Source organism: Tamandua tetradactyla, chromosome 12 (genome assembly GCF_023851605.1).
Source record: "Tamandua tetradactyla isolate mTamTet1 chromosome 12, mTamTet1.pri, whole genome shotgun sequence".
NCBI lineage: Eukaryota > Metazoa > Chordata > Mammalia > Pilosa > Myrmecophagidae > Tamandua > Tamandua tetradactyla.
Window position 1 is genome coordinate 16,980,180 of NC_135338.1, and position 144,179 is coordinate 17,124,358.

A 144,179-nucleotide genomic window follows, 5' to 3' on the forward strand; every position below is an offset into this window, starting at 1 on the left:
TGGATAATGCAGGCAACAGTCAGAAAGCAAAGGGGTCAAAAAGGTGAAGATGCAGCCAACTCAATGGGAGAAAATATTTGAAAACCGTGTATCAGATAAAGGCTTGATATCCTGTGTAAGTAAAGAAAACATTCCACTCAACAAGAAAAGAACAAACAATCCAATTATAAAATAGGCAAAGAAGCAGTTGACCGACCGTGTTTTTCAAATACTGTTGGACATTTACTGTAAAATGACAGAATTCCAGTTAAGGAAGTTTCAAAGAAGACTGAGAGCAGTGGCACAGACAGATATTTGCACACTGATGTTCACAGCAGCATTATTCACAACTGTCAAAAGATAGAAACCATCCAAGTGTCCATCTACAGAGGAGTGGATGAACAAAATGTGGTACATACACATGATGGAATATTATGCAGCATAAGACAAAATGAGGTCCTGAAGCATATGACAACTTAGATGAACATTGAAGGCATAATGCTGAGTGAAATAAGCCATGCACAAAAGGATAGATACCTTATTATTCCACAATTACGACACCGGTAAAGATAAACTCAGAGGTTTATAATATAGAATATAGGGGACCTAGAGATACACGGAAGCTAGAGATGGGTGAATGGTCAGCTAATGAGGCTGAACTTAAATGTAAGGAACAGACAGAACCGAAGGCAGTTCATTAGTGGGTCTGTAAGTAATACTGCCATATTGAAGGTGAACATGATCGAAACGGGTTGTATAGAGCCATGTATTCTAGTGATGAACACTATACATATAAATAAGTTCTTGTATTTACAATTGCAAAGAGATGGAAACAGCCAAAATCTCCATCAACAGAAGAGTGGCTAAACAAACTGTGGTATATACATACGATGGAATATTATGCAGCTTTAAGACAAGATAAACTTATGAACCATGTAATAACATGGATGGACCTAGAGAATATTACGCTGAGTGAATCCAGCCAAAAACTAAAGGACAAATACTGTATGGTCCCACTGATGTGAACGGACATTCGAGAATAAACTTGAAATATGTCATTGGTAACAGAGTTCAGCAGGAGTTAGAAACAGGGTAAGACAATGGGTAATTGAAGCTGAAGGGATACAGACTGTGCAACAGGACTAGATGCAAAAACTCAAAAATGGACAGCACAATAATACCTAATTGTAAAGTAATCATGTTAAAATACTGAATGAAGCTGCATCTGAGCTATAGGGTTTTTTTTTGTTTTTGTTTGCTTGTTGGTTTATTTGTTGTTGTTGTTTTTTACTATTATTACTACTTTTATTTCTTTTCTTTATATTAACATTTTATATCTTTTTCTGTTGTGTTGCTAGTTCCTCTAAACCGATGCAAATGTACTAAGAAACAATGATCATGCATCTATGTATGATGTTAAGAATTACTGAGTGCATATGTAGAATGGTATGATTTCTAAATGTTGTGCTAATTTCTTTTTTTTTTCTTTCCGTTAATAAAAAAATAAAAATAAAAATAAGTTCTTGCATGAACTACTTCAAAGGTATAAATCTCGTTCAAAGAAAAAATAACGTCCGAGTACAAGGAGAAAACAACTACTGCACACTGTGGTATATGTTTAACAGGAAGACATCACCAGTACCACAGCAATACCAGCGGTAAATAACTGGGGCGGGGGGGGAAGAGTTAAGGGGAGGTTTGGAAATTCTATCGGTGAGGGTATGTTTATCTGTTATTTTTCTCTTTAGAGCAATGAACACTGTCGAAGCTTGAGAGTGTTGATGATTATACAACTAAGTGAGATAATGTGAGAGATGGATTGTTGACAGTGGACATTATACATGATGCCCCATGGAGGGAGCTGGGCAAAAGATACACTGAGAAGTAGAATGGCGAACTCTGGTATGTATTTAGGATGGAATATCGTGCTCTTACAGAAAGGAATGAAGTCGTGAGGCAACCAACGAGGTGAATAAACCTTGGGGACATTATGTTCTACAAAATAAGCCAGAAAAAAAAAAGAATATTGTATGGTCTCTTATAGAAAATATTTATAAGAAAATTTGGGTGTGGATTTTAAGGTCTTATAGTAGTCACATTTAGTCAGGAGCTACAAATGTTATACCTAGATTTTGAGATGCTATGCTATATACGTAGAATCCAGTACCTCCCTGGAACTTCGGCTACCTGTGTGACACCTAAGACTCAGAGTTGGAGTTCTGTAGCTCGGAAAGTCAGCATTACTACATGCAACAACTGCTAAAGAAACTGAAAAAGAGATCAGGTTTGAATTAGAGATAAGAACGAAGCTGACCAGGTCAGGAGTAAGGTAGAGCAGAATATAGGGGTAAGGAGAGCACTGTATTCAGAACTTTACCAACTACATGATATCAAATGTCCAAAACCTAAATTTTCTGCAACACATAATCTAATTCAACATGTACAGACAGCTCATTTAAACAACCCAAGCACACAGAATCCAGAACGGTAATGAGGCCTTGTGATTCTGTACAGCTTAATATAATGCCAGATATATTTCAGAGTATGTTGACCAGATAAGTAAAATGTATTGGCAAAGTCCCTCGAGGAACGGGACATGAAAATATGGAACTATTAAGCTTTGCCATGAAGGAAACCCCTGATACTGTCTCAAACGTTAGGCACTCTTAAGTCAATAGGCAAAGCTCTTGATCTTGAGGCTTCCTCTTATGAAGCTCACGCACGTAGCAGCCATACAAAGCCTACCTATAGGTATGCCGAAGAGTTACCTCCAGAGCACCTCTTTGACTGCTCAGATGTGGCCCCTCTCTCTCTAGCCCAACATAACAAGTAAAATCATTACCTTTCCCTCTTCATAGGACATGACATCCAGCGGTGAAAGTCTCCCTGGGAAAATGGGACAGACTCCGAGAGATGAGTCTAACTCTGGCACCACAGGATCCACAATGCCTTCTGGATCAAAAGGGGATAAAGAAATGTAATCAAATAAGGTATCAGTGGCTAAGGGAGTTCAAGTAGAGTCAAGAGGCTGCTCTGGAGGCTACTCTTACACAAGCTTCAGCTAGATACTGCTAATTACCACGGTCTGCCAACCCCAACCAACACCATTCCTGTCAACCCTAAAGAATACCCACGGCTTTATCAGAGACTCTACACAAGCTTCACACACTAAGATACTTCTAGAAACCTACAAACTCCAGATGGTTCCTAGGCCAAGTAAGTCCTGAAACGCAGAGGAACCAGCCTCTCCAAGAACATCAACTAGTTCCATCCCCCTATCTTATATTGTGGATACCCCTTTGCAAATGAAAAGTTAGAATGGGCAGAGTCCAAATATCCCTAAAGATTGGGAGAAGGGTCAAAGGAGAAGGAGGTGTTACAACAGAGAATTTAGAATGTAACAAATGAGATGACTGCTAAATCACTATATTGCTATTTCTATTATGTCGCTAGTGTCTTGGAGCAGCTAGAAAACCAAAATTGTGGAACTGCAACCCATATCAAACTCTTGTTTGATAACTATTTCTTACAATGTACTTCCAAATATTCCTTATTGTATAAATGTTATATTCACAGTAAAAAAATATCATAAAAAATAAAAAGAAGGCAAAGGGGCCCACATAGGTGAGGCCCGCACCCCCTCCTCTTTAAGGTGCTTGGAGGAACTCAGAAGACCCCGCCAGACAGATGGGGCCCACACCCCCACGAGAAATATCTAAACCAACCACTACAGGGGACATTTGCACACCACGGCACCAACCTCCTTAACAAGCAACAATCACTGCACTAACTTCTTAACCCAACGTAATACAATTCAAATTTTCAGCCACTGATTGCACATTTTAGGAGAAAAGCCGCAATCAAGCATCCAGTTGGACAGGTTTGGCCTTTGGGTCAGCAATACTCATCAGACAGCGTTTCCAAAGGAAACTGAAGTCAGCGGGTTAAGCCAAAAACGCTCACAGGGAAGGCTTCCAGGCCACGCTGGCGGGTCAGGGCTGGCGAACAGGACCCTAACCCTGAGGCCCGGCCAGCAGGCCCCTTCCCAGGCCGGAGCCCAGCTCCCGGCTCCCTGCTCCTGACCCCGCTCCGCCGCCCCTCTCCTGCGCCCAGCCACCCCACTGCGCGCCCACCGTCCCATGCCGCGCCCGGCGCCCCACTCCCTGCACCACCGCCCCACTCCAGGCCCGGAGCCCCACTACCCACGTGCGCTACTCCCCGTGCCCCACCGCGTGTCCAGCGCTACACCCCGCTGGGTGCCCTGCTACTCCTCATGCTCCGCACCCGTTCCCGCTACCCCCCTCCCCCGCGCTCTGCCACCCTGCGCCGGCCCCGGCTCACCTTGCACAGCTGGAAGTGCTTGCCTGCAGCGTCTTGGCGATGTCTCCGGCTCGCGGCTCCCGTCCGGCTCCCGCTCCCGTCTGGCCTCCGCTCTTGGTCGCGGCCGCCCAGCTACATGCAAACGCCCGTGACCCCGGGCCAGGTCGGCCCGCCGCTAACTGGACCGCCGCGGCTCCCGGAGCGTCTGCAACGGATGCCAACACCCGCCAAGCCGCGACTGACGCCAATGGCCCTGACCCGCATGCGCATATCCAAGTTCGCCAGCCGGGGTCCTCTCGATGCGCTTGCGCACGCCTGGCTGCAAGCTCAGTGGGAACGTACACCATGCGCCTGCGCACGCCCGGAGGCCTGGTAGGTCGCGCCGCTCCTGCGCACACTGGCCGCCTGCTGCGTCGAGACCTGTTTGCCGCTCTGTTTCACATTGTGAGGGTCACAGCCGTTGGCGTCTGTTACGGTTTGGCTGGCGTTGGCACTCGTTGCTGACCCTCAGGGAGCCGCAGCGGTCCAGTCAGCGGTAGGCCGGCCTGGCTCGGGGTCCTGGGCATTTGCGTGGGTCCAGGTGGTGGCCACCGAGAGTGGAGGCCAGACAGGAGCCTGAGCCGGAGCGGGAGCGACGGGGGCGGTGGGGGGGGGGGCGCCCGCGCCCGCAGTCGTGGTGTTTCCTGTGCGGGTCGCGCGCACACCCTGGGGTCGCAGGAACCCTTCGGAGGGGGCTTCACCGAGAGCATGCCGAATTCAACATCAGGAAAGGCTGGACGGCCTGACTGCCCTATCGTCCTCGGCCGCGCTGCCGCCGCCATCGCCGACTGCCCACCTGGCAGCCACGAGCCGGAAACATCGCCAAGACGCTGCAGGCAAGCACTTCCAGCTGTGCAAGGTGAGCCGGGGCCGGCGCAGGGTGGCAGAGCGCGGGGGAGGGGGGTAGCGGGAACGGGTGCGGAGCATGAGGAGTAGCAGGAGCACCCAGCGGGGTGTAGCGCTGGACACGCGGTGGGGCACGGGGAGTAGCGCACGTGGGTAGTGGGGCTCCGGGCCTGGGAGTGGGGCGGTGGGTGCAGGGAGTGGGGCGCCGGGCGCGGCAGTGGGACGGTGGGCGCGGCAGTGGGGTGGCTGGGCGCAGGAGAGGGGCGGCGGAGCGGGGTCAGGGAGCAGGGAGCCGGGAGCTGGGCTCCGGCCTGGGAAGGGGCCTGCTGGCCGGGCCTCAGGGTTAGGGTCCTTGTTCGCCGAGCCCTGACCCCGCCAGCGTGGCCTGGAAGCCTTCCCTGTGAGCGTTTTTGGCTTAACCCGCTGACTTCAGTTTCCTTTGGAAACGCTGTCTGATGAGTATTGCTGACCCAAAGGCCAAACCTGTCCAACTGGATGCTTGATTGCGGCTTTTCTCCTAAAATGTGCAATCAGTGGCTGAAAATATTGAATTGTATTACGTTGGGTTAAGAAGTTAGTGCAGTGATTGTTGCTTGTTAAGGAGGTTGGTGCCGTGGTGTGCAAATGTCCCCTGTAGTGGTTGGTTTAGATATTTCTCCGTGGGGGTGTGGGCCCCATCTGTCTGGCGGGGTCTTCTGAGTTCCTCCAAGCACCTTAAAGAGGAGGGGGTGCGGGCCTCACCTATGTGGGCCCCTTTGCCTTCTTTTTATTTTTTATGATATTTTTTTACTGTGAATATAACATTTATACAATAAGGAATATATTTGGAAGTACATTGTAAGAAATAGTTATCAAACAAGAGTTTGATATGGGTTGCAGTTCCACAATTTTGGGTTTTCTAGCTGCTCCAAGACACTAGCGACATAATAGAAATAGCAATATAGTGATTTAGCAGTCATGCTCATTTGTTACATTCTAAATTCTCTGTTGTAACACCTCCTTCTCCTTTGACCCTTCTCCCAATCTTTAGGGATATTTGGACTCTGCCCATTCTAACTTTTTCATGTTGCAAAGGGGTATCCACAATATAAGATAGGGGGATGGAACTAGTTGATGTTCTTGGAGAGGCTGGTTCCTCTGCGTTTCAGGACTTACTTGGCCTAGGAACCATCTGGAGTTTGTAGGTTTCTAGAAGTATCTTAGTGTGTGAAGCTTGTGTAGAGTCTCTGATAAAGCCGTGGGTATTCTTTAGGGTTGACAGGAATGGTGTTGGTTGGGGTTGGCAGACCGTGGTAATTAGCAGTATCTAGCTGAAGCTTGTGTAAGAGTAGCCTCCAGAGCAGCCTCTTGACTCTACTTGAACTCCCTTAGCCACTGATACCTTATTTGATTACATTTCTTTATCCCCTTTTGATCCAGAAGGCATTGTGGATCCTGTGGTGCCAGAGTTAGACTCATCTCTCGGAGTCATGTCCCATTTTCCCAGGGAGACTTTCACCGCTGGATGTCATGTCCTATGAAGAGGGAAAGGTAATGATTTTACTTGTTATGTTGGGCTTAGAGAGAGAGGGGCCACATCTGAGCAGTCAAAGAGGTGCTCTGGAGGTAACTCTTCGGCATACCTATAGGTAGGCTTTGTATGGCTGCTACGTGCGTGAGCTTCATAAGAGGAAGCCTCAAGATCAAGAGCTTTGCCTATTGACTTAAGAGTGCCTAACGTTTGAGACAGTATCAGGGGTTTCCTTCATGGCAAAGCTTAATAGTTCCATATTTTCATGTCCCGTTCCTCGAGGGACTTTGCCAATACATTTTACTTATCTGGTCAACATACTCTGAAATATATCTGGCATTATATTAAGCTGTACAGAATCACAAGGCCTCATTACCGTTCTGGATTCTGTGTGCTTGGGTTGTTTAAATGAGCTGTCTGTACATGTTGAATTAGATTATGTGTTGCAGAAAATTTAGGTTTTGGACATTTGATATCATATAGTTGGTAAAGTTCTGAATACAGTGCTCTCCTTACCCCTATATTCTGCTCTACCTTACTCCTGACCTGGTCAGCTTCGTTCTTATCTCTAATTCAAACCTGATCTCTTTTTCAGTTTCTTTAGCAGTTGTTGCATGTAGTAATGCTGACTTTCCGAGCTACAGAACTCCAACTCTGAGTCTTAGGTGTCACACAGGTAGCCGAAGTTCCAGGGAGGTACTGGATTCTACGTATATAGCATAGCATCTCAAAATCTAGGTATAACATTTGTAGCTCCTGACTAAATGTGACTACTATAAGACCTTAAAATCCACACCCAAATTTTCTTATAAATATTTTCTATAAGAGACCATACAATATTCTTTTTTTTTCTGGCTTATTTTGTAGAACATAATGTCCCCAAGGTTTATTCACCTCGTTGGTTGCCTCACGACTTCATTCCTTTCTGTAAGAGCACGATATTCCATCCTAAATACATACCAGAGTTCGCCATTCTACTTCTCAGTGTATCTTTTGCCCAGCTCCCTCCATGGGGCATCATGTATAATGTCCACTGTCAACAATCCATCTCTCACATTATCTCACTTAGTTGTATAATCATCAACACTCTCAAGCTTCGACAGTGTTCATTGCTCTAAAGAGAAAAATAACAGATAAACATACCCTCACCGATAGAATTTCCAAACCTCCCCTTAACTCTTCCCCCCCCCCCCCCAGTTATTTACCGCTGGTATTGCTGTGGTACTGGTGATGTCTTCCTGTTAAACATATACCACAGTGTGCAGTAGTTGTTTTCTCCTTGTACTCGGACGTTATTTTTTCTTTGAACGAGATTTATACCTTTGAAGTAGTTCATGCAAGAACTTATTTTTATTTTTATTTTTTTATTAACGGAAAGAAAAAAAAAAGAAATTAGCACAACATTTAGAAATCATACCATTCTACATATGCACTCAGTAATTCTTAACATCATCACATAGATGCATGATCATTGTTTCTTAGTACATTTGCATCGGTTTAGAGGAACTAGCAACACAACAGAAAAAGATATAAAATGTTAATATAAAGAAAAGAAATAAAAGTAGTAATAATAGTAAAAAACAACAACAACAAATAAACCAACAAGCAAACAAAAACAAAAAAAAACCCTATAGCTCAGATGCAGCTTCATTCAGTATTTTAACATGATTACTTTACAATTAGGTATTATTGTGCTGTCCATTTTTGAGTTTTTGCATCTAGTCCTGTTGCACAGTCTGTATCCCTTCAGCTTCAATTACCCATTGTCTTACCCTGTTTCTAACTCCTGCTGAACTCTGTTACCAATGACATATTTCAAGTTTATTCTCGAATGTCCGTTCACATCAGTGGGACCATACAGTATTTGTCCTTTAGTTTTTGGCTGGATTCACTCAGCGTAATATTCTCTAGGTCCATCCATGTTATTACATGGTTCATAAGTTTATCTTGTCTTAAAGCTGCATAATATTCCATCGTATGTATATACCACAGTTTGTTTAGCCACTCTTCTGTTGATGGAGATTTTGGCTGTTTCCATCTCTTTGCAATTGTAAATACAAGAACTTATTTATATGTATAGTGTTCATCACTAGAATACATGGCTCTATACAACCCGTTTCGATCATGTTCACCTTCAATATGGCAGTATTACTTACAGACCCACTAATGAACTGCCTTCGGTTCTGTCTGTTCCTTACATTTAAGTTCAGCCTCATTAGCTGACCATTCACCCATCTCTAGCTTCCGTGTATCTCTAGGTCCCCTATATTCTATATTATAAACCTCTGAGTTTATCTTTACCGGTGTCATAATTGTGGAATAATAAGGTATCTATCCTTTTGTGCATGGCTTATTTCACTCAGCATTATGCCTTCAATGTTCATCTAAGTTGTCATATGCTTCAGGACCTCATTTTGTCTTATACTGCATAATATTCCATCATGTGTATGTACCACATTTTGTTCATCCACTCCTCTGTAGATGGACACTTGGATGGTTTCTATCTTTTGACAGTTGTGAATAATGCTGCTGTGAACATCAGTGTGCAAATATCTGTCTGTGCCACTGCTCTCAGTCTTCTTTGAAACTTCCTTAACTGGAATTCTGTCATTTTACAGTAAATGTCCAACAGTATTTGAAAAACACGGTCGGTCAACTGCTTCTTTGCCTATTTTATAATTGGATTGTTTGTTCTTTTCTTGTTGAGTGGAATGTTTTCTTTACTTACACAGGATATCAAGCCTTTATCTGATACACGGTTTTCAAATATTTTCTCCCATTGAGTTGGCTGCATCTTCACCTTTTTGACCCCTTTGCTTTCTGACTGTTGCCTGCATTATCCAAGTCAGAGGCTCCACAAGTGCAGCCCCTGTGTACCAAGGCAGATTATCATCATGGGTACTTTTTGATCCTGTGAAAGAAGCAATATCTTTCTGGTGAATTATAATGAGTACGTTAATGAAAGTGCTTAATTAGGCACCTTTGGGTCTATTCCATGATGATACACCTATTAATTTAGCAATCAGCTTGTTGGAGACCTATACTTCCTATTTTATTTAAAATAGTTTGCATTTGTATGTTTTCCTTAATGATTTTGATTGATGCAATAGATATCTTTAAAGATAAAAGTGAAAGTGAGCATTTGTTTTTTTAATATTGTGACTTCATAGATGTGCGAACATTTTGGTAAAAACACAACCACCTCATTTTCACTTATGGAACAAAAACAGTTGAAAAATGAATTGTATGGGTAAAAACAACTCATCAGGCTCTTTAATGCCGAATCCATGTGCACGGTGTCTGCTTTGGAATTAGATTATCGCATGCCCCTTCTGGGCAGATAGGCGTAGTGTAACTTCATGGCAAGTGTTGTCTTTTAAACTTCTAGGAAAAAAATATAGTTGTCCATCTTTGCATCGTTTTTCAGTATCAGCAGATATGGGTATGACTTTATTCAGTGAACAAGACTAATTTCCTCTTGATTCTGTTCTCTGGGCCCCCAATTAGTCCTTTTGGAAGTTGTTTTACAGGCAGACGATGAGGGTGGTGACATGGGGAGCTTATGGCATCGGATTTATTGGTGCCATGATGCAAAAATGCATCAATCCAGAATAATTTAGAGCCTCCTAAATGAGGGAGAATACAGTGTGTTTTAAATAGAAAATAACTTTTTGGGTTTTACAGTAATCTTTATTTAAAACTTTAGGTTTACTTAATACACTATGTTCTCTGTAAACACATAAATATTCCTAGAAATTGTGTGCTTGTTATAGTGAAATAATGCTTTGTGTTTTTTTATCCTTCTTAAAATTAGGGATTTTTAAAAATAGTTTTTGATCCTGTTTTCCTTTCAAAATAAGTGCCTTCTGGAACTTGTGTGGGTTGGCTCCCTGCTGAGGCTCCTGGTGCGCGGCGACCCCGCCCATGGCCTCTTGGAAGTGCGCCTTGTGTCCTCAGGAGCGGTGCCCCTGCCTCCCACAGGGCTCTGCAGCCGTGGCCTCGGCTGCAGCAGTGCTTCCTGCTGAGAGCTTTTCCTTTGAGTTTTCTTTTTGTCTTTTGACAAGGGAAAATAGTGTTGAAACACATTTTTCCGTCTATTTAGGCTTCGTACCATATTTTTCATAATGCTTTATTTTCCTTTATGATTCACTTTGCTGTACTTGAGAAAATAACCGTTAGGCGTCTGAGAATGGATGCTGGGATAAAAATTTGATTCAACTTAGTTCATCCCATTTACTACTCTAATTAGTTATTGGTGTACATGCCACGGTTTCTTTTTCATTTAGATGCTTGCTTCAGTCACATTAGAAGAAGTAATTAACTGACATAGTTTTTCAAACACTATTGGGCATTTATTGTAAATGTTAGAATAGAGTTCTGCTTAAGGAAGTTTTAAATGCTGACCTAAGAATTTTTCAGTTATTCTTAGCATTTTGTTAAATTCCACGGTAGAAGTAGAGTGCAGTACAGTGTTCTAGGGGAGTAGACTAGCAGAATGTTAAGACTGTGCGTCAGTAGCAAAAACAAAGTATAATCTGTTACAACCATGAAGTGTGACTGTTTTTTATTTAAAAATTTTATTAATAAAACCAATCAACACAATATGAGCATTCTTTTTCCTCACATAGTTGTGTATTCATCATCATGATCGTTTCTTAGAACATTTGTTGGCAACAAAAAGAAAACAGAAAAAAAACATTCATACATACCATACCCCTTACCCCTCCCATTCATTGATCACTAGCATTTCAGTCTACTAAATTTATTTTGATCTTTGTTCCACCTATTATTTATTTATTTTTAATCCATATGTTTTACTCATCTGTCCATAAGGTAGATAAAAGAAGCATCAGACACATGGTTTTCACAGTCACACAGTCACATTGCAAAAGCTCTGTCTTTATACAACCATCTTCAAGAAGCATGGCTGTTGGAACATAGGTCTACATTTTCAGGCACTTCCCTCCAGCCTCTCTGCTACACTGAACTGAAAAGGTGATATCTATTTAATGCATAAGAATAACCTCCAGGATAACGTCTCAGCTCTGTTTGGAATCTCTCAGGCACTGATGCTTTATTTTGTCTCATTTCTCTCTGCCCAGTCGAGAGTATTTTCTCAATCCCTTGATGCTGAGTCCCAGCTCATTCTAGGATTTCTGTCCCATTGCCACGAAGGTCCACACTCCTGGGGTCATGTCCCATGTAGAGAGGGGAGGGCAATGAGTTGTGTTGTGTTGGCTGAGAGAGAGAGAGGCCACATCTGAGCAACAAAAGAGGTTCTCTTGGGGGTGACTCTTAGGCCTAATTTTAAGTAGGCTTAACCTGTTGTTTGTGGGGTTAAGTTTTGTTCTACAGGCAAAAAATACATGATCTTCAAGAAGAGATTTTAAAATTGATATTTGTTGAGTAGGTCAAATCATAGAATGATTTCTCAATTCTGTCAGTGTACCTTGTTACTGACAAAGGTTTTATATTGCAAAGATATTCAGAAGTTGTAATATACAAAATGGAATGCCCTGCATGATATTAAACTTTGATAAAGATGTTAAGCTGTTCTGAGCTGTACCTGTTAATTCAGTTAGAAGCTAGTTCAGGGAGGAGTTGCAGATTGGAACATAAGACCTCTGAGAAGATACCAAGGGAATTCACAAATGATTGATTTGAAGAAAGGGAGTCTGAAAATTACATTATCAATCTTTTATATATAATGCTTAATTATATGTAGGCCTCCAGTGTTGTCAGCATTTCTCAAGTGTGAGTGTGCATTTACACACACACACACACACACACACACACACCCCTATATACCTAAACACTCATAAAGGTGTGCTCTTTAGAATTTGGGTAAGGCAGATGTTTCCCAGAACCAAATCTATTGGCAGCAGGTTTGAAATCTGGAAGGCTTTTGGGCATGTTTAGTAGTACTAATATCAGTTATGTGTGTTATATCTGAAGTCTATCTTGGCTCATTTCTCAGGGAGCTCTCATGAGTACCTTGGCTGATGACACCTTACATTTGTGGAATTTACGTCAAAAGAGATCTGCCATACTCCATTCACTTAAATTTTGCAGAGAAAGGTAAGAATTGCCTTGGTTATCCTCTTCTATTTTGAAATGTATTTTCTTTGAGTTTTATGCTTTGATTTTGCTTTGCAAGGTAAGGACTTGATGTGCAATATAACAAATAATTCAAAACTCCAGAGGATTTTCAGTAAAAAGCAAGTTTCCTTCCTTTTCAAACCCATCTTCTGCTCTAGAGGCAATCAAATAAATTTATTTTGTGTCCTTTTAGAAACACTCAAGCAAAAAATCTCTGCATATTATTCCCCCTTTTTCTTTTTTTGTACAAAAAGAACGTTCTGTTTCTCGAATTCACCACTTAATATATGTGATAGATTGATTGATATTGGCACATTTGAAACTTCCATGATCATTTAAAAACTTACTGGTATTCCATTCTGTAGAAGTGCCATAAATTACTCATTCACCCCATCAGTGGTATTTTCCCATGTTTTATCGTCCTCTTAAGGTTTCATTTTTTTGTGTATCATTTTTTGATCTTTCTGGACTCATTTTAGCATGAAGGAAGAGTGAGGATGCAGACACCATTGCTTCAGCCTGGGAGATGCATTTATTATGATAAAAACTATATGCTTCCCACTCTGCCTTTGAATTTCTAAAGTTGATTTGTTTGCCTCAAGAACTACTTGCTTTCCAGCTCATTATTTCTTTATTAAAGTATAGAATTATCATGGAAACTCTCTGATAATACAGTTGGAATAAGGGACCAGGAGAGCTCTCCACTGGAGGTGGGAAAAGGGGCTACAAAAAGTTTTCCCCTAGACCTGGGGGAAAGGCCGAGGGGCCTGTTCCAATAGAGCTGGGGGAGGGGCCGAGGGTGCTGCTTCAGTGGAGCTGGGGTGGGGGCCATGGGGCTTACTCCAGTGGAGCTGGGGGAGGGGAAACAGGACCTGCTCAGTAACAGTAAGATGTTTTTATTTATTTATTTATTTATTTATTTATTTATTTAAATGTTTTAAACACAGTTTTATTGACATATAATCATCCAAAGTGTACAGTCAGTGGTTCACAGTATTGTCATACATTCATCACCACAATCAGTTTTTGAACATTTGTATTACTCCAAAATGAAATTTAATTGTAATAACATATTCTATGTATTCTGTATAACCCAGTATATCTAAGGCATTATCATTTCAATATGTAATCAATATAAAATTATGAACAAGATACTTTGCATTATTTATTTTGTACAATATCTTCAAATTTTGTTGCATGTGTTACCCTTACAGTACAAATCAGTTTGGACCAGCCCCATTTCAAATCCCCAGTGGCCATACATGACTGGTGGCTACCACATTTTACAGCACAATTTTAAAATATTTGCTTTCTCCCTTCATTAATAACCTAGGTTATCCTATCTTTGGTGTTCCAACTGTTCTGTCTGATATTCCTGCCCTCCGGATTCGTTGTATCAGTGATAGGACTAATTATGGTGAAGAGGGCAATGCTTACTCATTACTGCATCCTACCGTCTTCAACCAGAAAGGAGTATTTGAAAGAGACTTCTTCAAGACCAGATCAGAGGAAGAGGTACAGTTTATTATTTGAAAAGAGTTGAAAGAAATATTTACTTCACCCAAACGCACAAAAATTGAAATATTTATTTATCAATGACTAGAATTTTAGGCTTTGCAAAACTTGAGCTGTTTTTTTTTACAGATGTCATCGGGACTGCGAAAATATAGCATTCTTGTTGAACACTGTTCAATTTGGTGTGAGATTTTGGTACAATTCTTGAAGTACAATTTATTCTATGGTAGAAAGGATATTTCATGTCATATTCTCAATATGGCATATGTGTGAAAAGGAAAACGTTTTCCTGGACATTATTCTAAGTTAAGAAAAGGAAAGTGGTCTGATCCCTTCCTAATATAATATCCTTATGATTTTGGACCTCAGAAACCAAAAAGTCAGCATGAGGAAGGCTACTTTCCCACCCTCTCTATGTACTGTTACCATATGTCTTAGATTATCTGGAACAAGCACTGACTTAAAATATTATGACCTATTCTCACACCATGTCTTCTTTGTTTTGACTCAGAAAACATGATCCCAGTATTCCCAGTGACCACTAGGAGCCACCAGCTAGGTCAGCACTGGCATGCTGACGGCCAAAGATTAATAGCAGTGCTTGGTCAGAGCAGCCATGGAAAGCATGAAAAGCAACTGCTTTGTCAGAACCTTTATATCAATAGCTAGAAATGATATGCAGAGGTTGCAGATGTGGTTCAAGTCAGTCTTGGACCTTAATGGCTTGAAATCTTACTATATACTAACCTAATTAGTATCAGGTTCATTCCACACTTTATTCCAGCTGAGACAGGAGAAGGGAAGGGGAAACTCAGAGGCTGATGCTTGCTGGCTGCCCACCCACCCCCGCCCCCCCCAAAAGAAACTCAGTATCCTTCCCAGGGTATCAGAGAAGAGACACCCTAGACTGTATTTACACTTCCCTTCGTCACTCTAAAGGCTTAAGAAATAGAACTGCATTTCCAAAAGAAACAAAAATTTCCTGCTTGTTTCATGATGCCTAAAATTCTTTTAACTGGAAGTCTTCCTTTATCTTACAAATCTAGATTAAAAAGTAAGAAGTCGAAGGCCAGGTTGGGTGATGATGCTAACTGTAAATGGGTGGGTTTCAGTTAAAGTAGTAGCTAATAAACCCCTGGTGAGACTCTGTGACAGGAGGCTGAACCGGGGGGGCGTGCCTCCTGAGGACTGAGAAAGCAGGTGGGGAAGGTCTGGGATGCTAAAGACTGACGTGGACCACTTGATGAGTTCACAGTGGGAAGCAGTCTCTACCTACCTCTGCGTGGGGAAAACATAGAAGCTATGCACAGGGGTATTGAGGTGTTTTTGATGTATAGCTGCAGTTGCTGACGTTCTGCTTCTCTGAATTTCAGGTGTATTTGCCTACAATGCTAATTTTCCACAAGGGTGCATCATTTCTAGTAGACCTTTTAATTCTTGTTGAAGTTCTATTCAGTGGCTGTATTCTGCAACTATTCTGTTTCTTTGTCTTTCCTGTTCATTGTCTAACCTTTCTTTTCGTTTTCCTCCTTGATTTGCTCTGTGTGCTTCATAGGAAATGATTTTCCTTTTTTTTTTAATTTTATGTTTTTAAATACCAAAAAATACCAAGCCAATGCAAACATTCCTATTTTGATCATTCTGTTCTAAATATATAATCAGTAACTCACAATATCATCACATAATTGCATATTCATCATCATGATCATTTCTTGAAACATTTCATCTATTCAGAAAAAGAAATAAAATGAAAACAGAAACAAAATTTATAATGCCATACCCCTTACCCCTCCCCTTCATTGATCACTAGCATTTCAAACTAGACTTATTTTAACATTTATTCCCCCTGTTATTTATTTTTATTCCATATGTTCTACTCCTCTGTTGACAAGGTAGATAAAAGGAGCATCAGACATAAGGTTTTCATAATGACACAGTCACATTGTGAAAGCTATATCATTATACAATCATCTTCAAGAACCATGGCTACTGGAACACAGCTCTACATTTTCAGGCAGTTCCCTCCAGCCTCTCCATTACATCTTGAATAACAAGGTGATATCTACTTAATGCGTAAGAATAACCTCCAGGATAACCTCTCAACTCTGTTTGGAGTCTCTCAGCCATTGACACTTTGTCTCATTTCACTCTTCCCCCTTTTGGTCGAGAAGGTTTTCTCAATCCCTTGATGCTGAGTCTCATCTCATTCTAGGGTTTTTCTCAATTCCGTGATGCTGAGTCTCAGCTCATTCTAGGATTTCTGTTCCACATTGCCAGAAGGTCCACACCCCTGGGAGTCATGTCCCACGTAGACAGGGGGAGGGTGGTGAGTTTGCTTGTTGTGTTGGCTGGAGAGAGAGAGGCCACATCTGAGCAACAGAAGAGGTTTTCGTGGGGGTGACTCTTAGGCCTAATTTTAAGTAGGCATGACTTATCCTTTGTGGGGTTAAGTTTCATATGAACAAACCCCCAAACTAGTGGCTCAGCCTGTAGCTTTGGTTATCCAGACTGCTTGTGAGAATATCAAGAATTCAACTTGGGGAAGTTGAATTTTCCCCCGTTCTCACCATTCCCCAAAGTGGACGTTCCAAATACTTTTTTATTCACTGTTCAAATGACTTGGGATTTATCAGGGCATCACTCTGGACTAACCAACAAAATCTCCTGTCCTTCTCAAGGTTCCATGTACTTATGGTGTTCAATTAAGCTGTCTACATAAGTTATATTAGGAAATGCAGTAGTCAAAGTATAAGTTTTGTACCAAATGAACATTTTTTTTTGCTTTAGTCTCACACATAATTTGAAATTTTTAAATATTAATTACCTTCTATTTTCAGCACCCTGCAGTAATGACATTCCTTTGTTCTTCCTCATGCAGAAACAGTTTAAAAATTTGTACATGTAGTCACTATCATTATACATTCTAGACATTCCTAGATTATACCACCTCAATCTTTATTGTCTATCTTTCTTTCTCATTTCATTTGTGCCCCCAGCTCTCCTCCCTCTATTATTCCCACATTCGGCTTCATTCATTCATAATTATGTTTTAACATTATTATATTACACTTAGGTAGTATTGTACTGTCCATTTCTGAGTTTTTACATTCAGTCCTGTTGCACAATCTGTGTCCTTTCAGCTCCAATTACCCAATTTCTCTCTCCTGATGGTCTCTTTTGCCAACCAAATTCTCCAAGTTTTTTCAGGAATGTCAGTTCATATCAGTGAGACCATACAATAGTTGTCCTTTTGTTTCTGGCTAATCTCACTCAGCATAATATCCTTAAGGTCCATCCATGTTGTTACATACTTCATAACTTTATTCTGTCTTACAGCTGCATAATATTCCATTGTATGTATATACCACAGTTTGTTTAGCCACTTGCCAGTTAATGGACATTTTGGCTGTTTCCATCTCTTGACAATTGTAAATAATGCTGCTGTAAACATTGGTGTGCAAATGTCTGTATGTGTCCTTGCCCTCATATCCTCTGAGTAGATACCTAGCAATGGTATTGCCGGATCATATGGCAGTTCTATATTTAGCTTTTTGAGGAAACACCCAACTGCCTTCCACAGGGGTTGTACCATTTGACATCCCCACCAACAGTAGGTAAGTGTGCCTCTTTCTCCACATCCTCTCCAGCACTTATCGTTTTCTATCTTATTGATAATGGCCATTCTGGTGGGTGTGAGATGATTTCTCATTGTGGTTTTGATTTGCATTTCTCTAACAGCCATGGAAGTTGAGCATGTCTTCATGTGCCTTTTGGCCATTTGTCTTTCCTCTTCTGAGAAGTGTCTGTTCAAGTCTTTTGCCCACTTTGTAATTGGGTTGGCTGTCTTTTTGTTGTTGAGTTGAACAATCTCTTTATAAATTCTGGATACTAGAACTTTATCTGATATGTCGTTTTCAAATATTGTCTCCCATTAGGCAGGCTGTCTTTTTACTTTCTTGATGAAGCTCTTTGATGCACAAAAGTGTTTACTTTTGAGGAGTTCCCATTTATTTATTTATTTATTTCTTCAATGCTCTTGCTTTGGATGTAAGGTCTAGAAACCCGGCCCCAGGTATAAGATTTATAAGATATTTCTGTACATTTTCTTTTAACAGTTTTATGGTCTTAGATCTAATGTTTAGATCTTTGATCCATTTTGAGTTAACTTTTGTATAGGGTGTGAGATTTGAGTCCTGTCCTCTTTCATTCTTTTGCATATGGATATCCAGTTCTCTAGGCACCATTTATTGAAGAGACTCTTCTGTCCCAGGTGAGTTGGCTTGACTGCCTTATCAAAGATCAATTGTCCATAGATAAGAGGGTCTATATCTCAATACTCTATTCAATTCCATTGGTCAATATATCTGTCTTCATGCCAGTACCATGCTGTTTTGATCATTGTAGCTTCATAATATGCCTTAAAGTCAGGTAGCGTGAGACCTCTGACTTCATTTTTCTCTCAGGATACTTTTAGCTATTCGGTACACGCTGCCTTTCCTGATAAATTTGGTTATTGGTTTTTCTGTTTCTGAAAAGTAAGTTTTTGGGATTTTAATTGGTATTGCATTGAATCTGTAAATCAATTTAGGTTGAACTGACATCTTAACTATACTTAGTCTTCTGATCCATGAACACGGTATGCCCTTCCATCTATTTAGGTCTTCTGTGATTTAACAATTTCTTATAGTTTTCTTTGTATAGGCCTTATGTCTCTTTAGTTAAATTTATTCCTAAACATTTTATTCTTTTGGTTGCTGTTGTAAATGGAATTCTTTTCTTGATTTTCCCCCTTAGACTGTTCATTACTAGTGTATAGAAATACTACAGATTTTTGAGTGTTAATGTTGTAACCTGCCACTTTGCTGTACTCATTTATTAGCTCCAGTAGTTTTGCTGTGGATTTTTTGGGGTTTTCGACATAGGGTATCATATCATCTGCAAACAGTGAGAATTTTACTTCTTCCTTTCCAATTTTGATGCCTTGTGTTTTTTCTTTTGTCTAATTGCTCTGGCTAGAACTTCCAACAGTGCTGAATAACAGTGCGGACAGTGGACATCCTTGTCTTGTTCCTAATCTTAGGGGGAAGTTTTCAGTTTTTCCCCATTAGGGATGTTGTTAGCTGTGGGTATTTCATATATTCCCGTTATCATTTTGAGGAAGTTCCCTTCTATTCCTGTCCTTTGAAGTGTTTTGAACAGAAAAGGATGTTGAATTTTGTCAAATGCCTTTTCTGCATCAATCCAGCTGATCATGTGGTTTTTCTGCTTTGATTTGTTGATGTGGTTTTCTTATGTTGAACCCTCCTTGCATACCTGAAATGAATCCTACTTGATCATGATGTATTAATTCTTCTAATGTGTTGCTGGATTTGATCTGCTAAACTTTTGGTGAGGATTTTTGCATCTATATTCATTAGAGAGATTGGTCTGCGGTTTTCTTTTCTTTCTTTTTTTTGGTAATATCTTTGTCTGACTTTGGTGTGAGGATGATGTTGGCTTCGTAGAAAGATTCTGGAATGTTTGGTAAAATTCACATGTGAAGCCATCTGGTCCTGGACTTTTCTTTTTGGGGAGCTTCTTAATGACTGATTCAGTTTCTTGTGATTGGTTTGTTGGGGTTGTCTATTTCTTCTTGAGTCAATGTTGGTTGTTCATGCCTTTCTAGAAAGTTGTCCATTTTGTCTACATTGTTGTATATATTAGCATAAAGTTGTTCGTAGTATCCTGTCATTACTTCCTTTATTTCTGTGGGGTCAGTGGTTATGTCTCCTCTTCCATTTCTGATCTTATTTATTTGTATCCTCTCTCTTCTTTTTGTCAGTCTTGCTAAGGGTTCATCAATCTTATTGATTTTCTCATAGAACCAGCTTCTGGTTTTGTTGATTTTCTCAATTGTTTTCACATTCTCAATTTCTTTTATTTCTCTCTGATCTTCATTATTTCATTCCTTTTGCTTGCTTTGGGGTTAGTTTGCTGCTCTTTCTCTACTTCTTCCAAGTGGACAATTAGTTCCTCGATTTTTGCCCTTTCTTCTTTTTTGATATAAGCACTTAGGGCAATAAACTTCCTTCTTAGCACTGCCTTCGCTGTGTCCCATAAGTTTTGATGTGCTGTGTTTTCATTTTCATTTGCCTCGAGATATTCACTGATTTCTCTTGTAATTTCTTCCTTGACCCACTGGTTGTTTAAGAGTATGTTGTTGAGCCTCCACATATTTGTGAATTTTCTGACACTGTGCCTATTATTGATTTCCAACTTGATTCCTTTATGATCTGAGAAAGTGTTTTGTATGATTTCAATCTCTTTAAATTTATTGAGACTTGCTTTGTGACCCAGCATATGGTCTGTCCTTGAGAATGATCCATGAGCACTTGAGAAAAAGGTGTATCCTGCTGTTGTGGGGTGTAATGTTTTATAAATGTCTGTTAAGTCTAGCTCATTTATTGTATTATTCAAATTCACTTTTTTCTTTATTAATCCTCTGTCTAGATGTTCTCTCCATTGATCAGAGTGGTAAATTGAAGTCTCCAACTATTATGGTAGATGTGTCTGTTTCTCTTTTCATTGCTTGTCTCACATGTTTGGTACATTCTGACTCGGTGCATAAATACTTATGATTGTTATGTCTTCTTGCTGAATTGTTCCTTTTATTAATACATAGTCTCCTTCTTTGACGCTTTTAACTGTTTTACATTTGAAGTCTAATTGGTTGGATATTGGAATAGCTACTGCTGCTCTTTTCTGATTGTTACTTGCATAAAATACCTTTTCCCAACCTTTCACTTTCAACCTATGTTTATCCTTGTGTCTAAGATGTGTTTCCTGTAGACAGCATATAGATAGGTCCAGTTTTTTAATCCATTCTGCCAGTCTATGTGTTTTCATTGGGGAGTTTAATCCATTGATATTTAGTGTTATTACTGTACGGGTAGTCCTTTCTTCTACCATTTTGCCTTTTGGATTTTATATGTCCTACCTAATTTTCCTTCTTTTTACCTTTACTCATGGTCTTCCTTTCTTCACTCTTCTCCACACCTCTCCTGTCTTTTCATATCTATCTCTAATGCTCCCTTTAGTATTTCTTGCAGAGCTGGTCTCTTGGTCACAAATTCTCTCAGTGATATTTTGCCTGAAAATATTTTAATTTCTCCCTCATTTTTGAAGGACAATTTTGCTGGATATAGAATTCTTGGTTGGTACTTTTTCTCTTTTAGTAATTTAAATATATCATCCCACTGTCTTCTTGCCACCGTGGTTTCTACTGAGAAGTTTACGCATAGTCTTATTGGGCTTTCCTTATTTGTGATGGATTCCTTTTCTCTTGCTCCTTTCAAGATTCTCTCTTTCTCTTTGACCTCTGACATTCTGATTAGTAAGTGTCTTGGAGTATGTTTGTTTGGATCTATTCTCTTTGGGGTATGCTACACTTCTTGGATCTGTAATTTTAAGTCTTTCATAGGAGTTGGGAAGTTTTCAGTGATCGTTTCCTCCATTAGTTTTTCTCCTCCTTTCCCCTTCCCTTGTCCTTCAGGGACACCCACAACACATATATTCGTGCACTTCATATTGTCATTCAATTCCCTGAGTCCTTTCTCATATTTTTCCATTTTTTCCCCTATATTTTCTTTTGCTTGTTAGATTTCAGATGTTTTGTCCTCCAGTTCACTAATCCTATGTTCTGCCTCTCGAAATCTACCATCGTAGTTTTCCATTATTTTTTCATCTCTTCTGCTGTGCCTTTCATTCCCATAAGTTCTGTGATATGTTTTTTCAGAACTTCAGTTTCTTCTTTTTGTTCATTCCTTGCCTTTCTTATATCCTCCGTCAATTCATTGATTTGATTTTTGATGAGGTTTTCGATGTCTGTTCATATATTCTGAATTAATTGTTTCAATTCCTGTATCTCATTTGAATTGTTGGTTTGTTCCTTTGACTGGGCCATATGTTCAGTTTTCCTAGTGTGATTTGTTATTTTTTCCTGGCGTCTAGGCATTTCATTACCTTAATTAGTTTATTCTGGAGATTGTTTTCACTTCTTTTACCTAGGGTTTTCTTGCTGGATGAATTTTGTTGTCTGTCTGTTCTTTGACATTCAGTTCAGCTTTTTGTGGACCTCTGGCTTAGGTTTTGTTTAACAGAGGAGAATTTTTCAGTCTTTCTTTTCTTGTTTCTTGCCCTGCCTTTATGCTGTGCCTTACCTCCCCATCCCACCCTCCACCCCACCCCCTGCCCCTGCAACCTGAACTCTAATTTCTGTCTCCCTGAGCTTGATTTTCTCTGATGCTTTGTTTGTAGTTACCGGGGCTTAACTTTAAAGTCCTTAAGCAATAACAGTCTTGTTTACTTTGACACCAACTTCAGTAGTAAATGCAAACTATGTTGCTATACCCCTCCAGCCCCCCATCTTTATGTAGTTCTTGTCTCATGTTACATTTATATGTAACATGTGGATTGAGTCCCAAACCACTGAATTATCATTGTATTCTATTCACCTGCCTTTTAGATCCTGAGGGAGATAAAAAGTGCAGTTGCAAGCCAAAATTACAATAGTCCTATCATTACAGGTATCCACATTGTTGCCCCACCAGAAATCTCTGCTTCTTCAGGCAGCTTCTAGCTCTTGTCTGTTTTCCTTTCCTTTCAGCCTGTAGAGCCCTGTTGAGCATATGGGGTGGCTCAGGCCCTATGCACCCCAGAAAAACATGTTCTCCAATGCAGTCTGCTCGTGCGGTGTGTGCCCATTGTCAGTAGGAGCTTCTGATGAGGCCACCTCAATGAAGGTGTGGCCCAGCTGGCTCAGGATGGGTCCTGTAATTTGACCAGAGGCCTCATGGGGAAGGAAGGTCACAGGGAGAGAAGGCAGGAGGGTGCCCACGGAGGCTAGAGTCTGTGGGACACTGAAGGGAAGGGGCCGGCCAGGGGAGGCCACCGGGCACACTGTCCAGGGAGGGAGGAGCCTGGGGACAGAGGAGCCCAGAAAGGGAGGAGCCTAGGGAGGAAGGAGCCCAGGGTGGGAGGAGACTGGAGAGGAAGGAGCCTGGGTAGGAGGGAGCCCAGGGAGGGAGGAGCCTGGGGACAGAGGTGCCCGGGGATGGAGGATTCCGGGGTTGGAGGAGCCTGGGGATGGAGGAGACCCAGGAGGGAGGAGCTTGGGAATGGAGGCTACCGGGGATGGAGGAGCCCCAGGAAGGAGGAGCCTGGGCAGGGAGGAGCCTGGGGACAGAGGATTCCAGGGCCCAGGGCCAGAATTGTCTTGAGGACATGTGATCCAGAGGTTCCCAGTGTGTAAGCCAAATGGTGTTTGTTTGGGCAGGTAGGAAACTAAAAGAGCATTTCTTGTAGGGCTGGCGTAGTGGGGACAAACTTCTTCAGCTTTTCTTTATTTGGGAATGTCTTAATCTCACTCTCACATTTTTCAAAAATTTTAATGCAATTTTGTTGATATATATTCACATACCATGTAATCATCCAAAGTGCACGGTGCTCAGAGTATCATCATGCAACTGCATTCATCGTCACAGTCGACTTTTTTGTGTAAAGAATAACATAGACGGAGAATGCAATCAACTTAAACGCATACTGCAACAATTTGTTGTAGAACGAATTTCAGATTTTAGTATGGGCTACAAGTCATAATTTTAGGTTTTTACTGCCATCTGCTCCAAGACACTAGAGACTAAAAGAAGTATCAGTATTATGACTCAGGAGTCATACTCATTTGTTAAATCTGACCTTCTCTGAATAACTCCACCTTCTCTTTGGATCTTCCTCCCAGTCTTTAGGGGTATTTGGACTATGCCCACTGAAACGTTTTCATGTTGGAAGTGGCTGTGGATAATACAGGGTACAGGGAAGGAACTAGTTGATGCTCTGAAGAGGCTGGCTCCTCTGCAGTTTAGGACTTATCTGGCCTAGGGACCCATCTGGAGGTTGTAGGTTTCTGAAAGTAATCCTAGTGCATGGAACCTTTTAGAATCTCATATAAAACCCTAGGTATTCTTTATGTCACCCTCATTTTTGAAAGATGGTTTTATGAGGTAAAGAATTCTTGCTTGCTGATTTTTTGCTTTCTGCCCTTTAATATATCATTCCACTGCCTCCTTGCCTCCATGACTTCCAATGAGAAATCAACACAATCTTTTGAGGCTCCCTTGTATGTGACATGTTGCTTCTCTCTTGTGGCATTCACAGTTCTGACTTTGTGTATGACATTTCACAATTTAATTTTAATATGTCGTGCCATGGGTCTGTTTGGGTTTATCCTGTTTGGAATTCATTGAGTATTTTGCAGATGCATATTCGTGTCTTTTGTTAAATTTGCAAAGTTTTCAGCCTTTATTTCTTTGAATATTATCTCTGTTCCTTAAGTTTGTACCCATCAAATGTTACGGCAGAGCTTTCCTTGATTGCCTGTAGTGAACCCGGAAAAAAAAAAAGGAAAAACAGGTAACACATTCCCCAGCCTTGCATGTTGACCTGTGAGTGCTGTCCTTCAGGGCTTATCCTCATGCTGAGTTTAGAATATAGCTCCAGGCCAAGTTGTAGGGCCTCCCTGGTCCTTTCTGCGCATGAGTCGCAGGCTTGCATGCACACATGGCGCTAGAAAGTCCCCTGTTTACAGGGACACGAATGCCCCCTTTGTCCTAGGAAAGAGTTCCCAGCAGTCCTGGGCCCTGCTGTCTGTGTCCTACAGCAACAGTCCCCTGCCACAGGCAGCACTTTACTGCTTTCCTGCAGCATCCTGTAAGAGAGTTGGGTGAGCAGGTTCTGGGACAGACGGCCAGTCCCACAGACCACCATCAGATAGACGTACATTCTCCCAGAGTGCATGCCGTGGTCTCTCTGCTCCTGTGGAGCCAGGACCAGAGGAGAGGGGTCGAGGGGCTGGCCAGTCCACCACCAGAGCCCCTGGTTTGAAGTAGACTTCTCGATTCAGTGCTCATCCTGTGACCACAGTCTTTTAGCTGTTTTCTGGAGAAAGGTCTTTCTGCACTTCTTGCTAGTTGCTCAAAGCTTCTGTTGGGGGAACGGAGCCCTGAAGCGTCTCAGTTCCTGATTTTTAAAAATGATTTCTTTACCTATTTATTCATTTATATTTTTATTCAAAGACTATATATTGGAGTTACAACTGCAGAGTTTCACTCCAGCTCCTTCTCTGAATTTGTCAACCTTTTGTGCACTGCAAGAAACTTTCCACCTCTGCAAGTCAGATGCAGTGTAGATCAAGATCAGCACTCCTTTCTTTCATTCACGCTAATTGTTTGCAGAAACAACTTATTTCACCATTTTTGATTGTGTTCTTGTTTGTTTTAAATGGGTTAAGTCAGAAACTACCAAGGATCTGCGATATTACCTTACTTACAAATTAACAATTGAATTAGTTTGCCAAAGTTTTACACGTGTGCACATGTACACACATCTGCATGCACATGTACACACACACACACACACACACACACATGCATGCACGAGAACTCTGAGTTAGACAGAGACATGTTGTTACTCAAAGCAGGTGCAGCACCCCAGCATAGTGTGGTGAGCCCCAGATGGTGCCTGCAGGTACAGGGGGACCCCTCACAGTAGAGGAACCCCAAATTGGGGAACTCTGATTTTAAGTAGATGATCTAGTGACCTCAGGAGAGGGAGAACCTTATCTTCATTTTAGAATATTAGCAAATTCTGGGGAGAAGCAGGACGGTCTTTATCTTCACTGCTGGTCTCTCTGTGGATGTTGTGGAATGTCTGCTCTAGAAACATTTTTAAATTGCTGTAAATGCCTTTGCTTGGGGGACCCCTGCTGTGCAGAAATGTGCAGTCTTCCGGGAGTTTTGTCTCCAACAGTTGGGCCTCCCTCCAGCAATACCCCCTTTTCTTGTCTTAAAGCAGAACAAAACCCCTCTCCACCACTTGTCTTCTCCAGCTGCCATTCTTTGTCTTAGTCCCCTACACTCCTGTTCTCCCATCACTCTCTCTTCCCTGCCCCTCCTCTGTCTCTCTCTTTCTTTAAAATTTTTGTTAGAGAAGTTGGGGTTTTACAGACCGATCATGCCTAAAATTACAGGGTTACTGGACACCAACCACCCCACGACCAACCCCTTGTATTGATGTGGAACATTTATTGCAATGGATGATAGTATTTATTTTGTAATTGTGCTCATTTTTTAAATACTTTAATTGCCTTTGTTAATAATTGATGAAAAATTACCAAAATAGTACTATTAACTATCCTCCATAGTTTGTATTAGGTGTATGTTTCCAGTATTACCACCCTATTATTAACACCTTGTATTAGTGTCGTATATTTGTTATAGTTCATGAATCAAACAGCATTCTTGTACTCTTAGCTGTAGTCCATTGTCTACAATTGGGCTTTCTGTGTTATACAGTCCTATACTTTTAATCGTTACTCTAGTAGCATATGTGGCCTCAAGTTTCCCGTTTTAACCACATTCACCTGTATATGGAGTGCTGTTAATTACATGCACAATAATGTGCTGCCATCATCGCCATCTGTTTCCAAGCCATTACAGTCAAGCTAAGTGGAAATTCTGTACAGTCACCTGGTACTCTCCAATCTGGATTGGAGATCTTTGAGTTTCTTATTATAATTAGTTCGTATCAGTGAGATTGTACAATGTTTGTCCTCTTGTGCCTGGCTTCTTGCACTAGACAGTAAGTCCTCAAGGTTCATCCGTGTGGGTCTGCACATCAGGACTTCATTCCCTCTTATGGTTGGGTAGTATTCCATCACATGCATGTACCGTATTTTATTTATCCAGTCATCAGTTGATGGACACTTGGGTTGCTTCTATCTTTTGGCAGTTGGGAATAATGTCACTGTGAACATTGGTGTGAAAATATCAGTTTGAGTCTCTGTTTTCAGTTCTTCTGATTGATGTATATACCAGTATTGATGTATGTACTTGGTATATACCAAGAAGTGGGATTGCCAGATCATAGGATCATTCTGTATTTAGCTTCTGAGCCACTGCCCAACTGTCTTCTACAGCAGTAGCACCATTTTTTTACATTCCCGTCAGCAATAAATGAATTTTCCTATTTCTCCACATTCTCCCCAACACTTAAGTTCTCTGATTTTTCATGGTAGCCATTCTCGTGGGTGTGAAATGATACCTAATTGTGGTTTTCATTTGCATTTCCCTAATAGCTGGTGATGTTGAGCATCTTCTCATGTGCTTTTTCGACATTTGTATGTATCCTCTGTCTATTTGAGCATTTTGTCCATTTTTTAATTAGGCTGTTTGTTTTTTTAATGTTGTAGGATTTCTTTATATATTCTGGATACTAAACTCTCATTGGGTATGTGGTTTCCAAGCATTTTCTCCCATTGGGTAGGACCTCTTTGTAGTATGGATGTTTTGATATGATTTCACCTTCACTATGTTTAAGAAAAAAATGGAGCCTCAGGTTTTGGATTAGCACTGACCTTGGACGAGTTACCTCATGGCCTTGTGTGCTGGCTCCCCACTCCCCACCTACAGACTCTTTTCTCTCCGAGGGCTGTGGTCTTCATCTTACCTGTGAAAATGAACGGAGGTAATTGTTGCACACCTTTGTGTGCCAGCCTGTCACGGCTGCTCAGGGGCTCACTAGGGCCCTGGACAGGTAGCTCCCTAGATCCCCGGAAGGCGTTTGTTCTCAGTAGATGCGCACTTCCCTTTCTGTAGCATGCATTTAAGTGGAAGGTAACACTAACTGGTGAGTGTCCTCCTTGGCCTGCAGCCAGGCCCACAAGACCTTTCTCCACCCCAGGAGTCAATGGCTTGGAGGGCCGGGCTGGAGGCAGGCCCTTGGCTACAGTGCAGCCACTCCAGAGCGGTCACCTGTAAGATGGACATTCTTCATCTTACCAAACCCCAGGGGGCACACGGTAAAGTTAATATGCATAAAATAAGTGCATGTAAAGCACTTAGGACAGGTTATAGCAGGAAGAACTCTCATTGGTGGGGGTGGGGGTCTCGTTTTTAAAAGTATTGGTTTTCTTTAAGTAGTGATTTTGTAACTTGCAATACCACAGTGACTGAGCCAGAGAATTGACCTAAGCAGTGTCCGCAGTGAACTGATTGAACAAGGAGCCTCCTTAGAGCCAGGGATACTGACTGTTAGGTCAAATCTGCTCACACTGTGGGCAGCTCAGAGTGTGGCTGTCCACCAGCTGAGGGCAGGGAGCTGTCAGGGAGTGCAGCAGTGCACCCCAGACTGCACGGTGTGGCGTCCCATCAGCTCCACCAGCTCCCAGCCCTGCGTTCTGACACTTGGTGGGTGTGGGAGCTGTTAGGGAGCACATTAGTGCACCAAAGAAGTTTTATGCCCACAGGAAGATAAAATAGGCTAAAACCAACCAGCAGACTGAAACAGAAGCAGTCCTGAGCCTACCTTGATGGTGAGGGAAAACATGCCCCAAGTGCCCTTCTTGATTGGCATGTGGCTGCTGTCAGGGAGTTCCTGCCAGGAATTCCCCAGGCCACCTGCAGGCACCCCGAGTTCCTCCCAGTTCCACTTACCCACCAGTCTTTTTCATCACCCTGAGTTAGCATAGCCAGGATTCTCAACATTTAAAGTTTTGAATGACAGTTTTTAAAGAATAATACTTGAAGCATTTTAAAGACTGGGAAATAAATTATTTGTGTAGGCATCCTTAATTTAGGACCTAATAGTATTATGTAATGATTCTCTTTCTTAATTGTATAGCTCTTTATTGGTTATAAAACACTTTTACATAAATGTTATTTATTCCCAGGGGTCAAGAAAAATTCTGCCCCCTCCCCCCACCAGGAGTATGTTAAACACCGGAATAGCTAAGCCTTGTCAAAATCGATGTATTTCTAAAGATATGTATTTTTTCTTGATTCTAACAATCCAATTTATAGTTTATATGTCACTGCTTCATTTGATGATTTAGAGAATAAAATAAGCATGAGTGCATTCTAAAGTAGTGGTTATGAAGTATAATATATGGTATTCATTAATGATCAGAATGTCATTCTAGCATAATTATCAGTGGAGCACTAATGTCTAAAATGACCTTAAGGAAAAAGCTGTTTGAAAAATTGAGTAATATATCCAGAAACCAGTCCGGTAGTGGGAAACTTGGTGTCGAAAGGTGCTGCAGGAAGTGCCTGCTGCCCTAGCCTCCGATGTTCTCAGTAACATAAATCAATTAATGTGGAAACAAAAATTCAGTTAGCCCATTATACTCTTAGTTTGTGAGTAACATAGACTTGGACTATTACTGAAATGTTGTGTTTTGCATATAAGGCTTATAATCTGCTCAGTGTTTATATACAGGGATACAGGGACTGGACACAGACTTGGTTAGCCAGTGTAAAAGGACTTGGCCAAATATCGTTTCCCCAAAGGTTCTAAATTAATTCACTGCACATATTAAACAAAATCAGTCATAATATTGGAACAAATTAGAGCTAACATCAGAGTTTCTGTGTAGTTACATCATCTTGGCTAAATGCTTTTCTCTGGAAGCTGGCTAAGGAGCCGTGCACAGGCATCGATGGGAGGGGAGCCTTGGTGGGCGGCCCCTTCCCCCAATCCCCAGCCCCACCCCAGTACCCAGACCTCCTGAGGTTCCTCTACCCTTGACCTTATCATCGTCCACAAAGGAAATGACCAGCAGCCTGGAGGTTCCAGGTTGAGAAATAGGTACATAGACAAAATTTCAAAAGAAAAAATTATTCTCTGAATGTCCACAGGAATGGTAGTTATAATTTGATGCCCCTGAGAAAGTGTAAAAGATGGATAACTTCCTGGCATGAAATTGTGAGCAGTAACTAAGAAATTCTGACCTGAGCATAGGAAGGGACGTTTGAGGAGTCTGGTGTAGCCGTATACCAGCTTCTCAGGTGTCCAGAGATCGCTTGGATCTCTGCCAGGAGCAGAGTGAGCTAGGGCCCGAAGGAAAGAATAAGGACAAGAGAATGAATAAATGCAGACATCTTTTCTTCTGTTAGGGCAAGTTAAGTAGTTCCCCTAACTGTACTTCCATGACATGGTAACTTGTTACTGTAGAGATGTAAAGCAGTTGCAGGTGTTAGCACCTGGGGATGGGGTGCTGCTATTCCTGACCCCCAGATGCAGGGGACAGCTGGAACTGGGCAGTGGGCGGTGGCTGGGAGGATCCAGGAGGGGCAGGCACTGTGGGAGTCTGGAATCTGGACCTCTGTTTATATTTTTGAGGACTTTTACCTCTGAATATAACTTTTTTTCGTTACTGTCAATTTTGGTATCGGATATGCTTCCTTCATATAATAAATTGAGTAACCTTTATGTCCCCTTCCTCCCCTCCCTTCCTTCCTTCACCTCTTTTTTGTTGTTTCCAAAACAGAAGGAGAAATTAATAATTATCTGTTTCCTGAATTTTTGAGAGTATTCATAAACTTTTAAAGCCTACTTCTTTCTTGTATACAATTCTTAAAATATATTCAGTTCCATCCATGCATTCATGCTTATTAATCCTTTAGCTTTTCCAGCTTCTTGAATTAGTTTTGTGATCCAAAATATCGTCCATTTAATTGAGATTAGAGGCTTGTATTTCTTTCTTTTTTTCCCCTCAATTCTCTTTACATTTAGTAGGAATGAAGTAATTAAATTAAAGTAGAACAAGCTTGACGGACAATCAAGTCTGTGTTGGTTTGCATCAGTTCACAAGGGTCCCTTAGAGTAGGGGCTCTTTTGCAGAAACTCGGGTTCTTGTGTTATCCCTCACTGTGTATGTTCAGTAAAAGAAAGGCCTGGTGGGGAATTAGAAGGAGTGATCGGGGTAACTTCAAATGAGGGAACTTGTGGCGACGTCCTGAAAATCGCACTTCCACTCTCACAGGCGAAAAGCACAGTGCTTTTTCCACAGGGCTCCTGGGTCCTGGGGCATGTCCCCGGGGTGGTGGCAGGTCTGCACTGGCAGCTGGCAGGTGTCCTCTGGCAGGCCTCCATGCTCTCGCCGCGCTGCTTCCGGGTGTCCCACAGGTTTGCTCATCCCTGGGCTCTGTCCTTCACTTGTTGGAAAATTGCCTCTGCTTCCCTGTCGATGCTTTCCTGATGGAAGATGCTGTCTTCAGGGAGAAATAAATTCATCTCTCCATTGTATTCTTGAGTGCTTATATTTAATTTCATACCAACAATGCTTAATTGCATTATACTTATATTATTATACTTAGTATATCGCACTTATTATTATACTTATATTCATTTTTGTATTCACTCCTCATCTTATTTTATTTTAATGAGCCTCATTTTTATTAACATGATTTGTCTAGTTATCTCTTTAAAGAAGCAGTTCATAGATTTATCTCATTTATTAATATCTGTTTTACCTCTTTTTCTTTTTAAATAGTGTCTTGAGTTAAAATTTAATTTGCTTAGCAATAAAAAAAATCAGGGCAATGGGGTGAATTTGATGACAGACATAGTGAAAAAGGACAGAGGGTGTATTCTTTCTAAACAGTACACATATATATACATATATATGTAGGTATTTTTTCCCCATTTGGACCCTTAAAGGACTCGACTAGTACTCTGATTATCAGCCCACCACAGTCTGAGATGTATCCTAGTATTATAGTAAACTACACAGAATTACAGGGACTTATTTCCATTCTGGACTCCAGGAGTTTGGAGTGATTAAATGAGCTTTCCAGACAGGTTGATTCAGACTATGTGTCACAGACAATTTAGGTTCTAGACATTATAAACTCTGTCTTTTGTCTCATATGTTAGCTGAAGGTCTAGAATACATACATATCTTTTACCTTGTATTCTGATTTACCTTAGACCTAGCCAGATTGGCTTTTGTGTTAGTTAGATTCAGTTGTCAACTTGGTCAGGTGAGCATACCTAGTTTTGTTGCTGCGGACACAAACCAATGGTAACCTGAATCTCGTCTGTTGCTAATTACATCTGCAGTCGGCTAGGAGGCGTGTCTGCTACAATGAGTGATGTTTGACTTAATTGGCTGGTACTTAAATGAGAGAACACAATGTAGCAAAGCCTAGCAGCTCAGCATTCCTCATCTCAGCACTAGCAGCTCAGTCTAGGCCTTTGGAGATGCAGAAAGAAGTCACCCCTGGGAAAGTTGTTGGAACCCAGGGGCCTGGAGAGAAGACCAGCAGAGACCATCTTGTGCCTTCCACGTAAGAAAGAACCTCAGTGGAAAGTTAGCTGTCTTTCCTCTGAAAAACCAACAAAATAAATCCCCTTTTATTAAAAGCCAATCTGTCTCTGGTGTGTTGCATTCTGTCAGCTAGCAAACTAGAACAGCTTTGTTTTTAACTCTCATTGAGGACTGATCTCTTTTTCGGTTGCTTTAACTGTTTATTGCATATGGCTGTGCTGACCTTCAGGGGTGTCAGGCTGGGACTTTTGTATGACTGGGTCACATTTTCCTGTCAATGTATGGATTTGTTTCTTTACTTTTTCTTTATTTATTAAGATAAATTATAGGTTTACAGAAAATAATGCATAAAATACAGAGTTTCCATATATCACCATTTTCATAGCACCTTGCATTGGTGTAGTATATTTGTTACAATTGATGAGAGAAGACTTTTGTAATTAGGGTTCATTGTTTTTTAATGTGCTACAGTCCTTTCTCTTTATTTTCTAAATTTTTATTCTAGGAACCTAAAATTTCTCCTTTGAACCACATTCAAATATATATTTCAGTGATGTTAATGACATTCACAAAGCTGTGCTACCGTCACCACTATCCATTTCCAAAAATTCTCAGTCACCCCAAACAGAAACTCTGTAGCAATTAAGCATTATGTTCCCCTTCCTTATCCCCACCCTGGTCCCTGGTAACCTGTAGTCTAGTTTCTGACTCTAGGAATTTGCTTATTCTAATGATTTCATTTTAGTGATATCATACACTCTTTGTCCTTTTGTGCCTGGCTCATTTCACTCAGCATAATGTCCTCAGGGTTCATTCATGTTGTCGCATGCATCAGGTCTTTATTCCTTCTTACAGCTGAATAATATTCCATCATAAGTGTAGATCACATTTTGTTTATTCATTCGTCAGTGACGGACACTATTCCAACCAGTCATTTGCCCATTCTTTAATTGGGTTGTATGTCTTTTTGTTGTTGAATTTTAGAATTTCTTTTTTTCTAATACAAGACCATGAAGATGCTTCTTTATGTTTTCTTCAGGAAGGTCTAGCTTTTATTTTAAGGTCTTTGACCCATTTTTTAGTTGATTTTTGCATATGATGTGAGGTAGGGGCCCTCCTTTTCTTTTTTTGCATATGGGCATCCAGTTTTCCCAACACTGTTTGTTGAAGTCCAGTTGAGTGGACCTGGCATCCTTGTCAAAAATCCATTGACTGTAGATATAAGGATGATTTCCAAGCTCTCAGTTTGAGACCATTGGTTTCTGTGTCTGTCCTTGTGTCAGTACCATGCTGTTTGATTGTTGTGACTTTGTATTAATTTTAAGATCAGGAAATGTGAGTCCTCCAACTTTGTTCTTCTTTTCCAACATGGCTTTGACTGTTCAGAGCCCTTTACCCTTCCATATTAATTTGATGATTGGCTTTTCCATTTCTTCAAATAAGGCAGTTGTAATTTTGATTGGAAGTGTGTTGACTCTGCAGATGACTTTGGGTAGAATTGACATCTTAACAATATATTTAGTCTTTTAAACTGTGAACATCATATGTCCTTCCATTTATTTAGGTCTTCATTGATTTCTTAATGTTTTATAGTTTTTTTGTGTATAAGTCCTTTACATCCTTGGTTAGATTTATTACTAGATATTTGATTACTTTTGTTGCTATTATGAACAAGATTTTTTTCTTCCAGTTTTCATTACTGGACATTCATTCATAAAATTAGTAGAGAAACACTACTAATTTTGGGGTGTTGACTGTGTACCTTTCCACTTTGCTGAATTCGCTACTTAGTTCTTGTAGCTTTGTTTTCACTAGTGAGTATGATGTTCCTTGTGGGTTTTTCATATATGCCCTTTATTATGTTCAGGACATTTCTTTCTATTCCTCTTTTTCTAAGTGATTTTATCAAGAAAGGATGCTGTATTTTGTCAGATGCTTTTTCTGCATTAATCGAGATGATCATTTGATTTTTCCCCTTTGTATTACTAATGTGGTATATTATGCTAATTGATTTTCTTATGTAAAACCACCCTTGCATACCTGGGATAAAACCCACCTGATCACAGTGTATAATTCTTTTCATGTGCTGTTGGATTCAATTTGCAAGTAATTTGTTGTGAATTTTTGCATATATTTATAAGGATATGGAATTGTAATTTTCTTTTCTTTTGATACGTTTATCAGGCTTTAGCTTTGGTGTGAGGGTGATGTTGGTCTCATAGAATGACTTAGTGTTTTTGGAAGCATTTGAGTAGTATTAATGATATTTTGCCTGGATATTTGTTTAAATTCAACTATGAAACCATCTACTCCTGGGTTTCTTTGTTGGGAGGTTTTTGATTACTGATTGTGGTGGCTTGGAGCTGTATCTAACCCAGAAAATCATATTCTTAAAATTTTGAATCTGTTAATCTATGAACTCGTTGTAAGTAGGTCCTTTTTATGAGATTATTTTGGTTTGAGTGTGGCCCACTTTGATCAGTATGAGTCTTAATCCTCTTACTGGAGTCCTTTATAAGCAGAATGAAATTCAGATGAAGAAAGAGAAAGCCCGAGGAAGCAAGCAGCTGAAGGTCACCGGAACCTGGAATAGAAGAGAGAGGCTACCTCGTGCACTGCCAGGTGACACAGGGCCCAGGACCAAGGGCCACCAACATCCAGCCCAGAGCACCAGTCTTTGGGAAGAAAGCATCACTGTGATGATGCCTTGATTTGGACTTTCTTTTAGCCTCAAATCCAAGAATTAATGAATTCCTGTTGTTGACTTCAACCCACTGCATGGTGCTTGCTTGGCCAGCCAAGGAAGTAAAGGCACACTTGCTTTCCCACTAGTTACTGATTTGCTGAGACCTTATGCTTCTTCTCCTCAAGTCAGTGAGGGAAGTTTGTAGGTGTCTAGGGATTTGTCTTCTTCATCTAAGTTATCTAATTTCTAGGTGTACAGTTGTCCACAGTAGTCTTTTTTATTTCTGTGGGGTTGGTAGTAATGTTCCCCTTTTCATTTCTGATTTCAGTAATTTGTCTCTGACTTTTTCTTTCTCAGTCTAGCTAAAGGTTTGTCAATTTCATTGCTCTCCTCAAAGAACCAGTGTTTGGTTTTGTTGATTCTCTGTTTTTCTATTCTCTGTTTCTTTATCTCTGCTCTCCTCTTTTTTTTCTTTCTTTCTGCTTACTTTGGGTTTAGTTATTTTTTTTCTTGATTATCCAGTTTTGAGGTTAGGTCTCCGATTTGGGATTTTCCTCCTTTTTTTAATGTGAGTAAAACTATAAACTGCCCTCTCAGCACTGCCTTTGCCATGTCCCTTAGTTTTGGTATGTTGTATTTTCATTTTCATTTACCTCCAGATGTTTCCTCATTTTTCCGTGATTTCTTCTTAGACCCATTGGTGTTTAACATTAGGTTGTTTAATTTCCACATATTTGTGAGTTTTCCATTTCTCCCTCTGTTACTGGTTTCTAGCTTCATTCCATTGTGGTCGGAGCAGATAACTATATGTGATTTTTGAATTTTCTAATTTTTTCTAGGTTTTAAACTTTTTACACATCCTTTGTTCTTTTTCCTCTTTTCTCTCCTGTTTCCTGATTCCATACCCCCCACTTTCTTCCTGAGAACCAGTGTTGTGTTCATTTATAAATTAATGCAGAAGGATAAAGGAGAAACTTGAAAGAGGTTCTGCCCACCTGTATGCTTCCACCCTAATTCTCAGAGCAGAATGGAAAGGACCATTCTTGGCTCAGGATATGGGAATCGAAATGGGATTTTTGTCCCACTTCTACTCCTCCAGGTTTCTGTCTCCTGCTCTCCTTCTGAGAAGGAAAAGAGAGTTCTCTGTCTGCATTTTTTGAGATTCTCTGGCTGTCTTGAATTGCTGCAGAGGCACAGCCTGCTCTGGGATGACATCTTACATGTTCACTAAAAGTTCATTTCAGGGGTGTGTGGCAGAACAGCAGGCAAGTTTGGTTTTGGCAAAGACTTCAGGGAATGTTCTCTCTTCTTGCTGTGCTCTCAAGAACTTTCCAGAGCAAATTATTATCCTTTTGAACCAGATGAGAGTTAAAACCACGTGCCTCAGTGGACTTATTCATCAAATAAAGAAAGATTTAGATGGCATGCCTGACATACTTCTTGAACAGTCATCCTAAAAATATATTTGTTTTTATTTGAATGTTAGGTGATGCCTTGAGGGTGATTCATTTGCAATGGGCATATTTAAAGTTAAATCACATTAACTTAGTTCTGTTTGTCTTTTTTTTTAATCCTTTATAAAATGAAAAAAAATAAAATAGAACTTAGACTGCGGAGTTCAAATACATGACTATAGTTTTCAGCCACAGACAATTTTAAACAAGGTTCAAAGAGTAGCTGGGAGCTCGCAGCTTCCCTCTCTAGGGGTTGGCCTGTGGCTTTAGCTACTCAGGCTGCATCCTCAGTATGCCTATGTTATGCCTTCCTTTCCCCACCATCCATGGTGGTTAGGGGCTCATTGATCAGTTAACTACCAGCCTCCTCTCCCCACTGGAGACTTGGAGCATGGGACACCTACAAGTACAAGTTCTGCAGGGCCTGGCCAGTCCCTCAGGTTGCCATGAGCACTTGCCCTCTGGGGTCTCTGGCCTTACCCCCCTAACTGCTGTGCACTCAGTGTCCTGCTTCTCTCTCATGGTTCCCACCTGTCCTGCAGGAGCTCCGCACCTGGGAGGAGGAGCTGACTTGGGCTGCACTCCAGCAGAAGAACCTGGAAGAGCTGCTGCGGTGCAGGGAGCAGGAGCTGGCTGAGTGGGAGATTGACATCCTGGAGTGGGAGCTTAACATCATCCTCCACCAGCTGTGCCAGGAGAAGCCCCGACTGAAAAAACGCATGGGCAAGTTCAGGAAGAGCCGGCTGAAGCTCAAGAATGGCAACCACATCAGCCTTCCCTCTGGTCAGTGGCCAATGAGAATTGGGGGGACAAGAGACACAGAGAATGGAGACAAGACAGGATTCTGATCAAGTCTCGTTTATTGAGGGCGAATCCGGGGTAATTATACAGCAAGAAAGGGGAAGTGACTTGTATCGGGTGTTAGCAGAGGTTGGGCGTTATTCTGCGGTTAAGCAACTTAACCGCAGAGGCCAAGCTGGGAAAGACAGTTGGGAAAGGCAGATTAGCCAAGGCTCATCAGCCGATTTCAGGGAATCAGCAGAGCAGAAGTGAGAGAAGAAGGAACTTAACTTGAGATAATACATAAGGTGGCGTCAGACCACAAGATAGCCGGCACACTACCAGTGCCATAAGCAGTTTCCCACAGGTCCCTCTTTTTTATTATTTTCAAAAAAGGGTGGAGACTGCACAACGGCCTATCCCAAGGGGACTGTGCCTGTCTTAGGTCGGGACGCCACAAAGTAGGCAACCTGAAACCTTACCTGTCATGGAGGCTTAGGGCAGCATAGGGCCAGGCCTCTGGCTTAGGTGGTAGATTGCTCAGACTAAGGTGTCCAGTTGCCCGTCATTGGCTACCCAGTCCAGCACTCTGGAATGCACAGATGGAGTGTTTTTTATAGGTATTCATTACCATCGCAATCTGCCGTGGCCAGTCTATGATAGTGGACCTGAAGGGGCTGCATTTTTATGGCATCAATTTGTTGTCTCAAGAAAGCCATCAATTTATTGAAAAGGATAGGTCCTAGTGAAATTAGTATTAGTAAGCCAATCAAGGGTCCTAGAAGTGGGAGAAAATAAGGCAATAGTCCATTAAACCCGCTCCACAGAGGATTTTCAGCCAGTTCTTTTCTTCTTTTTACCAAGTCTTCTTGCAGTTTCTTAATTTTGTCTCTGACGATGCCTGATTTATTGGTATAGAAGCAGTAGCATTCCTGTAAAGCCAAGCATATTCCCCATGTTCTGCAGTTAATAAATCTAGCCGTCTTCGATTTTGTAGGACTACCTCGGCAAGGGAGTCTAACTGGTCTTGAACGTCCTGAATAGTGCTTGATAAAGCTTGCACATCCTCAATTAATTGTTTGGATAATTTAGTATATTGCGTGATAGAAATCCCTAAACCAGCAGATCCAGTACCTAAAGCTCCAAGAATACCTATCGTAGCTAGGAGGGGAAGCATCTGCACGGCCCTTTTGTGGCAGCCAGCAATAAGGTCTAGTCTGGGGATAGGTACTGGCTTCTCCCCTCTGATGACATTGATGTTAGGAAGGAGTATACCTAAGACACACAACCCAGTCCAGTTTTGTGGGAGTGTAGTATAAGCAAGGTTACCGCCGCATATGAATACAGTGCCGTTAGTGGGACAGAGGGGATCAGAGATATTGATTGTCTCCTGACAACCGATAGAGAGCACGCTGAGATCTATCTTATTACTATCATTAGAGGATGGTGAGGAGAAGCAAAGAGTGCTGTTCTCAAACTTAGGCAGCACTTGGAAAGGTATGGAGATACTGCAAGAGCTAGAGAGGTTGCCATAGGTATTATTGCGTGGTGGCAAGGCAAGGGGCAGGGGGCCTCCCATCCGTAGGCAAAGCCAGCAATCAGAAGCCAAATCTGGGTTGGAGATATTAAGTAACTTCCAAGTGGCAGTTAAAATGTCAAACATTTGGGGGTCTAGATTTATATCTTGGATTTTTATTTTAGCTAGTGGGTGATAATGGAGCTGAGGATACAAGTGATCAATCATTATTTGTAATTTTTTCTTGACTACGAGCTCTCTGGCCTGATCTTGTGGACCTCCTTCGTCTGACATGTGTATTGGAGGTGTAGGTGGCCAGCACACCTCCTTCCCTATTTTGGCGTCACTGCCGCCACAGTTGCTTAGTCGGAGCTTAGAGCTGCCTATGCCTTCAGGCGGCTTAAACATTAAATCTGTGCGAGCCAATTTAGTAAAGTAGTAAGTTTTGCTATTACTTTTGTCTATGCACTGTGAATACGCCATATAGCATTGGGCATTAATAGAGGGATATATTGTGGTACAATTACACTTCGGTAATACCCCATTAATGGGGAATTCTAGGTCAGGGGGCTTCAAACAAACCCATCTTTGATTATTCCCTACCTCGGAGGCGTGGCCAGTTAATAGATAGGCTACCTTCTCCCCACAATTACGCTGCAACGAGTATGTTCCCACCAAGGGGGGTTGCCCAACTGTTTCTACGCAATCGCAAGCATTTTTATGGATCTTGTTTATCAGCTTTCGGATGGCCTCTGGGTCATCCATGCCACCAAAAGTATATTTTAGGAGCAAGCATAAGATGGCAAGTATAGAGGGCAGTATTCTTGGTGAAGTCATTTTTAATCAATGTTGTTGGCCCGCTTCTTTAAGGAGGGAGACAAGCTAACATTACAATGCACCCTACTGAGCACAAATATGCTACTGCTATTAAAATTCTTTCTAAGGGATTCCAATCCTTAGGGGCAACGGTCGCCAGTCCGGCTGCAAACAGCAGGGCTAGGAGACCAATCAGTAAGAGCCAGTAATTCATGTGCTACCAGTGGGTGGGTTTTACCAGTGAATAAGGCTTCTTCTGACTTCTAGTCGTGTGTAGGCTAGCTGTCTCCAGGTGGGCTATAACAGGAATTGCTGATGTGCTGGAAGAAAGAGAGAAAAGATGTTTTTCTCAGGGCTATTTTTCTGCCCTGGACAGATTATTATTATCTATTTGTTTTATTAATCGTTCTGGTAACCATCTAGCTGAATCTAATTCTTTTGAATATATGCAGACCAATCCTCAGCCCCATATTAAGACCGGATCTGGTCCATGCCACATATTATCTAATGGGTCTTTCCAGAGGACTGTGGCAAATTGTTTTTTCGATTCTGTGTGCCAGAATCATTCTGCAGCAGAACGTCCATCCTGATCCAAAGTCAAAAAATTTAAAATTAAAAGAGAATGTGATATTAGGTTTCTGGGTGATCTTTTAGTGGGGTACCACTCCCCCTTTTTAATTTTTTCAATGGTGTTTTTTAAAGATAAATTTGCTCGTTCTACTATTCCTTGTCCTTGTGGGTTATACGGTATGCCTGTGGTATGTTTGATTTGCAGTTGTTGGCAAAAATTTTTAAACATTTGACCTGTGTATCCAGGACTGTTACCAGTTTTTATATGCTGTGGGGTCCCTAGCGCAGCCATGGCTGCCAACATGTGTGCAATAATATGTTTTCCTGCTTCACCAGTCTGGGGCGTAGCAAATATAAATCCACTAAAGGTGTTTATGCTAACATGCACATATTTAAGATTGCCAAATTCTGAGATGTGCATTACATCCATTTGCCATAGTGCATTGGGCACTAAGCCTCGGGGGTTAACCCCTAAATGCAGTGTAGGTAGATGTGTAACGCAGCCTGGGCACTGTTTAACTATTTGGCGAGCTTGCTCTCTGGTGATATGCAACATTAATCTTAAGGTGCGAGCATTGAGATGATGCAGCTTATGAGCTTCTATAGCCTTTGCGATTAAGTCAAGTAATTGGTTGCTGAGGACAATGTTTGCACAGCATGTGACACGTGTGGCTTGGTCAGCTAACTGATTTCCCAAGGACAGTGGCCCAGAGAGATTAGTGTGAGCTCTAAGGTGGCCAATGAAAAATTGTTGGGTTCTTTTCTGAATGAGCGATTGCAGCTGCATGAACCAATGAGCCGTTTGTGAAGCATTTTTTATTTGAGCTGCAGTTTCTAACAGTGGTATAGATTGAGCAATATAGGCACTATCTGTGTAAAGATTAAAAGGTTGGTTTGGATATGCTGAAAACACCGCTATGACTGCTTGTAATTCTGTTGTTTGAGCAGAACTGCAGTGTGTCTGAAATTGAATAATGTGTCAACATAAGCAGTGATCCCTGATGAGGACCCATCAGTAAAGATTAAGAGGGTATTTTCAAGTGGCTGCAAAGATGTTTTAAGTGGAAATATAAAGTCATGAGTGCTAATAAACTGTAAAAGTTTATTGTTAGGGTAATGATTGTCTATTTGGCCTGAATAGGAAGCACAAGCAATAGGCCAACAGTCTGTAGTTTGAAAAAACCAATCAACTTGTGCCACAGTATATGGTTGGATAATTGTATCTGGGTCTTTACCAAAATATTTGACACTTTGTTCTCGACCTAAGAGAATGATATCAGCAACTGCTTGGTAGTAGGGATAAATAGTTTTAGCCAGAGAGGCATGTAGATGAACCCACATAATAGGTGCCTTTTGCCAGAACACAGCCGTGGGTGTAAAAGCTGTCCGTCATACTACTAGAATTAATGGCTGTGTGTAGTCTATGAAAGTGACACACTGCGATTGAATAGCTTGTTGTACTTTGTTAATGGCCTCACGCCCCTCGGGGGTAATGTTTCTGGGGGAGTTAGGGTTGGAATCTCCTTGAAGGAGGTCAAACAAAGGTTTGAGATCTCCAGTAGTCAATTTTAAGTAAGGCCAAAGCCAGTTAATGTCCCCTAAAAGTTTTTGGAAATCATTTAAAGTTGACAACTTGTCCAATCTCAGTTCCATTTTTTGGCTGTTTTTTTAGTGAAGTCTAACTTTTTCCCTGCAGCTCCAAATGTGGGCGTTGATCTGGCAGAGTAGAGGTTAATGTGGGAAGGGCTCTGTGTGTCTTTTTCCAGATCCCACCCATCCTTTGTAATTCACAGTGACACCAGGTGAATGCAGCAAAACCTGGAGGCACAGCTCAGTCATTCCTAAGGAGGAAGGTGAGGAGGAGGAGAAGAGGGCCCCAGTGAATAAGGAATGCACATGGGGGCCCAGTACTCTTGGACAGAAGGAACTTGGCTTGGGAGATGAAGGGTAAGAGCCAGATAATGTGAAATTCTTTCTCACTGAAAAATGGATGCACTATTTTAAAATACCTTTTTCTATGTTGGGTGTTTCAGTGCTTTCTGAGAAATCACCTGATCTTTACAACAGAATTTTCCAGTCTCTTTGTTCTCTGGAATTTCCTAGGACAGAGATCAGCAAACTTTTTCTCTGATGGGCCAGATGGGGAATAATATTTTAGGCTTTTCAGGCCATAGGGTCTCTTTCACAACTAATCAGCTCTATTGTTGTAATGCAAAAGCAGCCATGGACCATGGACAGTATGTAAATGAGTGAGCTTGTCCAGTAAAACTTCGTTCATGAACACAAGTGGTGGGTAGGTTTGGGCCATGGATTGTAGTTGCCAGCCCCTATAGGTGTCCCACTGAAAGTGGTGAGCAGCCCAGGTATTAACCAGATATAAGTATTCTGGCTGAGTATGCTACTTATACCTGGCTCTTCCTTCCTCTTTAAAGGTTTTTTCAAGAGAGGGATCAGAGGACTCTCTTGCTAGAGATTCATACTGAAGCAGGGACCAGCAGAATAAACCTGGCCTGGTAGTGCAGTAGGATGTAACTCTAGGGCACAGTGCTTCTTTCAGGTCCCCTACCGTAGCTACACTGACGTGTGTGTGCCCCCTCTGAACAAAGCACAGTGCATGCCTTGATACCTTGCTTGTGATTGTGTTCTGTTTGTGGCCTTGTGGCATAGGAGTTAAATTATCCTAGGTCCCAGCTCTTCTCAGGCCCATCACTCTGAGTCCATGACGTCCTGGAAGTGAATCTTGCCTCCACTATTCCATTTTTGTGATCCTCTGCTTCAGTTTCCTCATCTACAAAAGTGGGATAAAACTAGTACCCATCTCATAAAGTTGATGTGGTGACTACATAAATCCACATTTGTGAAGTGCCTAGATTGTCTGGCTCATCATGAGCATATGTGAATATCAGCTGTGGTGACAACTATTCTCAGGTTCTCAGGCAATTTTGTTTCTATACCTGAAGAATGTCCATAGTGGTTTATACTTCTTGTTCTTGATGTGAGTGTATAGAACTTAGACTTCCCTGAGTGTGAAGGTAAGCAGCACCCCACCCCACCTCTCGCCCTGGCTGCCCTTTTTAGTGACTTTCTTTACGGTATGTAAGATTGAATATTAGGCTTTAGATTCCTGCTTACAGGTGTCTTGAATCTGTAACTGGCCTGGGTAATCCTTTGAATACTAAGATTTTGTATTCAAAGTCTGTCTTTCCCTATGTCAGATTTTGGCTGAAGGTGACAATAACCATTTGTTTTATAAAAGATGGACTATCTGAAGCCAGGCTTCAGAAACCAATTAAATAACTTTGGGATGGAAAATTCAAATATGTAGAGCACACTACCTGAGCTGTGAATGACTTCAGTGATTGAACCTTCATGGGATGGAAGTTTCTCTTCCGTACTACATTCTGTAGGAGCAGGAGCTAGTCTGTACTTTGAATCCTGACTGGAATGGAGGTGAGCCCAGTCTGAGAAACTCAGTTACCCTGAATCCCTTGATATTGTTAACATGAGCACGATTCCAGATAAGATTTGCAAAGTGGCTATAAATTCCAATAGGTTCAGTGGTTCTGCTTCATTTAAAGGTATTTCCTGCTTTGGCATTAAATTTAATCTTATTTTGCATTGGAAAATATTAACTTTTGGCATTTTCTTCCTCCATATGTAAATTCATCCTTGTAAACTTTTGAAACACGTCAAAATATATGATGTAACTTTCCTGATTCTCAATTCTTATTGACATAAAATGTTGAGTAAAGACCTCTTTAATGCCAGAGGTTTGAGAACCTCAGGAAGATAATGTTTATATTTTAGTATCTGTCAACAGAATAAGATATGTAATGACAATAGGTATCTTGAATTCAGTAATGTTAACTGAATCTGTGTTTTGTGAATCTAGCATCATTGCGCTTTTTTAAAAATAGAACATCTTGAGGAGGATCCAAGATGTTGGCTTAGCGAGGTGTGGGATCTTGTTTGTCCTCCAGAACAGTTACTAAATAACCAGAACAGTACAGAATGGCTCCTGGGACCACATCAGTGACCAGATACACAGCGTACCCCAGTCTGGACCAGCTGGACCGGCTGCGAGCCCCCCAGAACCATGAGTTCCCCAAACCAAGGCAGTCGGCACCCGTCCCCAACAGGCCACTTCCCAGAGGGGAAAGGAAAGGGACTTTACCGGCAGCAGGGGCTGAGCACAACTTAGCTTCAAGTGTGGAATTAATTCACAAATTCTGACTACTAAAAATAGGCCCCCAGTTCAGGTGAACCTGGTGGCTCATTTTTGCCTTGGTGCTAGCGGGGCAGGGCTGACAGAAAAAGAAAAAAAAAGAAACGGGTTTTTGTGGCTGTGTTTCTATGGAGGCTTAGCTGCCTTTGGATACAGTGGCAGGACTTCTGAGGCTGCAACTGCCCCAGGCATAGGCAGAAACAAACTTCTCGGAGAGCTTGTCTGGAGCCGGTACCTTCCCCGGGGGAAGGGTGAGGCCCAGTTCTGGTGGAATCCCTCCTTCAAGGAATTCAGACCCCTGGGCTTCATAATTTGAAGCCATTAAAACTAGCCTACAACCTGTCCTCTGTCTTCACCATGCCCCCAGCAGTGACTGTCTACCAAAGTTAAAGGTACCATATGATCTTATGCTGGTGGGGCCTGCAGGCAGACAAGCGCCACATACTGGGCAGGAGAGGGAAAACAGTGTCCAGAGACTTCACAGGAAAGTTGTTCAACCTGGTGGGTCTCACCCTCAGGAAAAACCAACACAGGTGACTCTTTCCTCCTAGCAGGAATCCAGTTTGGTCTGGGAAAATCCAGCTGGGGTCTAAAATACCTAAGTAGACTGTCCTAAGGGTGGGAGGGAAAAGGCACCATACAGGCAGGACAAGAAACGAGAAAACAAGAACTGAAAATTTCTCCTCTGTTAAACAAAACCTAAGCTGGAGGTCCAGAAAAAGGTGAACTGAAGGTCAAAGAAGAGATAGACAACAAATTCATCCAGCAAGAATGCCCTAGGTAAAAGAAGTGAAAACAATCTCCAGAATAAACTGATTAAGGTAATTAAATGCCTAGATGCCAGCCAAAAATAACAAATCACACAAGGAAAATTGAAGTTATGGCCCAGTCAAAGGAACAAACCAGCAATTCAAATGAGATACAGGAGTTGAAATGATTAATTCAGAACATACGAACAGACAATGAAAACCTCATCAAAAACCAAATCAGTGAATTGATGGAAGGTATAAAGAAGGCAAGGAATGAACAAAAAGAAGAAATCAAAAGTCTGAAAACACATATCACAGAACTTATTGGAATGAAAGGCACAGTAGAAGAGATGAAAAAAACAATGGAAACCTACAATGGTAGTGTAAAGAAGGATTTTATAAAACTTAACAGTAGCTAACTTTTCTTATGTAAAGAAGGATTGTAAAGAAAAGAGTTATGGGCCCCATCAGGCTAAGAAAAACAACCCGGGACTTCCCAGGGGCGGTTATCTGCTGCCTTTGTTATGCAAGGTTTTCTGCTGCCTTGGTTATGCAAGGTTGTAACTGCTGGAGGAAGTTTATCTAAGAATGCAACTGAGAAGGTTGAGTAAGGGAGTTTTGCACGAGACAGCTGCTTCTTGCATGAAGCAGCTCCCATGACTCATGCGCGAAAAATGTTTGTTATCTGCTTCTTGCAAAATGTTTGTTATCTACTTCTTGCAAAATGTTCGTTATCTACTTCCTGCATAAAGCAGAACCTGTAACTCATGTTCAACCCTCAAACCCCACCCCCTTATCCTGGCCCTCAAAAAGCTTCCCAAAACCCAGGCTCGGGGCTCTCTGTTCCTGCGTGCTCAGTGAGCCCCATGCATGTGTGGTAAATAAACCCCTTGCGTGTTGCATGAGAGAAAGTCTCTTGGAGTCCTCCTTTGCGTGGTAAAACTCTCGAATTCTTACATTTGGAGGTCCCACCGAGATTGGCTCTTCGTAAGGGGAGGCTCCAACAGCTCTTTCTCTCGGGGTAAGTAAGGCCTTTTTGTCTGAGGTGCGATCGCTTAGTCTGTCAGACTGGCAGTGACTGTCGGAGAGTCGCGTGAGCACTCCCCGACTGCAACTGGCAGACGTGTCCAGGGGTTGCAGGTCACTCTCCCGAGGGACGCCTCGGGATTGGGGGACCTCCGGGGACGCCTGGAGGCTTCCTACAGGGCCGACTCTGATTCTGTTTCCCTTCTGACTGGGGGAGACTCGCTCAAAGTCATCAGGCCAGTCTGAGCTGTGTCTCTGAAACTGTGTAAACATGGTGTGCTGGCTCTGTGTGTGTCTGTCTGTATTTGTGTGTTAGGAATTGTTTTTGTTTTACCAAAGATGGGTCAGGGAACGTCGACTCCACTTTCTCTGACCTTAAGACACTGGTCTGAGGTCAGGGAAAGAGGTCAGAATCTATCTCTTATTGTAAAAAAGGCAAATGGCAGACCTTCTACTCGGCCGAGTAGCCCTCTTTTAACGTGGAATGGCCTCTTGAAGGAGCTTTTCATCTACCCTTGATTTGGGCCGTCAAGTCAGTCATCTTCTGCCCTGACCTGTATGGCCACCCGGACCAGCAGCCCTACATCATGGTTTGGCAGGACCTGTGTGAAAACCCACCTCCATGGGTAAAGCCGTTTCTTACTCCTCTTGGTCAACATGACTCTCCCTCTGTACTTCCAATCAAGGAGCCGGGTCCTTCTCAAGCTCCAAAATTCTATCCTTCTTTGCCTCCTGCAGTCTTACCAGAATCCCAATCGGATCTACTCCTCTTCGACACAGGTCCTTCTTCCCCTCCTCCCTACCCTTCAGCTCCGGTACAGGACCCCCTTCTCTTAGCTCACCTTCTCCCTCCTCTAGTTCTCTCTCTCCGCCCTCTTACATTCAGGTTCACCAACAGATGATCCCAGATGAACCAGGACCTGCACATATTACACGAAGCAGACGAGCACAAAGCCCATCTGATGTGGCGGTCACTCTCCCCCTCAGACCGTACGGGTCTCCAGTGGATGATAGACACGGAGGAGAAATGCCCGCTCTGCAATACTGGCCCTTTTCCTCCTCTGATTTATATAACTGGAAAAATAATAACCCTCCTTTTTCCGAGGCTCCCACTAGGCTGACTGGATTGGTGGAATCCCTTATGTTCTCTCACCAGCCCACTTGGGATGACTGTCAACAACTCCTGGGGACTCTCTTCACCATGGAGGAGCGAGATCGGATCCTACTGGAAGCCAGGAAGCAAGTTCCTGGACAAGACAGGAGACCCACCCAACTCCAGCATGTCATCGACGATCGGTTCCCCCTGCGCCACCCTAATTGGGACCCGAACACTTCTGAAGGTAGGGAGCATCTGTCCATCTATCGCCAGACTCTAGTAGCGGGTCTCCGAGCAGCCGCACGCCGGCCCACCAATTTGGCCAAGGTAAGAGAGGTTATTCAGGGAGCGGATGAATCGCCCTCAGTCTTTTTAGAAAAACTAATGGAAGCATATCGTAGGTATACTCCCTTTGACCCTCAATCAGAGGATCAAAGAGCCTCAGTGGCCATGGCCTTTATCGGCCAATCAGCTCCAGACATTAGACGCAAGCTGCAGCGTTTAGACGGATTGCAGGACCTAGCCTTGTGAGATTTAGTCAAAGAAGCTAAAAAAAGTGTTTTATAAGAGAGAAACAGAGGAGGAAAAAGAACAAAGGAGAGAAAGAGAGAGAGAGAAAAAAATTAGTAAGAGAAAAAAGAATAATACAGCTAATTAAGGACCAAATTAATTCTGCCCTAAGCAGGCCCATTCAAGTGCATTATCACCGGCTTCATCTCGCTAACCAAGGTATGAAACCAAAATATCTGACTGCTACCCACCCTCTCGGGTAAGAATCCCCACTCCTACGGGAGCAGCATACAACTCGAAAATATGCTTCTAGCTTATGCTATGATTGGTACCGCTGGGTGCAAGGCAAAGCACTGCAAAGGAGGGCCAAAACAATTAAAGGCCGTTTTCGAGCTCCTTGAGAAGTATGCCTCATCTTGCATAGAGGTTCACTCTGCAAAAATTCCTCTCCCCAGAAAAACAGAGCCACAAACAACCTGGGGGATGAGGCCTCTACTTCCCCCAGCAAAGGTTAATGCCAAAAGAATGCTGGATCAGCATTCTTCCTCCATCCTTTAAAAAAAAAACAAAGGGAGGAAATGTTGGGGACAATTAAAATAGCATGTATAAAATCCACCCTCAGCGATGCCGGAAACATGCAACATGGCCGCCAGGGCTGAAACAAAGAACTAGCCATTGTCCACTGTGCTAGCCACCAAAGAGGCTCGGACCCAGTAACCATGGGTAATAGGCGAGCAGATAAAGAAGCAAAAGCGGTAGCATTAAGGGACCCTATAAACTTGGTCCTAATAACCAAAGGAAACCAGCAACCCCCTGAGACACTATCTGAGGTTACACCCCAAGGAGAGTCGGAAGTCCTAGCTTACATACAGCAGGTCCACCAGCTCACTCACCTGGGGACAGGGAAACTACAGCAGCTCCTGCAAGACCAGAGGGAATTGTACCCTCTGGCAGCCTCAAAAAGGAAAGAACTGGCAGATCGCGTAGCCAGAGAGTGTCAGGCATGTCAAATCATAAACGCCTACCCCACCAAAGCTCCTAACGAAAAAAAAGACTAAGGGGAACTCGACCTGGGCAGTTCTGGGAAGTCGACTTTACTGAAATTAAACCTGCAAAATATGGACTTAAATACTTACTAGTTTTTATAGACACCTTTTCAGGATGGGTTGAAGCCTACCCAACTAAGAGAGAAACGGCCCAGGTTGTAGTCAAGAAGATTATGGAAAAATTTTTCCCCGGTTCAGTCTACCAAAGGTAATAGGGTCAGATAACGGACCCGCATTTGTAGCCCAGGTAAGTCAGGGTGTGGCCAGGATATTGGGGATTGATTGGAAATTGCATTGCGCATACAGACCCCAAAGCTCAGGACAGGTAGAAAGAATGAACAGGACAATTAAAGAGACCCTAACCAAATTAGCTATAGAGACTGGCTTGAAAGATTGGACCATGCTCCTGCCTTATGCCCTGTTCAGGGCCCGGAATACCCCCTCTGCTCTCATGTGTAATCTAACCCCTTATGAAATCTTGTATGGAGCGCCACCTCCAGTCAAAGACAAGTCCTCCATTCTAGAGATTAATAGTTCCCTCCATACCCCCTTGCTTGACAGGCTGCGAGCCTTGGAAAAAGCCCAGCAGTTCCTGTGGCAGCAGCTCTCCACCTCCTTCCAGCCAGGAGATAACAGAACTCCGCATCAATATCAGGTGGGAGACTTCATCTATGTCCGCCACCACCAGGTACAGACTCTTGAACCTCGCTGGAAAGGACCATATCAGGTACTCTTGACCACCCCCACCGCAGTCAAGGTCGATGGCATCGCATCCTGGATCCATGCGTCTCATCTCAAACCTGCGCCTTCGCCCTCTGAGTCCCAATGGAAACTGGAAAGGACTGACAATCCTCTCAAGCTGCGGGTTCGTCCCTTTGACCCTCAATCAGAGGATCAAAGAGCCTCAGTGGCCATGGCCTTTATCGGCCAATCAGCTCCAGACATTAGACGCAAGCTGCAGCGTTTAGACTCCTTCTCCTCCTTCCCCTAGGGGAACCCAATTCCAACCCGCATAAGCCTTGGAAATGGACAATAACCAGATGGGATGATGGGAAGACTATAAAAACTTGGGAGGGAGCAGGGGAGCCTTCTTTTCTAGTGACCCCTTGTAATCTTACCACTCTGGGGAACGAGCCCTGTTGCGACCTGACCCCCATCTACCTGTGTCCCGCATCCAATCAGGGAAAAAGTTACTGTAACAGCCCAGGACACTATTACGTCTTGCGACTGGGACAGCGACCATAAACTCACCCTGTCTGAGGTTACGGGACAAGGAACTTGTATAGGTAACCCTCCTCCCCACGTTAAAATCTTATGTGCCACCATTAATCAAACCCAAGATAATGATAAATTCCTTCAACCTCCCCCAGGTTTAAAGTGGGCATGTAACACTGGAATTACCCCTTGTGTATCTACAAAGGTTTTTAACAACTCTGTCAACTATTGTGTGTTGGTTTCTATATACCCCCGAATTCTCTATCATTCAGGGACAGAATTAGAAACTATACTATTCTATTAAGCCAAACCAGATACAGAAGGGAACCAATCTCAATAACCCTGGCAGTTCTTATGGGGGTAACCGCCGCTGCCAGTATAGGCACAGGGACTGCTGCCATTGTACATAGCAATCAACAAACCAGTCAATTACAGGCTGCGATAGATCAAGACTTAAACGAAATAGAGAGATCTGTCTCAGCCCTTCAGAACTTAACCTCCCTTTCAGAAGCAGTTCTGCAAAATAGGCGAGGACTTGACTTACTTTTCCTTAAAGAGGGGGGACTATGTGCAGCTTTAAAAGAACAGTGCTGTTTCTATGCGGATCACTCTGGTGTTGTTAAAGAGTCCATGACAAAACTCAGAGAGCGCCTTCGTGAAAGACAAAAAGAACGAGAGGCGCAACAGGGGTGGTTTGAATCTTGGTTTACTAAGTCCCCCTGGTTGACAACGCTATTATCTGCTCTCGCTGGGCCTTTAATTGTGTTACTTTTAATAATAACTATAGGACCATATATTCTAAATAGAATTTTACAGTTTTTACAAAGGCAGATTGGAAATGTCAAATTAATGCTCATCAGACAACAGTACTCAGTATTAAATAACCCAGAAAATCTCTAAGATTAGGGATATGTACAAAAAGGAGTGGGGAATGTAAAGAAGAATTTTATAAAACTTAACAGTAGCTAACTTTTCTTATGTAAAGAAGGACTGCAGAGTGTGTGCTGGTCGTCAGGTCTGGGAGTCACCAGCCATGCCGGACCTTCATTTCACCAGCTAGGTGCTAGGTGTGGCGTCAGCTTCACAGAGCTGTGAGGATGCACATTGCTGAGTCATGATCCCAGCTGGTCTGTGAAAACCAACCTCCATCCTGGCTTTTCTCTTGCCAGTGCCACTCCTCCTTCTCCCATGCCCCCCACTTGCTCCAGCTGGGGGCAGCCAAGGCCTCAGAGCGAACTTGCCTGATGCAGCGCCTGCACGGGCACTTGCGTGTGATGGGGAAGGATGCTGAAGGCCAGGCCACGGGAGCGCGGGGACCCTGGCCATTCCACACCACCATGCCAGTTCCATCCAAAACAGCATGGCAGATGGCAGGGCTGGACTGCACTGGCCATTCTCGGCTCTGCAGCCATCTCCTCGGGTGTCCATGTCTTGTCCCACACCTGTGGGGAGCTCACGAATCATGGCGCCAGGGGCCACCACTGCCACGCACATCTCAGGGAGAGCACAACCGCCTGGTGCCCACCCCTGCACTGGGGCTGATGGAGGGTCCACTGGGGCGCCATCTGTCACAAGCTGTCCCACAGACCCACCACCGGGGCCCTGTTTCAGAGCCGCCAGAATCGGGGCCTGCCATTGGCACCTCCAGTCTGCTGTGTGGATATGTCTGCAGGGACATCTGTGGATGGTGGTTACCAGGGACGATGCCCACTCAGGGCCTGTGCTCCCAAAACTGAGATCAAGTCCGAGGGCTGGAGGTCCTTGGGGCAGAGTTTTTTGTTTGGATTTTTCATGCTCTGCAGTGGCAGCATCTTAGCGCACCACTGTGTTCTCTGATGGGTCAGTGGGATTCAGCATTCCTGGGGCATGCTTCTTAGTTCCTGGAGGCAGTTCTGGGCAGCACAAGCTGTGAGTCCAGCATAATCGAACAAATTCAGGACAATAACAGCCGTTTCAGCTAATACTTCTACAGCAAAATCATTATGCTGATTTGATAGCATACTATATGGAACACAGATTTATATCCATAGTCAACGTTGCTGGAGAAGTATTCACAGCACACATCATCATCTTCGTTCTCTAGAGTGTATTCTATTTTCTAGAGTCCTTTGAAAAAATTTAATTTGAAAGGTAATTTTCCAATAACTTGTTTTAAGGAAAACTCTTATAAAGGTCTCAGGCCTTTCTTTATAAAGCGTCTTTTCAAAATCCTTTCCAATCATCTCTTTAATCACTGCTGCATGAGAAATGTTATGTGGAGCTTTCACTTGTATGCCTTTTTATTTTTAGATGCTTTTATGGCTAGAGTTTAATCAAACATTATAGTATACTAAGAAGATCAGCAGAGGTGAGTTTTCTACCTAGTGGGCCTGTGGTCAGTGTTTCAGAAAAGCCATCTTGTATTTTCTGAAGCTCAGGTCCCGGCATTTACTGCATGAATGTCAGGTTTCTTTGCTATCGTGGCAATGTCCTGGGGAGGAAGGCAGAGCCAGGAAACCTTAGGATTTCAGATCTAAGTCAGGAATGCAGCCGTGTCCACCTCTGCACAGTCCCTGTTGGGAAGATGTGGTGCCATCCATGCAGTCTCTGTTGGGCCAACACAGTGCCATCCACCTCCATGCGGTCCCTGTCCCAGCACAGTGCCAGGACTCCGCATCCGCTGCCAGAGGCACTATACCCAGAATGAGCATCGGTGATTGGGTTCTTGGGTGCTCATTTTAATCCACTAGCTGATGTGATTAAACTGAGGCCTTTTAGCCCCGTGAGCAGCCCCAGTTTCAAGACTGAGTGACAGTGAGAGCATGTGTGCTTAAGGGAAAGACCGCTCACACGGGCCAGAGCAGAGCAGGGTGAACGCTGGCCAGGCTAGGAGAAGAGGGGTGCGAGGCCCTGGGCTGTGGCTGCGGGGAGACGACCCACTGAACCCTGTGCTGCAGGTCGTTCTTGTGGAGATGCTAGGCAGCTTTCAGGAGGGGGGAGATGGCTGATGCAGGCCTCCCGGTCACCCACCCTGCTCTGCAAGCAGCCAGGAACTGCCTGGAAGCTGCGGGTACTGGCAGTGTGCAGGGGCCCACCTGCGTTCTCGCACTGGGGGCCTTGGACAGCCTTCGTCCCAGTGGCTCTGGCTGTCAGAGACCTGTGCCTGTTGCCCTCTGGGGAGCCCCTGGGTGAATCCTCTCCCTTCAGTCTACCACGTGCATGGTGAGAGCCCCCCACACCCCTTGCAGGCTTCCGGGTAGTTTCCAGGCATGGATTTGTTCTCGTTTTATTCCCTCCTTTTCAGGAGACCTTGCTGATAGTGGCCCAGGTTTCTATAAATGAGCAAAGCCAGCAGCCATGCTGGACTCGGGCCAATGGACAGAGCCATTTTGTAAGCAGCTGCAAGATCCTCAGCTTCTGAGTCAGGTTCGAGCTGTGCATGGAGGCTCGTGGACAGGAGGGTGCTGGGACTTCCCAGTGCCACGTGGATCCTCTGCTGAGATTTATCCCTGATGGGCCTGCCGCCTCCAGGTGCTTTCATTCTAAACCACTGTGGATGGTGATTTTCAGGCCCATTTCTTTTACAGGCTTTTCCTTTGAGTTCAGGAATTGGATCCTGTGCACATCTGCTTTTGGCCCTCGTGTGGCGCGGCCAGCCCCACTGCCCTCTGCCCATCCCCTCAGGCTTTGTGATTTCTCACTATCGGGGGCCCCCTTGTTCTGCATCGTGAAGTTGTCTGGGGATGGAAGCTCAGAGCAGGGTCACATTTAGAGGCACAGGCATGGAAAATTGGTGAATGCGCCTGCGGGGCCACCCACCAGCCCTGCATCCCCAAGGTCAGGTCTGCACATGGCAGTGAGGCTCATGCCACAGCCGGGGCTGGCACCATACCACAGGGTGCCCTGCCCGTGCTTTGGCCACCTTCACTTATCCCTTCGGTGTGTCAGTCGGATGCTCCCAGTCCTGGGTAGAAGTTTGCTTAAGAACCAAGCACTTTCCTTAGAACGGTACCTATTCCTCTTTGTCAGTCTGAGAAGGAAACTTCTGCATGTTTAAACTCGGTTGTTTAATTCGTGCCGTGTCTGTGGTGGCCCTAGAGGTGACAGTTCTGCCTGCGAGCTCTGAGCACCAGGCCTCTCCCTAGTGTGGGCATGGGGTGTGCGTGGCTGCCTTCTGGCTGCACTCAAGTCCCAGGAACGTCCAGGCCAAGCCACCGGCACTGGCCTCACGTCAGAGCTGCCACCTCTCCGTTTTCTAGCATGTGGATGACCTAGAATAGAAGCTTCTGAATTGTGAGCGGGAGCCCAGGCAGCCGTCCCAGCCACGTGGCACCTCATAGCAGCAGCCAATGGGTCCAGGTCCTGGGCATAGCTGCCCACACTGCCCTCCTGCCCTCACGGTCGATTCTGGGGCTCCATTCAGTCACACCGACCAAGGACCGTTACGGCTCCCGGAGCTCTTCCTGACCCCAAGGCCAGGCACTACTTGTGTTTCTTCATTTGATGATTCTTTGACTTTCAACTTATGAGAACCAGTGGGGGCAGCCCTCTTCTGTTTGGAGCAATGGCCACATCCAGTGTAGGGAGGGGCGCCTGCCGGGGAACGTGCATCCTGCGCTCCGAGGCCCCATGGCACCTGCTGCCTGTGGGCTCTGCGCGCTGAGCCGCGACCTGCCCTCCATTGGGAGATCCTGTGTTGAGGGAGATGGGTGTATGGGGTCACTTGCTTTTAAGATGTCTCGAGTTTAAAAAAAAGTCACTTCTCTTAGTTCCATAAGAAGGCGCTTGCGTGTTTCCCTTGACAGCTGTTCACGTGGTATGTATGTGTGGGGGCCACGTGGGTTTTGTCTTTCATTTTGATTTCGTGTAAGTACTAAAACTTGTGCTTTTGCTCCCCATATTGGAGGGAGGCGGGTGGTGAGAAGACTCTGCTCTTGAAGAGATAAAGTCATTCTCAGCCCCAGGTTTACTTGTCTGGAAAGCTCTGTGGATGTCAGAGCTTGGGCCGTCGGTCGACTGTTCTGACCTGCTCACCCAAAAGTGTGCGTGAGCTCCTCTTCCCCTCTGTGGGGCCCGGAGACAACGGGCTCCCTGCTCCCAAACCCGCCATTAGTCCACAAATGACGAGACATCTTGGGGCCCCAACAGAGGTCTCGGGGTACTTGGGCCCTGGTGCCCACAGCCAGGGTATATGCTTCCTCGTTTTGTTACTGCTCCTGGATATGGGTGTGCGGAGGCAGGGCCAGGACTGGACCTGCTCCTTGGGGGCCACAGCCAAGCAGGATCCCTGGACCCGGGGTCTCTGGCATCCTGTGAGCACGTCACAAGATGCTACAGTTGCTGAGTGGCCCTGTCCCGTGACGTCCAGGGCTGACCCCCTCACCTCCCCTCTCACCCTCCTGGACCCCTCCTGGTCCATGACCCTGAACAAGCCTGGGTGGGCCTTCCCATCGCGTCCATGGCATCAGCTCAACCCTGCCCGTGGCACCACAATGCGCTGCGGCATGCAGAATGTAGGCACAGCCGTGCGCAGCCCCTGTCCCGCCCCACCAGGCCCCTCCTTTCCCCACCCAGCACCCTCGCACCCCTGCCGGGGCACCCTTTTCTGTGCTCCAGGGGTGCTCTGTTCAGCCAGGTCCAGAAGGGCAGGGCCAGTGGCTGCTCAGCTGGGCATGGCCGTCCCGGGGCTCTGACACCCTGCCCGCAGCGAGGGCCTCCCTGGGCACCTCCGGGGCTCCAGTTCCGAGTAGATGCTGCCAGAGTTGAGCAGACATGTAGCTTTGAAAGCTGCCGGTGGCTGTGGACTGAGAGGCTGTGTTTTCAGCAGAGCTTTCATTTACCACGAAGACCTTTAGCAGGTGAAAGGAGAAAACTCTGCAGAGGTGCACGCCCTCCCCACGCTGCAAGCTACCTTCCTGGTTTTGTCATTCTCAGCAGTAAACACTGTGTCTCTGTGTCTTTCCCTTGACATGCCTCTCACACGAGGCACACATTCCCCACAGAGCTGTGTTGTGTCTGAGCGCCAGACTCCCCCACTCCTGAGCAGGGAGGAGAAGCTCACTTAGGCTGCTGGTTGACCGTCCAACGGTCCCAGAAGCCAAGCACCCTGGGTGCTGCTTCTAGAAGCTAAAGAGAAATGGTCCTAGGAGATGGAAGGACTGTGCTTCCGGTCAAAGGTCCCCGCAGCAAATGCCACTCCTGCCATAGGGGTAGGCACAGCCAGAGATGCAAACCATAGCCCAGCCGAGTGGGGGCTGCGGGGTACCTACCCACCATCCCTGTGCTGCTGACTGCCGAGGATCCTGCCCCTGCCTGGTTGCACGTTGGGTGGCATGCATGCCCTCCGGCTCAGTGAGGAATGGGCAGCATGGCAGGACAGATGTCACAGGGCACAGGCCTGGGGCCTGAAAGTCTCACCCACTTGTCACGGCCCGCTGTCTGGTTGGAACATCTATTTGTCCAGCCGAGCAGGTCTGCTCACCGGTCAGTGTCCCTGGCCTGGGCTTGTGTGACCTCTGTGTCCTTCACACTCAGGGTCTACCATGAGTGCCCCTGTGTCCTTGTTTAGGCCTCAAACAGTCAAAAATCTCAAGAAAGATCACTCAAAACTCCACGCACATAGTGGAGAGTCAGCCACCTCCCATCTGCTGCCTTCTCACGGGTCTGTTCAAGTGAGGCGTCCTTGCTGTCCTGGGAGAAATTGTGGTGGTTAAAATGGGCAGGGCCAGTCCGGGTGAGAGAATGCCAGTGTGGGGCGGGGCCTCCTTCCAGGCAATGCAGGGGCGTGCCCAGACGTGCTGCCCAGGACCCAGGGGGGTGACCTGTCCTCAGAGGCTTGGGGCCCCCTCGCTCCTCACCGCCCAGGCGTCAAAACATTGGGAGCTGCGATGCAGGAAGCAAAGTTTCCAAGGGTTGTGTGGGTGCCCTCTGGGGTTGCTGGACAAGTGAAAGCCCCTCTTTTGAACCGTGCAGGACTGGCCCACTGAGGACGGTTGGCCGAGGTCTTTCCAGCAAGCTGAAGAGGTGGCACCACGCTTCTTACAAAAGCCACTTCCCCTTCACAGGTCCCTTGGTGGGGAAAGACAGGACCTGCAGGCCCAACCGACCTTGTGTCCTTTGTGCCCTTGACCCCAACTCTCCACCTCTGCTTTAGTCACAACGAGCCTGCTCAGTTTTTATCATGGCCTCTCATGAAGTGCTGCCTGCGTAAGAGTGGAGAACTCCTGTGAACCGTCTCATCTTGGGGGCGGCCCTGTGCTCCCCTTGGCACGTACCTACAAGCCCCTTTTTTCCAGGGCAGGGCTGGGGTTCTGCACATTGTGACGCGTGGTGATTTTTATCTGGGAGCAGCCATAGGGACTCTCCCCTGTTTCGTGTGGTGCTTCTTTAAGAGAACAGCGAGAATGGCCCCGAGTGCTTTCCGCACCTTCCCTCAGGTCTGCAGGGCAGTGTGAGGGCGGCCGAGGGGTCGAGGGTCTCCCCATGGTGCAGAGAGCAAGGTCCACGGAGCAACACTGCTACGTTCTATAAAAACAACAAAATGGTCACCTACCCATGTGTTCTTTTTAGTAGTAAAAATGAAATGTGGTTCTGGAATTGAATTTTATAACTGTGTGACTGGAGTAACAGGGGTTTTGGTTTTGTGTTGGTTTTCATGTCATTTAGTAGTTTTAGTTAAACATCTTGGTTTCTGCCATGAGAATTTATTTGTGATGCTATCTCCCCTTTCTAGAAACATTTTCCCTTCCTGTGTGGCCAACTTTGCATGAAATGACATGCCCACCTCCACCCTCGAGGGCCAGGCCCCCTTTGGGGGGGCATCCACACGTGTTCTCGGCCTTGCTCTGAAACTGCTTCTGCCCTACTTGCTTTCTCATCGATCCTGTCTCTTCCTGTCTCCTTCTCCAGCCTGTTTTGTAACCCTGCCCCCCACCTATGCGATTCTTTGCTACTGCTTGGTCTTCTGGAAATGCTGACTTCTTGGTAGTGACTTTTTTACCAGGAAATAATGGCTAGTCATGTGGTAAGCAGTGCCTGGGTGGGGGGGGGGTACCGAGGCACCATAGAGGTTGGCTGGATGGATGTCATTTCTCCCTGACCTTTGTCAGTAAGGTCTACTTTACAACAAGGCCATGAATGGGAGATGGCTTTCTTTGGAAATCTTCTTATAAGGGCTATTCATGATTTGGCCTCAGAGGAGAGATAGGGAAGAAAAGTTCTTTCAGACAACAAGCCTGAAGTGGGTGGCTGTCCCCAAGACAAGAGGTGCAGGGGTCACCTCTGTGACAGGCCTCTCCTTTCTGTTCGGACTGGAGGGACCTGGTCCTGGACTGGGCCCTGAGGGGCTATGGAGACCCACCTGAGGAGTGATTTCAGGGCAGTTTCTGCCTCCATGGCACATTGGAAGTAGAAAACCATACTTGACTGGCACACCCCTCCCAGCTGTGCCTGTTTCAATTTTAACATCAGCCAAGAACACACTTGCAGCAACATTCTGTTCTTTTTCCAGCATAGTAAGGGTCCCAGCTCTGAGAGGAAATAATTCATAGCATCGTCTAATTGGAATACTCATTACATGATTCTTAAGGTACTCTCCTACCTGCTTTACCTATATCCCATTTAGAACTCAAGAACAGTCTGGTGGAGTAGATGGTATTGTTGTCTTGCCGATTTGACAGATGGCAAAACTGAGATGTACAGAGGTAACGTGTCTTGGTTGAGGTCTGTCTTCATTTTTAAATTGTTATTTACCCCTAAATAGCCATGTTCTCTTGAAGATTGATCCCATCCTGTGGGGGCAGCCGTGTTCTTTAATCCTGATTCAGTGTTGTAGGGTGGGATCTTTTGATTAGGTTGTTTCCATGGAGATGTGACACCCCCAATTGTGGGTGTGGTCTTCTTTGGAGATACGACCCTAGCCATTCAAGGTGGGTCTTGACTAGTTTACCTGGAGTCCTTTAGGGAGAAGCATTCCGAAGGAAGCAGATGCAGATATTTGGAGAGCCAACATGGACACAGACATTTGGAGATGCAGAGCCCAGCCGACATCACCACGTGCCTTCCCATGAGATGCTGAGCAGGCCAGAACCAGAAGGATCCCCAGGGGCTGAGAGCACCATTTGAAACCAGAAGCCAGGAGAGGATGCAGCCATTTTGAGTCAAGGTATAACCCCCTGATTGCCTTAGTTTGGACATTTTTATGGCCTTATAACTGTAAATGCGTAACTTAATAAATCCGATTTATAAAAGTCATTTCTGCCGTGTTGCATTCTGACAGCATTGGCAAACAGAAACAAAGTCTTCTAGCCAGGAGGAGGCAGGTGAGGGACTTGAACTTGGTGCCCTCACCCCAGAACCTGCCTTCATCACCACTCTGCCTTGACCATGCTGAGAAAGGGACCAGAGTAAGGAAGTAGGCGTGAACCAGGGTGGAAGTAGTGGAGGGAGTGTTCGGTTTTGGATGTGTTGATTTAGGGGTGGCTTTGATTGGGTAGTCAGTAAATTTGTGGGTTTTAAAGCTTAGAAGACAGGCTTTTGCTAGAAGTTGAGAGTTGGGACTAACCAAATATGAGGAATGGTGTAGGACTGCATTTTATTGAGTAGATCTAATTTAACATTGCGTTTTGTATTTATTATTGCATTTAGACCTTCGTGGAGGGAGGGTTAGAGATAAAGACTCCATTTTGTAAATGAGGCTTTTCTGACGTTGTGTGCTTGCCCAAGGCACTAGCTAGAACGTGGTGGAGCTAAAGGTAGACTTAATGAATACAGATAGGCCAGAAAAAAGTATTTAAAATGAAGCATGGAGAGACAAAAGGAGTGGTGTTTTAGTGTCCTCATTGCTAACGCACAGACCTTGCAATGAGCTGGTTGAGACAAATGTTTATTGGCTTGTAGTTTTGAGGCCAGGAGAAGTCTAAATCAAGGCATTACTAAGGTGATGCTTTCTCACAGAAGACTGTGGTGCTCCGGGCTGGCTGCTGGTGGTTCAGGATCCTGGGCTCCTTGGTCACCTGGTGTAGTAGTCAGGGTTCTCTAGAGAAGCAAAACCAACAGGAGATAGCTACAAATTTAAGATTTACAGAAGTATCTCACACACCTGTGGGAATGCTAGAGCCCTAAAACCATAGGGCAGGCTGCAGGCTCCAACTCTGAGGAAGGGTCTCGATGAAGTGCACAGTAGGGACTCGCTGGCTGAAGAAGTGAAAATCCTTTCTACTCCTTAAAGGTCCTCAACTGATTAGATCACATCTAACTGATCGAATTTTCTCCTTTGTGCGAGACATGCTCTTAGTTGATCATGTGTGTCATCAGCCACAGCTGCAGTCAGCTGACTGATGCCTTAATAAACCAGCCTTCTCATTTATCAGCCAGCCATGAAATGACCTTGCAGTAACAGTTAGGCCAGTGCTTGTCTGACCCGATACCTGGGTGCCATCACCTGGCCAAGTTGACACGAGAACCTGCCATTACACCTGGTAATGCACGTGGTGGTTTTCCTTTCTCTTCTGAGTTCTTTTGAGTTCCAACTTCTGGCTGTTCCCTAGGGCTTACTCTTCCTGTGACGTTTCCTATGTGGCCCTTGGTAATAGGATTAAGACCCATCCTGGGCCACACTTATCTGAAGTGACCTCATCCTATTTACAAGAAATGGACTCAGTTCAAAACCACGTTTCTCTGGGATGTATAGCCGCAAACAACCATGAGTAGGGAAGGAGATGAGTAAGAGGTATAAAAGGTACATGGTCTAAAGTATGTGTAATTGGAGTCTGGAAAGGCCAGCACAGAGAGGGGAATGAAAGTCATTTTTGTGGATTAAATAAGTGACACATTTCCAAACTGAAGAAGCACCTCAATGCACAAATTCAAGAAACCAAACAAACCCCAGCAGATAAATTGTCCACTGATGTTCCTCATGGCACTATTCATAATTGCCAAAAGATAGAAACACTCCAGTGCCCATCAACAGAAGAGTGGAATAATAACATGTGTCATATACATATGAGGGTCTATTCTTGTGCTTCTGGAGGATGTGACAACATGGATGAACCTAGAGGATGCAATGTTGAGTGAAATAAGCAGGACACAAAAGGATAGATATAGTATGATTTCACTATTATGGCTCAGATAAAGACAGCAAACTTCAAATCATACGACCCGGGAAGTAAATCTGCACTCGCATTTAGCAACAAACTACATGTAACATCTCTGTAGCTAGAGAGTGCAAATGACTTCCAAAGCAACGGCTTCCATATTTCACATTTTTAACATTGACCATTCATAATTAAGATTTTATTTACAAAATTTAAAAAAATAATCCAGTCCTAGATATATGGTAAAGCTGCAGAGAACCTTAGACAGAGGAAATCTGAAAAGCTTTCAAGGGAAGAAGAGAGGTACAAAATGAACAATTAAACTGGCTGTTCACTCTTCAGCAGAAAACAACAGAAGCCAAAGGACAGTGGACTCTTCATTGTTCAAACAGGAAGCAGTCTATATAGAATTTCTGTATCCAACAAAAGTGTCCTTAAGAATGAAGGTGATATAGATATATTTTTTTTTTCATGGGCAGACACCAGGAAATTGAACCAGGATCCTCTGGCGTGGCAGGCAAGCATTCTTGCTTGTTGAGCCACCGTGGCCTGCCCTGATATAGACATTTAAAAAAATTTTTAAGAAACAAGACACTTCGAACCACCACAAATGAATATCTTCATTAGCCTAACCTTGGGCATACTTAAATAAGGTATCCAAATAATGATTGTAAAACCTGTGTTTGCACTGTAAGTTTCATGAACCAATTTAAAATTAAAGCAAGGAAGGGAAGATCTATAGATACAGATATCAAAGTTTCTTAGATTCTAAATATACATTATCTTTGATCCCATTTGATTAATGGTGGAAACTATACATTCTCAACATATCAAGTAGACAGTAATTACGGATATGAACTTGGCTATAGTAGGGACTTTGTTACAAACGTTTTCAAATTTTTATTTCAGGAATGTTTTTTATCTAATGGTACTATAGCTGCCTCTAGTTATTTTTCTATCTTCTTTTGTAAAATATAGCATATGTATACAAAGCAAAGAAACAAAAATCAATAATTTCAAACCACACTTCAACAAGCAGCTGTAGAACAGATCCCAGAGTTTGTCATGTGCCACCATGCCCTCATCTCGGAGTTTTCCTTCTAGCTGCTCCAAAACACTGGTGGCTTTATGAAAGGCATAATGAGAAAATCATATGGTATCTGTCCTTTTGTCTCAGACTTCTTTCACTCAACATTATGTCCTCAAGTTTAATCCACATTGTCATACGTTTTCATGTTGTTGTTTTTCCTTTTTGCAGGGGCAGGCACTGGGAATCCAACCCGGGTCTCCGGCATGGCTGGTGAGAACTCTGCCACTGAGTCACCATGGCCTACCCTGTCGTATGTCTTGGGACATCATTTTATGTAACTGCTTCATAATATTCCATCAAATGTATGTACCATGTTTCGTTTATCTGCTCTTCTTTTGAAGTGCAGCTTAGCTGGGTAAAGACTTCTTGGCTGGAAAGTCCTTCTCTTTTAGGATCATAAATATGTTATACCATTGCCTTCTCACCTCCATGGTGCCTCTTGAGTAGTCTGAACTCAGTCTTCTGTGTCTTCCCTTGTATGTGACAACTGTCACATACGTTTATGTGACAAGTCACTTTTCTCTTGCTGCTTTCAGGCCTTTATGCCTCTCTTCAGCATTTGACAGTCTGGCTAATATATGTCTTGGAGTAGGCTTATTTGGATTTATCCTGTTTGTGGTTCATTGGGCTTCTTTTCTTCGCATATGTATGTGCTTTATAAGGGCTGGAGTGCTTTCCCCCATTACCTCCTCAACGAAATCCTCTAGCCCTTTACTCAACTCTTCTCCTTCTGGGACACCAGTGATTCTTATATTTACGTGCTTTGTGCTGTTCATTTCCTTGCGATCCAGTTCCAGTGTTTCCGTCTTTTTGGCCACTTGTTCTTTTGTGCATTTGAGGTCAATGGTCCTTTCTTCTAGCTGGCTTTTTCTTCTGCCTCTTCAAAGCTGCTGTTGTGTGTCTCCAGGATATTTTTAATTTAGTCAACAGTATCTTTTATCTCTGTGAGAGCTGTTGTTTTTCTATTTATTCTTTCAAACTCTACTTTATGCTCTTCTAGTGTCTTCTTGCTCTCCTTTATGTCATTAGTGGGGCCGGGCCTGGCACTCAGTGGGTTGTGATGTGGCTCAGCGTTGCTCACTGCCCCATCCCTGCCTCCCCATCTGGGCACTCCTAGGCCTACGGGCCTCTGTAGGCAGAGGGGCATGATAGGCTCTGGGCACCAACCAGCTCAGGGGCCTCTGTGTGCAGGGAGAACAGGTTGACTGGCTTCTGGGTTCCCCATGGGAGCTCGTGGCTGTGGATTCTCCCAAGCTAGGTGTGGGGGTAGGCAGGAGTGCAGGGTGCACCGTGGCTTCTGGTCCCACTGTTCCTGCCCCAGCCTGGGCAGACCTCTGGGTTTAGCTTCTTAACGGAAAAGTGCTAGGAGGAAGGCCGGCCTTCAAAGCCGACCCCAGCCTTGGCATTTGTGCTGGTTTGTTTCTTAAGGCAGGAACCCCTAATAAAGAAATATTTTCACTGCCACAAAGGGCTGGTTGTTGGAACTGGAGGGAGTCGGAGCCCCCGGCATCCCCCGCCATGCAGTTACCCCACAGTGCTCAGTGTCCAGCCATGCAGGGTCATGGCTGGAAAGCAGCAGCTGGAAAAGAACGAGCGCCGGGGATGCACCCAAGGGCAGCCTCCCCAGCCCTGTGGCTGCTCCGCCCCCACTGGATGTCAGCTACTTTTTTCTCAAAAAAAAAGTACGTAACAGTTATGAAAGCCCATATTTAATGTTGTATTTATGTATCTGCAGACTGATTCTCTTGTTTCTGTTAGTAAACTGTTGATGGTCCTAGGTCTTTGGGCTCCAGCTCTGGCTGACCTGCTGCGGTGATCAGTGCAGGGGTGGCCTTCCACATGCCGGCCATGTGGCCTTGGGCTTCCCTGAATGGCGTCGAGGTCTGGGAGGTGGGGACCTGGTGGGCCCTGCGTTGGGTGTGGATGGTTTGCCGTGACCTCGGCACAGGAGTTTGACCTTTTCATGCCGTGGACTGGAGCAGGTCGGCACAGCTGGCGGGGATGCTTTCCAGGGCGTGTGGGTGCAGACAAGTAGACACAGTTCTAGGCACGCGGGCTCCATCCTGGTGAGGTGGGAATGGGCAGCTGGGTGTGGACATTGGTCCTGCCACCCAGGACGGTAAGGCGGACCGTCCCCGCCCTCCTCCTGTGACTTACACACTGATGCTGGCTTTCCTGGCAGGGAGGAGGTGCAGAAACCCCAGACACAGCCCCCTACCCACACCCGGTAGGACACAGTCCCCTGCCCACACCAGGCAGGACACAGCCCCCTGAATGATCTCTTTCCGGATCTTAAGTATATCCTACCACTGCGTTCCTGCCTCCGTGGTGCTAGCTGAGTAGTCTGAACTCAGTCTTAAGTGATTTCCCTCGTATGTAGTAGATTGTTTCTTGCGACTTTCAGGATTTTCTGCTTCTCTTCCACATTTGACAGTGTATATCATGATTAGTGTATATCATGGGGAAGGCTTATTCGGATTAATTCTGTTTGGAGTTCATTGGGCTGCTTTGACTTCTATATTTATGTCATTTATAAGGGTTGGGAGGTTTTCTCCCATTCTGTTCTCAGCTACTCTTCCTAGCCCTTTACCCCTCTCTTCTCCTTCTCGAAAGCAATGATTCTTATATTTGAGTGCTTTGTTTTGTCCATCATTTTCCTGTGATCCAATTCAGATTTTTCCATCATTTTGCCATTTGCTGTTTTGAGTGTTTGAAATCAGTTATCCTGTCCTCTAGATGACTTATCCCTTCTTCCGTCTCTTCAGATCTGGTGCTGTGTGCCTCTACTATGTTTTTTATTTGGTCAAGAGAGCCTTTAATCTCTGTCATCTCTGCTATTTTTCTATGTATCTTTCAGATTCCGCTCTATGGTCTTCTACTGTCTTCTTGCTGTCCTTTATGTCATTCGCTGTTGCATTTATTAAGTAGAGTCATATGAACATCTCTGATTAGTTGTTCGAATGTCTGGGTCTCTTCTGGTGTTTTCATCGGGTCGTCAGGTTGGCCTGTATCTGTCTGCCTTGTGGTATTCTTAGTGACCCTCTGCTGTTTTCCTTGCATGTAGATACCTTGATTTACTTTGGGGCTTGAATTTTTTCAGTAGTCTGTGTTTGCAGGATGATTGTAGAGCAGGGAGCAGGGTATGGGGTGGAGCAGTCAGTGTGGTGATTTGTTTCAGGGCAGGTGTAGGTACAGTGTGTGGATGTTCAGCTGATGCTTGCAAACGTGGGTGCCCAGCATCCAGGGCAGATGTAACTGTGTGGGTGCACAGATCTGGGGGGGCAATACCCTGGTGGGCAGTTGTCGAGGACGTGGTGCCATTTGCGTGCATGTGTAGAGCTGTGGCACCAGGACTGCATTATGCTTTTGTGGGCTGGGTGTAGGTGCGACCAGGCTGTGCTGTCTGTGCTTTCACAGAGCTGGGGAGCATGACAGAGGGCTGTGTGCGTGCACAGGTATAGGAGAGCCGTAAACTGATGCGCAGAGCTCAGGGGCTGTGGGGTGAGGCTCTGCAACACAATGGGCAGGGAGGCAGGTGTAGCCCTGGTATGAAGGTGCTGGGGCTTGCTGGGGAGGGGTTGCTTGGAGTGTGGGGAATGGGAGGCGGTGATGGGGTTCTCGCGCATGGGGTGTGGCGTGAGTCATGGGGTCACGGGCTGTTCTGGTGAGGGTAACGCATCCGAGCAAAATCCCCAGCTTACTTCCTTCTCCCTCGCTCCCTTCCATGCACTCCTGTGGGCTCCATGCCACTTTGCCATGCTCCAGCTTTCTGCCGCTCAGCTTCTCGGCCTCTGCAACCAGGGCCCTCCGTAGGTGGTGCAAAAGGCTCTCCCATGTCAGTTGCACTCCCTTTCTTTTTTTTTAATGATCATTGCATTCTGCATATATAATCAGTAATTGCATACTCATCATCATGATCATTTCTTAGAACATTTGCATCAATTCAGAAAAAGAAGTAAAAGGACAACAGAAAAAAATTCATACATATCATACACCTTATCCCTCCCTTTCACTGATTATTAGCATTTCAATCTAAATTTATTTTAACATTTGTTCCCCGTGTTATTTATTTTTGTTCCATATGTTTTCAGTTGTACTCTTGACTCACCACCTCAGCCGCCCTCCTGTCCCTTCTCTAACTTTTCCATGGAGCAGGAGTGAACTCGACCTACCCTATTTGTTTATCTTTCTGGAAATCCTGGCTTTGTTCTTTGATATTTTCTGTCCCATTTTTTCAAATTCCTTTCTCTCCGCCCTCCTTCCTGCCTCCATCTCACCCTTTTGCAGGGATGGGTTTGTTCGGGTGCATTCCTCAGCAGCTCTGAGTATATCACAGGAGGTTTTACTACACTTTTACTATACAAGCTGTGCTACGGAGAACAGTTTCAAACGTGTGTAAGAGACTAAGCACCTCCTGCCAGCAGCCTGATGCTTTCGTGGGGAAACTTCAGTTCCTAGATGCGGTAGCATGCTCCCCGCCACGTGTCTGTTGCCTCAGCGTCCAACACGGCCCCATGTCCCTTGGTGTCCATCTCTCAGGTCCCTCAGCATCCATCCCTCATCTCTGTCTGTGTCTGGCATCATGCCATCATGCCATTTGGTGCCTGGTATGACCTTGTTGTGTCCTTTGGTGTGTGGCATGGCCCCATCGTCCCTTGGTGTCCAGCACAGTCCCGTCATGTCCCTTTGCTGTCCAGCACGGCCCTGTTATGGTTCTTTGGTGTTCAGCACAGCCCCATCGTCTCCCTCGGTGTCCAGCACAGCCCCAGGGTATCCCCTCGGCGTTTGCCTTGGCCCCGCTGTGTCCCTTGATGTCCAGCACAGCCCTGTTGCGTCCCTGTGCAGGCAGCTTCCTGTCTGGGAGTCTTGTCTCCTCTCTCACTTATCGGTTGGTACTGGCAAAAGTGCTGTTTCCTCACCACAGCCGTGAGCTCTGCTGTTGCCACCACTTAAGCAAACGTGGAGCCAACGTGGTGGCTTATGCGAGATGCTGTGGCCAAGAGGCGGGGCTGTGTTGGATGCGTTTCTTCAGCAGGTAGGAGGCTCTGCTGGTGTCCCGGGAAAGGGGCATCTGTGAGCCCTCGCTGCACTGTCCCTGTAGCCCGGTGATGGATGGCTGTGGGGCCAGAGGCCTCAGCAGAGCTTTCACGTGCCCCATGCATCCCCTGGGGGTGTTCTCGGGCTCTCGGACGCCCCGTGACATCGGCCCCATTGTCGCCCCTGTTGCCGCCTGCATGAGACTGGCTGAGGCTCTCAGTCCCCTGTGGTGTCCCCTGCCTGTCATCCCAGTGGTCTCCTAGGGTCCCCGAGACCTGATTCCTGATGCATGTGCCCCGACTCAGGAGCCGGTGTTTGGCCTGGCCACTCTGTGGGGGGGGGTGTCATGTGTGGGGCCCCTCTGCCTTTGCTATCAGCTCCCGGCTCTGGTGTCAGCTCCTCAGCAGTGAACAGTATGGCAGCCGCCCAGTGTGGGGAGGGTGGGGAAAGGACATGAGAAAGGACTGCAGCAAGGGAAGGATGAGGTAGGTGAATTCAGTCTCAGGGACTCTGTGTGCCTGCTGTCCCCAAAGCCTCCCGGCCTTCTCTGCCTGGGCTTCTTCTTCAGGATGGGACTGAAACATGCAGAGGTGGCCTTAATTTCCCCTGTGAGTGGGCTCCCATTGCTCCCAGGGCTTTTGGGTATCTGCTGGGCACAGCTGAGCTCCTGGCTCTTTTCCAGATCCTCCTCGGGCGCTTTCTGCCCCACTCCGCCCCACCCTACCAGACCCGGGAGCCACCCAAGTATTTGGCCCTCATACTTCCTAGCAAGTCCCTGTCCTCCCGTTGAGCTCTGAGCTGCTGTGGGGCCGGTGCCCTTGAGCCCCCAGTGTCCATCTCGTGGGTCCTGGGGGATGGCACAATGCGCGTGACCTCCGGTGGATAGCTCTGAGTATGCATCTGGATGCAGGCACCCCTGCTGTGGGCTGTGCGTGGCCTCTCACCTGCGTCCTCCCGCAGGCACTGCTTCCACCAGCTGGCCTATGCCCGGCTGGCACACGTGCCACAGTCCATCAGGGGTCAGCCGTTTCACTTGGGATGAAGTGCCATTGCTAGTTTAAATGGGACAGAGTTCGGAGGCTATGGCATTCACCCATTTCAGTGCACAGTTCACTGGTTTTCAGGATGTTCACAAGGCCTGGTTTTGGTTCCAGATGTTTTTAGCACCCCAGACCCAATAGTAGTATCTGCCCCTCTCCCCACCCACACCAGCCCCCGGCACCCACTCACATGCCTTCCTTCTCCATGGACATCCAGTATGTGGCCCTTTGTGCTGGTTCCTTTCACACAGCCTAACAGTTTCAGGGTCTATCCAGGCTGTAGCATGCCTCAGAGTGGCGTTCCTTCTTTGGGCTGAGTAATATTCCATCGTACAGAGACACACAGTTTGTTTATCCGTTTGTCTGTCAGAGGACATTTGGCTGTCTGAGTAATGCTGCTACAGAGATTTGTGCTGCGAACGCTTTGTGTGGATGTAGGTTTTCCGCAGGACTGGGAGTGCTGTGTCATGTGTAACTCTGTTCACTTTTTGAAGAATGGTCACGCTGTCCTCCAGTGGCTGCTTGGTTTTCCTCTCCCCCCAGCAAAGCCTGGGGGCCCCAGCTTCCTCTCACCCTCTGCACTACATGCTCCTGCCCTTCTTTTCCATCCTCGCCATCCTAGTGTGTGTGAGGTGGCATCCCATTCTGGGTTTGGCTTGCGTTCCCTAGATGACCATGGTGCGCCGATCTTTTCATGGGTGTCTTGCGTGTTTGTCTACCTTTTTAAGAGATATGTCTATTCAAGTCCTTTGCCCATTTTGTTATATATTTTTATCACATGGGCAGGCCCCAGGAATTGAACCCTGGTCTCTGGCATGGCAGAAGAGAACTCTGTCACTGAGCCACTGATTCTTGTGGTCAGTTTTCTGAATGGAATTTTTTCCTTAGTTGTCACGTCAGATAGGTCTCTACTTGCGTGTAGAAACATTACTGACTTTTGTAAGTCATCTTGTTTCCTACCACTTTGTTGAATTTGTTTTTAGCTCGTGTAGCTTTGCTGTAAATTTCTCAGGGTGTTCTAAGTATAGGATCATGTCATCTGCAAAGAGTGAAATTTATACTTCTTCCTTCCCTATTTAGATGCATTTTATTTCTTTCTCCTGTCTAGATGCTCCAGCTAGGACTTCTAATACAGTATTGAGTAACTGGTGACAATGGACATCCTCATCTTTTTCCTTATCTTAGGGTGAATGCTTTCAGCTTCTCACCATTAAGTATGATGCTGGTTATGGGGTTTTCATATATGCCTTCTATGATTTTCAGAAAGTTTCCTTCAATTCCTAACTTGTGAAATGTTTTTATCAGGAAAGTATGCTGGATTTTGTCCAGTGCTTTTTCCACGTGAATTGAACTGATCCTGTGATTTTTTTTCCTATTTTTTTTTTGTTAATGTTCTATATTACATTGCTCAATTTTCTTATGTTGAACCATCCTTGCATTCCTGGTGTGAATCCCACTTGGCCACTATAATTCTTTTGATGTGGCATTGTATTTGATTTGCTAGTATTTTGCTAAGAAATTTTGCATTCTGTTCTTGTATCATCTTTGTCTGATTTTGTATAACAGTGATGGTATCTTCATAAAATGAGTTAGTCAGTGTTCCTTTTCTTCAGTTGTTTGGAAGAGTTTGAGTAGGATTGGCATTAGTTCTTTTTGGAATGCTTGTTAAAATTCTTCAGGGAAACCCATCTGGTCTGGGCTTTTCTTTGTGGAAAGAGTGTTTAATGACTGGCTGAATCTCTTTTCTTGTAATTGGTTCGTTGGGATCTTCTATTTCTTCTCAAGTCTGTATAGGTAATTCATGTGTTTCTAGGAATTTTCCAATTTCATTTCAGATGTCCAGTTTGTTGGCATGGAGGTACTCATAGGGATTCTCTTATAATTTTAAAAATTTCTTCAGGATCTGTGGTTATGACCCCCTTCTCATTACTGATTTTGTTTTGCATCCTCTCTGTTTTTCTTTGTTAGTCTAAGTAGGTGTCTATCAATTTTATCAATTTTCTCAAATAACCAACTTTTCATTTTGTTGATTCTTTCTATTGTTTTATTGTTCTCCAATTTGTTTATTTCTGCCTTAATCTTCGTTATTTCTCTTCTTTTATTTGCTTTTAGGGTTAATTTGCTGCTTTTTCTCTAAATTCTCCAGGTGAGCAGTTAAGTTCTCAAGTTTTGCTTGCTCTTGTTTTTTATTATAGGCACTTATGGCAGTCAGTTTCCTGCTTGGCACAGCCTTTGCGACATCCCATAATTTCTGATATGTTATATTCTCATTATCATGTATCACCAGATGTTTACTGACTTCTCTAGCAATTTTTTCCTTGAACCACAGATTATTTAAGAGTGTGTTGTTTAATCTCCACATATTTGTGAAAGCTCTGATTCTGTGGTGACTATTAATTTCTAGCTTTATTCCTTTGTGATCAAAGAAAGTGCTTTAGATAATTTCAGTCTTATTAACTTTGTAAAGACCCAGTTTATGTCCCAGCACATGATCTATCCTGGAGAACATTCCATGTGTGCTCAAGCAGAATGTATATCTTGGTGTTCTGCGGTGTGATGATCTGTATATGTCTATTTGATCTAATTCATTTATCCTTTTGTTTAGGTTCTCTATTTCCTTGTTGATCTCTTTGCGGTTGTTCTGTCTATGGCAGAGAGGGATGTTTTGAAGTTTCCTACTATTACAGTTGATACGTCTCTAACTCCCTTCAGTTTTTCAAATGTATGCCTTGTGTGTGTTGGAGCTCCTTGATTGGGAGCATATACATTTATGGTTGTTATTTCTTCTTGGCAAATTGTTCCTTTTATTAATGTGTAGTATCCTTCTTTGCCTCTTATGACTTCTTTACATTTAAGGTCTATTTTGTCTGATATTAGCATAGCTATTCCTGCTTCTTTTGATTACAGCATATAGATGAATATTGTTTTTAATCTGTTCTGCTAGTCTCTGCCTTTTAAGTGGTGAGTTTAATCCATTAATGTTCAATGTAATTACTGTTAAAGCAGTTCTTGACTCTACTATCTTGTCCTTTAGTTTTTAGTTTGTCAAATCTATATATTATTTTCTTACTCTCTCTCTTTCTTCCTTTAAATTTCCATTTCTCAAGCATTCCACCATGGCTCAGCAGGCAGAGTTCTTGCCTGCCATGCCTGAGACCCAGGTTCAATTCCCAGTGCTTGCCCATGCAAAAAAAAAATTGATTACCATTATTCATATTCTTCCAGTCTGTGCCATCCTCCAGACCTCCCTCTCCTGTCTTTTTTTCAGCTGACAGAACTTACTTTAGTATTTCTTGTAGGGCTGTTCTCTTTTTGACTAGTTCTCTCAATCTTTTTTGTCTTTGAAGATTTTAATCTCTACCTCAATTTTGAAGGTTTACTTGGCCGTATAAAGAATTCTTGGCTTAAAGCCTTTCTCATTCAGGGTCTTAAATAGATCATACCATTGCTTTCTTGCTTCTGTGGTCCCTGTTGAGGAGTCTAAAATAAGTCTTATGTGTTTTAGTAGATTGCTTTTCTTGTGGTGCTTTCAGGACTTTCTGTTTCTTTTCGACACCTGACAGTTTGGTTAGTATATGTCTTGGAGTAAGGCTGTTGGGATTTATTCGATTTGGAGTTTGCTGGTTTCCTTTACTTTGCTTTTTATGTCTTTTATAAGGCTTAGGAAGTTTTCCCTGATTATATCTTCAACTAACTCTCCTAGCTCTTTATTCTTTTCTCCATTTGAGACACCAGTGGCTCTTCTATTTCTTCACCTCTTGTTGTCCATCATTTCCCTAAGATCCAGTTGCACTTTTTTCTTTCATTTTTCTTGTGATTTGTATTTTTGTACATTCTAGTTCAGTTCTATCTTCCAGCTCACTTGTTCTTTCTTCTGCTTCTTCAAAACTGCCATCATGCATCTCTGGTGTATTTCATTTGGTCTACTGTATCATTCATTCCTGCCCTTCCACCCATCCTGCCTGTCACCTGTCCTGTCCATCATCTTCCTGCCTGTTACCTATCCTGCCCATCACCTGTCTTGCCTGTCACCCATCCTTCCTTTCACCTGTCCTGGCAGTCACCCATCCTGACCATCTGCCTGTCCACCCATGGCCTCACCTGGGTCTGGAACAAGCCACTGGACCTCTCTGTCCTCTGCCTCCCATCTGAGGGGGGCTCACTCCCCATTTTTGGAGTCAGTGTGAGCGAGCAGCCCCATTCATCATGCCAGGCCCCTGATGGGTGGTGACCACGCTGCCCTGACTTATTTGTAGTTTAACTCAAACACATAAAAAAAGCGTGGTCACTACAAGAGCAACTCTTTGGAATTATTGAGGCTTTATTAAGGCCTAGTACATGACCAATTTTGATGAAGATTTAGTGTATGCTTGCAAGAAAGTATATTCTATACATGATATGGTATCTTCCAAGCCAGCTTGTTCAAACCTGGTGTTAAACCAGTTCTACATCCTTCATCTCTCAGAAGCTGGAAATTCCCCTCAGCAATCCAAAAGTTATTTTATCTTGTTTTATTTTTTATTTTATTTTATTTCATTTTTCAAAACCTGCAGCACCAGACTTTTATTGTTCCTCATGAAGCCAGGCCCTTTCTTCCCTGCTGCTGTGCCCCTGCCCACGGCAGCCCCTCCTCTTTCACAGATTCCTGCTCCTTATTTTGTTCTGACCTCTTGTGGATTTCTGGATTTCCTCCCCACTGCTATAGCACATTGGGTCCCCAGGTATTTCCCCCGAGTCTAACCATGGGAACGGTGCCATGGTTTTCCTGATGTGAGACCCTCCTTCCCACCCCATGGGCATGTGTGTGCAGGTGTGGGTACATGGTGTGTACGTAGCATGCAGCTCTCTGGGCTCCCACCCATCCGCCAAGTCTTGCCATTGGCGCCCCTCGCAGGCCACGTGCTGCACTGAGCCCAGGCCAGGGCACCACGGGCGGGTGGCCCAATGAATAAACGGTGAGTGAACCCCAGGGGCTCGTGACTGCACCAGTGGCATATGCCCAGGCAATGGGCAGACCCATCAGGTGACCCTGGGTCCATTCACCGTCCTGGGAGTGACCCCCTACTCCCCACCTGTACCATGTTAGACCAGAGGGTAACCTGCACGGCCTTGCTTCCACCTCTCCTGTTTCTGTACCAATCACCAGGCCATGCAGCTGCAATAACTGAAGACATATACTCTCCTATTCATTTAATTCGTTTGACAAAACTTTTGAGGATATAATTTACAATTTTTCCAGGAAACTCAGCATAAACAATTTCCATTGGAAACTGGGTCACTCCATATACAAGTGTTAGTGTCTTCCTATTAATTCATTACCAGATAGTTTTGTTCAAAATGTATTTGACATGAAACAAAATGTAGGCTTTTTGAGCAACCACTTCAGTGATTTTAATAAATATATCTGGTTGAATAACCACTGTAGGAGCCAGGGTTAATGGAAAACCTGTGGAATTTATTGGGAGCAGCTGGCTTCAGAGTGGCATCAGCAATAAACTGTGGAGACTGCTATCTGCTTAACTGGAGGACAGTCTGAGAGGGAGAGAATGTTTGTTTTTTCTTAAGCCCCAAGGTCTTGTTAGCTATCTCTTGTATGTAGGGAGTAATATACTGAAAAGTAGGCACTCTGTTTTTTCACGAAATGTATGCATGCTTTTAGTCACATAAACTCTGCAGTATATAAGCAGGAACTACTTAAGAATAAAGTTGTCTGTTGTCTGTTATTGCTAAGCTTCAGACCCCTTGATCCCATCTGTCTTCCTTTCTTTCTTATCATTCCTTAATATTGTTCAAGCTCCATTTCATAGGAAACAGCAAACCACCACCACAGTCATGATAGAGGATATTTTCCTCATCCCAAAATGTGCCTTGTTACCCTATTGCTGTCAGTCAATTCCCTTCATCTTCTGGCACCATGAATCTATTTTCTCTTGCTATAGTTTTGCCTTTTCTAGAAAGTCATGTAAATATAGTCATACTAATCATATCCTTTTCTGTTTGGCTTTTTAACATATGCTTTTGAGTTTCCATTTTGTCATAAATTTTCAGTATTTCTTCCAGTGCAGAATTCCATTATTTGGGTATACCAGAAGTTTTTTGTTCATTAACAATCATGAGTATTTGAGTGATTTGGGTTTGGGCTATTACATAAGCTGCCATGAGCAAATACGGACATGTCTTTTAGTAGACACATGTCTTTATTACTGTAAGGTCAGTATCTAGGAGTGGGATACTAGCTTATTTGGCAGGCTTGTACATTTGTAAGAAATGGCAAAACAGTTTTTCAAAAAGTGTCTCTACCGTTTTGCATCCTTACCACAAATATATGGGATCCTAGTTGCCTGCACCCTTGTCAGCCCTCTATGGTGAGTCTCACAATTTTAGGCATTCTGGCAGCATTAGCTCATTGAGTCTTTAATCTGCAATTTAACTTGATCTATATCTTCATTATTCCCCAAGCAAAATCCGTACTTTACTTAGAATGCTCTCCAGTGACACTCTCAATGCCCAGCCAACCCCACAGCATATTTCATTCTAGTTACTTTTTTTTTTATGGGGGAGGTAAGCCCTGGAAGTAGGGACAGATGGGGCAGGAAATCTCCTATCCCCACCTCTGGGGAGTGGCAGGGGCAGGGCTGCTTCCCTGAGGGGGTTCGATCTGAACGGGGGAGGAGGGGGGGCAGCCAGCAATGCCACTGCAGGTCCCTGCTGATGAGGCTGCCCATTCCAAGTGTACAGTGCTGCACGACTCCAGGAAAGGCCACTGCTTTTTTTTATTATTAATTAAAGAAAAAAAAAGAAATTAACCCAACATTTAGAAATCATTCCATTCTACATATGCAATCAGTAATTCTGAACATCATCACATAGATGCATGATCATCATTTCTTAGTACATTTGCATCGATTTAGAAGAAGAACTAGCAAAACAACAGAAAAAGATATAGAATGTTAATATAGAGAAAAAAATAAAAATAATAATAATAGTACAAAAAAAAGACAAACAAACAAACAGACAGACAAAAAAAATCTATAGCTCAGATGCAGCTTCATTCAGTGTTTTAACATGATTACTTTACAATTAGGTATTATTATGCTGTCCATTTTTGAGTTTTTGTATCTAGTCCTGTTGCACAGTCTGTATCCCTTCAGCTCCAATTACCCATTATCTTACCCTGTTTCTAACTCCTGCTGGACTCTGTTACCAATGACATATTCCAAGTTTATTCTCGAATGCCGGTTCACATCAGTGGGACCATACAGTATTTGTCCATTAGTTTTTGGCTAGACTCACTCAGCATAATGTTCTCTAGGTCCATCCATGTTATTACATGCTTCATAAGTTTATTCTGTCTTAAAGCTGCATAATATTCCATCGTATGTATATACCACAGTTTGTTTAGCCACTCGTCTGTGATGGACATTTTGACTGTTTCCATCTCTTTGCAATTGTAAATAACGCTGCTATAAACATGGTGTGCAAATGTCTGTTTGTGTCTTTGCCCTTAAGTCCTCTGAGTAGATACCTAGCAATGGTATTGCTGGGTCATATGGCAATTCTATATTCAGTTTTTTGAGGATCCACCACACTGCCTTCCATAGTGGTTGCACCATTTGACATTCCCACCAACAGTGGATAAGTGTGCCTCTTTCTCCGCATCCTCTCCAGCACTTGTCATTTTCTGTTTTGTTGATAATGGTCATTCTGGTGGATGTGAGATGATATCTCATTGTGGTTTTGATTTGCATTTCTCTAATGGCCAGGGACATTGAGCATCTCTTCATGTGCCTTTTGGCCATTTGTATTTCCTCTTCTGACAGGTGTCTGTTCAAGTCTTTTTCCGATTTTGTAATTGGGTTGGCTGTCTTTTTGTTGTTGAGTTGGACAATCTCTTTATAAATTCTGGATACTAGACCTTTATCTGATATGTCGTTTCCAAATATTGTCTCCCATTGTGTAGGCTGTCTTTCTACTTTCTTGATGAAGTTCTTTGATGCACAAAAGTGTTTAATGTTGAGGAGCTCCCATTTATTTATTTCTTTCTTCAGTGCTCTTGCTTTAGGTTTAAGGTCCATAAAACCGCCTCCAATTGTAAGTTTCATAGGATATCTCCCTACGTTTTCCTCTAACTGTTTTGTGGTCTTAGACCTAATGTTTAGATCTTTGATCCATTTTGAGTTAACTTTTGTATAGGGTGTGAGATACGGGTGTTCTTTCATTCTTTTGCATATGGATATCCAGTTCTCTAGGCACCATTTATTGAAGAGACTGTTCTGTCCCAGGTGAGTTGGCTTGACTGCCTTATCAAAGATCAAATGTCCATAGATGAGAGGGTCTGTATCTCAGCACTCTATTCGATGCTGTTTTGACCACTGTGGCTTCATAATATGCCTTAAAGTCAGGCAGCGTGAGACCTCCAGCTTCGTTTTTTGTTCCTCAAGATACTTTTAGCAATTCGGGGCACCCTGCCCTTCCAGATAAATTTGCTTATTGGTTTTTCTATTTCCGAAAAATAAGTTGTTGGGATTTTGATTGGTATTGCATTGAATCTGTAAATCAATTTAGGTAGGATTGACATCTTAACTATATTTAGTCTTCCAATCCATGAACACAGTATGCCCTTCCATCTATTTAGGTCTTCTGTGATTTCTTTTAACAGTTTTTTGTAGTTTTCTTTGTATAGGTTTTTTGTCTGTTTAGTTAAATTTATTCCTAGGTATTGTATTCTTTTAGTTGCAATTGTAAATGGGATTCGTTTCTTGATTTCCCCCTCAGCTTGTTCATTACTAGCGTATAGAAATGCTACAGATTTTTGAATGTTGATCTTGTAACCTGCTACTTTGCTGTACTCATTTATTAGCTCTAGTAGTTTTGTTGTGGATTTTTCCAGGTTTTCGACGTATATTATCATATCGTCTGCAAACAGTGATAGTTTTACTTCTTCCTTTCCAATTTTGATGCCTTGTATTTCTTTTTCTTGTCTAATTGCTCTGGCTAGAACCTCCAACACAATGTTGAATAATAGTGGTGATAGTGGACATCCTTGTCTTGTTCCTGATCTTAGGGGGAAAGTTTTCAATTTTTCCCCATTGAGGATGATATTAGCTGTGGGTTTTTCATATATTCCCTCTATCATTTTAAGGAAGTTCCCTTGTATTCCTATCTTTTGAAGTGTTTTCAACAGGAAAGGATGTTGAATCTTGTCAAATGCCTTCTCTGCATCAATTGAGGTGATCATGTGATTTTTCTGCTTTGATTTGTTGATATGGTGTATTACATTAATTGATTTTCTTATGTTGAACCATCCTTGCATACCTGGGATGAATCCTACTTGGTCATGATGTGTAATTCTTTTAATGTGTTGTTGGATTCGATTTGCTAGAATTTTGTTTAGGATTTTTGCATCTATATTCATTAGAGAGATTGGTCTGTAGTTTTCTGTTTTTGTATTATCTTTGCCTGATTTTGGTATGAGGGTGATGTTGGCTTCATAGAATGAATTAGGTAGCTTTCCCTCCACTTCGATTTTTTTGAAGGGTTTGAGGAGAGTTGGTACTAATTCTTTCTGGAATGTTTGGTAGAATTCACATGTGAAGCTGTCTGGTCCTGAACTTTTCTTTTTAGGAAGCTTTTGAATTACTGATTCAATTTCTTTACTTGTGATTGGTTTGTTGAGGTCATTTATTTCTTCTTGAGTCAAAGTTGGTTGTTCATGTCTTTCCAGAAACCCGTCCATTTCATCTAAATTGTATTTATTAGCGTAAAGTTGTTCATAGTATCCTGTTATTACCTCCTTTATTTCTGTGAGGTCAGTGGTTATTTCTCCTCTTCCATTTCTGGTCTTATTTATTTGCATCCTCTCCTTCTTTTTGTCAGTCTTGCTAAGGGCCCATCAATCTTATTGATTTTCTCATAGAACCAACTTCTGGTCTTATTGATTTTCTCTACTGTTTTCATATTTTCAATTTCATTTATTTCTGCTCTGATCTTTGTTATTTCTTTCCTTTTGCTTGCTTTGGGGTTAGTTTGCTGTTCTTTCTCCAGTTCTTCCAAGTGGACAGTTAATTCCTGCATTTTTGCCTTTTCTTCTTTTCTGATATAGGCATTTAGGGCAATAAATTTCCCTCTTAGCACTGCCTTTGCTGCGTCCCATAGGCTTTGATATGTTGTGTTTTCGTTTTCATTCGCCTCGAGGTATTTACTAATTTCTCTTGCAATTTCTTCTTTGACCCACTCGTTTAAGAGTGTGCTATTGAGCCTCCACGTATTTGTGAATTTTCTGGCACTCTGCCTATTATTGATTTCCAATTTCATTCCTTTATGATCCGAGAAAGTGTTGTGTATGATTTCAATCTTTTTAAATTTGTTAAGACTTGGTTTGTGACCCAGCATATGGTCTATCTTTGAGAATGATCCATGAGCACTAGAGAAAAAGGTGTATCCTGCTGTTGTGGGATGTAATGTCCTATAAATGTCTGTTAAGTCTAGCTCATTTTTTGTAATATTCAAATTCTCTATTTCTTTATTGATCCTCTGTCTAGATGTTCTGTCCATTGATGAGAGTGGTGAATTGAAGTCTCCAACTATTATGGTATATGTGTCTATTTCCCTTTTCAGTGTTTGCAGTGTATTCCTCATGTATTTTGGGGCATTCTGGTTCATTGCATAAATATTTATGATTGTTATGTCTTCTTGTTTAATTGTTCATTTTATTAGTAGATAGTGTCCTTCTTTGTCTCTTTTAACTGTTTTACATTTGAAGTCTAATTTGTTGGATATTAGTATAGCTACTCCTGCTCTTTTCTGGTTGTTATTTGCATGAAATATCTTTTCCCAACCTTTCACTTTCAACCTATGTTTATCTTTGGGTCTAAGATGTGTTTCCTGTAGACAGCATATAGAAGGATCCTGTTTTTTAATCCATTCTGCCAGTCTATGTCTTTTGATTGGGAAATTCAGTCCATTGACATTTAGTGTTATTACTGTTTGGATAATATTTTCCTCTACCATTTTGCCTTTTGTATTCTATATATCATATTTGACTTTCCTTCTTCCTACACTCTTCTCCATACCTCTCTCTTCTGTCTTTTTGTATCTGACTCTAGTGCTCCCTTTAGTATTTCTTGCAGAGCTGGTCTCTTGGTCACAAATTCTCTCAGTGACTTTTTGTCTGAAAATGTTTTAATTTCTCCCTCATTTTTGAAGGACAATTTTGCTGGATATAGGAGTCTTGGTTGGCAGTTTTTCTCTTTTAGTAATTTAAATATATCATCCCACTGTCTTCTAGCTTCCATGGTTTCTGCTGAGAAATCTACACATAGTCTTATCAGGTTTCCCTTGTATGCGATGGATTGTTTTTCTCTTGCTGCTTTCAAGATCCTCTCTTTCTCTTTGACCTCTGACATTCTAACTAGTAAGTGTCTTGGAGAACGCCTGTTTGGGTCTATTCTGTTTGGGGTGCGCTGCACTTCTTGTATCTGTAATTTTAGGTCTTTCATAAGAGTTGGGAAATTTTCAGTGATAATTTCTTCCATTAGTTTTTCTCTTCCTTTTCCCTTCTCTTCTCCTTCTGGGACACCCACAACACGTATATTTGTGCAGTTCACATTGTCCTTGAGTTCCGTGATCCCCTGTTCAAATTTTTCCATTCTTTTCCCTATAGTTTCTGTTTCTTTTTGGAATTCAGATGTTCCATCCTCCAAATCACTAATTCTATCTTCTGTCTCTTTAAATCTATCATTGTAGGTATCCATTGTTTTTTCCATCTTTTCTAGTTTATCCTTCACTTCCATAAGTTCTGTGATTTGTTTTTTCAGTTTTTCTATTTCTTCTTTTTGTTCAGCCCATGTCTTCTTCATGTCCTCCCTCAATTTATCGATTTTGTTTTTGAAGAGGTTTTCCATTTCTGTTTGTCTATTCAGCATTAGTTGTCTCAGCTCCTGTATCTCATTTGAACTATTGGTTTGCTCCTTTGACTGGGCCATATTTTCAATTTTCTGAGCGTGATCCGTTATCTTCTGCTGGCATCTGTGCATTTAGTCAGATTTCCCTGGGTGTTGGACCCAACAGGTTGAAAGATATTTCTGTGAAATCTCTGGGTTCTGTTTTTCTTATCCTGCCCAGTAGGTGGCGCTCATGGCACACGTTGGTCTGCAGGTCCCACCAGTAAAAGGTGCTGTGGGTCCTTTAACTTTGGAAAACTCTCGCCGTGGGGGAGGTTCGCCAGCCGAAGCGGCTTGGAAGAGTGCCAGCCAGCCCGAGGATCCGAACGCGGATAGGGTCACCGGCCGCCGCAGCGAGGGAATACGCCTGTCCGAATCTCCTAGTCGGCCCGGGGCGCCAAGCATGGCGGGAGGGCGCCAGCCACCGCGGCCCGGGAGAGTGCACCATTCCCAGCCGGACCGGGAAGTCACATGTCTGGAAGGGACCCCGGTCACCGTTCTCCGTGGCCTGGGGATCTCCGATCCAGTTCTCCCAGCTGGCCCGGGAAGGAGGAAGGGAGGGACACCGGCCGCTTGCTGCCCTGGCCCGGGGAAGCCCGTGCCCCTCGGCAATCTCACCGGAGCGGGTTCTCCCAGCCAGTCAGCCATTCCAGGATGGGGTACGCTGTTTTTTTGATCTCTGTCGTGGCTCCGGGAGCTGTTCTGTATCGTTTCTACTCCCCTAGTAGCTGTTCTGGAGGAGGAACTAAGATCCGTGCGTCTTACTAAGCCGCCATCTTCTCCGGAAGTCCTCATTCTAGTTACTTTTTATTATTTTATGTCTGGAGTGATGTAAGCAAGTTTCTGTTTTCTTCCTTCCTTCCCTTCTTTCTTTCCTTCTTCCTTCCTTTCTTTTTCCTTCCTTCCTTCCTTCCTCTCTTTCTTTCTTTCCTTCTTTCTTTCCTTTCTCTCTCTCTTTCTCTCTTTTTCTTTCTTTCTCTCTCTTCCCTTCCTTCCTTCTTTCCTTATTTTTTTATTTTTCCTTCTTCCTTCATTGTTTTTTGTTTCCCCCTCCCATTTTCGTGCTCCCTCCCTCTTTCTTTCACTCTCTTCATTCCTCACTTCCATCCTTCCTTCTTTCCTTCCTTCATTCCATTCCATTTTTAACCCCTGTAGTCTGATATAATCAATCTGGAAGATCATTCCTTATCTTCCCACATCTCATTTACCCTCTTCATTGATAGTATGCAATGGTATTAATTTGATACTACTTTGAGTTAAGGGTGAGAGGAGAGACATGTTCTTCCCCTCCTGGAGAATACATTCCAGTGGGACACACCCAGTCAGAGCCTAAATTATGTAGTGTATTAGAAAGGGAAGAGTGCTGTGTATACAATTAAAGCAGACACATGAATAACAAGAGACACAACTTTGCAGCTTTTAAATACTATGATCTGCAATTTTCTAAATTTTAAGGTGCCTTGGGAATTACTTGATTTTTATTTTATATTTTCTTAAGCTTTCTGATTCTGCTTTCCTATTTTCTATGGAACTCATATCCTTAAATTATTTAATCCCAAAGTACAAAGGGAAAATAATATTCATTTTATATAAAATTCTTGTTTAACAACTTCAGGTGTCTGGCTCAAATATCCATCTTTCCATTAATTCATTTAACCAGCAAACATTTATTGAGGGCCCATTCTATGTGACCCCCTGTACAGGGTTGTCTTTGCAGGGGGGAATACAAAACACCCGGGAGAAGTCATTTCTGTAGAAGAGATGATACTCAAAGACACCAAATGTAAAGCAAACCAGTAGATTCATTGCTATAACTGAGGGCAAAATGTGAGAAAGCAACTCTCCATTCCTGGGGAAATCCAGAAAGAATTTATATAGCAGGTGAGGAGGGAGTGAGGGCCACCCCCAGCACAGGGAGGAGCCAGCATCAAGACAGGGCCCCCAGTCCTGGTGTTTGAAAGGAAGTCAGTGGTGTGGGACCAGAGAGCAGAGCAGAGGCACCAGGGACACGATCATGAATGAATTTCTTATCTTATTCGATGGTACTTATCGGCTCTTCCAGTCTTCCCTTTTAGGTTAAATAGCATGGAAAAGAAGGGTGTGTTTAATATAGTAAAATAGTAAATGGTCAATGTAAAAAATTGTTTGACATAAAAACAGCCATAATCAGACTGTTTAGACATAGCTATTAGCAATATATTGAAAACATGCAGACATCTGGGTTTTGTCTATTTCCTTGTGCCTCTGGACTATGCTAGGAGATTGGGAAGGAATGAGATTCAGATGGAGCAAAAGATAATTCCTTGTTCTCATCTTATAATGCAGAGCCAACATTTCTGCATCTTTATGACACTTCACTAATTAAGATCATCACTTACTCATATATTTATAGGATTTTATATTTGTGTTCTGTATGAATTTACTTGTAATTACTTGATTACTTGTAATCACAACTATGAGTTAAGTTTTTCTGAAACTATTTCTGTTCATATGGCCTAGTACTTTTTTTTTTGGAAATTAGCAAAAACGCATTTATATATAAATATGGAGAGTGAGCATGTTGAGTTCTGCAGCAGCAGGATGGGAGCTTCTTTGCAGACGTGGAAAGGCCATTCCGAAAGGACATCAGATAATCAGTGTTCCCGAAGTGAGTTTTGCTTCTACCTTGTCAAGATGCTGTGTCTTGGGCTGAAAGAAATGTCTCCTTGAGATCTGGATAGGTGATGGGGGTTCACCAAGGCGAGGCTGCTTCTTCACTTGCCCATGCAAAGGTCAGTTGTTTCCACCAAAGCCAGCAGTGAAAGGGCCCCCTAGCACAGCTGTGCTGCCGTCTCCTCCCACCGACCCACCTGTAGTTTGGGCAGGTGTCCCCGAGGTCCCTTGGTGGACAGAGGGAACAGAAGGGCCCCCTAGCACAGCTGTCCTGCTGTGTCTGCCCTCTGACCCACCTGTCTTTTGGCCAGGTGGGCCCCAAGACCCTTGATGGGTGGAAGGAACTAAAGCACCCCCATGCACAGCTGTACTGCTGTGTCCTGCCAGTGAACCACCTGTGTTTTGGGCAGGTGGGCCCTGGGTCCCTTGATGGGCAGAGGGAACTAAAGGGCCTCCTAGCCCAGCAGTGCTGCCATCTCCTCCCACTGAACCACCTGAATTTTGACCAGGTGGACTCCAGTTCCCTTGGTCAAAAGAGGGAACTAAAGGGTCCCCGTGCCATGCCCATGTTGTGTGCTCTCACCTCGCACTGCTCTTGCACTAGGCATACCCTGGATGGTTGGTGTCTGTGAACAGAATTGATGCTGTCTCTACCGCTTGGCCCTTCCCCAAAGTTCAGAGATCCAGACATGGAACTGGGTCATGGGGCGGGCACACTGACCCCACAGCCTGTAATTCTCTTCAGGGCTGCAGGTCCTATAAAGACAAGTGGTCCTCTATCAGTCTTTGCACCCAGTGAGCTGCTGTCCCCAGTGCTGGGCATCCCTGTGGCAGTAGCAAAGCCAGGAGTCAGGTTTGTGTCATTGGCGGCAGCACCTGTGTTGTTTCCATAGGCCCTCTTGGAGCCGACAGGGATTCCCAAGGTGAAACGTGGGGGTGTGAGTCCTGAAAACACTGGTTCTGTCATGCTGCCACTGGGTGGCTGGGCAGCAGGAGTGCTTATGCCTGCAGCTTGTGGTGGTGCTGCCAAGTTTGCCAGAGAGTAAGTGGGGCCAAAGCTGGTGGCTCCCAGCTGCTGCCCGATGGAGACCCCAAATGTGGGCTGAGGAGCAGCTCCTGGTGCAAACGGTAAGGTGTAAGTTGCAGCTGGGGTCCTGGCTGGCTGTGATGTCAAGCCAGTGCAGACTTGGCTTCAGACATTGCCGACATTCCACCGTGTGTTTGTAGAAGTAGGAAGGGCATTGAGAAGTGGCAAGATGTTCTTCCAGGAGACAGGAGGAGACTGGTGATGGATGACAGCCTGCGAAGGGGGTGTGGTGTCCATAGGCTCAGGATCAGATGCAGCCTTGGACGCTGGGTGTGCCAAAATGCTGCCGGTTGGATGGAAGGTGGCCAGAGATGCCGTGATGGGGAAGTCAGCGAAGATAGGAGGACTGCCAAAAGTGGCTCTCAGCGGTTGTCCTGGAGGGGCCCCAAAGATGAGCTGAGGCGTGATTCCTGAGCCAAATGGAGGGGTGAAGATCGAGGTGGGTGCACTGCCCTTAGATGCACATGGGCCGATGGAGCCAGGCGCCTTTGCAGAGGGTGTCCAGTTCATAGTCTGATGGGCATGGGAAAATTGGAAGGAATTCCCAATGGGGCCTGGGGGAGACCTGAAAATGACAGCCAGGGAAGGGGAACTGGTGTCCATAGCCGGTTTCCCCAGAATCTGAGGCAGGCTGGGACACCCAGTGTGGAAATGGGCTCTGTGGTGGAAGAGGCCATGGGAGCAAGGATGGGCTGGCTGGTGAAGCCAGAGGTGCTGGTGCCAGGGACTATGGGTGGGATCGGTAAGATTAAAGGCACAGGGTCTACACACATAGGGGTGGGTGACTGATTTCTGAGGGTGGTCTGATTGGAGAACAGGGTTAAGGGGCTAGGAGGTGTAGGGAGGTGAGACGTCAAAGGTGTCGGAACTGCAAGTGAGGGTGGAGGGCCACTGTTCTCAGGAAGGGGAACCTGAGGGAGGGGATTGAATCTAAAGGGAGACAGGGATTGTGTGGGAACAGCCAGAGGTGAGGTAGGAAGTGGTGTTTGGTCAGGACTAGTTGGTGTAGGGGGCGGTACAGGGCTAGACAGGGTTGGGAACCTGGCATGGGGGTCACTAGAATCAGCTACTGCTGTGGAGGAACTGGCTGGAATTGGCACGGTGACTGTGGCTTGGGTCAAGTCCCCTGCATTCTGCGCAGCAGGCAGAGAGCAAGAAGGGGCAGGCTCAGCGGCACTGCCCTCTGTCGTGCCCTCAATTTCATCCTCCTCCAAGATGGTATTGTCCTGTTTTGGCTCAGTCTTCTTCTCCAAATCTGTATCTTCGGGGCTGGCTACCCAAGGAAGCTTCTGAAGTGGGGGCAGTTCACCTCCACCCCACAACAGTGGCAGTGGTAGTGGCAGTGGCATCACCAGCTTCCTTTTAGAGTGTCTGCATCTGGCAGGTGTGGAGGGGGAGGAGTGCTGCTTGATGAAATAGCTGCAGGACTTTCTGCCAGTGTCTCCTTCCCTGGCTGTGAACCTGGAGAGCTGAGCTGATGGCCTTCATCCAGCTGATGGTGCAGCCCCTTTGGAAGCAGGGGACAGGGTGAGACTGGGCCAGGGAGCCCTGCTGCACCTGGATCACATCTTCCGAGAGACCTTTCCTTAAGAGGATCAGAGCTGCATTGGAAGGAAGGGACCATTCTCTCCATCTCCAGTGGCGTGGATGTGGAAGGTATATCCTCACCGCTCTGGGGTGCCCTTCTCTGACCTTCCTGCTCTCTGGTTTCTGTGTGATCCTCCTCCTCTATGGCTAACCCTTCGCTGCTGTCTCCTGGGCTCCTCAGTTCGTCCTCCTTTAGGCAGGGGTGCAGGAGGTGGCCGGATGGCACTGGCCTACAGGGGACATCAGCCTGTGCAGGTGGCAAATACACGAGAGTCCATCTGTGCCCTGGACGAGGAATCCTCACTGTCCCAGAAGAGGGGCCGAACATCTTGGAATTTTGAGGAGACAACCGCGGCTTCTTCCGAGGTTTCTCTCTGAACACAGACGGACGTACCCCTAGAGAAGAGCATTGGCTCAGTTGGATGGGATAGTTCCTCTTCGGGGTGATGTCAAACCCAGACTGTGAGTTGCGGCGACCGTCATTGAAGAGCCGGTACACAGGGCTGGAGAGAGGCTCAGGGGCAGCAGGATGCTCCCGACCTACCACCAGTGGAACACAACGGGAGGGATGAACAGGTGGGTGACCGCTGGGCTCTGGGCAGCGGCTGCGCACCAAGGGGCATAGTAGCTTGGTCAGTGTATTCCCCATGAAGGGTAATTTCGATCGAGGGAGTGGAGTGTGAACCACGAGAGCGGTTGCCTAGCGTCCAACTCCTCCGAGGCAAAGACCCAAATGGCACCATTCAGCCAGAGTCGTGTGACAGCAGCATCACCGGGACACGTAACAATGGGAGGGTGTACGTGACATGGGCAGGGCTGGTGACATGGGGGGGAGGACGCCTGGCAGGGGGAGGGCACTTGACAGCGGGAGGGTGTGAGGGACAGGGACGGGTGCGAGAGAAGGTGTGGGAGAAAGGATGCCAAAGGACAATAGTTAAGGCCCAATGGGGCTGCGAAAGGTTCTGGAGAGGACATGCCGTCCCTTGACCTGCCCAGATCCTGCACTGCACACAGCATCCTTTCCGGGTACAGACAGATTTCTCACTTCCTTGTACCCCTTCGGTGAAAACAACACCTCTTCTTAGGTCACAGAAGTGGCAATGCCCAAAAGAGGAGCTCAGCCAGGCTCTAGGATCCCTGAGCTAATTCCTTTAACGAAGAGACTGTACTACCTTCTCATCATGTAGGCATTTGACATAATAATACACACAGTATTGAGCACCATGACACGCCTCTAAAGAGCACATGCACTACCCTACTAGGTGCGCTTCTTTGGCTCAACTCATGAGCCCAACTTGGTGCACAATGGTCTGCTCCAGTCTCCTCAGAAGATGTGGAGCGGGAATGCTCACTTGCCAACAGAGCACCATTGGGCATTGGATTTCTCTTCCAATCGAGCCTGGCTGCACAGTTTGGAACTGGTCTGATTGATGATCCCCTTCTGGCCTAGTACTTTTTACCTTAGAAAGACTCCTAAACTGAAATATTATATTTTAAGAAATAATGCAATATGTCATGAAGTTCAATGCAAAGAACAATTGTAAAAAAAATAAGAGATATAATAATACTAAGGGGACATAATTCATATTTTAAATGACACAAGTTAAACCCTTTCCTATTTCATACTTAATTTGAAATTCTTCCAAAGTGCTTAAAGGTTCCAAAATTCTTTCAAGGAACATCTTTGTAACTCTTTTACTCTGTAGACGTCTCTGACCTGGCTGATGGGTCACTGACAGTGGCACGGACTACACTGGAATGAAGAGATAAAAGAGCCTCTGGTTACCAAAGCAGAACTTCAGCCTAACCACACACACACACACAAGCCCACAATTCTTGGGGACATGGAGCTGATCTGGAGTCTCATCATAAGCTCTGGGGATCACTGCCCATGAGCAGGGTAAGAGACACCACCTCAGGTGGAGGTTCTCAGGACTTCCCAGCTTGTAAAGGCTCCTGGATTCCCTGACTCTGTCTCATTCCCCAGAGCCTCACATCTGTGCTGGGTAGACTCAGATATGGAAGAAAATCCTGTGACACTCAAGTTTGGTCATTGTCTGTGTTTTCTATTGAAAAGCCCTTGATGTAAAGTATGAAAATAATTCCTTCCTTAAATTTGTTCTTTATTCTATTTGAGATTCAACATAAGTAACTGATACAGAGTCAGGTGGACATGGGTGCAATTTCCTTAGTCATTGGGAACGCTGAGGTCAACAGTTAAGATGAGGAACACTGAAATTGAAATATAGACATTGTGACATATTAAACAGTAATTTGAGAAATAAGTATGAAAAGAAAGAGATGAAGAGACAAGCAATGGATATGGGTTGGCCTGGGAAAAACAGGAAAAATGAAAATGAAAGATGACTTGATAAGATTAATTCTTTTTTATTTTTATTTTTTAAATTTATGAAATATAACCACATACAAACACAAACATTCTTAGCATATGATCATTTCATTTCTTGTTATATAATCAATAACACAATATCATCACATAGTTATATATTCATCATCATGATCATTTCTTAGAATATTTGCATCATTTCAGAAAAAGAAAAAGGAAACAAAAAATTCATACATACCATACCCCTTACCCCTCCCTTTCATTGATCAGTAGCATTCCAATGATTAATTCTTGAGAAGTGAGATGGGAGCATGCACCTTTGACCCATGGGAGCCACCAGGGGTGCTGTGGGTCCTCTCAGGGACTGATGAAACCCAGGTGATTGGAACTGAATGGTCCCCAGGCCCTTGCTTACTGGCCTGCAAGAGAGGTCACAGCTGGTGCTTCCTCCCATGGGTACACCCAGAGCTGACAACCACCCAGGCCTCCCCCTGACAGAGGATCTACTCCCTGGTCCTTGGACACAGAAGTGGGTGGCACTTTGGTGAGTTTGGGAGGTGCCTGCAATTTTCCCTAGGAAACCTCAAGTTTATAGATTTGTGATGTATAGTTAACAAAATAGGGAAAGAGGGAATAGGATTGCTACATATTTGAGATTGAATCTTGGTCTCCACAAAGACATGTTCATGTCCTATCCCCTGCTGCCTGCTCCAGTGCCCATGCATGTCTGTATTTACAGGTCTTTAGAATAATTTTAAAATGTGTGAGAAGTGAGTAAAGTTATTAGTTAGGAAATCTGGGAACTCAGTGTCACCTTCTTGACCTCTCTCTTTTTTGCAACTTCAATGCCTCTGCCCTTCCCCAGACATCCAATCCATTCTGGATGCTTATCATCTATCTTCTGTGCCCACCCATCTCTGGGGACCCTCTCAGGGCCATGGGTTCCTGGCTGCTCCCTGGGTGGCTATAAGCTTGTCATCTCCTCAGGGTGGAAGAGCAGGAGAAGCCCATCTTTCTTTTCTGACCATGATGATTGTGCTGGATTGAAAGGATGTATGTACCCTAGAAAAGACATGTTTTAATCCTAATCCCACTTTGTAAAGGCAGCCATTTCTTCTAATCCCTATTCAGTATTGTACGTTTGAGACTATAATGAGATCATCTCCCTGGAGACGTAACTCAATCAAGAGTGGTTGTTAAGATGGATAAGGTGGAGACGTGTCTCCACCCATTCTGGTGGATCTTGATTAGTTTATGGAAATCCTATAAAAAAGGAAACATTTTGGAGAAAGCAAGAGATTCTGAGAGAGCAGAATGGCATATCCACAAGAAGAAAAGAGTCCACCAGCCAACGACCTTTGGAGATGAAGAAGGAAAATGCCTCCTGGGGAGCTTCATGAAACAGGAAGCCAGGAGAGAAAGCTAGCAGATGACATCATGTTCGCCATGTGCCTTTCCAGATGAGAGAGAAACTCTGACTGTTTTTGCCATGTGCCTCCTCACTTGAGAGAGAAACCCTGAACTTCATCGGACTTCTTGAACCAAGATATCTTTCCCTGAATGCCTTAGATTGGACATTTCTATAGACTTCCTTACTTGGGACATTTCCACAACCTATAAACTGTGAACTTGCACCTTATTAAATTCCTCTTTTCAAAAGCCTTCTGTTTCTGGTATATTGCATTCTGGCAGCTAGCAAACTAGAACAATGGTCTTTCTGTGAATCAAATCCCTGGGCCCTTCTAGGATGGACCATTGTCCTATCAAGGCTGAGAATGGTGCTTAAGGCTGACTCTGCTGTGATAGGATGTGGTGTGTGTGAGGGAATAAGAGGAAATAAGATTGCTATATGTTTCTCTCCTGAGAGGGAAGGAGCCTATTTCCTTGGGTTCCCAACTAGAGGCTCTTCAGGATTTTCTCCTGCTCTCTAATTCTGCTCTGTGGGGGCCAGGCACATTCTCTGAACAGTCTCTTCTGTCCTGCTCTCAAACAGAATGAAAGGGGGGAACATGAGAAAAATGTCTTATTCCTGAACAGGCCCCTCCTTCAAAGTTCTGAATAAACTATGGTAAATGCACCATATCCCAATAAGGGGGTCTCTGGGTCATGTGTTTTCCCCTGACTTGTGAGGATGGGGTGGTTGCAAGGCTGTGATGAGCCCAGAGTCCCTTTCTCTCTCTTCATACCCAGGAACTTCATCCCGGTCATGAAGGAAACTGGACTCTCCAACAGCAGGGAACAATAGGTGACATATTTATGCATTTGTGCAAACATGCTCATAATGCAATTTTGGCACCTATCAATCACCCAATAAAGCCTCTCCCTCCTCATTTGCTCTCTTTCCTCAACCTCTACCTCTTATTTCTAGGTAACCAATATTCTACTTTTTGTCCGTATAAATTTACCTATTTGGACAATTCTTAAAAATGCACTCACATAACATGATTCTCTGTGACTGGCTCTCATGTCACTTCTTCACAGTTTTTGAGGTTCCTCTATATTGAAACAGGGACAGCACTCCATTGCTGTTATTCCCACGATTACATTTTTATTATTTTCATGTTTTCAAGTAGTTCATGACCAGCAGATGTTTTGGGACAATTTTTACAATAAATGAAAATATTTCTCTGAAAACAAGGCACATGTTTCTTCACTAAGTGAAATACCTCCTGTTCTAGTTTGCTAGCTGCTGGAATGCAATAGACCAGAAAAGGAATAGTTTTTAAAAGGGGAAATTAATAAATTGCTGGCTTATAGTTCTAAGGCTGATAAAACGTCCCAATTAAAACAAGTCTATAGAAATGTCCAATCAAAGGCATCCAGGGAAAGATACCTTGGTTCAAGAAGGCTGATGAAGTTCAGGGTTTGTCTCTCAAGTGAGAAGGCACATGGGGAACATGGTCAAGGTTTCTCGCTCATCTGGAAAGGCACATAGCATGGCATCATCTGCTAACTTTCTCTCCTGGCTTTTTGTTTCATGAAGCTCCCTGGGAGATGCTTTTCTTCTTTATCTCTAAAGCACTGGCTGATGGACTTTCTGTTTCATGGTGCTGCAGCATTGTCTACTCTCTGAATCTCTCTTTCTCCAAAATGTTTCCTCTTTTATAGGATTCCAGTAAACTAATCAAGACCCACCCAAATGGGTGGAGGCATGCATCCACCTAATCCAGTTTAACAACAACTCTTAATTAAATCACATCTCCAGGGAGATTATTTAATTACAGTTTCAAACATACAATGCTGAATAAGGATTAAAAGAAATGGCTGGCTTTACAAAGTGGAATTAGGATAAAAAACATGGCTTTTCTAGTGTACATACGTCATTTCAAACCAACATATTGCACTCTCTGCACCCTAAAAGAGACATGTTTTCCCCATATATAAAATCTATTCATTCCATAACAACATCAGAGAATCTTAAACCATTTCAGTAACGTTAAAGATACAATACAAGGTTAAAAGCAGTACAAAATCTCAAAGTTAGTTACAAGCATGGTCTGTCCTAAGGCAAAATTCTCTCCACTGGCTCTGGACCTATAAAACTCAGGACAAGTTATTTTCTGCCAACATATAAAGGAAGAACAGTCATGGAATACATATATCCATTTCCATAGGAAGGAAAGAACATGGGCATCACCAGACTCAGTTTCAGAAACTCACAGGGAAAAGTCCATTAGGTTTCAAAGTCTGAGAGTCATTTATCTTTGGGGCTTTAGGAAGCAGCAGTCCCACCCTTTCAAAGGCCTACACAGAGGCCTGCCTCTCTCCAAATTCAACCTTGGGGGACATTGGGGAGACCATCTTTTTTTAGCTCCACCCTCTCCAAGGATCGGGGTTGCCCCTGGGCTCTCTGCCATCTCTGGGGTACACGCTCAACCCCTCCATGTGGTGGCAGCCAGGCTCTCCCCAATCCCCAAGGAATGTGCTTCACCCTCTCCAAGGCCTGAGGCAGCATGACTCTTCTTCCACTGCAATGAGGTGAAAGGCCCATCCTCTGCCTTCAGGGCAAACTCAACCTCTCCAAGGGCTTGGGTGGGTCCAGTCTCCTGGCCCGAGGCTTCTTGACTTCAGACCTGAGCCTCCATGACTTTGCCTCTGAAGCTATTTTTCCTCCAATGTGTCCCTTCTCTGTCCCTCTCAGTCTCAGCTGGCAGTCATATTTATACAGATCCCACAGTACTTTTATTGGCTTTCTATACAGTAGTTTCAGATCATGCCCATCAGACATATGGAGTTTCCACAAATCCTTCCTGGATAACTTCATGTCCATTCCTGGCTTCCCCTGAAATGGCTGACTGGCTCCACATTTGGTTAAATCCTCAGGCACTATTCTCTGGGGTCTCCCTTCCTAGAGGCCCAGAATTTTCCAACATCAATTTCTCATTTCTTTGTACCCAAGAGTTCAGTTTTCAGGTTACCTCTTTCCTGTCACATTTCATTATAAGCTATGAGGAGAAACCAAGATGCACTTTCCACATTTAATTTGGAGATTTCTTCTGTTAAATATCCAAGTTTGTGGCTTTCAAAATTTGTCTTCCAGCAAAAGCCACTAGTCAATTTTGCCAGATTATCTGCTATTTTAAAACAAGAATTGCCTTCCTTCCAGTCTGCAATAGCACACACCTCATTTCTGTCTAGAGTCTAGTCAGAGGTATCCTTAGAGTCCACGTTCCTACTAATAGTCTCTTCAAAGCAGTCTAGGCTTTCTCTATCAGGATTTTCACAACTCCTCCAAAATTCTTCCCCTTATCCATTTAAAAAGCCATTCCAACATGTTTGATATTTGCAAAATGCAGTAGCACACCACTCCTGATACCAAAATCTGTTCTAGTTTGCTAGCTGCTGGAATGCAATATATCAGAAATGAAATGGCTTTTAAAAAGGGGAATTTAGCTTTCTCCGCCGGACCGCCGCGCGGCGCACGCGCCCCGCAGCAGCCGAGCCGCCCGACCTCCCTACCCCCTCTCTTTCTCTGCCGGACCGCCGCGCGGCGCACGCGCCCCGCAGCAGCCGAGCCGCCCGACCTCCCTACCCCCTCTCTTTCTCCGCCGGACCGCCGCGCGGCGCACGTGCCCCGCAGCAGCCGAGCCGCCCGACCTCCCTACCCCCTCTCTTTCTCCGCCGGACCGCCGCGCGGCGCACGCGCCCCGCAGCAGCCGAGCCGCCCGACCTCCCTACCCCCCTCCTCCCCCTCCTGCTCCGTCTGCTCTCCAACCAACACGGTGCCCTCTTCCCCCGCCTTCACCGTGCTCCTCCGCTACCAGCCTCGACAGCCTTGCCGCCTTCACCTTTCCTCCTCCAGAACAACTACTGGGGGAGTGGAGATAATACAGAGCAGCTCCCGGAGGCACGAGGGAGATCAAAGGGACAGCGTACCCCATCCTGGAACGGCTGACTATCTGGGAGAACCAGCTCCGGTGAGATCACCAAGGGGCACGGGCTTTCCTGGGTGGGACAGCAAGCGACCGGAGTCCCTCCCTTCCACCTTCCCAGGCCAGGTGGTAGAATTGGACAGGCGGTCCCCTTAGGCCGCGGCGGCTGGTGCCCCCACCACACGAGGCCCCCCGGAACAACTGAGATAGTTGGGTCGGAAATCCCCAGACTGCGGAGAACAGTGACCGGGGGATCCCTTCCAAACATGTGACTCCCCCGTCGGCTGGGAGCAGTGCACTCTCCCGGGCTGCGACAGCTGGCGCCCTCCCGCCACGCTTGGTGCCCCGGGCCGACTAGCTAATTTGGCCGGACGCTCTCCTGTGCTGCGACAGCCGGCGACCCTCCCCGCATTTGGAACCCCGGGCCGGCTGGCATTCTTCCAAGACGCTTCGGTTGCCGAACCTCCCCTATGGCGAGAGTTTTCCAGAGTTGAGGGACCCACAGCAACTTTCGCTGGTGGAACCCACAGACAGGCGTGTGCCACGTGCGCCACCTACTGGGCAGGATAGGAAGAACAGAACCCAGAGACTGCGCAGAAAAATCTTTCAACCTGTGGGGTCGAACACCCGGGGAAATCTGACTAAATGCCCAGACGCCAGCAGAAGATAACGGATCACGCTCAGAAAATTGAACATATGGCCCAGTCAAACGAAGAAACCAATAGTTCAAATGAGATACAGGAGCTGAAACAACTAATGCTGAATATACGAACAGAAATGGAAAACCTCTTCAAAAACAAAATCGATAAATTGAGGGAGGACATGAAGAAGACATGGGCTGAACATAAAGAAGAAATAGAAAAACTGAAAAAACAAATCACAGAACTTATGGAAGTGAAAGATAAAGTAGAAAAGATGGAAAAAACAATGGATACCTACAATGACAGATTTAAAGAAACAGAAGATAGAATTAGTGATTTGGAGGATGAAACATCTGAACTCCAAAAAGAAACAGAAACTATCCGGAAAAGAATGGAAAAATTTGAACAAGGTATCAGGGAACTCAAGGACAATGTGAACCGTACAAATATACGTGTAGTGGGTATCCCAGAAGGAGAAGAGAAGGGAAAAGGAGGAGAAAAACTAATGGAAGAAATTATCACTGAAAATTTCCCAACTCTTATGAAAGACCTAAAATTACAGATCCAAGAAGTGCAGCGCACCCCAAAGAGATTAGACACAAATAGGCGTTCCCCAAGACACTTACTAGTTAGAATGTCAGAGGTCAAAGAGAAAGAGAGGATCTTGAAGGCAGCGAGAGAAAAACAATCCGTCACATACAAGGGGAACCCAATAAGACTATGTGTAGATTTCTCAGCAGAAACCATGGAAGCTAGAAGACAGTGGGATGATATATTTAAGTTACTAAAAGAGAAAAACTGCCAGCCAAGACTCCTATATCCAGCAAAATTGTCCTTCAAAAATGAGGGAGAATTTAAAACATTCTCAGACAAAAAGTCACTAAGAGAATTTGTGACCAAGAGACCAGCTTTGCAAGAAATACTAAAGGAAGCACTAGAGTCAGATACAAAAAGACAGAAGAGAGAGACATGGAGAAAAGTGTAGAAAGAAGGAAAGACAGATATGATATATATAATACAAAAGGCAAAATGGTAGAGGAAAATATTATCCAAACAGTAATAACTCTAAATGTCAATGGACTGAATTCCCCAATTAAAAGACATAGACTGGCAGAATGGATTAAAAAACAGGATCCTTCTATATGCTGTCTACAGGAAACACATCTTAGACCCAAAGATAAATATAGGTTGAAAGTGAAAGGTTGGGAAAAGATATTTCATGCAAACAACAACCAGAAAAGAGCAGGAGTGGCTATACTAATATCCAACAAATTAGACTTCAAATGTAAAACAGTTAAAAGAGACAAAGAAGGACACTATATACTAATAAAAGGAACAATTAAACAAGAAGACATAACAATCATAAATATTTACGCACCGAACCAGAATGCCCCAAAATACGTGAGGAATACACTGCAAACACTGAAAAGGGAAATAGACACATATACCATAATAGTTGGAGACTTCAATTCACCACTCTCATCAATGGACAGAACATCTACACAGAGGATCAATAAAGAAATAGAGAACCTGAATATTACTATAAGTGAACTTGACTTAACAGACATTTATAGGACATTACATCCCACAACAGCAAGATACACCTTTTTTTCAAGTGCTCATGGATCATTCTCAAAGATAGACCATATGCTGGGTCACAAAGCAAGTCTTAACAAATTTAAAAAGATTGAAATCATACACAACACTTTCTCGGATCATAAAGGAATGAAGTTGGAAATCAATAATAGGCGGAGTGCCAGAAAATTCATAAATACATGGAGGCTCAACAACACACTCTTAAACAACAAGTGGGTCAAAGAAGAAATTGCAAGAGAAATTAGTAAATACCTAGAGGCAAATGAAAATGAAGACACAACATATCAAAACTTATGGGACGCAGCAAAGGCAGTGCTAAGAGGGAAATTTATTGCCCTAAATGCCTTTATCAGAAAAGAAGAAAAGGCAAAAATGCAGGAATTAACTGTCCACTTGGAAGAACTGGAGAAAGAACAGCAAACTAATCCCAAAGCAAGCAAAAGGAAAGAAATAACAAAGATTAGAGCAGAAATAAATGAAATTGAAAACATGAAAACAATAGAGAAAATCAATAAGACCAGAAGTTGGTTCTATGAGAAAATCAACAAGATTGATGGGCCCTTAGCAAGATTGACAAAAAGAAGAAGAGAGAGGATGCAAATAAATAAGATTAGAAATGAAAGAGGAGACATAACTACTGACCTCACAGAAATAAAGGAGGTAATAACAGGATACTATGAACAACTTTACGCTAATAAATACAACAATTTAGAAGAAATGGACAGGTTCCTGGAAAGACAGGAACAACCAACTTTGACTCAAGAAGAAATAGACGACCTCAACAAACCAATCACAAGTAAAGAGATTGAATTAGTTATTCAAAACCTCCCTAAAAAGAAAAGTCCAGGACCAGACGGCTTCACATGTGAATTCTATCAAACATTCCAGAAAGAATTAGTACCTACTCTCCTCAAACTCTTCAACATAATCGAAGTGGAGGGAAAACTACCTAATTCATTCTATGAAGCCAACATCACCCTCATACCAAAACCAGGCAAAGATATTACAAAAAAAGAAAACTACAGACCAATCTCTCTAATGAATACAGATGCAAAAATCCTCAATAAAATTCTAGCAAATCGTATCCAACAACACATTAAAAGAATTATACATCATGACCAAGTAGGATTCATCCCAGGTATGCAAGGATGGTTCAACATAAGAAAATCAATTAATGTAATACACCATATCAACAAATCAAAGCAGAAAAATCACATGATCATCTCAATTGATGCAGAGAAGGCATTTGACAAGATTCAACATCCTTTCCTGCTGAAAACACTTCAAAAGATAGGAATACAAGGGAACTTCCTTAAAATGATAGAGGGAATATATGAAAAACCCACAGCTAATATCATCCTCAATGGGGAAAAATTGAAAACTTTCCCCCTAAGATCAGGAACAAGACAAGGATGTCCACTATCACCACTATTATTCAACATTGTGTTGGAAGTTCTAGCCAGAGCAATTAGGCAAGAAAAAGAAATACAAGGCATCAAAATTGGAAAGGAAGAAGTAAAACTATCACTGTTTGCAGACGATATGATACTATATGTAGAAAACCCAGAAAAATCCACAACAAAATTACTAGAGCTAATAAATGAGTACAGCAAAGTAGCAGGCTACAAGATCAACATTCAAAAATCTGTAGCTTTTCTATACACTAGTAATGAACAAGCTGAGGTAGAAATCAAGAAACGAATCCCGTTTACAATCGCAACTAAAAGAATAAAATACCTAGGAATAAATTTAACCAAAGAGACAAAAAACCTATATAAAGAAAACTACAAAAAACTGTTAAAAGAAATCACAGAAGACCTAAATAGATGGAAGGGCGTACCGTGTTCATGGATTGGAAGACTAAATATAGTTAAGATGTCAATCCTACCTAAATTGATTTACAGATTCAATGCAATACCAATCAAAATCCCAACAACATATTTTTCAGAAATAGAAAAACCAATAAGCAAATTTATCTGGAAGGGCAGGGTACCCCGAATTGCTAAAAACATCTTGAGGAAAAAAAACGAAGCTGGAGGTCTCGCGCTGCCTGACTTTAAGGCATATTATGAAGCCACAGTGGTCAAAACAGCATGGTATTGGCATAAAGATAGATATATCGACCAATGGAATCGAATAGAGTGCTCAGATATAGACCCTCTCATCTATGGACATTTGATCTTTGATAAGGCAGTCAAGCCAACTCACCTGGGACAGAACAGTCTCTTCAATAAATGGTGCCTAGAGAACTGGATATCCATATGCAAAAGAATGAAAGAAGACCCATCTCTCACACCCTATACAAAAGTTAACTCAAAATGGATCAAAGATCTAAACATTAGGTCTAAGACCATAAAACAGTTAGAGGAAAATGTTGGGAGATATCTTATCGATCTTACAACTGGAGGTGGTTTTATGGACCTTAAACCTAAAGCAAGAACACTGAAGAAGGAAATAAATAAATGGGAGCTTCTCAAAATTAAACACTTTTGTGCATCAGAGAACTTCATCAAGAAAGTAGAAAGACAGCCTACACAATGGGAGACAATATTTGGAAATGACATATCAGATAAGGGTCTAGTATCCAGAATTTATAAAGAGATTATTCAACTCAACAACAAAAAGACAGCCAACCCAATTACAAAATGGGAAAAAGACTTAAACAGACACCTACCAGAAGAAGAAATACGGATGGCCAAGAGGCACATGAAGAGATGCTCAATGTCCCTGGCCATTAGAGAAATGCAAATCAAAACCACAATGAGATATCATCTCACACCCACCAGAATGGCCATTATCAACAAAACAGAAAATGACAAGTGCTGGAGAGGATGCGGAGAAAGAGGCACACTTATTCACTGTTGGTGGGAATGTCAAAGGGTGCAACCACTGTGGAAGGCAGTTTGGCGGTTCCTCAAAAAGCTGAATATAGAATTGCCATACGACCCAGCAATACCATTGCTGGGAATCTACTCAAAGGACTTAAGGGCAAAGACACAAACGGACATTTGCACACCAATGTTTATAGCAGCGTTATTTACAATTGCAAAGAGATGGAAACAGCCAAAATCTCCATCAACAGAAGAGTGGCTAAACAAACTGTGGTATATACATACGATGGAATATTATGCAGCTTTAAGACAAGATAAACTTGTGAACCATGTAATAACATGGATGGACCTAGAGAATATTATGCTGAGTGAATCCAGCCAAAAACTAAAGGACAAATACTGTATGGTCCCACTGTTGTGAACAGACATTCGAGAATAAACTTGAAATATGTCATTGGTAACAGAGTTCAGCAGGAGTTAGAAACAGGGTAAGACAATGGGTAATTGAAGCTGAAGGGATACAGATTGTGCAACAGGACTAGATACAAAAACTCAAAAATGGACAGCACAATAATACCTAATTGTAAAGTAATCATGTTAAAATACTGAATGAAGCTGCATCTGAGCTATAGGGTTTTTTTTTTGTTTTTGTTTGCTTGTTGGTTTGTTTGTTGTTGTTGTTTTTTACTATTACTACTACTTTTATTTCTTTTCTTTATATTAACATTTTATATCTTTTTCTGTTGTGTTGCTAGTTCCTCTAAACTGATGCAAATGTACTAAGAAACAATGATCATGCATCTATGTGATGATGTTAAGAATTACTGAGTGCATATGTAGAATGGTATGATTTCTAAATGTTGTGTTAATTTCTTTTTTTTTCTTTCCGTTAATAAAAAAAAAAAAAAAAAGGGGAATTTAAAAAGTTGCTAGTTTACCATTCCAAGGCCAATAAAATGTCCCAATTAAGTCTGTAAAAATGTCCAATCAGAGGCATCCAGGGAAAGATATCTTGGTTCAAGAAGGCCGATGAACTTCAGGGTTTCTCTCTCAAGTGAGAAGGCACATGGTGAACACAGTCACAGTTTCTCTCTTGGCTGGAAGGGTGCATGGCAAGCACAGCTTCTTCTGCTAGCTTTCTCTTCTGGCTTCCTGTTTCATGAAGCTCCCTGGGAGACATTTTCCTTCTTCATCTCCAAAGCATTGGCTGATGGATCATCTGCTTTGTAGTGCTGCAGCATTCTCTGCTCTCTCTGAATCTCTCTCCAAAATTTCTCCAAAATGTTTCCTCTTTCATAGGATTCCCATAAATGAATCAAGACCCACCCAAATGGGTGGAGACATGCCTTCTCCTAATCTGGCTCAACAACCACTCTTGATTAAATCACATCTCCAGGGAGATAACCTAATTACAGTTTCAAATATACAATGCTGAGTAGGGATTAGAAGAAATGGCTGCCTTTCCAAAATTGGATTAGGATTAAAACATGGCTTTTCTAGGGTACATACATCATTTCAGACAACCACAGTGCCCAATGGCTTTGCCATTCATGTACCCTCCCTTGACCTTTCATGAATTAGAAACTTCTAAATCTCTCTGCTTATCAGAAGGTCCCTTCCCCATTCTGCCCCCGGGGAGCAACCCCCCACTCATCCACCATGACAGATGTCAGTGGGAAAGTGAGGTACAACCCCCTGACTCTGCCTTGGCTCATGGCTTCTGGGTGCCTCTCTATTCTGTGTGCAACTTAACACAAGTCCTAGGAAGTGTCTCTGGAACTTAAGAAGGATGAGAATCTTTGGGATGCAGAGGTAGAGTGTGGCAGGCAGGCACTGAGAGGTCCCCACTGAACTCCAGATCCCAGACTTGTTCATTGATTGCCCCCCCTTTTAACCTCTATTTCAATTTCAGTTCTAATCCAGACATTCTACAGGCTGCTTGGTCTTCAAATCGTTGTCCTATGTAAAACACTTCTAAACATATTTCTTTCTTCTAAGATAAAAATCAGGGAAACTCCATCATCTGCCAAGTGTTATGGAAGACATGCTCCCCAAAGTGCTGCCATATCTACTCTCTTGCTGCAAGAGATGCCTGACCTCAGGCTTGGGAGTCCCTTATGAGAGAGGTCTTGAGCCAGTCTTTTAATGCTGATGAGCAGAGGCTCCTCGATATCCCTTTGGAGGTGCTACATGTGCTCAGGACCTCAGTCTCCCTCTCCACAATGAAGCTGTTCTTGAGGACTTCAATTAGTGACCATCTTTAATAGCTATCCATTGCTGTGTGATAAATGCCCCAAGTCAAAAGAGTTTAAAACAATACACATTTATTATCACGGAATTGGGGGTGACATAGTTGGGTGTTTCTGGCTCAAGGGCTTTCATTGAATTGTGGGTGAGCTATCAGCAGTTCTACACCCATAAGAAGGCTTGGCTGGGGGTGGGGGTGGCTTCTGAGTTCCCACATGTAGCTGTGGGCAGGTCTCAGCTCCTTACCATGTGGCTTCTCCACAGAGATGTCAGGACAAGGCAGCCAGGGCCTCCCCAGGGATAGTGACACAAGAGACAACAAAAAAAAAGCCCCCAAGACAGATCCCAGTGTTTTCATAAACTGGTCTCAGAAGTGACTTACCATCACTCTTTTCAAATTTAATATGTTATAGAACAGCTATTCAGTAGAGGTCACACTCAAGGGAGAGAATAAACCCAGATTAACAAGGCAGTTGAGGTGACATCTTTACTGGAGGGTGTGGAATATTCAGTAAAAACAGATATATAGTTTATATATATAGAATATAGAAACAGATATATATAGAATGTGCCTTGAGTTTCCAGTTTTTACCTCTCAAACATACAGGTGTATCACATACAACACATGGATGTGCATACACACACTCACACACACATTCTATATCTAGTTCCTGGATCCACTTTGTGCTGAGAAAGTCAGCATTTCATTCTGGATTATCAGTTTCTGATATTTGGGTTATGCTGACTTCTAAAACTGAATTAATGGACTTTCCATTATTATCTCTAGAGTAGACTTTCTGAGCTTGTTTGAGAGTGATTTCCTCTCCCTGTATGTATTAGCTAGTATTCTTTAGAGAAATAGAATTAGCAGGAGATATCTGTAAATGTAAAATTTGTAAAAGTGTCTCGTAACCATGGAGATGGAAGAATCCAAGATTTGTAGGGCAGGCCACAAGCTGGGAGCTCCAATAAAGGTTTTCATTGAACTCTCAGGAGAGACTGGCTGGCTGAAGTAGGAAGAATGATCTTCTGGGTCCTCCTTAAAAGCCTTCCAGTGATTAGATTATGTCACAAATTGCAGAAGGCCTTCCCCTTAGCTGATTGCAAATACAATCAACTGTGGATGCAGCCAATGTGAGCATGTTTTAAGGCCATTAAATGTCCTCATACCAACTGATGGGCCAGCACTTACCTGACTAGACAACTGGGCACCACCACCTGGCCAAGTTGACACAGGAACCTGACCATGACACCTTATGGGTGTATATGTGTGTGTTTGCTTTGACTATGGAACTACATTTTGGTGCAGATTTAGAATCATCATGGAAATGCATACTGGAATCCTGCTTCATTTATTTATTAGTGCATGAGTCTATGTTACATTCTCAGGAAATATTCTTCAAATATCAGGTTTTCAAAGGTACATCAATTAGGTGAACTTCAATGTCATTAAATATTACATAGGTGGTGAGTATGCAGATATTCACATGAATGTAAAACAATAGAAACCTTTAATAACCAAAGACTTTTATTCTCCTCACCATTTAATTAGTTTGACAAATATAACTTTTGAGGACATAATTTATAATTATGCCAGGAAACAGCATAAATAATGAGTTAAGGAAAGTACTAGAGGCTGAGGGGTGAGATATAGCCTTCCTCTCATGGAGAATACATTCCAGAGGAAATAGACATGCCAGGAACCTAAACCATGCAGAGATTTTTAATTTGAAGAGTGCTGTGTATATAACTAAATCAGGGCATATGAATAAGGAGGGACATAGTGATGCAACTTTTCAGTATTGTGATCTGCCATTTTCTACATTTTAATGTGCCTTGGGAAATTATTTGAATATTTTTTACAGTTTCTTAAACTTTCTGATTCTGCTTCCTTATCTCCTGTGGAACTCATATCCTAAAATTAATCACCAAATATAAAGGGAATATAATCTTATTTTATTTAAAATTTTTATTTTACCATTTCATATATCTGGCTCAAATGTCCATCTATCTATCCCTTAATTTATTTAACCAGCAAAAATGTATTGAGGGCCCATCTATGTTGGCTCCTGCACTGGGTTGACCTGACACAGGGTAAATACAAAATACCTAAGAGACATCACGTCTCTCAAGGAGAGGACACTCCAAGACACAAGATGTAAAGCAAACCATTAAGTTCATTACTATAACAGCAATACGTGAGAAAGCAACTCTCCATGAATGGGGAAATCTAGAAAGTGTTTACCTGGGCAGGTGAGGGGTGAATGAGGGCTCCCCCAGCACAAGGAGGGGCCAGCACCAAGACAGGGCCCCCAACCCCTGGTGTTGAAAGGAGATCAGTGGTGTGGGATCAGAGAGCAGAGCAGAGGGCACCAGGGACTTGTTGAAGATCAAGAATGAATTTCTTCTCTTACTCAACTGCACTTAAAGGCTCTCCATCTTTCCCTTTTAATTAAATAGCATGGAAGAGAAAGGGTGTGTTTAATATATTAAAATAGTAAATGATCAATATTAAACATTTGAAATAAAAGCTACCATAGTCAGCCTGTTTAGACATAGCTGTTAGCAATATATTGGCAACATACATACATCCAGGCTTTTGTCCTGTTCCTTGTTCCTTTGTGTTATGTTAAGAGATGGGGAAGGAATGAGGGCTAAATTGAGCAAAAGAATTATAACTCATTTTGTAATACACAGTTGACATTTCTGCATCCTTCTGGCACTTTTCACTAATTAAGATAATCACTTATTCATATATTTTGTAGGATTTTATGTTTTTATTCTGTATTACAAATTATAAGTTTATTGTCTCTGAAAATATTTCTATTCTTATAGCTTAGTGAACTTTACTTTGGAAAAATTCCTAAACTGAAATATTTAACATAAAGAAATAGTGCAATATATCATGAAGCCAAATGCAAATAACAATTATTAAAAAATTAAAATAAAGATATAATAATACTGAGGCATAATCTATATCTTAATTGGCACAAGTTAAATCCTTTCTTATTTCATACTTAGGTTGGAATTCTTCCAAAGCGCTTAAAGCTTCATAAATTCTTTCAAGGAATATCTCTATTACTCTTTTACTCTATAGATGACCCTGACCTGGCCAGTGGGTCACTGACAGTGGCACAGACTACACTGGGATGAAAAGACAAAAGGACCTCAGAATCCGAAACCAGAACCTCACCCCACACACAGAAGCCCACAAGCCTTGGGGACATGGAGGTGACCTGGAGCCTCATCATAAGCTCTGGGGTCACCAACCATGAGCAGAGTTAAGAGATGCCACCTCAGGGTGGAGCTGCTCAGGGCTTCCCAGCATGTAAAGGCTTGTGGATTCCCCATCCCTGCCTCATCCCCCAAGCCTGCTGGGTGGGCTCCGATATGGGTGGAAATCCTGTAGAACCCATACTTTGGACTTGTGTCTGTATTTTCTATTTAAAAGTTCTTGATGTAAAGTATTAAAATAAGCCCTTCCTTAAAGTGGCTATTTATTTAATTTGAGGTTTGATTTAAATAATCTACATAAAGTCAGGTGGACTTGGGTGTGATTTCCTTAGTCCTTGGGAGCACTGAGGTCAGTGGTTAAAACCTGGGGACATTGAAATTGCAATGCAGACTCTGAGGCTAGTTTTTAACAGTAACTTGAGAAAAAAAAATACGAACAGGAAGAAACAAAATAGAAACAAGCAGTGGATGTGGGTTGGTCAGTGAAAAACAGGGAAAATGTAAATAAAAGGTGAATCTACACTTAATTGTATAGGAAAGAGCTGGAAGCATGTGCTTTTACCACCGGAGCCACCAGGGGGTGCTGTGGGTCCTCTCAGGGGCCTGATGAAACCAAAGTGGTTGGAACTGAATGGCTCCCAGGCCCCTGATCACTGGACCACAAGAGAGGTCACAGCTGGTGCTTCCTCCCAAGGGGAAACCCAGAGCTGACAACCACCCCAGGCCTCCCCCTGACAGAGGATCTGCTCCCTGGGCCTTGGACCTGGGTGGCATTTTGGTAATATTGGGCAGGTGCCCACCATTATAATTTGTGAAATACAGTTTCCAAAATGGAAAGAGGAAGTAATATTACTGCATTTTATGGACTGAATCACGTTGTCCACAGACACATTCACACCCTATCTCTTGCTCCCTGCCCTAACACCCAGACATGTCTGCACTTCCAGTTTCCCTCTCCTACCCTGTGCTGATTCAAGCTCCCTTCCTGTCAGCATCCCTGTATCACCTGTAAGATCTTCTGGGTACAGAAGACCCAGGGAGCCCTCTCCTGTGTCCCCTAACACTCTACTGAAGCTCAGATGAGCTCCAGGCCTTGGTGTCAGCAGCTGCTTTCCTGCACCCAAAGGTCAGTGCTCGGCTTTGAATCATGGCTGCACAAGGCCATTTGCTTTTCCCCAAGCATGGTTAGTGAGTGGCCTAGTTTGCTAGCTCCCAGAATGTCATATACCAGAAATGGAATGTTTTTTAAAAGGGGGAATTTATTAAGTTGCTAGTTTACAGTTCTGAGACTGTGGAAATGTCCAAATTAAAACAAGACTATAGTAATGTCCACAGTAAGGTACCAACAAGAAGTTACCTTCCCTCAAGAAAGGCCAATAACATTCAGGATTTCTCTCTGAACTGGAAAAGCACATGGTGAATGTGGCAAAGTCTGCTAGCCTTCTCTCCAGGTTTCTTGTTTCTTGAAGCTTCTCTAAGGACATTTGACTTTTTCATCTCCGAAGGTTTCTGGCTGCCTGGGCTTTTGTGGTTCTTGTTCTGTCATGGCTCAGCTGTTTCAGAATCTCAAGGCTTTTCCAAGATGCTTCCTCTTTTAAAGGATTCCATTAAAGAAATCAAGACCCACCTGGAACGGCAGAGTCACAACTCCCTTAATCCAAGTTTAATCCCCACATTTGGTGAGCACATCTCCTTGGAGATAATCTAATCTAGTTTCCAACCTACAGTGCTGAATAGGGAATCAAAGAAGCTGTTACCACAAGATTGAATCAGGATTCAAAGAGGGCTTTTCTAGGGGACATAATCCTTTTAAACCAGCACAATGGGTGATACTAGACACAATTTATCTGAATATCCCCTATCGCTCAGAGTGCTTTTGAAGGATTCTAGATAGTGGGCTTTCCATGACAGTCAACAGCATGTACTTTACCTCATGTTGCACTTGGAAGTAGCTGCCCCAGGTCAGGTGGCCTTCAAGATCAACCACATTCACTAGCTTTTAACAACTGAAGACCCACCTAGCAAAGCCTAGTAATATCCCTCATAACATTAGCTAGGGAGGGAGTTTAAAGACTGACCCCTATATATTCTTGGGTAATAGCTTGAGCTCATACAGATCTGTTGTTCTCCAGAACCTCAGCCACAGGCTCCCTGGTGGTCCCTCCCTTGAATCTTGGCATGTGTGCATGCATCAGCAGGGGTGCTGTGGGGCTGCCTAGTGAGAATTTCCTCTGGGGTTGGAGTGGAAAAGCAGATTTTCACCTTAAAGCTACTCTAAATTTCTACCTAATTAATGTAACCTGAATCTTGATGGATCCATCTCTGCTTGTTGGTTCCACCCACTGAACAGGAGCTTTCAGAAAAGAGCTCAGGAATGAAGCAGGAACACATGCCTGGGTGGGTGTGCTGCTGTGGTTGGGAATCTGCAAGAAATAAGCCTCCCAATAGGAGGGTTAACTACATTGAGATTTGCAGAAAAGATAGAAGAGAGGTAGGTGGGAGAGAGATAGTAAACAAGTAAAACAAGGCTTGACACATAATGTGATGCAGGGGCATCCTATAGTAATAAAAAATTGTGAGATGTGAGTAAAGGGCTTAGATAGGAAATTTGTGGCCTTCTGTGTCACCTTCCTGATCATTATCTCCTTGCTACTTCATTGTGTGTCCCATTCCCCAGGCTTCTAAACCCATATGGATGCTCATGCTCCATCTTGTGGGAAGACCCACTCATCCCTGGGGCCCTCTCAGGGCTGGAGTTTCCTGGTTGGTCTCTAGATGACCTGAGGAGCTCGTCATTTCCTCAGGGTAGAAGAGCAGGAGGAAAAGCTGATCTCTCTCTTCTCAACAAGGATGGTCTTTCTGGGAACCAAATCCCTCGGCCCCTTTAGGATGGGTCATTGTCCCATGAAGGCTGAGGAGGCTCCTGAAGGCTGACTCTGTGGTTGTGGGACATGGTGTGTGAGGAGGGAGAGAGGAGCCTGTGTCTTTGGACTCCTAAACAGAGGCCCTGCAGGGTTTGCTCCTGCTCCCTATTTCTGCTCACTGGGGCAGGGCACATTCCATGAAGGATCAGTCTCCTCTGCCCCCTCCCAAACAGGGTAAATGGGGGAAATTTGAGAAAGAATGTCTTATTCCTCAAGAGGCCCCTCTTACAAAGTTCTGAATAAATTATGGTAAGACCACTGTAGCCCAATAAGGGGCCCCTGGGTGATGTGGTTTCTCCAGCCTGTGATGATGGGGTGGGTGCAAGGCTGAGATGAGTCCAGATTCTCTTTCTCTGTCTAGTCAGCTCCAAAAACTTCATTCCAGGCATGAAGGAGCCTGGATACTGAGACACCAGCAGGTCTAGGGGCCTGGGGGCCTGTCCCTTGGGGGTATGGGGGCACCTCCACTGGGAAACCAGGCCCTGGTGCCCTGTTTGGGGCCCTGTGCTCTGTACTCTGTGCCCCCTGGGTCCCAACAGACCTCACCACATCCCATGCTCAGCTTGCATGAATTTCAGGCCCAGGGACGCTGGGCGGGCGGGAGAAATATTTGCATGAAGGGTTCCTCTCACCCCTCTCATTTAAGGAAAAGATAAGAGAGCCTTTGGACAGTTCTGCTCAGCTGACTCAGGAAGTAAAGTTCTGGGGGCATCTCCATCATGGCCAAGACCCCTCTCCTCCTAACAGTCCTCACTCCCTACCCAGATGACCAACTTTGGAAAGCAGGAGAGAGAACTGTGGGGTGATGCCCAGTGTCATGTTTCTCCCCTTCATTTGGAAACATGGTGTGGAGAACAGCCCCAGACTCACCCCTGTGTCTCCCCCTCCTCTCTTCCAGGGTCCTGGGCACAGTTAGGGCTGATACAGGAAGCCTCGGTGTCAGGTTCTGCTGGTCAGAAAATCACACTTACCTGCAGGGGAAGCAGCAACAATGTTGGAGTTAATTATGTAGGCTGGTACCAACAGCTCCCTGGGGGTGCCCCCAAAGCTGTGATGCTTGGAAATAACTTGGCCCTCAGGGATCCCAGCCTGGTTCTCTGGCTCCAAGTCAGGCACCACGGCCTTCCTGAGCATCTTGGGGCTCCAGCCTGAGGACGAGGCAAATTATTACTGTTCATCATGGGACGATGCCATCAGTGCTCACACAGTGCTGCAGGCCCATGGGGAAGTAAGACAGAAACCTGCCCCTGCCCAGTGAAGCTGGTTGTGCCTCTGACATCAAGTGATGAACCCCAGTGGAATATGACAGTGGCATCCTTAAGTGTCAGTGTCCCGGGGTCTGAAGGCAAAATCACAACAGCTCATGCTCTTAAGTTCTCCCCTGCCCTTCACCAGCATTCGGTATTGTAAGACTTCTTGTTTTGTCCAATGTATTGCATGTAACATGATCTTCTTGTCATCTTAATTTTCATTTTCCCAATGAGTAATAGGGGCACATATCATTTTAATGTTTTTCCTGCTACTACATATTTCTTCTTTTCTGTAATTCCTGTTTATTATATCTTTTGCCCATATTTTTCTCCCAGTGGAGATTTAGTTTTGTTTTCTTTTTGATTCACATTGAAACTGATTTCCCTAAATAAAATTATTCTTAAATACGTGAAAAACACAAGCAAAATATTTTGGAAAACCCAATGGGATTTCAAAACATTATGGGAATTTTCTAATCCACTAAGTTATATCTATTTAAAATGGTCTTCAGCAAGAGAATGTCCAACTCCAGGTGTGGTGTGCAAAGGTGGAAGGTAGATTAAATTATATATTTATGTAGCTAGAAATATGTTCATATGATTTTAAGCCCAGAATAAGGGTGATCCTTTATCTTTCTTTCTCATTTTTGCAAAAAGCATCTTTATTAAGTTGTCATTTTTATTGTATAAATTTCACCTATTTAAACTATGAAATTCAATGGTCTTTGGCATATTGATGGATTTGTGCAAATATCCTCATGGTGCAATTTTGGAACCTATCGATCACCCAACAAAGACTCTCCCTCCCCATCTGCTCTTTCCCCAGGCTTTATCTCCTACTCCTAGGTATCCAATATACTACTTTCTGTATATATAAATCTACCTATTTGGACATTTCTTATAAATGAATACACAACATGTGACCATCTGTAACTAGCTCGCTCAGGCCATTTCACAGTTTCTGAGGTTCATTCATCTTGTAGGAGGGTAGCACTCCATTGCCACTTTCCACTATTGCATTTTAATGATCTCCATGTTCTGAAGCAGTTCACGACCAGCGGGGTGCTTTGGAAGCATTTTTTACAGTAAATGAATAAATCTTTCTGAGAACAAGTTGCGTGTTCCTTCACAAGGTGAGATACCTCCCCCAATCCCACTCCTGGGGAAGAAGCCCCTGTGGGGGTCCCTGGTGACACCCTGGAAACATGCAACAGGGCAACCCTTAGCCTCCCGACCCCTACTCACCCTGTGTCCTCAGCAGCCGGGATGAGGAATCCTATTCCTGGCAGGTCACTTGACCTTGAGGCCCTTCCAGGCTGACTTCAGGCTCTTCACCTCCCAGACTCCCTGGCCGCCTTGGCTGACCTGCACACACTTGGCCTTTCACCCCGAGCCCCGAACCCCAGCTGGCTCTGCCCCTGTGCTGCACTGCCCCTGCGGCGCTACCAGCTCTGCTTGGTCATGTCCCGCCACCCTGGGATGCCTTCCAGCATGGACTGCACCAGTACTCAGGCGTGGCCGATGTCATCAGACTGTTCTCTGTGAGAAAGGTAGGGACAGCTGCGGTGGCATGTCAGAGGCCAGGGGCCCACGGTCATGCTCTTGTCAGCCGGACCAGACCACACGGCTCCCGGCAGAGAAGCAGACCCCACGCACCCAGCCGCAACTCCTGCTGGACGTGACCACCAGCTCCCCAGAGGGCGTCTTGGAGCCGTATGGAATGGGTGCTGCTGGGCTTCCACTTCCTTGGTGCAGTCTGAGCAAGTCCGACACATGAAGTTACAGGAGGCTGCAGCCAGGAGCACGTCGTTGGGGCCAGTTCATGCTGAGGATGGTGGAGCCAAGGGGCTTCTCAATGCACTTGCACAGCCACCCATCCATCTCCGGTCCAGGGGGCAGATGGAGATGACCTGGAAGCTACCACCCAGAGAATGTATCCTCTGTGGGGGCTCTATCTGTGTGCAACACTGAGACTTCCATTGCTTTTTAATATACTTTGTTTTTTAGAAGAGTTTTATATTTACAGAAAAGTAGAGAAGATAGGACAGAGCATTCCCTAATTCCCTGAGCCCAGTTTTCCATATTATTAACATCTTGGATTAGTTGGTACCTTTGTAATAACTAAGGAACCAATATTCTCACATTATTATTAATTAAAACCCATCTTCTATTTGTACCTAATGGCTCTTCTTTGTTCCAGGATCCATAGCAAATACCACAGAACACTTAGTGATCTGGTCCCTTTAGGCTCCTCTGGCCTGTGTCAGTTTCCCCAACTTTCCTTGCCTCTGCTGACCTTGAGAGTCTGAGCAGTGCAGGGCAAGCATTTCAGAGGCTGCCCCATGATTGACACTTGTCTGATGTTTTCACCATAACTGTAGTGCACAGCCCACAGTTATGCTCCTGCTCCTTCTGTGGGCTGCAGCTAAGGGGAATTTTTTGGAATTTTTCTGCCTGCCTGATGGATCGTTTCTTTCCTATTTTGTAAATGTATTTGTTTGTTTATTTGATTATGCTCCTTTCAAACTTTTTATTGTTGTAACAACTATGCAGCATACATTTTTCTCATTTAAACCACATTCAAGTGCAAATGTAGCGAAATTAATTATATCCTTAATATTATATTATCATTACTGATATCTGGAACCCTCATTTTATACCACCTCAAACTGAAACTCCTTGCCCATGAGTCTGTAACTCCTTCTTCCTACCCTGCTCCACTTCCAGCCCTTGGGGCCATAGACATAAGTCTACAGGCCTCAGGTCAGGAAGGAGATAGGACACAAGTGAGTGGTAACATGTGTACATGACTTTCCCCTTCTCTGTGAGTCCTGTATGGAGTTTAAAAAAAGGCCTCGGCAGCCCAGCTCTAGACCTGGGGGTCCCTGGGACTATGTCCACCATGGCCTGGACTCATCTCCTTCTGTGCTCCTCTCCCTCTGCACAGGTAGGGACAGACATCATGGTCTGGCTCAGCTCTCAGTAGCTTCACGAGTTCTCTGTCCATCACTAATGAGTCAGCAGGTTCTCTCACCCAGCCTGTGCTGACTCAGCCACCCACCTACTCTGCATCCCTGGGGACTCCCACTAAATTCATCTGTACTCTGAGAAGTGATATCAACATTGCAGGGAGGAGCATGTCACAGCATCAACAGAAGTCAAGGAACTCTCCCAAGATCCTCCTTTTTATTATTCAGACTCAAATATGCAGTTGGGATCTAGAACTTTTAGTTGCTTCCCTGGTTCAAAAGAGGCATTGACAAATACAGCACATTTGCTCATCTCTGGGCTCCACTCTGAGGATGAGGTTGACAATTATTGCTACATGTGGGAGGACAGCTCCAGTGCTCACACAGGGGCCAGGGCCTGGGGGAAGGGAGACACAAACCCCCTATGCTCACCTGAATGAGCCTCCTGTTGTGGCCTGAAAAGTTAAGACAAAAATAAAAGAAAAGAGGGGGCTTTGAAGTCTTTCCTGAGAACTGTTCTGAAACATGTGTTGTAGAAATAGTTCAACTTTTTGTACCAGGAGACTTGAAAGACAATAAAAAGAAATGAATTTTTCTCCTTTTGGGATGACTGGATCTGGTGAGCTATTGCAGCTGAGAGGTGAGATCTCTTGTCATATTCTGTGATACAATCACCTCTTCTGGTGCAACAGTCAACAACCAACTCATCATGGGTAACTCATGTCTCACGGTAACCTGGTGGCCCATGGTTAAGCATTCAGTCTCTATTAAGGCCCAGTTGCAGCTAAAGCTGTTTCTCAAAAGGAGAGCAGTTATCTTCAGTGGATATTAAGGATTTGCTCCAAAATTCTAAGGGTTCACATTTTGATTTTCCTATAGGGGTCTGCCATATGCTCCAGACAGTATCCCCTATTTGAAACTGACACTTCATCACCATTGGATCTGATATATCATATGGCTCAAGTGGCAGAGAAACTTGCACAGCAGCTTGGATATGTTGCAGAGCCTCCTTTTGTTCTGATCCCCAATAAAAACTAATGTTTTCTGGTCACTTGGTAAATGGGCAGAGTAGCACACCCAAATGATGTGTGGTGTTGTCTCCAAAATCCAAAGAGGCCAACTAGGCATTGTAACCCTTTTTTGGTTATAGAAGGGGGCAAATGCAACAGTTTTTCCTTCACACCGTAAGGGATATGTCAACATGCCCCACACTATTGGACAACTAGAAATTTCACTTAGATGGAAGGCCTTTGTGTTTTTGTTGGATTTATCTCTCATTCCCTGACAGCAAATGCCCTACTAACACATCTAGAGTAATTGCTACTTCTTGCTCACTAGGTCCAATCAGCATGATATCATCAACACAATGGACCAGTGTGATGTCTTGTGGGAGGGAGAAATGATTGAGATCCCTGCAGACAAGATTATGACATAGGGCTGGAGGGTTGATATACCCCTGAGGTAGGACAGTGAAAGTATACTGCTGACTTTGCCAGCTGAAAGAAAACTGTTACTGGTGGTCCTTACTGACAGCTATTGAGAAAAAAGCTTTTGTCAGATCAATAGCTGCATACAAGGTATCAAGGATGTGTTGATTTACTCAAGCAATGATACCACATCTGGAACAGCAGCTGCAATTTGAATCATCACCTGGTTGAGTTTATGATAATCCACTTTCATCATCTGATACCCACCTGTTTTCTACACAGACAAAATAGGAAAGTTGAATGGGGATGTGGTGGGAATCACCACCCCTGCATACTACAAGTCCTTAAGAGTGGCTCTAATGTCTGCAATCCCTCCAGGATCCAGTATTGTTTCTGATTTACTATTTTGCTAGGTAGGGGCAATTCTAGTTGCTTCCACTTGGCTTTTCCTACCATAATAGCCCTGACAGCAGGAGTCAGACAGCCAATATGGGGATTCTGCCAGTGGCACAGTATGTCTATTCCAATTATGGAACTAGGGAAATAATTACAGAATGGGTCCAGGGACCCACTATACTCACTGTGAGATGGACCTGATCTAAAACTCCATCAATCACCTGACCTTCATAAACCCTGACTCTGATTGGTGGACCAGAATGACATTTTAGATCTCCTGGAATTAGTGTCACTTTTGAGCCAGTGTCTAATAATCTAATAATCTGATAATTTCTTTTACCCCAGTGCAGAGTCACCCTGGTAAAAAGCTGTAGGTCTCCTTGAGGAAGGCTAGGAGGAAGGTTAACAGGGTAAATTTTTGGCAGTATAAAAGGGTCCTTCGCCAAGGGGACCTGGCCTCCCATCATTTGAAGGGTTTGGGTCTATAAACTGTCTGAAGACTAGTAATTAATTCAGGGACCCTGACTTTTTGATTTTTTAATTCAAGCATTCAAGTGAGCCCTTACCCTGACAGCATCTCAGTTGTACATATTGCTTCTTGCTGGGCCTGTGCTTAGGTCCAAGAGACCCAGGTGAGGTGACAGATGGGGTAGAGGGGTTGGTCCCAGCCACACCCAGCTCAGGAGACAGCACTGACCAGACCACAGGGGCCTCAGGACTCACCCAAGTCTCCAAGCCTGAGGAGAAATGAGCCCCAGCCCTGCCTGAGGATGTCCCCTCAGTGATCCAGTCATGTAGGGACCTCTGGGGATGAGCAACAGGTGCACCTGCACCTTCAGATACAGGAAAGAAACTTCCCTTGGATACAGGGCCTTGGGGGGGGGGACTCCCTGCTGCCACTTCTCCATGAAGATAGTAAATTGTTATAAAATACCAGCATGATCCACATGTAGAATCTAGAAAATAGGCATGTAGAACTTAGAAATAAAAAATTTTAAGTATTTAAATTTAAAAATTGTATCTAATTAAAATGGAAATGATTGAGGAGTGCTACTTCATATTTTCCCTCTGCCTGTCACACATACACTCCAAAGACTATTGTGAGAATTCAGTGGAACACGTTACATGAAAACCCATTTTGGGTTCTCCTGGCTTTAGCTGCCTGAGCACATCAGGGGACATCAGTGTTTTCACATGGATTTTCCAGGCCCCCTCCTTCTGTCATGTGCTTTTCCAGGTCTGCTTCTGGTGCCTACTTCCTTGACCCTCCTCCCTCACTTGAGCTCACCCTGGTCCTGCTCCTCTACCAACAACAGACTCCTGCTGTCCATGTTTCTTGGTCCAGAATGTTCTTAAATCCAGACATAGCCCCAGAAGAGGAAGAGAAGTTTTCTCCAAGACAGCCAGGTCTGCAAGCTTTTCCCAGACTGCACATCCCCTCACCCCAGGACACTCTTCTCAACTGTCCTCAAAGCCCCCTCAGCCACCCAATCCTGAGGCCTCAGCTTGAAATCCAGTCTCCTGGCCTTCCCAGATCTCAGAGCTCCCAGAAGTTAAGATAAAACCATCAAGTATTTCAATGAAACTCCATTCAGTTGGAAAAAAAGTTATGCCCTTTAATAAATTTGAACAGCTGTGTTATACCTGCTAGGAAAATTAAAATTAAAAATTAAAAAATTATCTTGCCAAGTCCATTTTACTGCATATTATATAACATGTTCTTCATATTTTACTTAGAAAGGACACCTAGTGCTTCAAGTTATAATTTTCTAAATCAAGAAATCTGATATATTGTTTCCCTCTATGAAACTTATTACTGCAAAGGAGAAGCTAAGCTTACTTATAATCATGCCTAAGAGCCATGCCCAGAAAACCTCTTTTATTGCTCAGATGTGGCCTCTCTCTCTAAGTCAATTTGGCAGGTGAACTCCTTGCCCTCCCCTCTACATGGGAAATGACTCCCAGGAGTGTAAATCTCCCTGACAACATGGGACAGGAATCCTTGAATGAGCCAGGACTTGGCATCATGGGATTGGGAATGCCATCTTGACCAAAAGATGTAAGAGAGAAATGAAACAAAATAAAGTTTCAGTGGCTGAGAGATTTTGAATAGAGTTGGGAGGTTATCCTGGAAGTTATTCATGTGCATTTTATAGATATCCTTTTTTAGTTTATGGTGTATTGGAGGGTTGGAGGGAAGTACTTGAAACTGTTTTACTGTGTTCCAGTAGCCTTGATTCTCAAAGATGATTCTATAACTATTTAGCTTTTAGACTGTGGCCATGTGAAAACTTTGTTCTGATGCTCCTTTTGTCAAGGGTGATGGACAGATGAGTACATCTGTTAGCTATTGTTACTTATCTAAATCAGGGATTGGCAAGCTCTAGTCCACAATTTGCTTTTCATTTTTTAAAAAATATGTCAAAATGTCAATAATAGGGTGCATGGTGGTTCAATGGTAGAATGTTCACCTGCCAAGCTGGAGACCAAGGTTCATTTCCTGGTCCATGCAACCCCCCCCCAAAAAAAAGAATTGTCAATAGTCATAGTCTTTATGTCTATGCCAATGCTAACTATATTCAAGTACCTGTAAGCACATGTTTTTTATTAAGGTCAAATGCACATAACATAGAATTAACCATTTTAAAGCACACAACCCAGTGTCATTTAGTACATTCACCACGATGTGCAATCACCCCTTCCTTCTCATTCCAGAACATTTTCCTCATCCTCAAAAGGAAACTCCAGACCTATTAGCAGACCTTCTCTACCCTCCACCCCCAGCCCCTGGCAACCACTAATCAGCTCTTTTTTCTCCATGGATTTGCCTGTTCTGGACAGGTTCTATTAATGGAACTGTACAAGATGAGACCACTGCACTTGTTTATGTTTGGTTCAAAGCTAATCATGAATGTTACATCTATAAATTATTGGGGGAAAAATCCAAAGAAGAATATTTCATGAAACATGAACTTAATATGAAATTCAAATTCCAGTGTCCATAAATAAAATTTCGGTGGGAATAAAAAAGAACTGTGCACTGAATATTTTTTCTTGATGTTGCAAAACCCAACAGCTGTTTCTTGTGTCTTTAAGTTCTTTATTTTAATTGTACAATTATTAATAATAATAACAACAAAATAATAGCAGACTCCATATGCTGGAGCTAAATTTATTGTCATCACTTCCTGTAACAAGTAACTAAGATATCAAACACATACCTTTGTCATAAATATTTTCTCCCTCCATAATTTGGTTGAGTTTCTCATCATGAGGTTCTTATCATGGGGTGACATAATTAAGGGTTTCATCCAGGAAAACTATTTTATTGGATTCCACAATGAAATCCTACATTTTTATGGCAGTTTTTATTGCCACAGACTAATGTCATGTGCAATCACTTAGAATTCAGGAGAAACAAGGCTCCTGAACACAATCTCTAATAGAAATCCTAAGTAACACCAACATAACACTAATGTAAACATTAAGCTAATGAGGACTGGCCAGTGAGAGAACTGCTTTAAAAAATGACAGAAATGGGAACGAAGGGATGGAACCATAACAATGACCTATTGCTCTGAGAGTTAACTCATGTTTAGTATTCATTTTATGTAAACTGTAAAAAGATGACGAGTTTTAGTTTTGATGTACAGCATTTAAATCCCTGGAATTAATCATAAAAATAAGGAAATGGAAAAGAAGTTTATATTCTTCCTCTTCAGAGAGTAATTCAATCAGATTTTCCAAACTCACGTTTTACCCTTGGGCATTTTGTTAATATTCCCTTTAACTTGGTGATACAAATAATAAACATCATCTTTCCTCTGATGATGGTGGGTATGGGGGACAAAACAGAACAACCAAACAGGAAATACCTTTAGTTTACTTGCAAATTAAGATAATTATTCTTCATGGGTGGGTTTTTTTTTAGTGGCAGCCAATGAAATCAATAGCTTCATGGATGTTAAATCCTCACTGATAGCCTAAGAGATATTGGCAATGCCATCACATAGTTGTGTATTTATTCATCACCATGATCAGTTTTATTCTGACGCAATGATTGTATACCATGTATGGACTGTATGGGTGTGGGGATTTCTAAATTTAAAAAAAGATTGGGAAATTCTGCTTCAAGTTAAAAAATGCTTTAATTGCTGTTTGTGTTCTCAGATACTGCATATAAGAGAATTGTAAGCTGCATTGTGAGGTGATTTAATAGAGAGGTTCTCTGGAATTTTGGGACAATCCCCAGAAAGCAGCATAAATCAATCCACAAACTTTAATGAGAATCATATCAATGAGCATCAGTTATCAATATAAGAACTGTATATTTACACTAGCCCAATGAGGAGTGCATTGAAAGCAATGCATGCATGGGTGAGGTCAACTGTGTAACAATTGTAACAAGTATTACAACTGTAACAATTATACAGTGAGGACATTTGAACACTATTTGAAATCTTGAGTCTGTCCTTTCTCTGTTCTGATAAAATTTAGAGAACAAAAATGAAACAATTTGTACAGCTTCATACTTTCTGGTTTTGCTATTAAAACCACCACCATTCACCGATAAACCCTTAAACTAGTAAAAAAAAAAAAAAGAAATATTATAACTCTCATCCTACATTTACAATAAAATAATTTTTAAATTGATCAATTGATATAAAACATCATCATGATTTTAAGAAAAAGTTTTGTACATAATAGCATGAGATCAGGTCGTTGTGTCAGTGATAAATTATGAAGATGAAGAATCCATGGTTCTGCTTGTCCCAGCCTACTAAACAAGTTGACTGAGGAAAAATATACTTTTTAACATGTTCAAAGAAATCTAAAAACAAAACAAATTGTGAAAGCACAACTGCATCAGAAAGCAATTGTGCTCCTCAATGGCCAACAGAGGTTATAATTAAATTGCCCACACTTTGTCCTCTGAGAGAAAGCGGGGCTGCAGGCCTGGGAGAAGGGGAAGTTCTAAGCTCTCTGCCAGTGATTGCTTCCTGAATCAGGACATACATTCTCCACTAAAGAAGAGGAGTTGGATTTCCTTCTACAACTCAGAGGGTTTTCTGAGGAACCTGAACAACAGTCTTCTCATTTATAGGCAGCCATGTGTACCTGAAGGTCACAGCATATTTAGAATTGTGCCCCTCAGTAGTGGTCATGAAAAATGCAGTATCATAATCAATCAGGAACTTATAACAACCTTGATTAAGACAGACCTAAAGCTACCCTAAACAGGCCTAAAATCAGGCTCCGGTTCCATCTTCAGGGAGACCATTTAAGTTGAGACCATTTAAGTTGGGTTCATGCTTTCATAGACCATCTACTTCAAGGTGAAAGAGCCACAGGAGGGGCCAATCTGTCACTATAAGAATGACTGGCTCTTTGGGGAGTATTTTGATTAGGGAACCCCTGTCCCAGGAAGGCTGATGATGGCAATAAAGAGGGCAATGGAGTTGGGGTCTGCCATGGTGGGATGCAGTGTGTGATGAGAGAGGCTTCTGTTACCTCAGACCTCCAAATCAGAGGTGATGAAGGGTTTGGGTCTGCTCTCTGTGCTCCTGCTCCCTGGAGATGTGATGATTCCCTCTGAGGAGTCAGTCACCTCTGTCCCCCTCCCTGACAACAACATCAGTGGTGGAAGGAGTAGAAAGTGTGCCTTAACTCTGATGGGGACCCTCCTCTGAAGTAAGGATGTAGTTGTGGTGACCAAGCAGAAGTCAATAAGGGGTCCTTGGGTGATGTGCACCCCACACCGTCACTCCCATATGTGAGGGTGGGTGGGTTCAGGGTGGGGGTGGGGCAGGGTCTTTTTCTCTCTCTATTCAGCTCTGGGATGTGATCTCAGTAAAGAATGTAGCTGGACTCTGAGACAGCAGGGAACAGTGGGATCCTATCCCTTGGGGGCCTGTGGGGAATCTCAGAGGTGAACCAGGCATGATAACATGGTGGCCTCCCTCTCTTTCCTTTGGGCCCAGTGGTTGCAACGTCCCCAGATCACAGGAGAGGGTCTCAGCCCCATCATCCTCAATTGAAACATGCTGACCAGCATATGGAGTTGTATTTCTTATTTTTTTTCAATCTTTTGGATGTAAGATGATCACACTACTGTCTTAACTTTCCTTTCCCTCATTAATAATGAGGGCAAACAGCTTTTCATGTTTTTCTTACTATTACATATTTCATCTGTTGTGAAACACCTGTTAATGTCTCCTTCCAATGTTTTCCTACCTTTTAGAGTGCTTGCCTTTTCCTACTGATTTTCCTAAACAAAATTACTCTTGAATACAACAACAACAAAACAAAATACTTTGGAACACACTTGGATTTCAAAGTGTGTTTATATGAATTGTCTAAAACACTAAGTTTTGTCTACTTACAATGATCTTCAACAAGCAAATGTCCATTTCTGTGCAGAACATGAGAAGACAGATGAAACCATGTATTTAAGTACCTGGAAATATGTTTATATTTTTAAAATTTAGGTTGAAGAATGATCCTTGATCTTTTCTTTTCATTTCATAGAACAGCTTTATGGAGATCAATTTTCATACCATAATGTTCACCAATTAAAAATGCATATTTTATTGTTATTAGTACTTACATTTGTGGATTTCTGCAACATTCATTATAATTTTGGAACATTTTTATCTCCTTGCTTCTGCCATGTAATTTCTTCAAATAATTTTTGAAGATCATCTATATTACAGCAGAGATCAGTACTCCATTAATTTTACTATACTTCATTTTAAGAACAATTTAGGATTTACAAAATAAAAAGAGACAAGTACACAGTGTTGCCATATAACCTGAACCCAGGTTTCAAGGATGAGGAGACATACATAACAATTAGAATGTGAGGGGTCTCTCACCAAGGAAGACCCCACCCACAGGCACCTCATTACCATATAAACAGTCTGTAAGTAACCAATCAGGATATCCCAACCTGAATTCCCATCAGTGATCCCACCTCCCTCTTTTCCCATCCCACAAAACTCCACTAAATTCTCAAATCAGGACAGATTTGAGTCTTGCCTCCTGTCTCTTTGCTAGTCAACCTTGAAAAGACCTTTTTCTTTTCAGCAGCAGGACCTTCATTGGTAACACATTCTGGACAACAGGAAAGTCAAGGGTCCAGATGCTCCCAATGCCAAGCCCTAATTTTCTCCATGTTGAGTCCTCATTAGGAGGAATTATTAACAAAACTATTCTGAGCCCCAAATCATCCTCTCAGCCTAAGCATTGGCTTGGCTGAGTTGGATGACCTAGCAGACCTGTCAATATAATAAATATTCTTGTCACTTTGGGGCCTTAGAAATAAGCAGCTCTAGAATGAATTTGCAGGGAGACACCCAAAATCTCAGTGCAGGGAGGGATCATAAGAGGGACAGGAACCAGTGGGCTTTTGTTTGGTCTCTGAGGAATGACCCTGACAGCACGGGGAGCACATGTCTTCACAATAAGCAAATGAGAAGGCACTCAACTCCATTTGCCATTAGGAAAATGAAAATCAACCCAGAATGAGAAATCACTTCACATTATAAGCTCTAGGCAAAAAGAGGAAGAAAGTTTTTCAGTTATCTGAACACATCTTCATGTTGCAGGGATATTGGAGCCCTCATCCACTGATGATGGAAATGTAAAATGCTGTCCTTGCTTCAGAAAAAAGTTCAACTCTTCCTCAAAAAGCTAAATATGGAGTTAACTCCAGCAATTCCACTTCAAAGTAGAATCTAAAGATAATTGAAAACATGTCATCATGTAAAAGCCTGCATGAGAATGTCCAAAGCTGCAGAATGGACAAAGACTTCCTGACCAATAGGGGGAAAGCACATGTATGTAAAGGCTTTTGTATGTAAATGTATGTAAAGAAGGTATCACTGCCTAAGAGTGTTCACAAAGGGTTAAGAGGCTATTCTGGAGCTACTCTCATGCAGGCTTCACCTAGATATTGCTGATTGCCATGTTTTGCCAAACCCCAACCAACATCGTTCCTATTAACCCTAAAGAATGCCTAGGGCTTTATCTATGATTCTACAAATGTTTCATGCACTAAGTTTACTTTTCAAAAACCTATAACCTCCAGATGATTCCTAAGATAGATGGGTCCTGAAAGCCAGAGGGCCCAGCCTTTCAAACATCAAGTAATTCCATCTCCCTATCTTATATTGTTGATGCCCCTTTTCAACATAAAAAATTCAGAATGTGTGTAGCCCAAATAGCCCTTAAACGGGGAGAAAGATCAAAGGAGAAGGAGGAATTCTAGTTCTATCATAGAAATAGAATTTTAACAAATGAGTATGGCTACCGACTCATTATAGCAATATTTACATTTCACAATATGTTACATTTCACCAAAGAAACATTTTTAAAAATGAAAATAAAAAAGAATGTCCCTGGCAGTATCATTTATAACAGCTCTGTAGTGGAAATAACCCATGTGTCTTGCAAATGATGACTGGTGAGCACAGCAGCATATCCATAAACAGGCGCTTACTCAGCCATCAGCTGAATCATTTACTGCTGCATGCTCCATGTGAATGAACCTTAAAATTATTATGAACCTTAAAATTATACAGAGCACAGTAATAGTCTCATCCTCAGGCTGGGCCCCTGTGATGGTGAGGGCAGCTTTATCCCCAAGCAGTGAGCCTGAGAATCGGGCAAGGACCTTTGTGTGCCTATTGCTGGTGCCCCATATCAGACCCTGGGGAGCCTTGTAGGGTTTCTTTTGGACCCAACTGGCATAGTTTCTGGTGGTGACTCCCCAGCACTGTCCCTCCATGGGTTGTGGACAGTGAAGTTTCCTAAGTCATTACATTCTGGGAAATGGCTCCTAGAAACAGCAAGAGAAACCATGGTCAGGAGAGATGGGCAGGTTCTCGGCTGTCTGTCCCCACCCCATGGCAGGGAAGCCCTCCTGACCTATGCAGTGAGCCAGCAGGGTGAGCAGGAGAGGGGCCAGGCCACGGTGGAGACACCCCAGGGCTGTGCTTTCCAAAACTCACCCCAGGGTCAGCTTCCCCGGCTCTCATTATACCCCTAAGTCTATGTGCAGGGCGGGGCTTTCATACAAATGAGCCCCTTCCCTGGAGGACTCAGCAACTTGCCAGTTGATAGTGATGTTTCCCATCAGGGGCCACGCAAGACCATCTTCCCTCTGTGCTCCCTTTCCCAGGGCCTGGCTCACAGCGCCATCTGGTGTCCATGTGGGGAATAGCACTGATGGAAGTATATCCTCTAGCAGGTCTTTCCTTGGGCCTCCTCATCTCCTCAGACCTTCAGTTTTTTGGTTCCCTCAGTGGGTTAAATGCCACCCTCCCACACTCCAGGCAGGAAACCTGCGACTATATATTGGGGAGGGGTGGGGCTTGATGCTTCCCTGTCTCCCTCTCTTCTTAACTCCAAACCCCACCTCAGCCATCTCATATGAGTAGACCTGGGGCTGTCCTGAGGCCTGAGCTCAGATTCCCCTAGAGGTCTACACGCACCTGGGCAGTGACAGCCCCAGGGTCAGAGGCTCTGTCCTACCCAGGACCCAGAAGCAGGCTACAATGTATGTTTTAAATGAGAACTAATTCATCTATCATAAATTCACCCTTGTAATGAATTCCATTTTGTGGATTTTAGTATATTCACAAGTTCATAGAATCATCACTTCTCTCTAACTCCAAGATGATAATGAACACTCACACGTCTCTGCAGACATAGGCTACTACATCTCTAATTTCTAGCGAAATAGATTTCTCTCTATGGACTCAGAGAATGTGTCAATTTTTGTGCATGACTCCTTTTAGTTATCATAATAATTTTAAGGTTCATCCACATGGAGCATGCAGCAGTAAATGATTCCAGCCGATGGCTGAGTAAGCTCCTGTTTATGGATATGCTGCTGTGCTCACCAGTCATCATCTGCAGGACACATGGGTTATTTCCACTACAGAGCTGTTATAAATGATACTGCCAGGGACATTCTTTTTTATTTTCATTTTTAAAAATGTTTCTTTGGTGAAATGTAGCATATCGTGAAATGTAAACATCACTGTAATGAGTCAGTAGCCATACTCATCTGTTAAAATCCTATTTTTTATGATAGAACTCCTCCTTCTCCTTTGATCTTTCTCCCCATTTAAGGGCTATGTGGGCTACACCCATTCTGAATGTCACAGATGTCAGTGGAGAAGTGCGACAAAACCTCCTGCCTCTGTCCTGACCCTAAGCTTCTGGGTGCCTCTCTATTCTATGGGCAACCTTAACACAAGTCCTAGGAAATGAGTCTTGAACTTAAGAAGGATGTGAATCTGGATGCAGAGGCAGAGTGTGGCAGGCAGCCACTGAGATCCCCCATTGAACTCCACAGCCCCCATGGGTGGTCCTCTCCTTGAGTGTGGGCTGGACTGAATGGCTGTCCTCTAGCATATTAAATATGGCAGGAGTGATGGCAAGTCAGTTCTGAGACTGGATCATCAAGACTGGGCTCTGTCTTAGGGACTCTCTTTCATTGTCTCATGTGTCACTAGCCCTGGAGGACCTGTCTGCCTTGTCCTCAGTACCTTGTGGAGAAGCCACAAATGGTGAGAAGCCAAGGCCTGCTGACAGCCACATGAGGGAGCTTGAAAGCTGCTCCCACCCCCAACCAAGCCTTGGTAAGGGTGTAGCCCCTCTGACAGCTCACCCACAACTCAATGAGAGTCCTTGACCCAGAGACACCCAGCTAAGTCACCCCTCAATTCCTGATGCCCAGAAAATCTGTAATAATAAATGTATGTTGTTTTAAACTCTATTTGGGATCATTTGTTACACAACAATGGATAGCTAATAAAGATGGTCACTGTGGCAAGAGAGACTGAGGCACTTGGGCACATGCAGCACCTCCACAGGGACACCCAGGAGCCCCTGCTCATCAGCATTAAGGGACTGGCTCATGACCTCCCTCATGAGGGACTCCCAGGCCTGAGGTCAGGCATCTCCTGCAGTAGGAGAGTTGGTTTGGCAGTGCCCTGGGGGGCATGTCTTCCATAAGACTTGGCAGAAGATGGAGTTTTCCTGCTTTGAGACTTAGCAGAAAGATATTCACTCATGAGTCTTTTATAGAGAACAATGACTTGAGAACCAACCAGCCTGTTCAGTGTCTGGATTAGAATTGAAATAGAGTTTAAAAAGGGGTGGGCAAAGAATCAGTGAGAGAAGCTCTGAGATCTGGAGCCCCAAACTAACAAAGCAGTTGAGATGATATCTTTATTGGGGGTGTAGAATATTCAGTAAATACAGATATTTAGACTGTGCTTTGAGTTTCCAGTTTTCCCCTCTCAAACCCACATGTATGTGCACGCACGCACACACATACACACACACACACACACACACACATTCTATTTCCAGATACCACATGCACTTTGGGTGAGAAAGTCAGAATTTCATTCTGAATTACCATTTTCTGATATTTGGGTTATGCTGACTTCTAAAAATGAATTGATGGGCTTCCATTATTTTCTCTACAGTGGATTTTTTGAGCTTGTTTGAGAGTGATTTCCTTCCCCCATGAATATATATGTGTGAGTTTGCTCTGACTTTGGAACCACATTTTGGTGCAGATTTAAGATCATCATGGATTGCATATTTGAAGCCTGCTTCATTTATTTATTAGTGCATGAGTCTAGTTTACATTTTCAGGAAATATCCTTCAAATATGGGATTTTTAAAGCTACATCAATTAGATGCACTCCATCATCATCAAATATTAGATAAATGGGGAATATACAGATTTTCACATGAATGTAAAACAATGGAAACCTCTATTAAGCAAAAACTTTTATTGTCTTCCCCACTTAACTCATTTGAAAAATGTAACTTTTTGAGGACATAGTGTGTAATTTTTCCAGGAAAGTCAGCATAAACAATGTACAGTGGAAACTGGGTCACTCCATACACAAGCATTGGTGTCTTCCTATTAATTCATTAGCAGATTGGTTTATTCAAATGTGTTTGTCATGCAATAAAATATACCCTTTTCAAATGGCCATTTCAGTGATTTTAGTAAGTATATCTGGTTGAACAATCACCACCACAATCATGATATGGGACGTTTGCCTCACCTCAAAACATGCCCCATTCCATTCAATCAATTCCCCTCATCTTCTGGCAGTGATAAATCTATTTTCTTTTGCTATAGTTTTGCCTTTTCTAGAAAGTCATATAATTAGAATCCTGCCAATTGTCTCCTTTTGTGTTTGGCTTCTTAACCTACACTTTTGTGCTCTATCCATCTTGTCAGACATTTTCAAAATCTCTTCTAGTACAGAATTCCATTATGCAGATGTACACAAGTTGTTTATTCATTAACAATATGAGCATCTGAGGGATTTCTAGGTTTGAGCTATTATGGATAAGGTGCTATGAGCATACATGTGCTGGTTTGAATCTATTATATACCCCAGAAAACCATGTTTTATTCCTGATCCAGTTGTGGGAGCAATCCTGATTCCATACTGTAGGTTGGAATCTTTTGTTTAGTTTTTCTCCTGGGAGGTGTGAAACACCCAATTGTGAGTATTAACTTTGATTAGATAAAGATGTGACCCCACCCATTTCAGGTGGATCTTGTTTAGCCTACTGTACTCCTTTAAAAGAGGAAACATTCTGGAGAGAGTCAGAAATGACAGTAGCCACAGAGCTTACAGAAATGTCACAGCAGAGCTGACACAGATGCAGACACATGACAATGGAGACATGGATGCTTGGAGATGTTTGGAGCCCAGCAGGCATTACCATGTGACGTTAAGCAAGCCAGAACAGGGAGAGAGCCCAGAGAAGCCAAGAGATGAAAGCCAGCCCTGGAGAAGCAAAGTGAGGAACCTCCACATAGACAGACACTGAAGGCAATGGAGCTCAGGAGGATGGGACAGGCAGAAGCTAACCAGGTGACTACCTAGCTGACAGGTGTTCCTGACACATCAGCCTTCTTTGAGTGAAGATAACCTCTTGCTGGTGCCTTAATTTGAACACTTTCACTTCCTTCAAACTATAAACTTGCAACTTATGAAATTCCCCTTTTTAAAAGCCATTCCAGTTCTGGCATATCACATTCCAGCAGCTAGCAAACTAACACTAAACACAAACAAGTCTGTTAGTGGACATATGTTTTTATTACTGCAGGGTCACTATCTAAGAGTGGGGCACTAATTTATGTGGCAGGGGTAAGTTTAAGTTTGTAAGAAATGGCAAAAGACTTTTCAAAATATGCTCCCCATTTTGCCTTCTTACCAGAAATATATGGGATTCTAGTTGCCTGCTCCCTTGTCAGCCCTCTGTGGTGAGTCTCTAAGTTTTAGGCATTCTAGTGTCTTTAGCTCATTGAGGTTTTGATTTGCAATTTAACATTTTCAATATCTTCATTATTTCCCAAGTAAAAGAAGTACCTTGGAATCAAGCTCTCCAGTATCCCTTCCAATGCTCAATTACCCCTAAGGCACCTTTCATTCTAGTTATCTTTTATTATTTTATGTCTGGAGTGATATGAATAAGTCTCTCTCCTTCTCTTTCTCTCTTTCTTTCTTGCTTCATTCCTTCCTTTCTCCCTCCCTTCCTTCCTTTCTTCCTTTCCTTTTCTCTTTCTATCTCTCTTCCTTCCCTTCTCTCTTTCTATCTGTCTTCCAACCTTCCTTCCTTTCTTCCTTTCCTTCTTTCTTCCTTCCTTCTTTCCTTTCTTTCTTTCTTTGTTTCCTCACTTATCCCTTCTTATTTCTTTTTCTTTCTTCCCTCATTACTCTTTTTTCCCCTCTCCATTGCTCCCCCTTCTCTCTTTCCTTCCTTCCTTCCATTATTGTTAATGAATAAACAACTTGTGTTACATACACATAATGAAATTCTGTACTGGAAGAAATATTAAAAATTTCTGACAAAATGGATAGACCTCAAAAGTATATGTTTAGATTTTTTTCTTCTTTCTTTCCTTCATCTCTTCCAATTCATTTTTAGCCCTTGCAGTCTCATATAATAAATCTGGAAGTTCATTCCTTATCCTTGCTTCCCACGTCACTTGTACCATCTTTATTCATCCATATAGTTCAAAAGTATTTATTTGATACCACCAGGAGTAAAGGAAAATTCTAGAGGCTGAGAGGAGAAACACATCTTTCTCCTCATGAAGAACACATTCCAATGGGGACATACATGTCTGAAACCTAAATTATTTAGTGTATTAGAAGTTTGAGTGCTGTGTGTATAATTAAAACAGGGCATATGTATTAGTTAGGGTTCTCTAGAGAAACAGAATCAACAGGGAACACTTGCAAATATAAAATTTATGAAAGTGTCTCACGTGACCATAGGAATGCAGAGTCCAAAATCCACAGGGCAGGCTGTGAAGCCGATGACTCCGATGGATGGCCTGGATGAACTCCACAGGAGAGGCTCACCAGCCGAAGCAGGAATGCAACCTGTCTCCTCTGAGTCCTCCTTAAAAGGCTTCCCATGATTGCATTTAGCATCACTAATTGCAGAAGACACTCCCCTTTGGCTGATTACAAATGGCATCAGCTGTGGATGTAGCTAACGTGATCATGACCTAATCCTATGAAATGTCCTCATTGCAACAGACAGGCCAGTGCTTGCCCAATCAGATGAACAGGTACCACAACTTGGCCAAGTTGACACATGACCCTAACCATGACAGCATATGAATAAGGAGGGAAACAGTGTTGCAAGTTTTTAGTATTGAGATCTGTCAGTTTCTAAATTTTAAAGTAACTTCAGAATTATTTGACTTTTTTTACATTTTCTTAAACTTTCTGATTCTAGTTCCTTATCTCCTATAGAACTCATATCTTTAAATTATTTAATCACCAAATATAAAGGGAAATTAATATTAATTTTAGCTAAAATCCTTATTTTACAACTTCATGTTTCTGGATCAAATTTCCATCTATCAATCAATTCCTCTAACCAGGATGCATTTATTGAGGGCCCATTCTATGTGACATCTGCACTGGGTAGGCCTGCCAGGGGGTAAATGCAAAACACCTGAGAGAAGTCACTCTGACAAGGAGCTCTCACTTGAAGACATTAGATGTAAAGCAAACCAATACGCTCATTAGTATAAAAGAGAGCAAAGGTGTGATAAAGCACCTTCCATTACTGGAAATCTAGAAGGAGTTCACTGGGGCTGGTGAGGAGGGACTGAGGCTCCCCCAGGAGAGGGAGTGGCCAGCTCCAAGACAGGCCCCAGCCCCTGATGCTGGAAAGGAGGTCAGTGGTGTGGGACCAGAGAGCAGAGCCACGAGGGACCTGTACAGGGTCATGAAACAGTTTCTCCTCTTACTAGACTGCTCTTTTGGGCTCTCCCAGTTTTCCCTTTGAAATTAAATGGCATGGAAAAGGAAGGGTGCATTTAATATAATAAAATAGTAAATGGTCAATGGAACAAGTTATTTTAAATAAAAGCCACCATAGTCAGCTTGTTTAGATAGAGCCATTAGCAATATATTAACCACATTCATATATACTGCTGTTTGTATATTTACTTGTACCTCCAGGCTATGTTGAGAGATGGGGAAGGACTGAGGGTTAAATTGAGCAAAAAAATTACAATTCCTTTTACTCATTTTGTAATGCCCAGCCAACGTTTCTCCATTGTTCTGGCAGTTTTCAGTAATTGATATAATCACTTTTCCACATATTTTGTAGGATTTTATGTTTTTATTTTGTCTTACGGATTACAAGTTAATTTTCTCTGAAACTATTTCTGTTCATACAGCCTAGTACTCTGTTCCTTAGAAAAGTTCCTAAACTAAAATATTCATTCTAAGAAATAACACAAAACATCATGAAGTCCAATGCAAACAACAATTATGAATATTATAGGAAATATATGATGTTACTAAGGAGGCATAATCCATATTTTAAATTGATTTAATTTAAATAAATTAAACCCTTTCTTATTTCATGCTTAAGTTGAAATTATCCCAAAGTGCTTAAAGCTTCATAAACCCTTTCAAGGAGCATCTTTGTTACTCTTTTCATCTGTAGCTGGCCCAGGCCTGGCTGATGGGTCCCTGGCAGTGGCACAGACCACACTGCGATGAAGAGACCCAAGGGCCTGTGATTCCCAAACCAGAACCTCACCCCAACCACACACACGCACACACACACACACACACACACAATTGGAGACACGGAGCTGAATGGAGCCTCACCATAAGCTCTGGGATCACTGCCCATGAGCAGTACTAAGTGACACCACCTCAGGGAGGATTTGTTCAGGGCTTCCCAGCTTCTAAAGACCCCAGGATTCCCTGTCCCTGCCTCATCCCCCAGAGCCTCATGTCTGTGCTGGGAGGGCTCACATCTGGGGGGAAAACCTGTAATACTCAGGTTTCACTCTTGTGTCTGTATTTTCTATTTAAAAGTCCCTGACATAAAGTACTAAAATAATTCCTTCCTTAAACTAGCTCTTTGTTTAATTTGAGGTTGAAAGTAAATAACCTATGAAGAGTCAGGTGGACATGGGTGTAATTTCCATAGTTTTGGGGGAACACTGAGGTCAAGAATTAAGATGCAAGGACACTGAAATTGAAATGTAGATTCTGAGGCAGATTTTTGGCAGTAATTTGAGAAATAAGTGCAAACAGAAAGAGACAAAGAAGGCATAAGCAATGGATGTGGATTGGCCTGCAAGAAGAGGGAAAATGTGAATAAAAGATGCAGCCGTACTTAATTATTTAAGGAGGGAGCTGGGGGCATGCACCTCGACACACAGGAGCCACCAGGGGGCGCTGTGGGTCCTCTTAGGGGCCTGAGGACACCCTAGTGGTTGGAACTGAATGGTCCCAGGCCCTTGCTCACTGGCCCACATCAGAGGTCACAGCTGATGGTTCTACCCATGGGGCCACCCAGAGCTGGTAAATACACCGGGGGTCCCACTGACCATGGATCTGCTCTTTGGGCCTTGGACCCAGAATTGGTAGTAGTTTGGTGAGGTTGGCAGAGATGCCCACCATCATAATTTGTGATATACAGTTCACAAAATGGAAAGGAGAAGTAATATTACTGCATTTTATGGACTGAATCACATTGTCCACAAAGACACATTCACACCCTATCCCCTGATCCCTACCCCAGCACCCATGTGTGTCTGTATCTCCAGGTTTCAGTCCCAGCCTGTGCTGACTTAGACTCCCGCCCTGTCAGCACCCCTGGATCACCTGTAAGGTATGCTTGGTACAGCAGAAGCAAGAGAGCCCTCTACTGTGTCTCCTAAGATCCTACTCAGACCCGGAGATGCTCCAGGGGTTCTCTGCACCCAAGGGTCACTGCAGGACTTTGGGTCACGTTCCGCAAGGCCATTTGCTGTCCTCCATGCAAGTTAAGTGTGCTGGACACTAAACAAAATCCGTCAATATTTCCTATTGCCCAGAATGTTTTTTGAGTATTCTAGACACTGGACTTCCCACTGACAGTCAGCAACATGTACTTTGCCTCACATTGTACTTGGAAGTCGCTAACTCAGTGGTCAGGTGTCCTGCAGTGTCAGCCTCTCAACCTTGTCACAACCAGATATCCACCTATACCATCCTTCATAACATTAGCTAGGGAGGATGTATAAAGGCTGAGCCCTGTTAATTTAGACATATTTGGGTAATAAGTTGAGCTACGCAGATCCCATGTCTAGAACCACAATCACAGGCTCCCTGGTTCTTCTTCCCCTGGATCTCAGGGAATGTGCTCATGCATCCAGCAGGGGGCAGCATGGGGCTGTCCTAGTGGGAAATTCCTCTGGGGTTGGACTGGAATAGCAGATTCCTGAAAGCCTCTATAAATCTCTAACTACTTAATTAAAACAAGACAAATCTCCATCACGTGTGTCTTAATGGCTCTATCTCTGCTTGTTGGTTCCAGCCACACAGCAGGAGCTTTCAGAGCAGAACTCAGGGGTGAAGCAGGAGCACATGTGGGCAAAGGTGCCCAGGTGGGTGTGCTGCTGAGAGGGGTTGGGAAGTTGCAGGAAATAAGCTTCCCAATAGGAGGGGTATCTAACCTTGGATTTGCAGAAGATGTAGGAGAGAGGTACTAAATAAGTAGAACAATGCTTGCCATCTAATAAGTGACCCAGGGGCATCTTTAGAGTAATAAAAAAAAGCAAGTGAGATGTGAGTAAAGGGCTGAAATAGAAATTTGTCGCCTTCTGTTTCAGCTCCCTGATCTCTCTCACCTTGTAACTTCATTGTGTCTGCCCTTCCCCAGACTTCTAATCCCCTCTGGATGCTCATGTTCTGTCTTCTGAGAAGATCCACCCACCCCTGGTGACCCTTCAGGGAGCTGGGTTTCTGGGTGTCCTGAGGAGCTGGTCACCTCCCTCAGGGTGGAAGAGCAGGAGGAGAAGCTGATCTCTCTTCTTAACAAGGATGGTCCTTCTGGGAATCAAATTCCTGGGCCCTTTTAGGATGGACCTTTGTCCCATCAAGGCTGAGGAAGCTCCTGAAGGCTGACTCTGCCATGGTGGGACATGGTGTGTGATGAGGGAAAAGGAGACTGTGTCCTTCAGCTCCCAAATAGATGCTGTGCAGGGTTTGCTCACACTTTCTAGTCCTGCTCACTGGGGCAGGGCACATTCTCTGAACTATCAGCCTCCTGTGCCCCCTCCCTAACAGAATAAATGGGTGAAAGGTCAGAAGAACTGTCTTATTCCTGAAGAAGCTCCTCCTTCAAAGTACAAATAAATTTTGTCAACCCCACTGCAACCCAGTAAGGGGGGGGGCTGGATGATGTGCTGTCCCCAGATTGTGAGAGGAGAGAGGTGCAAGGCTGGGGTGAATCCACAGTCCTTTCTCATTTATCAGCTGTAGGAACTTCATCACTGTTATGAAGGAATCTAGGCTCTGAGACAGCATCGGGCCTTGGTCCTTCTCCCTTGGGGGTCTATGGGGGCATCTCAGCTGGGAAACCAGGCCCTAAGTGCCCTGTGTGGGGCCTTCTGCTCTGTATCCCCTGGGGCTCAACAGACATGAACTCACTGGGCCCCAGGACAGGTTCCCACAGGCCCAGGGACACTCAGGGGGAAGAGAAAGAATTTGCATGAAGGGTTCCTCTCTCCTCCCTAATGAGGGGAAAGGATAAGAACCCAGACCTTCTCAGCTATGGGCCCAGGAAGCAGAGCTCTGGGAGTGTTTCAACCATGGCCTGGCGCCCTCTCCTCCTCACCGTCCTCACTCTCTGCCCAGGTGACCAGCCTTGGAAAGCAGGAGAAGGGACTGAGGGAGGACACCTGGTGCCATGTTTCTCCACTTTATTTGGGCATGTGGTGTGGGCGACAGCCTCAGACTCACCCCTGTGTCTCCCCCTCCTCTCTTCCAGGGTCTTGGGCACAGTCAGGACTGACCCAGGAAGCCTCAGTGTCGGGGTCTGTTGGCGAGAAGGTCACCCTCACCTGCAGGGACAGCAGCAACAACATTGAAAATTATGGTGCTGCCTGGCACCAGCAGCTCCCTGGTGGCGCCCCTAAAACTGTTATGATTGGAACTACTCGGCCTGAAGGGATCCCAGCTCGGTTCTCTGGCTCCAGATCAGGCAGCACAGCCTCGCTGAGCATCTCAGGGCTCCAGCCTGAGGATGAGGCTGATTATTACTGTTCATCTTGGGATGGTAGCATCACTGGTATCACAGTGCTCCAGACCCATAGGGAAGTGAGACAGAAACCTGCCCAGTGACTGGTTGCCCCTCAGAGTAACTGTGACAAACACCAGCAGAGGGTGACTAGGGTGTCCCTAAATGTCAATGTCCCAGCATCTGAAGGTCAGAGCACAGGGCAAAGCTACAGGGTCAGTAGAAATGGCTCCTTCTTGTTATCATTTCCCACCCTTTCACTAGCATTTGGAGTTGACAGACTTCTCGATTTGGCCAATCTATTGAATGTAACATGATCTTCTTGTCATCTGATTTTTATTTTCCTAATTACTAATGATGGCAAATACCTTTTTTTAAATTTTTGTTACAATTACATGTTTTTTCTTTTGTGAAATGCCTCTTTATATTTTTCCCCAACTTTTTCTCCCAGTGGGGCTTTAGGCTTTTTCTATTGATGTGTATTAACACTGATTTCCCTAAACAAAATTATTCTTCAAAACAAGAATGAACAGCCACAAAACACTTTGGAATCCATCAGGGTTTCAAGGCATGATAGGAATTCTCCAACACCCTAAGTTTCATCTATCTAAAATGGTTATCAGTAAGGGAATGTCCCACTCTGATTAAATATCTTACTCCAAATTAAAAGACCAATTATAGTATATATTTTGATAGCTAGAAATAGGTTTGTAATTTTTTAACCCAGAACTAAGGGTGAGCCTTCATCTTTCCTTCCACATTTTGTGTAGTTGGTAAAATCCCTGAGTTTCCTCTTGCTTATGTCAGATTCTCAGATTTGCTTGGTTTTGATGCCCTTGAAATTCTGAGCAGTGAAGGACAGGTATTTTGGCAGCTGCCCCACAATCAAAACTTTTCTTATGTTTTTATCATGATACGTCTTGGTCTAAAATCACAGGGCACAGCTCAGAGTTATGGCTTTGCTCCTTGTGGGAGTGGCTAAGGATATTGGAATTCTTCTGACTTGGTAATTAACTTGTCTTCCAATTTTGAAAATGTATTTGTTCATTTGTTTACACATGCTCTTTTAAAAATTTTATTGTTGTGAAAATTATGGAGCAAATATTTTTTTCCATTTTAACCACTTTTTGTTGGTATGCGAAAGTATTGATTATAGACTCAATATTGTATTATCATCACCAACACCTATTCCCCTTCTTTTTCACCACCTCAACAGAAACTCCTCACCCATGAGACTGTAAGCCCTCTTCAGGCCCTGCCCCATCCCCAGCTGCTGGGACCCTGTAAGCCTCAGTGTGTGTCGGTGAAGTCTGTTTTTCTAGGTGTTTCATATTAGTGAGATCATGCAATTCTTTTTTTTTATTGTAATGATCTATACACAACAGAAAATTTCAAATTTTAACCACTATCATAATATTCCATATATGGAAAGGCCATATTTTGTTGCCCACTCTCCTGCTGATGAGCATCCTGGTAGTTTACATCACTGGCATTGCACATAATGCTGATAATGAAAGTTCCCCTACAAGCCTTTTTATGGACATATTTTTCCTTTAATTTTGGGTAGACACCTAGCAGTTGGATTGCAGGTTCACATGGTCGCTCTGTGTTTAATTGTCAGGAAATTCCAGGAGAGTCTCCAAATACCTGCACTGTTTTTCTTTTTCCACCACTCATGTAAGAGGCTTCAACATGGCCACCTCATGACAAAACATGTTATGACCTGCCTTTTTGATGGTGACCTTCCCAGTGCACATGAACTGATGCCTCATTGTGGTTTGGTTTTCTTTTCCCTAATGACTAAGGATGCTGACTCTATTAGCTAGGGTTCTTTAAAGAAACAGAATCATCAAGAGATATCTGTAAATATAAGATTTATAAAAGTGTCTCACACAACTGTGGGGATATAAGAGCCCAAGTTCTGTAGGGCAGGCCACAAGCTGGCAGCTCCAATGGAGGTCCTCAATGAACTCTCAAGAGGGGCTGGCTAGCTGAAACAGAAAGAGTGACACTCCCCTTAGCTGAAGACACTCCTCTTAGTTGATTACAAATGAAATCAGCTGTGGATGCAGCCAATGTCATCATGATTTAAGTCCATGAAATGTCCTCACAGTAACAGCCAGTCCATCATTTGGCTGACCAGACAACTGGGCACCTCCATGCAGACACGTTGGCACATGAACCTGACCATCACAGTACACACCTTCTCATCTTGGCAGCCATACATACCACCTTAAACCATACTTAATCTCTAAATGGAAAACAATAACAGGCACATTCCTTCTTCTCCCTACAATACTCAGTTGTCCTGCATACAACCAGAAATGTATTAAATCTCTACCAAATAGGATGCAAGTTCTTGGGTAATATTCACTCTTAAACTTGATATCCTACAACTTAAATACTATAGCATGAACAAACAGCTTATATCATATGATAAAAGGGGATAAAACAAAGAGGAAAACAGATATTTGATTTAAATATAAATACATAGATAATAATTTTTTTCTTCCCTCATTATTCTTTTTTTCCCCTCTCCATTGCTGTCCCTTCTCTCTTTCCTTCCTTCCATTATTGTTAATGAGTAAACAACTTGTGTTCCATACACATAATGGAATTCTGTACTGGAAGAAATATTCAAAATCTCTGACTAGATGGATAGACCTCAAAAGTCTATGTTTAGATTTTTTCTTCTTTTTTCTTCCTTTCCTTTGTCTCTTCCAATTCATTTTTAGCCCTTGCAGTCTCATATAATAAATCTGTAAGTTCAATCCTTATCATTGCTTTCCACATCACTTGTACCATCATTATTCATCAATATAGTTCAAAAGCATTTATTTGATACCACCAGGGGTATAGGAAAATTCTAGAGGCTGAGAGGAGAACCACATCTTTCTCCTCTTGAAGAATACATTTCATTGGGGACACACATGTCTGAAACCTAAATTATTTGTGTATTAGAAGTTTGAGTGCTCTGTATATAATTATAACAGGGCATATGAATAAGGAGGGAAACAGTGATGTAACTTTTCAGTATTGAGATTGGTCATATTCTAAATTTTAAAGTAAGTTGGGAATTATTTGATTTATTTTTACATTTTCTTAAACTTTCTGATTCTAGTTTCTTATCTCCTATAGAACTCATATCTTTAATTTATCACTAAATATAAAGGGAAATCAATATTAATTTTATCTAAAATTCTTATTTTACAACTTCATGTTTCTGGATCAAATTTCCATGTATCAATTAATTCCTTAGTCAGGAAGCATTTATTGAAGGCCCATTCTATGTGACATCTGTACTGGGTAGGCCTGCTGGGGGTAAATGCAAAACACCTGAGAGAACTCACTTCTGACAAGGAACTCTCACTTGAAGATATTAGATATAAAGAAACCAATATGATCATTACTATAAAAGAGAGCAAAAATGTGATAAAGCACCTTCCATTACTGGAAATCTGGAAAGAGTTCACCTTGGCTGGTGAGGAGGGACTGAGGCTCCCCCAGGAGAGGGAGTGGCCAGCTCCAAGACAGGCCCCAGCCCCTGGTGTTGGAAAGGAGATCAGTGGTGTGGGACCAGAGAGCAGAGCAGAGCCACCAGGGACTTGGGCTCTTTTGGGCTCTCCCAGTTTTCCCTTTGAAATTAAATGGCATGGAAAAGTAAGGGTGTGTTTGATATAATAAAATAGTAAATGGTTAATGTAACAAGTTATTTTAAATAAAAGCCACCATAATCAGCTTGTTTAGATAGAGCCATTAGCAATATATTGACCACATTCTTATGTCCTGCTGTTTGTATATTTACTTGTACCTCCAGGCTATGGTGAGAGATGGGGAAGGACTGAGGCTTAAATTGAATGAAAGAATTATAATTCCTTTTACTCATTTTATAATGCCCAGCCAACATTTCTCTATTGTTCTGGCACTTCTCAGTAATGGATATAATCACTTTTCCAAATATTTTTTCAGATTTTATGTTTTTATTTCATCTTAAAAATTACAAGTTAATTTTCTCTGAAACTATTTCTGTTCATACAGCCTAGTACTCTGTTCCTTAGAAAAGCTCCTAAGCTAAAATATTCATGCTAAGAAATCACACAAAACTTCAAGAAGTTCAATGCAAACAACAATTATGAATATTATAGGAAATATATGATGTTACTAAGGAGGCATAATCCATATTTTAAATGGTATAAATTAAACCCTTTCTTATTTCAAGCTTAAGTTGAAATTATCTCAAAGTGCTTAAAGCTTCATAAACCCTTTGAAGGAGCATCTTTGTTACTCTTTTCATCTGTAGCTGGCCCAGGCCTGGCTGATGGGTCCCTGGCAGTGGCACAGACCACACTGCGATGAAGAGACCCAAGGGCCTGTGATTCCCAAACCAGAACCTCACCCCAACCACACACACACACACACACACGCACACACACACGCACGCACACACACACACACACACACACTTGGAGACACGGAGCTGACATGGAGCCTCACCATAGCTCTGGGATCACTGCTCATGAGCAGTACTAAGTGACACCACCACAGGAAGGATTTGTTCAGGGCTTCCCAGTTTCTAAAGGCCCCAGGATTCCCTGTCCCTGCCTCATCCCCCAGAGCCTCATGTCTGTGTTGGGTGTGTTCAGGTCCAGGAGAAAAACCTGCAATACTCAGGCTTTACTCTTGTGTCTGTATTTTCTATTTAAAAGTCCCTGACATAGAGTACTAAAATATTCCCTTCCTTAAGCTAGCTCTTCATTTAATTTGCGGTTCTAAGTAAATAACCTACAAAGAGTCAGGTGGACATGGGTGTAATTTCCATAGTTATTGGGAACCCTGAGGTCAAGAATTAAGATGCAAGGACACTGAAATTGAAATGTAGATTCTGAGGTAGATTTTTGGTAGTAATTTCAGAAAAAAGTACAAACAGGAAGAAACAAAGAAGACATAAATAATGGATGTGGATTGGCCTGCAAGAAGAGGGAAAATGTGAGTAAAAGATGAAGCCATACTTCATTATTTAAGGAGTGAGCTGGGAGCATGCACCTCGACACGCAGGAGCCACCAGGGGGTGCTGTGGGTCTTCTTAGGGGCCTGAGGACACCCTAATGGTTGGAACTGAATGGCCCCAGGCCCTTGCTCACTGGCCCACCTCAGAAGTTACAGCTGATGGTTCTAACCATGGGGCCACCCAGAGCTGGTGAATACACCAGGGGTCCCACTGACCATGGATCTACTCCTTGGGCCTTGGACACAGAATTGGTAGAAATTTGGTGAGGTTGGTAGAAAATGCACACCATTAAAATTTGTGATATGCAGTTCACAAAATGGAATGAGGAAGCAATATTGCTGCATTTTATTGTCCACTAGAGACACATTCACACCCTATCACCTGCTCCCTGCCCCAGCACCCATGTGTGTCTGTATCTCTGGGTTTCAGTCCCCGCCTGTGCTGACTTAGACTCCAGCTCTGTCAGCATCCCTGGATCACCTGTGAGGTATGTTGGTGCAGCAGAAGCCAGGGAGCCCTCTCCTGTGTATTCTAAGATTCTACTCAGGCTCAGAGATGCTCCAGGGCTTCTCTGCACCCAAGGGTCACTGCTGGACTTTGGGTCAGATTCCACAAGGCCATTTGCTGTCCACCAGGCATGGTAAGTGGGCTGGACACTAAACAAAATCTGTCTGAATATTTCCTGTTGCCCAGAATGGTTTTTGAATATTCTAGACACTGGACTTCCCACTGACAGTCAGCAACATGTACTATGCCTCACATTGGAAGTAGCTAACTCAGTGGTCAGGTGTCCTGCAGTGTCAGCCTCTCTACCTTGTCACAACCAGATATCCACCTATACCATCCTTCATAACATTAGCTAGGGAGGGGGTTTAAAGTCTGAGCCCTGTTAATTTAGACATATTTGGGTAATAACTTGAGCTTACACAGATCCCATTTCTAGAACCACAATCACAGGCTCCCTGGTTCTTCTTCCCCTGGATCTCAGGGAATGTGCTCATGCATCCAGCATGGGGGCAGCATGGGGCTGTCCTAGTGGGAAATTCCTCTGGGGTTAGACTGGAATAGCAGATTCCTGAAAGCCTCTATAAATCTCTAACTACTTAATGAAAACAAAACAAACCTCCATCACGTGTGTCTTCATGGCTCTATCTCTGTTTGTTGGTTCCAGCCACTCAGCAGGATCTTTCAGAGGAGAACTCAGGGGTGAAGCAGGAGCACATGTGGGCAAAGGTGCCCAGGTGGGTGTGCTGCTGAGAGGGGTTGGGAAGTTGCAGGGAATAAGCTTCCCAATAGGAGGGGTATCTAACCTTGGATTTGCAGAAGACATAGGAGAGAGGTGCTAAATAAGTAGGACAATGCTTGCCATCTAATCAGTGGTACTGGGGCATCTTTAGAGTAATATAAAAAGAAAGTGAGATGTGAGTAAAGGGCTGAGGTAGGAAATTTGTGACCTTCTGTTTCACCACCCTGATCTCTCTTACCTTGTAACTTCATTGTGTCTGCCTTTTCCCAGACTTCTAATCCCCTCTGGATGCTCATGTTCTGTCTTCTGAGAAGATCCACCCACCCCTGGTGACCCTTCAGGGAGCTGGGTTTCTGGGTGTCCTGAGGAGCTGGTCACCTCCCTCAGGGTGGAAGAGCAGGAGGAGAAGCTGATCTCTCTTTATAACAAGGATGATCTTTCTGGAATCAAATTCCTGGGCCCTTTTAGGATGGACCTTTGTCCCATCAAGGCTGAGGAGGCTCCTGAAGGCTGACTCTGCCACAGTGGGACATGGTGTGTGATGAGGGAAAAGGAGACTGTGTCGTTGGGCTCCTTAATAGATGCTGTGCAGGGTTTGCTCACACTTTCTAGTCCTGCTCACTGGGGCAGGGCACATTCTCTGAACTATCAGCCTCCTGTGCCCCCTCCCTAACAGAATAAATGGGTGAAAGGTCAGAAAAGCCACCTTATTCCTGAAGAAGCTCCTCCTTCAAAGTACAAATAAATTTTGGCAACCCCACTGCAACCCAGTAAGTGGGGAGGGGCTGGATGATATGCTGCCCCCAACTTGTGAGAGGAGAGAGGTGCAAGGCTGGGTTGAGTCCATAGCCCTTTCTCACTTATCAGCTGCAGGAACTTCATCACTGTTATGAAGGAACGTAGGCTCTGAGACAGCAGGGGGCCTTGGTGCTTCTCCCTTGGGGGTCTATGGGGGCATCTCAGCTGGGAAACCAGGCCCTGGTGCCCTGTGTGGGGTCCTCTGCTCTGCATCCCCTGGGGCCCAGGAGACATGAACTCACTGGGTCCCAGGGCAGGCTCCCACAGGCCAGGGACACTCAGGGGGAAGAGAAAGAATTTGCATGAAGGGTTCCTCTCTCCTCCCTAATGGGGGGAAAGGATAAGAACCCAGACCTTCTCAGCTATGGGCCCAGGAAGCAGAGCTCTGGGAGCGTCGCAACCATGGCCTGGCGCCCTCTCCTCCTCACCCTCCTCACTCTCTGCCCAGGTGACCAGCCTTGGAAAGCAGGAGAAGGGACTGAGGGAGGACACCTGGTGCCACGTTTCTCTACTCCGTTTGGGCATGTGGTGTGGGCGACAGCCTCAGACTCACCCCTGTGTCTCCCCCTCCTCTCTTCCAGGGTCTTGGGCACAGTCAGGACTGACCCAGGAAGCCTCAGTGTCGGGGTCTGTTGGTGAGAAAGTCACCCTCACCTGCAGGGACAGCAGCAACAACATTGGAAGTTATGGTGCTGCTTGGTACCAGCAGCTCCCTGGTGGTGCCCCCAAAGCTGTGATGTTTGGAACTACTCGGCCTTCAGGGATCCCAGCTCGGTTCTCTGGCTCCAGATCAGGCAGCACAGCCTCGCTGAGCATCTCGGGGCTCCAGCCTGAGGATGAGGCTGATTATTACTGTTCAGCTTATGACAGTAGCAGCAGTGGTGTCACAGTGCTCCAGACCCATAGGGAAGTGAGACAGAAACCTGCCCGGTGACTGTTTGCCTCTCAGAGTAACTGTGACAAACACCAGCAGAGGGTGACTAGGGTGTCCCTAAATGTCAGTGTCCCAGCGTCTGAAGGTCAGAGCACAGGGCAAAACTGCAGGGTCAGTAGAAATGGCTCCTTCTTGTTATCATTCCCCATCCTTTCACTAGCATTTGGTGTTGACAGACTTTCGATCAGCCAATCTATTGAATGTAACATGATCTTCTTGTCATCTGATTTTTATTTTCCTAATTACTAATGATGGCAAATATCTTTTTAAAAATTTTTTGTTACAATTAAATGTTTTTTTATGTGAAATGCCTCTTGATATTTTCCCCAAGTTTTTCTCCCAGTGGGGCTTTAGTCTTTTTCTATTGATGTGTATTAAAACTGATTTCCCTAAACAAAATTGTTCTTCAAAATAAGAATAAACAGCCACAAAACACTTTGGAACCCATCAGGGTTTCAAGACATGATAGGAATTTTCTAATACCTTAAGTTTCATCTGTCTAAAATGGTTGTCAGCAAGGGAATGTCCAACTCTGATTAAATATTATACTCCAAATTAGAAGACCAATTACAGTATATATTTAGATAGCTAGAAATACATTTGCAATTTTTTAACCCAGAACTAAGGGTGAGACTTTATCTTTCCTTCCGCATTTTATATAGTTGGCAAAATCCCTGAGTTTCCTCTCACCTATGTCAGATTCTCAGACTTTCCTTGGTTTGATGACCTTAAAATTCTGAGCAGTGCAGGACAGGCATTTTGGAGTCTGCCCCACAATCAAAACTTTTCTTATGTTTTTATCATAACCTATCTTAGGGTGAAATCACAGGGTACAGCTCAGAGCTATGGGTCTGCTCCTTGTGGGAGTAGCTAAGGAAATTGTTTGGAATTCTTCTGACTTGGTATTTAACTTTTCTTCCAGTTTTGAAAATTTATTTGTTCATTTCTTTACTCATACTCTTTTAGAAATTTTATTGTTGTGACAATTATCGAGCTATTTTTCTCCCATTTTAACCAATTTTTGTTGATATTTGCGGAAGTATTGATTATTGACTCAATATTGTATTATCATCACCAACACCTATTCCCCTCCTTTTTCACCACCTCAACAGGAGATCCTTGCCCATGAGACTGTAACCCTTCTCCTGGCCCTCCCCCATCCCTAGCTGCCTGGACCCTGTAAGCCTCAGTGTGTATCAGTGAACTCTGTTCTTCTAGGTGTTTCATATTAGTGAGATCATGCAGTTTTTTTTCTTTTATTGTAATGATCTATACACAACAGAAAATTTCAAATTTTAACCACAAATTTTAATATTTATCATAATATTCCATATATGGACAGGCCATATTTTGTTGTCCACTCTCCTGCTGATGAGCATCCTGGTAGTTTACATCATTGGCGTTGCACATAATGCTGCTATGAAACTTCCCCTACAATGCTTTTTATGGACATAGTTTTCCTTTTATTTTGGGTAGACACCTAGCAGTTGGATTGCAGGTTCACATGGTCACTCTGTGTTTAATTGTCAGGAAATTCCAGGAGAGTATCCAAATACCTGCACCGTTTTTCATTTTCCACCCCTCATGTAAGAGGCTCATCACAAAACATGCTATGACTTGCCTTTTTGATGATGACCTTCCCAGTACACATTAACTGATGCCTCATTGTGGTTTGGTTTTCTTTCCCTGATGAATAGGGATGCTGACTCTATTAGCTAGGGTTCTCTAAAGAAACAGAATGATCAAGAGATATCTGTACATATAAGATTTATTAAAGTGTCTCACACCACTGTGGGGATATAAGAGCCCAAGATCTGTAGGGCAGGCCACAAGCTGGCAGCTCCAATGGAGGTCCTCAATGAACTCTCAAGAGGGGCTGGCTAGCTGAAACAGAAAGAGTGACACTCCCCTTAGCTGAAGACACTCCTCTTAGTTGATTACAAATGAAACCAGCTGTGGATGCAGCCAATGCCATCATGATTTAAGTCCATGAAATGTCCTCACAGTAACCGACAGTCCATCATTGGCTGACCAGACAACTGGGCACCACCATGCAGACAAGTTGACACATGAACCTGACCATCACAGTACACCCCTTCTCATCTTGGCAGCCATACATACCACCTTAAACCATACTTAATCTCTAAATGGAAAACATTAACAGACACATTCCTTCCTCTCCCTCAATTGTCCTGCATACAACCAGAAATGTATTAAATCTCTACCAAATAGGATGCAAGTTCTTGGGTAATATTCACTCTTAAACTTGATATCCTACAACTTAAATACTATAGCATGAACAAACAGTTTATATCATATGATAAAAGGGGATAAAACAAAGAGGAAAACAGATATTTGATTTAAATATAAATACATAGATAATAATTTTTTTCTTCCCTCATTATTCTTTTTTTTCCCCTCTCCATTGCTGCCCCTTCTCTCTTTCCTTCCTTCCATTATTGTTAATGAGTAAACAACTTGTGTTCCATACACATAATGGAATTCTGCACTGGAAGAAATATTCAAAATCTCTGACTAGATGGATAGACCTCAAAAGTCTATGTTTAGATTTTTTCTTCTTGTTTTTTCTTCCTTTGCTTTGTCTCTTCCAATTCATTTTTAGCCCTTGAAATCTTATATAATAAATCTGGAAGTTCAATCCTTATCGTTGCTTTCCACATCGCTTGTACCATCATTATTCATCAATACAGTTCAAAAGCATTTATTTTTTTTTATTTTTTTTATTTTTTTATTAACAAAAAAAGAAAAGAAATTAACAGAACATTTAGAAATCATTCCATTCTACACATGCACTCAGTAATTCTTAGTATCATCACATAGATGTATGATCATCGTTTCTTAGTACATTTGCATCGATTTAGGAAAAGAACTAGCAAAACAGCAGAAAAAGATATAGAATGTTAATATAGAGAAGAGAATTAAAATAATAATACTAATAAAAATATATATATATCAAAAGGAAAAAGAAACAAAACAAAAACAAAAGATACAAACACACAAACAAACAAACAAAAAAACATATTTCAGGTGCAGCTTCATTCAGTGTTCCAACCTAGTTACATTACACTTAGGTATTATTGTGCTGTCCATTTTTGAGTTTTTGTATCTAGTCCTGTTGCACAGTCTGTATCCCTTCAGCTCCAATTACCCATTATCTTACCCTGTTTCTACCTCCTGCTGGACTCTGTTACCAATGACATATTCCAAATTTATTCTCGAATGTCTGTTCACATCAGTGGGACCATACAGTATTTGTCCTTTAGTTTTTGACTAGACTCACTCAGCATAATGTTCTCTAGGTCCATCCATGTTATTACATGCTTCATAAGTTTAGTCTGTCTTAAAGCTGCATAATATTCCATTGTAGGTATACGCCACAGTTTGTTTAGCCACTCGTCTGTTGATGGACATTTTGGCTGTTTCCATCTGTTTGCAATTGTAGATAATGCTGCTATAAACACTGGTGTGCAAATGTCCGTCTGTGTCTTTGCCCTTAAGTCCTTTGAGTAGATACCTAGCAGTGGTATTGCTGGGTCATAATCCATTCTGCCATTCTATGTCTTTTGATTGGGAAATTCAGTCCATTAACTTTTAGTGTTATTACTGTTTGGATAATATTTTCCTCTACCATTTTGGCTTTTGTATTATATATATCATATCTGATTTTCCTTCTTTCTACACTTTACTCCA

General features: G+C 43.4%; 1 protein-coding gene and 1 gene segment (V, D, J or C); both read left to right on the forward strand.

The window, feature by feature from the left end:
• Positions 1–4,645: 4,645 nt before the first annotated feature.
• Positions 4,646–108,233, forward strand: LOC143651837 (mitogen-activated protein kinase kinase kinase 9-like). 3 transcript variants are annotated; one of them, XM_077122660.1, is made up of 6 exons: positions 4,646–5,197; positions 6,604–6,714; positions 12,672–12,772; positions 14,127–14,308; positions 37,133–37,373; positions 107,737–108,233. In XM_077122660.1, the coding sequence occupies exons 3-6, from the start codon at positions 12,697–12,699 to the stop codon at positions 107,988–107,990; spliced, it is 753 nt and encodes a 250-aa protein (XP_076978775.1). In that variant the 5' UTR covers positions 4,646–5,197; positions 6,604–6,714; positions 12,672–12,696; the 3' UTR covers positions 107,991–108,233. The 3 variants fall into 3 exon arrangements, with proteins under 3 accessions (XP_076978775.1, XP_076978777.1, XP_076978776.1); XM_077122662.1 differs by lacking the exon at positions 107,737–108,233 and adding an exon at positions 47,429–49,789; XM_077122661.1 differs by lacking the exon at positions 107,737–108,233 and adding an exon at positions 49,486–49,789.
• A 31,636-nt stretch (positions 108,234–139,869) lies between these two features.
• Positions 139,870–140,483, forward strand: LOC143651236 (immunoglobulin lambda variable 1-40-like). The segment is given in 2 exon segments: positions 139,870–139,982; positions 140,116–140,483. Coding segments are annotated over 2 exon segments (399 nt in total).
• The last annotated feature ends 3,696 nt before the right edge of the window (positions 140,484–144,179 follow it).

Bases quoted from the DNA above. Each gene is read 5' to 3' on its own strand.
- LOC143651837 (XM_077122660.1), top strand. From the start codon at position 12,697: ATGACACCTTACATTTGTGGAATTTACGTCAAAAGAGATCTGCCATAC. The intron at 12,773-14,126 runs GTAAGAATTGCC...TTAATAACCTAG, and splicing joins CTTAAATTTTGCAGAGAAAG to GTTATCCTATCTTTGGTGTT. The intron at 14,309-37,132 runs GTACAGTTTATT...CCTGTCCTGCAG, and splicing joins AGACCAGATCAGAGGAAGAG to GAGCTCCGCACCTGGGAGGA.